The sequence below is a fragment of the Oncorhynchus nerka genome, linkage group LG26 (assembly GCF_034236695.1).
Source record: "Oncorhynchus nerka isolate Pitt River linkage group LG26, Oner_Uvic_2.0, whole genome shotgun sequence".
Classification (NCBI taxonomy): Eukaryota; Metazoa; Chordata; class Actinopteri; order Salmoniformes; family Salmonidae; genus Oncorhynchus; species Oncorhynchus nerka.
In genome coordinates this window covers 4,687,541-4,809,436 of record NC_088421.1, presented here as the reverse complement: position 1 = coordinate 4,809,436, position 121,896 = coordinate 4,687,541, and the positions used below count along the sequence as shown (strand labels likewise).

Below are 121,896 nucleotides of genomic sequence, written 5' to 3'. Positions count from 1 at the left end.
AACTCCCTCACAACGCCAGGACAGCGGAGTCAATCACCACCTTCCGGAGACACCTGAAACCCCACCTCTTTAAGGAATACCTAGGATAGGATAAAGTAATCCTTCTCACCCCCCCCCCCCTTAAAAGATTTAGATGCACTATTGTAAAGTTGCAGTTCCACTGGATGTCATAAGGTGAACGCACCAATTTGTAAGTCGCTCTGGATAAGAGCATCTGCTAAATGACTTAAATGTAAATGTAAACATGGCCAAGATGTTCAAATGTTCATAAATGACCTGCAGGGTCCGTTCCAGGTCGTGTTTATTGCAATCGTGTTGCACAGATAATCAGATCTCACAAAGCCTGGTGAAGTGTTCCTATGTGTTTTAATCTTCCAAGATGTGCATCCCCATTAAAAAAAAAGAAGGAATGTCTGGAACAGCACCACCATATCAGAAACTCAAATGTCTTGCAAATGTTATATCTCACATGTCATATTTTTCAGCAATGCTATGTATTTTATGATGAGCTGCAGGCGAGAATGCAGCATTATGTGAATCTTCTTGTTTTGAACAGCAAGTTGAAGTTGTCAGTCAGTCTTGTTAATAGCTATCCAATAAAAAAAAATACATGATTGGTTTAAATCCTATCGCTTCTCATTGAATTTTAAATTCATGCCAAGTACTTTTTGAAGAATGTCCTCGGGTGAATTCAGTCATGTGTTCAGAACCTCACAGATAATAGTGTAGGTTCAGTCTGCAGCATCACAGTCAAAGGCCAAATGTACCATGGAAGTCTCTCAAATCACCAAGAGGAATGGAGAAAAGCCGAATAGCACACAAATGAATGACTAGCTGAGTTTGAGAAAAAAAATGCTAACTTCAGTTCGGGGGTTGGGTTTGTGTAGGCCTGGATTTGGGTTATGCCGGATCCATGCATCCTGCCAGCCAATTAAATGCATCCCACGGTGGATTTATGAAAATAAAATGAGCTTGGCTTTCAACAATTTACAGACTGTGACACTTTGGAAGCACGGGCACATAAATAACTTCTGTCTGCTATTTGCATTTGGTAAACTAATGGGTAATGGCTACTAACAAGTAATGGTAACTAATGCACTGATTCCATAATGCAATGCGTCTGTCCTAAAGGGCTGTTCTCCTGTCCAATGGCGGTTAGAATGCGCCTCAATCTTCTGATACCGTAACCCATACAAGGCATTGTCATGTTGTATTCTCCTTCTTGTTGTGAACACTCTTCATGTGCCTTCTTTGGGATTCAAGCGCTTTGAAGCGGGTACCGCAATCGGTGCACACATACGGTCGTTCCTCATTGTGCATTGTCTGGTGCTTATTCAGTGACGTTAACGTTGCAAAACATTTATAGCATTCAGAACACATATACGGTCTCTCCCCTGTGTGAACTCTCATATGCACTTTCAGGTTATCTCGTCTGTTAAAACCACGGTGGCAAACCGGGCAAGGAAACGGTTTGTCCCCTGTGTGAATCCTCCTATGCTTTGTCAGACAATCACTCGACCTGAAGCCTTTGCCACAGTCACTGCACCGATGGGGTCTTTCCCCTGTGTGAATCATCATGTGTCTTTTCAGATTACTAGTCCAGTTGAAACATTGACCACATAAGTGACAAAAAAGATTTTTCATGTGAGTTTGGAGATGCTCTATCAGAATTTCTTTGGACTCAAAGTGTTTTCCACAGACACCGCAAAGGCAATCTAGGCCTATATCCTCTGTGTGTTCTCGTGTATGTTTTATTAAAAAACTCACAGAGTTACATTTATTTCCACACACACCACACCAACAGGGAGTAGTAAGGCTTTGACTGTGTGGGTTCATATGGGATGACTCTGTGGATTTCCTTCCTTTTTTCCACATACCGGAGCTATGGCTTGTTATTTTCTGTGCTTTCTTTGATTTGAGTGGTGTAAACCTAATCCAAGGTTCTTTTTCCTCTTCATTGACAACTTCCCTGTATTTACTTGGGGTTGGAGAACAGACCGGATTTACTGCAGAGAGGAGCTGAGGTTCCCTGTTTGGTTCTAATGACATGTAGCCCTCTCCATCAGGTTCTGTTTTGATCGGTTCCGTTGAAGTGCTTGTTAGAGAGGCTCCCTGTCTATATTCCTCACTTTGGGTTTGGTAAAGATGTGAGGGCTGACATGAGTCCTCTTCCTGATCATAGTCATTTTTCACACAGTCACTAGAGCTAATTATGATAAAGTCATTATGAAACTCTTCCTCCTGACTGGTCCTATGTTGCTCCTGTTGTTCCGCCTTAATTTGAGTGGGCTCTGGGTCTTCTTGCCCCAGACTGGGGCTCCATTCCTGCTCACAGTGTTGCTGCTTAGTGGGAACCTCCTCTTCGAAGACAGTGAAAGAGAGCTGCTGGAGGTCTGGGGAGAAGGATTAAACAAAAAAGTAAAATCTGACATGAGACCATAATTACATTTACATGTATGCAACATAATGCAAAACGTGTCTTTCAGCAGGACATGTGTTTCGTGCTCAAATGTAATTTAAAAAAATATTTCCAATGTCGCATAATATTAATGTCAACAGGAAAAATATAATAGCTAGCGACAAACCTGTCCTTTGTAATTGTATCTCTTGTGGTTTGAGAACGATATCAAGCTGCCTCTGTAGACGGCGGTTCTCCTCCTTAGAACGATGCACTTCTTCCTGGTACTCTTCTATCGTTTTCTCAACAGCCCCAAATATCTCCTCAGCCGCTGCTGTTAAACGCTGGTTGAGAAACATTCTCAACAACTGTATTTTAGCCATTTTAGATTATCCAAGCAGACTACGCGGCTACGTGCGTTTGTGTTTGTCGACGTTTTGGTAACCTTTCACCTTTAGTTTTGTCCATGCACGAGCAATATCATATTTTCCAGTGTCGCGTCCTGCTGGGCTGGAGTGCTGACATACGAGGTTTTCTTCGTGACTAATGATTGGATAGTCTGTTGAGTGACCGTTATACTACCCAATGATATTTCCAAAAGGGGCGGGGTTTATGCTACGTTCTGAACACGTTGGCGGAGTCGGGAAGTTTAGTAACAATACATACATTTTGGGGTACTTTTCACTTCGGGCGTTAATTTTGATCTTAAAAACAAAAATGCCCTCTCTGAATGGGAAACCGGACGTCATGTTTGTAAGTTATTTCATGAATATTGATATTTTGTTGTGGAATTGTTCTCAGCATGCTGTCGTATGTCTGCGGCCTCCTCGAACTCGGATGTGTCGATTTGAATACCCGTTATATCTTTCTATATCTACGTTATATCTTTCTGACAATAACACTTATCTAGATTATTGTTCATTTAGATACTGTACAGGCTACCGTGTGTGACTTCACATTATATTGTAGTAGGCTGGACACATGCAATGTTTAACAATGTTTTTTCTGATAAAAGCGAGTTCATTTCATCCGCCGTTGAACCGTTTCATAATTTTACCGTGTGTTCCAGCTGCTTGCCGTAGCTTTGAAGTTATCACGAAAAAACAGGGCTTATTTTAGGGCATTTTTCGCCCTGCCAGCTCCTATTCGTTATATTGAGCACCGTAGCACCAATTTGCCCTACGAACGTTCTATTATTCACAGCCTATTGGTCCACGCCACATTGCCTGCTTTGCTACTGTAGTTAAAATGTAAACAACAACAACAACGTACTCATGGAACTCTGAGGTCGTCCCATTGTTTCCAATAGGGAAGTATAGGTATGTCTGTCTGTTTTGCCTAATATCTCGCAATGTGTATGTTCGATTTCTGATTTTTTTTCCCAAGTCGGACACCATTTTAAACAGGATCCTCTTCTCTTTCTAATTACTTAAGGGCGACACTCCAGTCAGAAGAGGCTCTGCCAACGTTCTATTCCATTCATTTGCTATGGGCTCGCGCTAGTGTTCCAGCTTAGAGTCAACGTTATTTTGGCATTTTTCAGCCTTGGGTGAATTTTGACTCGTTCTATTGTCCGGCCTACTTGTAGTCCTTTCTATCCTTCGAACAACGTTGCACTCGTTCTGAGAATAGTGCAGCGTTTTTTGAATGAGAGAAAGATGTCCAACGTTGTTCGAAGGAGAGAAGGCTTCCAGTTGACCGTTTTGCTGTGTTGTTGGTGGGCTTTTTCAGGAGGAAGATGACCTGCCTTATGAGGAGGAGATCATCAGGAATCCGTACTCGGTCAAGTGCTGGATGCGCTACATCGAGTTCAAACAGAATGGCGTCAAGTCCGTCCTCAACATGATCTATGAACGAGCTCTGAAAGAGCTACCTGGCAGGTAGAGGCAAAGTTTCTACATCTAGCTAGATGCAGTGTTTCCCAATCCTGGTCATGGGGACCCAAATGGTGGTGTGTATCGTTTTGTTTTTGCCCCAAAATACACCCCGCCCAGGGCCAGAATTGGAAAACACTGCTAAAGGTTCATGGAAAATACTGTGATGTCCCAGACTGTTTGTAGTCTGTCTGTGACTAGAGGATACCGATTATGATTTTTCAACGCCGATACCCATTATTGGAGGCCCAAAAAAGCGAATACCGATTAATCGGCTGATTTAAAAAAAAAAATTGAATAATAAAAAATTGTATTTGTAAGGACTATTACAACAATACTGAATGAACACTTATTTTACCTTAATATACATAATGCATCAATAAAATCAATTTAGCCTCAAGAAGATAATGAAACATGTTCAATTTGGTTTAAATAATGCAAAAACAAAGTGTTGGAGAAGAATGTAAAAGTGCAATATGTGCTATGTAAGAAAGCTAACGTTTCAGTTCCTTGCTCAGAACATGAGAACATATGGAAGCTGGGGGTTCCTTTTAACATGAGTCTTCAATATTCCCAGGTGTGTAGGTTTAGATTGTAGTTATTATAGGACTATTTCTCTCTATACCATTTGTATTTCATTAACCTTTGACTATTGGATGTTCTTATAGGCACTTTAGTATTGCCAGTGTAACAGTATAGCTTCCGTCCCTCTCCTCGCTCCTCCCTGGGTTCGAACCAGCAACACAATGACAACAGCCACCACATCGAAGCAGCGTTACCCATGCAGAGCAAGGGAAACAACCACCCCAAGGCTCAGAGCGAGTGAAGTTTGAAACGCTATTAGCGCGCGCTAACTAAATAACTAAATGTCATGACTGTGTGTTCACGGATTGTTCATACGTGACCTTGCAGTTACAAGTTATGGTACAACTACCTGAGAGAGAGACGGAAACAGGTCAAAGGGAAGTGCATCACGGAGCCATCCTACGAGGAGATCAACAACTGCCATGAAAGAGCACTGGTTTTCATGCACAAGGTAGGCAAATGCTTATATAAATTGATTTGATTTTTTATTTTATTATGTCCTGTTGTCTATCCATTGTGAAGAGAAAATACTCACACAAACTCTGAGGAATATCATTGTCCATTCATTGGCACAGACTATCACAGAGTACATTTATGTGTGTGAGAGTATTTTTAAAAAAAACTTGGAAGTAGATTTTGTCGTCTGAGATTGTAGGAATAGCATCCCACATAACTTGTTCTTCCCGTGGCTGTCCTAGATGCCGAGGATCTGGCTGGACTACTGCCAGTTCCTGGTGGCTCAGTGTAAGATCACCAGGAGCAGACGCACGTTTGACCGAGCACTCCGAGCCCTGCCCGTCACTCAGCACCCTCGCATCTGGCCCCTGTACCTCCGCTTTGCCCGGAACCTACCCCTGCCTGAGACCGCCATCCGTGTCTATCGCAGGTACCTCAAGGTAAGAGGACATTTCTAGAAGATTTGCTCCTCTGTGATTGAACTACAACCAAAGCTGAAACAACTGAAGCCTCTCTTTATGGAAGATAGTCACAGGATAAATCAAAATTCACATGAATAAACACTATTTAATTTCAACCATGGTGATAAGAATGTGTCCTGGTTATGAGATTATAACAACACCAACCACACATCACATCGGAAACCGACAAGATATCACGCAGCATAAAAGGTAGGCCTGGAATAGATGAGTGCTACCAATAAATGTGTGAAAGCAGGCTATGTGCCGCTCACACTTGGCTGAGCAGAAAACTATTAAAGGAAGTGTGAGAAGGCCCCACATGTGCATTGGCCCTTGGGCGTATGTAGACCTGATCTCCCACCTCCAGCTGTAGTGTGACTGCGTCACCCCTGTTATCTGCTGTATCAGTACTAGACTTGGGGTCAGATCGAATAGACATACACTCTCCATTCTTGAACAGGGATGTGTGGGAGTCTTCAGATGAAAGCATGAAAGAAGAAGCTGAAGTATTAGACCCCTCTTACAGGGGCTGCAAACACTCCTGTTTCGGGGGCTTTAGGCGTTGCCGATGTTAGTGATGACCTTGCTGTAGGTCAGGTTAGTGTCTTTGCTGAAAGGCCCTAATTTTCCAGTCTCTCTCAGGACAGTGGAGAAGAGCACCTTTGTCTTCTCTTTATTTCTCAGCTCCTCGAGCTGACTCTCGATGACTTTTAGCTTGGTTTCCATGGCTCCTAGTTTTTCCCATTGCGGTTTGCAGTTTTTTCCACGGTGGTTTGCAGTTTTTTCCACTGTGGTTTTCAGTTTCTCCTTCATGACTCCGAATTCTGTAATTAGAGTCAACATGTAGCATGAGTTCTGCAGTTCTGTAGTGCATTCCACCTTATGTTCAGTCATTGGGGTGTTCTCCCGTGCAATTGACAGACAGCAGCTCAGAGACGCCATCAGAAATGCTGTAGCCTTCATCCTTCCCCTGGGTTCTGATACCTCTGAGTAAACCGTATTGGTTCTGAGTAGGCCTAACCTGTTTTTATTCCAGAGTTTTCACAGCTTCTTTTTATACAGCCAGGTTTTGACGCGATCCAGTAGACTGGAAGTTAGTCCTTGTAATGTTGGTTTTATCGTTCTTTATTCAAACTTATTAGTCCGTAAATCAGACTGTCTGTGATTTTGTACCTAGATTGTGCTGTTCTGGCATGGACAAAGCTTACTTACTGGCCCTGTCCCTAGAGTTGCTGAACGTGTGATAACATTGCAGCGATGGTAGCTTTGTGTGTGTTATCTCCAAATCATATATCATTAGAAATTTGGGTCAGGAGACCTCTGACCTCCTAGGGTTCATATTGGAATGAACTCTATACTTTATTCCTGATAACCCTAGATATTTCTTTAGTCCTTGTAATTATGTGAAGGAATGGACAGGACAATATACATGCGTTCAAAGGATTTTCTCTCGGCTTAATGCATTTTCTAGTCTTTCACACAAGCAGCAGTGTGATATTCCAGAGTTATTAGATAAATGGTTGATTAAGAAAGCCACATTTATATATTGGTTGTCAAGTAAGTTCTACTGTGCCAAAAGTCTATATTTCTCAAAATGACAGTTATTTCTGCAACAGCCCCCTGGATTTGACTCTCTTCCCCCTCTTTCTCTGCAGCTGTCCCCAGAGAATGCAGAGGAGTACATAGATTATCTGCGTTCCTGCAGCAAGCTGGATGAAGCAGCAGTGCGACTGGCAGCCGTTGTCAACGATGAGAGCTTTGTGTCCAAGGAGGGCAAGTCTAACTACCAGGTAAGACCACGTCTGGCTCATCCTCCTTATCCCCATGTTGTTGTGTGGTTGATATCTAACGTTATCCCCATGTCGTGTGGTTGATATCTAACGTTGTTGTGTGGTTGATAGCTAACGTTATCCCCATGTTGTTGTGTGGTTGATATCTAACGTTATCCCCATGTTGTTGTGTGGTTGACATCTAACGTTATCCACATGTTGTTGTGTGGTTGACATCTAACGTTATCCCCATGTCGTGTGGTTGATATCTAACGTTATCCCCATGTTGTTGTTGATATCTAACAGCTATGGCACGAGCTGTGTGACCTGATCTCTCAGAACCCAGACAAGGTGAACTCTCTGAATGTTGGGGCCATCATCCGTGGAGGCCTCACTCGTTTCACAGACCAGCTGGGCAAACTCTGGTGCTCCCTGGCTGACTACTACATCCGCAGTGGACATTTTGAAAAGGTACTGGTCTGGATTGATGCATCCCAAATGGCACCCTATTCCCTTTGTAGTGCACTACTTTTGACCAGAGTCCTATAGACAATATCACCTTTATAACTCACCACCATAACCTTGTCATAATATATATAATGTAATAAATACATAATATTTATTTGACATGTTTTGACTAGCTATCATGCACGTTATGAAGCTTTACGACGTTGTTATGTAGTTCAAATCAAATGTTACCAAATATATTCACTGTTTTTGGGATGCACACACACACTCACACAGACTAATTTGAATGCTTGTGTGTTGTGGCTCACCAGGCTCGTGATGTGTATGAGGAGGCCATTTTGACGGTGGTGACGGTGAGAGATTTCACCCAGGTGTTCGACAGCTACGCCCAGTTTGAGGAGAGCATGATCGCTGCCAAGATGGAGACTACCTCCGAGCTGGGGAAAGATGAAGAAGGTGGGCGCATCTTAATATTCTAAAGGGATGTCACTCTCCTTGTCTCCTGCTCGGATCTCAAGTAACTGTATAAAGGGAGATCGATTCCTTACCTAGGTATCCATGTTACTGTTTTTCTAATCCTGGCTGGTACTTTGAGTAAAAAAAATCTAATTAAATCAAGTGTTATTTGTCACGTACACAGTTTACAGCCGGTATAAAAGGTGCAGGGAAATGCCGGTGCGCTGGTTCCTTCAACATAACACGTAAATGTAACCGAAGGAGAGTAGTCTTGGGAAGCCAAGCCATTTTAGAGTATTGAGATGCACCCAGTGTATCTGGATTGTGGAGTATCACAATCTCTTGCGAAAAATAGATTTGATCTCAACAAGAATAACCTGTGAAAATAAAGATTACACGGGGGGGGGGGGAATCACAGCCGTAAGTGAATGCTTTGCCTTTGTCATCGTGCTCAACTCGTGTTCCCTTTCCCCCTAAGAGGACATAGACCTGGAGCTGCGTCTGGCCCGCTTTGAGCAGCTGATCGCCCGCAGGCCCCTCCTGCTGAACAGTGTGCTGCTCAGACAGAACCCCCACAACGTCCACGAGTGGCATAAGAGGGTCAAACTGTACGAGGGGAAACCACGACAGGTAGCAGAAACCAGAAGTGGGCACATAGTAGGAGTGCTGATCCAGGATCAGTTTCACCTTTTAGATCATACTGAATATGATTATATGAACAGACGGGACCAGATCCTAGATCAGCACTCCTACTCTGAGACCCTTTGTGAATACAGGCCCTGAGCTCTTAGCCCTAGTCTGACTCGGTGTCATCTCCTTGGCTCTGTCTCTAATACCCATTTTATACTACTGAACTGAGGTGTACTGCGCTGGCCTGGTTCTGCATCCACTGTTCTAGCTGGAACCGTGAGGTGAAATGAAAATATCTGAGCCAGCGCAGTACGGTTCAGGTCGGCATTATAATGTAAAAAGGGTTTGAGAAAACCCTGAAAAACAGTTCTTTACCGAGCTAGTTGACATCTGTGTTATTGGTAGAGAGTAGCGATTAATGCATGTTTACAGATTTCACATTTATAATGGTTTCTTAGTCTTTCTAGCTGGCAATAGGTACCTTGCATGCTCTTCCTCACACACATGTACAGTGTATAGAAGGTGTGTCTTAACCTCTTTTTCAGATCATCAACACCTACACCGAGGCAGTTCAGACTGTGGACCCTATGAAGGCTACAGGGAAACCCAGCTCTCTCTGGGTCTCCTTCGCCAAGTTCTACGAGGAGAACGAGCAGCTGGACGACGTGAGTCTCAAACTAAGGTTTCCCCATCCCACGTGGGTTGAAATCGTACTTCAAGTGTTCGTTTGAGCCTTACCCAGGTCTTCTCCCTACTTAGGGTGACAACAACATAGATTTAATCCTTCAACCCAAGAGGAAGTTTTTTTTTAATGTTCTTTTTCCACTTTTCCCAACCATCAGGCGCGGACCATCTTTGAGAAAGCCACCAAGGTGAACTACAAGCAGGTTGACGACCTGGCTGGCGTGTGGTGTGAATACGGGGAGATGGAGCTACGCCATGAGAACTACGAACAGGCGCTACGTATACTGAGGGTGAGACGGAAACACAGGCACAACAAATACTGACCCACTATCTGTCACACACTCCAAAGACACTTACATTTGTACTTTTCTGTCATCCAGAATGATTTCTTATGCGTTTTAAACTGCTTAACATTGCTGTGTGGGCAGCTGATCTGTACTTGCGTTTTTAATCTATCTATTTAATAACTTCAGTCAATGAATACCCTCATCTAATCTCAAATTCTATGATGCAGACTGCTCTTCTCAGAGTTTCAAATATTCTGTCTATAGATGCACATTTTTGTATTTATTTTTATTTAACCCTTATTTTACACGGTAAGTTGACTGAGAGCACATTCTCATTTACAGCAACGAGCCGGGGAATAGTTACAGGGGGGATGAATAAGTACTGGATGCATGTCTGTGTAAATATCCCTTGACTTTCTCTCTTTCCAATTGTGTAGAAAGCAACTGCCATCCCGTCCAAGAAGGCGGAGTACTTTGACGTGTCAGAGCCGGTGCAGAACAGAGTGTACAAGTCTCTGAAGGTCTGGTCCATGCTGGCTGACCTGGAGGAGAGTATGGGAACCTTCCAGGTACTTTCTTCATAATTCCCTCTCAGGTATCTGTCTTCGTTGTGTTTCAGTTGCACTGCTTTAGAAAAGAAAGAAGGTAGCTTTGATGCAACACATCTAAGACTGCGTTTACACAGCCAGCCCAAATCGGATCTTTTGCCCCATTGTTGGCAAAAGATCTGATCTTATTGGTCAAAATATCAAAATGGGGCTACCTGTGTATACGCAGCCTAACAATAGTCAACCAACATTTCGGCAGCAAGTACCATGGTTTCTGGATTGGATTGATTAACATTATTTAGGTTTATACGGTTGCCGTATTCCATGAGCTCTTCTTTCAGATTAAATCATGTTAGAATAGGAGAAACTGAAATGCATCTTGTGCATAGTGATGACCCAGTTTTAGGGAGCAAACAACGAAACAACCAAAATGTGTTACAACGACGCATGTAATGACCATATGATTTTACTAACAACCCTGCCTTTTGTCTTGGTCGTTTCTCCCCGTCAGTCCACCAAGGCGGTGTACGACCGCATCATTGACCTGCGCATAGCCACGCCCCAGATAATCATCAACTACGCCATGTTCCTGGAGGAGCACAACTACTTTGAGGAGAGCTTCAAGGTGATAGCGCCCACCTGCCCTGCTGCACACATCTCACTAGCCTGAACCCAGTTCAGTTGTGCTGTCTTGACAACTCTTATGGTCATTATCACGATGTCTGAACTGGGACCAGTCTAACGTTTCACAGCCTATCATATCAACACTAACTTATACTACATTCAAACTGGGTCGTGTTCAGGGCAGAGTACCCTACTGAACAAGACCCTGACCGTGCCTACACCCTTAAAACTACAGCATTTCGATCAGTTGTTAAATCCCCTGTTGCTGACGGTCTCCATGCGCTCTCTACAGGCGTACGAGCGCGGCATCGCCCTCTTCAGGTGGCCCAACGTCTATGACATCTGGAACACCTACCTCACCAAGTTCATCGACCGCTACGGGGGCAAGAAGCTGGAGAGGGCCCGGGACCTGTTTGAGCAAGCGCTGGATGGCTGTCCAGCCAAGTTCGCCAAGAGTAAGGGACTTTGTTATCTTTCTGTCACTTCTGTACGTTTTTCTGTCTTAACGCATGTTTGTGACGTGTTGCATGTCTGTCGAAGTATGATGCAAAAATAATTTCCTGACTGATAAAACAAAGTCATCATCACAGTTGCTTTTTAGCTACTGAGAAGCACCTAGGAAAGTACTGTCCTTTTCACACTACCAAGACAAGCTGGCCTGGTTACACATCCACAACATTTGCAGAAACCGTGCTGGGAATGACAGATGTTAAAATACCATGACCGAGCCAGCTCCGTACGGTTCAGGTTGGCATGATAGTATGAAAAGGGTGTTCCATGTATCTTTCAGTTTGCCGCTGGTATCCATTTGTAATAGTGGCCTCTTATTTATGTGGTACTGTCCCCCCCCCCCCCCAGCTACAGGAATGACGGGTGAAATATTTTCTGTTCTGGTTGACAGCCATTTACCTGCTGTACGCCAAACTGGAGGAGGAGTTTGGGTTGGCGCGTCATGCCATGGCGGTGTACGAAAGAGCCACGCAGGCGGTGGACAACACGGAGAGGCATCACATGTTCAACATCTACATCAAGAGGGCTGCAGAGATCTACGGCGTCACCTACACCAGAGCTATCTACCAGAAAGCCATCGAGGTAAGAGTGTAGGGGCGCACACACAGGTGCATCTCAATAGTCTAAATCAGGGCCTACGGGTGGTTTGAGTAAAAAAAGAGACTCTTCAAAGTAGCCACCCTTTGCCTTGATAGTTTTGCGCTCTCCTGGCTTCTCTCAAGCAGCTTCATGAGGTAGTCACTTGGAATGCATTTCAATTAACAGGTGTGCCTTAAGTTCATTTGTGGAATTTATTTCCTTAATGCATTTGAGCCAGTCAGTTGTGTTGTGACAAGGTAGGGGTGGTATACAGAAGATAACCCTATTTGGTCAAAGACCAAGTCCATATTATGGCAAGAACAGCTAAAATAAGCAAAGAGAAACGACAGTCCATCATTACTTGAAGACATGAAGGTCAGTCAATTCAGAAAATTTCAAAAACTTTGAAAGTTTCTTCAAGTCCAGTTGCAAAAACCAAGCGCTATGATGAAACTGGCTCTCATGAGGACCGTCACAGAAAAGGAAGACCCAGAGTTACCTCTGCTGCAGAGGATAAGTGAATGAGAGTTAACTGCACCTCAGATTGCAGCCCAAATAAATGCTTCACAGAGTTCAAGTAACAGACACATCTCAACATCAACTGTTCAGAGGAGACTGCGTGAATCATGCCTTCATGGTCAAATTTCTGTAAAGAAACCTTCAAGTGTTGGAAAAGCATTCCTCATGAAGCTGGTTGAGAGAATGCGAAGAGTGTGCAAAGCTGTCATCAAGGCAACGGGTGGCTACTTTGAAGAATCTCAAATATAAAATATTTTGATTGGTTTCACACTTTTTTGGTTACTACATGATTCCATATGCGTTATTTCATAGTTTAATGTTTTGACTGTTATTCTACAATGTAGGAAATAGTACAAATAAAGAAAAACCCTTGGATGAGTAGGTGTGTCCAAACTTAAATATATATATTTTTTTGGGGGACAGAAAAACTCAATATACTTTCAAATGACTAAAACCAAATAGAAATGTTGTGAAAATGATACGGGACCTACATTCATACTGTTTCTTGACTGTCTCCAGCATGCTAATAATCACTGAAATGAAAGCTAGACAGTCAGTGAGCATTAAACATTTTCCAAAAGATGGATATTGGAAAATGTTTTGCTAATTCTGACAGCGAAAAAGATAACACATTTTCAGTGCGGCCCTCCGGACCTCGTTGAAGAACGAATGCAGCCCCCATGGCAAAATTAGTTAGACACCCCTAAATTTATCACGTGATTTTTATTCATTGTTATGCCGTATATGGTTATGCAGCTGATATATTCCAATATATAATATCATATGTTGTTTTTCTTCCAGGTGCTTCCAGACGAACACTCCAGGGACATGTGTCTGCGCTTCGCTGACATGGAGAGCAAATTGGGCGAGATCGACCGGGGACGAGCCATATACTCCTACTGCTCTCAGATCTGTGACCCAAGGGTGAGCTCTCACACTGACCCAGGGTCCTGTTCATTAGTGCACATTAGAGCTGGGCAATATGGACAAAAATCCGTATCGCGATAAATTGCCTGAATTGATGCGATAACAATACATTTTGTGATACGCTTAGAACATTAATGTGCTACCACTACTACTAGTTTGATAGTTGTAGCCATCAATTGTGCCATTAACAATCACTCAGCAAACGTATTTAATTTCAAACTTCACATTTCTCTAGTGTAGGCTACTTATCGCAATGATTTTTGGTTTATCGTCCCAGCTGTAACGCACACCGTAGGAAAACGTTGCTGAACGGAAAGCAAGCTGTTCTTATTGGACAATCCACGTAGTCCTTCTCTGTTTCAGTCCTTTCCTCATTTTGGTGGAAACACAGGTTCGTGTTGAGTAGCGATAAAATGTTTCACTCCCTGTGTGTGTTTGTTTCAGATGACGGCCACGTTCTGGCAGACATGGAAGGAGTTTGAGATCCGCCATGGGAACGAAGACACTATCCGGGAAATGCTGAGGATCAAGCGTAGCGTCCAGGCCACGTACAACACACAGGTCAACTTCATGTCCTCACAGATGATGAAGGCCACCACCAACGCCACCGGCACCAGTAAGAACGCACGCACACACACACACGCGTGCATGCATGCATACACACATGCATACAACCATATACGCACACACACACACACAAAACACACACACCTTTGGTCTCCAATGATGGCACAACCTTATCAAGCATTAGATGTTTTTCCTATAAGAGATTGATTAATCGATTAATCTCATATGTTGATTTTGAAGTGTCATTCTCACATCTGTAGATGTTTTTCATGAAAAACACAGGCCAGTTGGGGCTAGGTTAAGAGTTAGGGTTAGGGTATCTAACTCTGTTATTCTATGTGTGTGCAGTCTCAGATCTTGCCCCGGGCCAGATGGGGCTGGATGATATGAAGCTGTTGGAGCAGCAGGCCCAACTGCTGGCCGCCGAGGCTGAACAGGACAAACCCAAACTCAAAGAGAAGATCCTCTTCGTCAGGTCTGGCACCCCCCCACCCATTTAGCATCCTTTCTGTTGACCTCTGAAACCGCCAACTGCAGACCAGGGCCCGTATCAGAATAGGAGTGCTGATCTAAAATGTAATATCATAATGAATAAGATAATATGGACAGATCCTAGATCAGTAATCCTACTATGAGACGTTTTGTGGATACGGGCCCAGGAAGAGACCAGTAATTTAATATAAATACAACAATGTAGAAGTGGTTCAATACTGGTCTTAACCACTGTGTGTCATTGTGAATCTGTTTGTTTAGGAGTGACACATCACGCAGCGAGCTGGCTGAACTGGCCAAACAAGCCAACCCTGATGAAATTGATATTGATGATGAGGATGAGGATGGTGATGAAGACCAGGGCCCTGAGGGTAAGTTACAACACCACTGGGGGGCTGTTGAGCAGGGAGCAATGCTACAGAACATTCACATAGAAGTGGATTGTGTAGATACAGAAAATGATTCTGTCATAGACTATAGAACCATGCCAACCTTATACCTCACATTTCTATCTGCAATGTTTTGAATGTTTCACATGATTGAACGTTTCAGCTGTTTTCTTGAAAACCCTAATAATAATATTTAAAAAATAATAATAATACACACACACACACACACACACAGTACCAGTCAAAAGTTTGGACACATTCAGTTTTCTTTATTTGTACTATTTTCTACATTGTAGAATAATAGTGAAGACATCAAACTATGAAATAACACATATGGAATCATGTAGTAAGCCAAAAAGTGAATTTATATTTATATTTGAGATTCTTCAAAGTAACCACACTTTTCCTCGATGACAGCTTTGCACACTCTTCGCATTCTCTCAACCAGCTTCATGAGGTAGTCACCTGGAATGCATTTCAATTAACAGTGTGCCTTGTTAAAAGTTATTTTGTGGAATGTCTTTCCTTAATGCATTTAAGCCAATCAGTTGTGTTGTGACATGGTAGGGATGGTATACAGAAGATAGCCCTATTTGGTAAAAGACCAAGTCCATAATATGGCAAGAACAGCTCAAATAAGCAAAGAGAAACGACAGTCCATCATTACTTTAAGACATGAAGGTCAGTCAATCTGGAAAAGTTCAAGAACTTTGAAAGTTTCTTCAAGTGCAGTTGTAAAAACCATCAAGCGTAATGATGAAACTGGCTCTCATGAGGACCGCCACAGGAAAGGAAAACCCATAATTACCTTTGCTGCAGAGGATAAGTTAGTTAGCGTTACCAGCCTCAGAAATTGCAGCCTAAATAAATGCTTCACAGAGTTCAAGTAACAGACACATCTCAACATCAACTGTTCAGAGCAGACTGTGTGAATTAGGCCTTCATGGTTGAATTGTTGCGAAGAAACCACTACTAAAGGAAAACCAATAAGAAAAAGAGACTTGCTTGGGCCAAGAAACACGAGCAATGGACATTAGACCAGTGGAAATCTCTCCTTTTGGTCTGATGAGTCCAAAATTGAGATTTTTGGTTCCAACCGCCGTGTCTTTGTGAGTCGCAGAGTCGATGAACAGATTATCTCTGCATGTGTGGTTCCCACAGTGAAGCATGGAGGAGGTGGTGTCATGGGGCTTTCCTGGTGACACTGCATGGTGGTTATGTAAATGTGTGTTTTCATTATGTTTGTCTCTCCCTCCAGAGGTGCAGCTGGAACAGAAGAGCGTCCCCACCGCTGTCTTTGGAGGGCTGAAAGAAGGAGAAGATTGAATACAGATATGACATCACTGACGAGCTCCCTGGTCCACGAATGGAGCCTTTTCAACCCCTGTAAAATGTATGATGAGAATAGATTGTATGGAATGTGAACTTTGTCATTGATCTTTTCTTTGTTGTTGACTGTAAGGGTTCTTGCTCTACATTCATAGATTGTCAAGTCTGCACCAGATCTGTTAATAAAAATCAGATTTATGAATAGAATTGAAATGCTCCTTTCTAAAAACAATATAAATGCTCATTTTCGTTTTAAACATGAGGACCAAGGCACACTTCAAAGATAACATGTTTAAATTACGATGGCATGTTCAATAGAACAAAATTGTTAAAACCTCTGACATGTTTTGGCATGACTTTAGTCAGGTAGTTTTTATGATTTTGTTCTATTGAACATGCTACAGTATCATAATAAAGAGTGCCTTGGTCCTCAAATTAACCCTTTAACCAAAGAGCGCCTTCAACCTACAAAGATCTACTAGTAGTGTATACTAGCAGCACTTTTTATCATTCTTTCTACAAATTCTCCTTGATGTAGTGATGCATTAAAGCAAAACTAGCATTGGTAGCACTGTGGCACTTTTCCTACAGTTGAAATCACTGTTTGCTACAGTATTGTATGTCTTGGCATTGCAATTATTTCAACCTGCATGACATTGAGCCTGTTCACAATGGTTCTATGAATTTGATGTGTAAACTGCTGACATAACTCTTACTGTAAGTCCAACACCATGACTGACCGGGTCTGTGCAGCAGTGCTTTGCTTCAGAAAGACAAAGGGGAGTTTCCTGCCCTAGAAAAACAGGGAGTAGTTATGCTGGGTGAATAGGGAATATTTCATTGATACTGGAGCTGGGAGTTGTAAGTAACAAGAGACTCATTTTACAGCCTTGTCATGCTCCCAGGCTTATTGTTTTTGATTTTAAAAACTAGCACTCACACTAGCTGGAATTCAACAATTCTTAGGAATTAGGAACGTGGCATCCTATATTGGATCTGAGCAGTATGTTGTGTATTATAGCCTGAAGTTATATAATTTACACTTCCACTTTAACTAACCCTTAAACCAGTTTTTTACTGATTTGTTTGTATTGTTATGAAGGGAAATTAATAACCCTAGAACAGGAAAATAAATAGGCCTAGCATTCTCTTCTATCCAGTGGTGTAAAGTACTTAAAGTAAAAATACTTTAAAGTACTACTTAAGTAGTTTTTGGGGGTATCTGTACTTTACTATTTATATTTTTGACTACTTTTACTCCACTACATTCCTAAAGAAAATAATGTACTTTTTACTCCTTACATTTGCCCTGACACCCAAAAGTACTCGTACATTTTTAATGCTTAGCAGGACAAGAAAATTGTCTAATTCACACACTTATCAAGAGAACATCCCTGGTCATCCTTACTGCCTCTGATCTGGCAGACTCACAAAACACCAATGCTTCCTTTGTAAATGATGTCTGAGTGTTGAATTGTGACTCCGGCTAGCCGTCAATAAAAAATACAATTGTGTCATCTGGTTTCTTAATATAAGAAATGTAATTAATATTTTACTGTGTGACTTTTACTTTAGTTATTTTCTTTTAATTATGGTATCTCTACTTTTACTCAAGTATGAAAATGTACTTTTTTCACCACTGCTTCCATCTCCTGTTTTAAGTGATCGGTTAGTTATTCAGAGAAAGGAATCACCCTGGAACGGAAAAGAAATAGGCCTTAGCGTTCTTCTCTTCCATAATTAGATGAAAATAGTTGAGAGGTAATCCTCTCACAGGCTGCGTCCCTAATGACACCCTTTTCCCTACATAGTGTATTACTTTTGATCAGAGCCTTATGGGCCCTGGTCGAAAGTAGTGCACTATCTAAGGAATAGAGATCCATTTGGGACATAGTCACAATGTTACTGCTGAGAGAGCTCTTGGAACTTTCAAGGCCATCATGTGATGTGATTGGGAGATCTGTGTGCCTGCTGAGAATTCTGTGTTTTCTGTGTGGTTTGCAAAGCTTGAGCGTTGAAAGGAAAGTGGAAAGAAAAGAAATCAAGGCCTAGGCTCCTATTTCACATGTTTATTTTAGTACAATTTGGGGGTTTGTGGCAGTCCATGTGTTTTATTTTGATAGAAGTTGCTTATAATTTGGTGGGCTACTTTTTGTTCAAAACCACACAGAGTAGGCCTACTTGAGACCTGTGATAAAAATGCCTACATTGCATTATCATTTATGGCACCTAGGCCATTTATGCACCTGTTTAATTAAAACGTATAGGCCTACAATGCATCATTGTTTGCGTTTTCTTTTACCTGTATGGTAGGTTTCATGGTCAGAAGACAATATTTGGAGACAAGTGTATGGAAACCTCCTTTGGGCTATTTGCTCAATTCAACACGGCAGGTTTCACCCACCTAATTCATATTATGCCATACCTAATGCACCTGTCATCATACCGCTACCTGCTGGTCGCGTTCACAGGATTGAGAACCCGCCCCTTCACTCTTCCTCAAACGCGATTGGCCAGTCGGCTGAGTGAGTGATGCCATTGTGGAGCACCTGGAAATCAGTCATCGACGGGGCTCCAGCCTACTGTACAGCGCTAACCAAACGTTAGCAATGCGGACGGCGAAACGGGAAATAATACGCCTTTATTAATTTATTTTTTATAACCCGATGTCTTGGGGCTTCAGTAGGGCTTTAAGACCGCGCGCCTTCATCTTATGACCATTTTTTTTTTGGGGGGGGGTCTGTAATCAGGAGAGAAACGGGATATATCCTGAGCTGGGGCCCATAGTGTCTGGATATTTCCCGAGAAAACGATTACACTCATCCGTGTTCCTCAGCCACAGTGTTATGGAATAGGAAAAATAAAAGAATGAATGCTTGATTTGAAGCTTTTTCTTTCGCCACCAACTATTTTCTAGGTCTATATCTCCCTCCGGTTACCACGGCCCGTCTGCGGACTTGCTATGGTGGACTCCAACGCGACGAGGAAGACTTTTGTAGTCCCGGACATAAAACCTTTGGATCTGTATGATTGTACCAGGGCAAAAATATGCGCAAGTGTGGGATGGGTCTTGGCCAAATCTTACGCCAATGCAGGTATGTGGCCTAGGCTATTGTAGCCGAACGTTTATAATGTTTTGTTCTGTGTTTTTCCTACATTCCCCTCCCTCCCATGTAATCCAGCATTGTTCCCCGACTGTCAGTGTAATGAAAAGCGCGTGCATGAAGGTGAACTGACTGCGCGTTGTGTAAACTCAGCGATTTTGGTCACACAAAGAGTCGCCTACAGTACGTTAGAGGTGGGACAGAGAGCGTGTGTGGGATGTAGCCCTTCTCGGCACCCCCATTTCAACCCGAATAGCGGTCCTTCCTCAGATTCCCAGGTGTTGTGCCCGAATATTGTATAACGTCGAAAAAACATATCCTTACAACATCCTTGTTTGGATCACAGCAACCTATTTGATCTACAGTAGTTGATTTAAGATCCAGCTCGCTTGCTTGCCAATTTCGACTGGTGCATTGAGGCCCCCCTAGCAAATGGTGACGAGGCATCGGTTTTGACAGCTTGTCTAATTTCAATCACCAATAATGGATCGAACTAATTTAATTTTGGCTGGCGAGTAACTCCGGGACTATAAAATATCCTGACCTGAACCGAGTGTTCACCACTGAAAAACACATAGGCTATTGTCAGGTCAGCTGCTGCACAAATAGCGTGAGATTTTAATAATGTATCTAAATAATATAATAGGCGGTATCGATAATGGTATATTTCTCTATAATAATGCTAATGGTAGGAGCCTACTGAAACCAGCCGTTCTCTTTCGATGACGCGCATACACACCCACTTAAAGATAATCGGTTTGTTGGATATATGCCTAACGTTACTACACTATTTAAACGAAACCCGTTTTAGTTTCATATAATCCGCCTACCCTCCCCAGTTGAATGAACATCTATACTGAACAAAAATAGAAACTCAACAATTTCAATGATTACAGTTCATATAAGGAAATCAGTCAATTGAAATGAATTCAATAGGCCCTAATCTATGGATTTCACATGGCTGGGCAGGGGCGCAGTCATGGGTGGGCATAGGAGGGCATAGGCCCACCCACTTGGGAGTCAGGCCCAGACAATCCGAATGAGTTTTTCCCCACGAGGGCTTTATTACATACAGAAATACTCCTCAGTTTCATCAGCTGTCCAGGTGGCTGGCCTCAGACGATCCCGCAAGTAAAGAAGCCTGATGTGGAGGTCCTGGGCTGGTGTGGTTACAAATGGTCTGCATTTATGAGGCCGGTTGGAAGTACTGACAAATTCTCTAAAACGCCGGCTTATGGTAGAGAAATGAACATTCAATCATCTGGCAACAGCTCTGGGGGATATTCCTGCAGTCAGCATGTCAATTGCATGCTCCCTCAACTTGAGACATCCGTGGCATTGTGTTGTGACAAAACTTCACATTTTAGTGGCCTTTTATTGTCCCCAGCACAAGGTGCACCTGTGTAATGATCATACAGTTTAATCAGCTTCTTAATATGCCACACCTGTCAGATTGATGGATTATATTGCCAAAGGATAAGAGCTTACTAACAGGGATGTAAAACAAATTTGTGCACACAATTTGAGAGAAGTAAGCTTTTTGTGCTTGGAACATTTCTGGAATATATTATTTCAGATCATGAAACATGGGACCAACACTTTACATGTTGCGTTTTATATTTTTGTTCAGTATAGATGGGAAAGGACAGAACCAATAACCAACCACCATACACCAGCATGTATGTATGTTTGTATTACTTATAATATGAGGATATGGAGTACTCTTGTCAAGTGCTCTCTTACTATACATAAGCTCTCTTATTGGTCAACCCTAGCCACAGTCCAGAACTCTTGATTAATGCATAGTCCTACTGCACATAAGACATTCTACTACACATAGTAAACCATGCCGATCTTGGTTAAAAAGGGCTTCATTTTGAAGTCCTGTAACGATAACCTTCCTTCACATTCCTGAAATGTTAACAGAGGTCCCTGATTTCCCTGGCTAGCCAGGGATAATGAAAAGAGCTTGGGAGTACTCTGACTGAATTCATGCCAATAAACACACACACACCCACACACACACACACACCCCACACACACTAAGATGTCTCTAGTTTTGTCAGACATCAAGCAGACTAATTGATATCTGTTATCTCTGTAAAAAATCTAATAATAAAACAAAATAACTAAATTAGTTTGTGTACACCGGGGTCGGAGCATACTAGAGAAAGAGCAACTCATGGAACAGGTGAACAGATAGATATGAAAGACAACCCCATGCTATGTCAAACTCAATCTGACTTCCCTGGTTAAATAAGGAATGAATGACAATATTGATTAGCCTACTTGATTTGTCTGTCTGTCTGTGATAAAACAGAGTTCCCAGTGAACAAAGATTATAAAAACATTTCTTGTTTGTTCACTGCGCCTGAAACCTGTCGCTGCTTTGTAGCTCCACCTTGCTAGAGCTGTGTCCTGTTCATAATGATGACTCATGTTGTCATCATCAGTGTGTCTTGGGTTGGGTGTGAGACTGAGTCAATAAGTGAGGAGGACCTAAGGAGGATCTAGTGCTGCATCCCGACTCTCTACCTTTCTGCCCTGAGTGTTTACTTGTTCATCTCCCTTTGTGGATTGAAAAGGAAATGAGTTGCAGAACGTTTTGCTACGGTGTGCCCTACTGAACCTAACCCTGGTCTATGATGGGAAGGGTATTCATGTTGAAGCTTAGGATGTCATTATGCTGTGGCTCTGTGGGAATTTATAGGTCAGTAGGGGATCCCTGCTATGCTCTGTTCTGGGATGGCCCCTGGTCCACCATAGTGTCTGTGTCTGTCTGAGGTAACTGTTGCACACAGATGGTAGGATCAGGACCACCTACCTACCTGTTTTACAGATCCTTCATGAGCTATACAAAATCGGGTCATAGCAGAGGCTTTAATTATCCAAATGATCTAAAGCGACTTACTGAACTGCTGACATTCACACGATACAGTGCAATTGTGAAGTATTCAGACCCTTGGACTTTTTCCACGCTTTATGGTACAGCCTTATTCTAAAATGGCCTTATTCTGAAATTGTTTTTCACCCCCTCATCAACCTACACACAATACCCCATAATGGCAAAGCAAAACCCTTCTTTAAAAAAAATAATAAAAAAAACTTAAATATGACGTTTCCATAAGTATTTATTTGAACCCTTTACTCAGTACTTGAAGCACCTTTGGCAGCGATTACTGCATTGAGTCTTCTTGGGTGTGACCCTACAAGCTTGGCACACCTGTATTTGGGGAGTTTCTCCCATTCTTCTCTGCATATCCTCTCAAGCTTTGTCAGGTTGGATGGGGAGCATCACTGCACAGCTATTTTCAGGTCTCTCCAGAGATGTTAGACCGGGTTCAAGTCTGGGCTCTGGCTGGGGTACTCAAGGACATTTAGAGACTTGTCCAGAAGCCACTCCTGTGTTGTCTTGGCTGTGTGCTTAGGGTTCTTGTCCTGGTGGAAGGTGAACCTTTGCCCCAGTCTGAGAACCTGATCCAGTGTGCTCAGGACTTCATGAATGATCTCTCTGTACTTTGCTCCTTATATCTTTGCCTTGATCCTGACTAGTCTCCCAGTCCCTGCCGTTGAAAAACCTCCCCACAGTATAATGCTGCCACCTCCATGCTTCACTGTAGGGATGATGCCAGGTTTCCGCCAGACGTGACGCTTTGCATTCAGCCCAAAGAGTTCAATCTTGGTTTCATCAGACCAGAGAGTCTTCTTTCTCATGGTCTGTGAGAGTCTTTAGGTGCCTTTTGGCAAGCTCAAAGTGGGCTGTCATGTGTCTTTTTACTGAGGAGTGGCTTCTGTCTGGCCACTACCTCCTTGCTTGCTCACACTTTCAGTACTGCCCACAAATTTTCTATAGGATTAAGGTCAGGGCTTTATGATGGCCACTCCAATACCTTGACTTTGTTGTCCTTAAGCCATTTTGCCACAACTTTGGAAGTATGCTTGGGGTCATCGTCCATTTGGAAGACCCATTTGCGACCAAGCTTTAACTTCCTGACTGATGTCTTGAGATGTTGTTTCAATATATCCACATAATTTTTCTTTCTCATGATGCCATCTATTTCTTGAAGTGCACCAGTCCCTCCAGTTACAAAGCACCCCCACAACATGATGCTGCCACCCTCATGCTTCACGGTTAGGATGGTGTTCTTCGGCCTCCAAACATAACGATGGTCATTATGGCCAAACAGTTCTATTTTTGTTTCATCAGACCAGAGGACATTTCTCAAAAAAGTACGATCTTTATCCCCATGTGCAGTTGCAAACTGTAGCTTTTTTATGGTGGTTTTGGAGCAGTGGCTTCTTCCTTGCTGAGCGGCCTTTCAGGTTATGTCGATATAAGACTCGTTTTACTGTGGATATAGATCCTTTTGTACCTGTTTCCTCCAGCATCTTCACAAGGTCCTTTGCTGTTGTTCTGGGATTGATTTGCACTTTTCGCACCGAAGTCCGTTCATCTCTAGGAGACAGAACGAGTCTTCTTCCTGAGCGGCATGACGGCTGCCTGGTCCCATGGTGTTTATTCTTGCGCACTATTGTTTGTACATATGAACGTAGTACCTTCAGGCGTTTGGAAATTGCTCCCAAGGATGAACAGACTTGTGGATGTCTACAATTTCTTTCTGAAGTCTTGGCTGATTTCTTTTGATTTTCCCATGATGTAAAGCAAAGAGGCACTGAGTTTGAAGGTAGGCCTTGAAATACATCCACAGGTACACTTCCAATTGACTCAAATTATGTCAATTAGCTTGTCAGAAGCTTCTAAAGCCATGACATACTTTTCTGGAATTTTCCAAACTGTTTAAAGGCACAGCCAACTTAGTGCATGTAAACTTCTGACCCACTGGAATTGTGATACAGGGAAATAATCTGTCTGTAAACAATTGTTGGAAAAATGTCTGTGTCATGCACAAAGTAGATGTCCTAACCGACTTGCCAAAACTGTAGTTTGTTAACAAGAAATTTGTGGAGTGGTTGAAAAACGAGTTTTAATGACTCCAACCTAAGTGTATGTTAACATCCGACTTCAACTGTGTTTAAATAAGGTATTCTGTTTTAGATTTATAATACATTTGCAAACATTTCAAATAAACAGTTTTCGCTTTGTCATTATGGGGTATTGTGTGTCGATTGATGATCTAAAAAAAATCTATTTTAGAATAAGGCTGTAACATAACAAAATGTGGAAAAATTCAAGGGGTCTGAATACTTTCTGAATGCACTGTATGTATGTCTCATAATTGAAGCATTCAAATCTTGGGGGATTTATATCAAAATTGTTATACACAAACCAGTAATAGTTTTTAAATGTAAAATGTTTAATTTAATTTATTCCTTATTTAACCAAAGATGTCACATTGAATTTGACAGAGCATGGCAGTTGCAATGCCAGGATAGTGGGTTCAATTCCTGTGACCACCTGTGCGTAAAATGACTACAATCATGACTGTAAGTCCCTTTTGATAAAAGCGTATGTTAAATGGCATATTATTATCTTTTTCAGTACGCCCTAGTTTTAACAATAGACAAGAATGCTGGTAACCCATGATGTCTGAAGTGTGTGTGTGTGGTTAACCTCAACCTGTAGACATCAAAACCCTGAGGCCTGTAGTTATTTCGAGGGGTGTTTCAGGCAATCGGCATATCAACTTGAACCAGAGGGGGGGTCATGTGGAACATTAGCCTAATCCACGGGATAATAACATGTTCACCATTAGTTGCCAGTCTTAAAACGAGGCCTGTCTTTGTCCTAAAGGCACTCAGCCTCTCCCACCGTATAATGAAGGTTTTGATATTCCTGTGAACATGCTATGGAGGGATATCACCACAGCGACAACAACGGATCAACAATTGTCCACAACAACATTGTGATTTATGTTCTATAAATGATTTTTGATATTTTCTAGGATAATCATTTGAAGTACATCTTATTTGACCGTAGATACTAATTTGGGTGTTCTCACTTAAAGCAGACATTTTGAGACTGTGCTTTCTCCCTCCCTCCCTCTTAGCGCTTACCTTGCACAGTTGAGCGTGTCAGAGTTCTTTCTGAATTATTTAAGGTGTAGACATGTTCACGAACGATCTTCGCAGGCCAGTCTGAGCACACTGGACCCCGGCCCCTAATCAGGAAATGTGTGGGCCTCTGTCTGCTTCTGGCAGCTGCTTTGTTCGGCCCTTAATTAAAACTAAGTGGTCTTAATGTGTTCACTGTTCCCATGACAACCCTTCTGAAATGTAACGCTGGTCAGCCAGCCAGTAAACCAGTCAGTTTGTCTGCCAGCCAGTCAGTCAGTCAGTCGGTGCTCTACCTGGTGTACAGTTCACTGGAATGGAGAGGGACAGAATTGATCCTTACAGAATCTTACCCATAATGACGCTTCGATTGAAACTAGGGCCAGCCTCTGTGTGTAGTCCTATTTCAGTGTTTTTAGTTTGTGACTGTCCATTTGTTGACGGCCACATGTCTGATGTTTATGACAAGACTGACCGGTCGGGCTAATTCAATCGATCAATTATAAATAGGACTACATGGACCTCTGCTCTGGTGCATCCCCCTGCCACGTCCTGTCAGTAGTGGGGTTGGGGTGTAGTAGACCACACACAGAGCAGAGCTCTTTTATATTCTACTCCATCACTACCTTTTACATTTACATTTATATTTACATTTAAGTCATTTTACCCCAATTTACCTTAGACTATTCACTTATAGTGCTTGTGTAAGTAGTTTGAGCCTTTTTGTGTATTACTCACCAAATTTCCATGATGTTTTATTACAACCCAGCTCGTGTATGACCTTTGACCCCTCACCTAGACCAAAAGATATGCCCTGACCCCTGACCTGTTATAGTGATAGTTGAGCGGCTGCTTTCCTAGAACCACTCAGTTTACACAAAGTCTGACAGGTTAGTGTTTGCTATCAAAATACTATCCTCTTGAGCGGGTATGGATATCAATGTCCTGGTGACATTGTTATCCTCCATTTACTGCTGACTCGTTACCCTTTTCCTGCTTTCCAACTCCTATTCAATTTATTTTGTGTCCTTAAGTATTTTTTTTTCAAACAAAGTGTGAACGGCTGTTGTTTTACTTGAAAGAGAGCAGGTGTGCTGCAGGCCTTTTTAAAACTGCGGTTCCCAATACCTGAAATCTATTTGCAAAATGTCTATTTCCAGCTGCTGCTGCTTCCCTGTCTGTCTGTTTCAACCTGGTGACGTGTGTGACACAGACTGGTCGTTCATCCTTCTGGACCGTCCCACAGGGAAATTTATGCTTGTATCGACTGTATCCATCTTGCTTTGCATCTTACTTTGCATTATGTAATTTAAAAAAAACAAATTATCCATGTTGTATAGTGACGTCCTGGTGGTGCGTGGTGGAACTGCACTGAAAATCCTGAAAACATTATTATTATTCCACGTGCAGCGTCTGAAAACGCCTTGTGTGATCAATGCGGTGTCTTATGTTGCATTTCAATAGTCTAGCAACTTGGCGGGCCAATGTGCTTTCTTCCATCAGTCCAGTTCTTTTGAATCAGAGTGGAGGAGGGAAAGGAGATGAGAAAAGGTCAACTGCTTTGGACTATTGAGATGCACCCGTAGTTTAACCTCCCTCACTTGGTCAGTCAGTTTGCATGAAACGTTTATACTGCTAACAATGTCCTGTGGTTTAACCACAAAGGAGCATTCACACACCCCAATGTAATCTTTCTTTATTTGACATACTAGTATTCTACACCTGGGTTGTGTTCAGTTGGAGGCACAAACCTTTGAGAAACTGAGTGGTACTTCATGAACTTGTCCTCTAAGAACACAGATTATTCTTTTGTTTTCTGTTGCGAAAAGTTGTAGTGGGGAAGTCGGTGAAAGTACAGAAAGCCGGAGGGGGGTAAATGGAATGTTGTTTTTGGGAAAAGCTACCCATGCTATTGTGTGTCCTAAATAAAACCATTAACTTAATTAAAGGAACCCTAATGACAAAACGACAACATGGTCGGGCGACTCCCTTTTATCCTTCAATCTCCTCTGATCTTCTCATGAGTCAGAGTTCACCATGTGATGTCCCTTTTTTAAGTCTCCTTTCAGATACTAACCTAACTGTTCCTTTCTCATTGTTTTCAGCCTTCCAACTGTTTACCGTAGGGTTTGAAAATGAGTGTGTGTGTAGGCTACATTTACTGTCCATCGAATAGGCCACGTCGGTCTCATCTAGGGCTGTGGCGGTCACGAAATGTTGTCAGCCGGTGATTGTCAAGAAAATAACTGCCAGTCTCACGGTAATTGACCGTTAATTAACAAACACATTTAGCATCTCCTGGCTTCCACGCATGGCCTACAAGCCACTGATGCAGACATTTGGAACATCTACATTTTAAAAGGTCTCTAATAAATCCATTTAATGTAGCCTACACCATCACAATAAATCCATAATTTATTTTAGACCGGTCTAAAGAAACATTAGATGAAGAAAATGTTGTCTATTTCAGAAGAACAGAACAGCATACTCTGAGTTGTCTATGTTAGGTCCTGATCTGGCTCTGCCATATGGCTGTGGGCTACACTAGTTCATTTAGCAGACAAGATTTGCATAGAATTCATGGGCATTATTTTATATACATTTTGCTATATTATTTTATATAAGAATATAGGAAGAATACAATTGAACATAGCTGAATATTTTCTCCAAACGATTTGAGGGAGTGCACACATGCAGCTATTTTGTGTTGAGCAGTTAACAGCCACTCTGCTTAATTATTTATGTAACTTTAGTTGTGATACAAAGGTTGTGCTATATGCTTTGATTTTTAATACATTCTAAGGCTTTATGATGCGACTCTAATGATGAATTGAAAAAAGTTGCATAAAAGGCATGAGCTCTACTTTATTTGCGCAGGCTGTACACACTTCATCAGTCTCTCATTCACAATTTTGATAAGCACTTGATAATTCCTTGAATTTCCCAGCTGCATCCCCTTTGTGTCTGTAATGCCACCTCAAAAAATCTTGTGTGAGGCCTCCCGGGTGGCGCAGTGGTTAAGGGCGTTGTACTGCAGTGCCAGCTGTGCCACCAGAGACTCTGGGTTTGCGCCCAGGCTCTGTCGTAACCGGCCGCGACCGGGAGGTCCATGGGGCGACGCACAATTGCCATAGTGTCGTCCGGGTTAGGGAGGGTTTGGCCGGTAGGGAAATCCTTGTCTCATCGCGCACCAGCGACTCCTGTGGCGGGCCCGGGCTCAGTGCGCGCTAACCAAGGTTGCCAGGTGCACGGTGTTTCCTCTGAAACATTGGTGCGGCTGGCTTCCGGGTTGGATGGCGCTGTGTTAAGAAGCAGTGCAGCTTGGTTGGGTTGTGTATCGGAGGACGCATGACTTTCAACCTTCGTGTCTCCCGAGCCCGCACGGGAATTGTAGCGATGAGACAAGATAGTAGCTACATGACAATTGGATACCACGAAATTGGGGAGAAAAGGGGTAAAATAAAAATAATAATCTTGCGTGCATTCTTATCCAATTCGAAGGCGCACATTTAAGATATTGGAAGAACTGTCCACATTTTACTTTTCGTTAGCCAACAAGATGAGTAAGATGAGTAGTCAACTTTTGTACTATGGGGGATAAATAGGTCAACAGAATAGGTCAACTGTTGTACTATCCCCCATAGTACAACAGTTGACCTATTCTGTGCAAGAAAGAAATATTCCAAACATAGTCCGGGACAGTTGTGGGATGCGATCAATCCCAAATGAATACAACCACTAGTATCAAACAATCGTTTTTATGCAATTGGCTGATGCAACAGATCAGAACGTTTAGCTTAAAATGTTGATAAACTGTTCATAAGCGCATTGAAACTCACGTGCTGCATATGTATGCCAGTTAACGCTACCTGTTGTAAAGCGGATGAATGTGCTTAACTTCTTTAAATTATTTGGCCACTTTAGTTGTGATAAAAAACCTTATCAAAACATATAGGCCTATGGGCTAAGCTACATGAGGTGTGCGACTATGCTTTGGAAAAAGTGGCTGTTTCTTGCCTTACTGCACACAAGCTGGGCATCATTCACAAGTGGTTATATATCATTCACAAGTGATACGCTAATATTGTCACCCATCAGGCTGTTCTTGATTTAATCTTGTCTTTACATATAATAAATAATATGTGTATGAAATTTGTTTTGGATTCAGAATGGACCATTATCATGCATCGGTCTCTAAACAGGGTCAGCTGAAATAAAATATGTCTCTATGCACTTACATAGCGAATGGAGGACGCTTTTCCGGTGGTTAATTTTCATGCCAGCCAGGTAGGCTATATTCCTGTTGTAAAGAGAAGCAATGTGCTTAATATTAGGAAAGTTGAGAAATAAATATCGTAGCCTACAGAAATGTTGCGCAACAGGAGCCTGTGGGCTCTCAAGTGTTGGATTAGATTTTCGATGACATTTGCATTGATGTCAGAGTGATTAAAGGGACAAATAAGAGTGCTGAGTACCAGGCAGTTAGCAAGTTTGGTAGGATACTAATGACCATCAGCAGCATCAGAGCTTGGAGAAGCCTAATTACCTTGATTAAACGGTCATGTGGAATTTGACTGCCGGTGTGGCGGTAATACGGTCACAACGTAACAGCCCTAGTCTCATCCATCATAACAGCCCCAGTCTCATCCACCATAACAGCCCTAGTCTCATCCACCATAACAGCCCTAGTCTCATCCACCATAACAGCCCTAGTCTCATCCACCATAACAGCCCTAGTCTCATCCACCATAACAGCCCTAGTCTCATCCACCATAACAGCCCTAGTCTCATCCACCATAACAGCCCCAGTCTCATCCACCATAACAGCCCCAGTCTCATCCACCATAACAGCCCCAGTCTCATCCACCATAACAGCCCCAGTCTCATCCACTCTGAATACCGCCAAACCAGTTTTAAGAGCGTGTGTCAGATGTGGATTTTCAGGTTCATGTTTGTATAGGGTTTTGTGTGGTGTGGCTGTGTTTACTGAAAACCAGTCGAAGTCGTGTTTACTTTGTGCTCTTCAACATCTTCCTGGACTGTGCTTCACATCATGTGCTGCGCTAAAGGGACTTGTTTCCTGCATGGTGCTGTGTGCTCCATTGAGGTGGAAACCGTGTGCCTGCCTCAAATGGTATCCTATTCCCCTTATAATGCACTGACCTGAGCTAGTCAAAAGTAGTGCACTATAAAGGGAATATGGTGCCATTTGGGGCGGAGACACTGTTTTGGTTTGCCCTTTCCCAAGGTTCAGGTGACTTTCCTGTCCTAGCTGTACTGTGAGAAATGTGCCACAAAGCATAGGTTCCTGTCAACTCTTTATAGAACTCGCCTTAAAGATCATTTCCCACAAAGACTGCCCTCAGCTGAAAATAAAACCCCAGGGTCGTGTTCAACGGGGCACACAATGAAAAAATGAACATTAGCTTTTCTAGGTAGTCTGTTTTCTTCTGTTAATGCCTAATGAACAAGGCCCTGGTTATCTACCAGTACCACGGGGCTCTGTCTGGTAATTCTCCGATGCTGACGCTAACCTCTGGGCCTGGATGTCATGTCATTTCACTCCTCTTGACCCAGACTGATAATGTGGTTCCATACTGACCGCATCCCAAATGGCCAGGGTAGTGCACTATACAGGGAATGGGGTGCCATTTGGGATGCAAACACTGACTGACTGATGTGGGGTTGGAAATGGAGTGCACCACAGTGTCATTCTTCCCCCACGGGAACGACACCATCAGACCTGAACTGCTGATCAAACACTTACAGACAGGGAAATGGAGGGAGGAGTTGGTACTAGCCCCCAGGAAAGATCAAATTGTAACCAGTGTATCATGCCTGTCTCTGTAACCTTGTCTGTCTCCTGCAGACCCTATGATTGGCTGGCTGGATTTGCTGTGGGAAACACAACACCGAGACGCATGCCATATGCACACACATGCACACCACGCGCACACACAAACGCACATACAGGTACACATACGCTCGCACACACCTTCGTTTAACCCCTACTCGGCCCTTCACTCAGATTGTAGTTGCAAGGCAGTCTAGCTTTGTCTATCCATACTCTATACCTTCATTATACACTGAGTGTACAAAACATTAGGAACACCTTCCTAATTTTGAATTTCATCCCCTTTTGCCCTCAGAACATACTCCATTCGTCAGGGCACGGACTCTACAAGTTTTCGAAAGCGTTCCACAGGGATGCTGGCCTGTGTTAATTTCAATGCTTCCCACATTTGTGTCAATTTGGCTGGATGTCCTTTGGGTGGTGGACAATTCTTGATACACACAGGAAACTGTTGCGTGTGACAAACCCAGCAGCGTTGGGGTTCTTGACGCACTCAAACCAGTGCGCCTGGCACCTACTAACACACCTCGTTCAAAGGCACTTAAATCTTTTTTTTTTGCCCATTCACCCTCTGAATGGCACACGTATACGCAACCCATGTCTCAAGGTTTAAAATCCTTCTTTAACCTGTCTCCTCCCCTTCATCTACACTGGTTTGAAGTGGATTTAACAAGTGACATCAATAAAGGATCATAGTTTTCAGCAGGTTTCACCTGATCAGCCTGTAATGGAAAGTGCAGGTGTTCCTAGTGTTTTGTGTACTCTGTGTATAATTGATGAGGAAACAGCCACTCTAAGTTTGTTTTTATTAGATACTAAGAGACAAACAGAATGTGTTTATCTGACAACAGGACTTTAAACTGCGTTTTGCCAATGATATTGTTAGGACTTTGAACTTCGTATTCCTGTCCCATATCCAGAACAAACAGCTGAGAGATTGTGTCTGAGATGGCACCCTATTCCTTTTAAAGACCTCTGGTATTAAGGGTGTGAAAGTTGAAACTGAGATCCTTAATGTTAAGAAAAATTCCAAACCTAATTATAAAAAATACAAAAATAATACAAAATGGTAATAACATTTTTGTAGATGCAGAAAGTAAACAGCATAGTGGGTCAATTTCTGTGACAACTAAGAGCGTTGGTTCCCTAGCTGCCACGCTGTGAACACGTGAAGCGAACCTGTGCACATGGGCGGATAGTTTGTGTGACTGAGAGCGGAAGTGTTGAATCTCGCTCAATCTCAATATCCTATTCATTGGTGATTTACTGAAGTTGCGAGACATGGCAAGCCAAGAAATCTGCGAGATACAACATGGCATTGGGAGAGACCGCTTTTAATTGCCGATAGATCGTATGTCTGTCTGGTAGCCGACATGCCTATTAGGGCCGTGACGATCCCAGTCTCGCAATATTTCTGTTCAATTTCAAAAATGTAAACACGAAGCAGGTCAAACTAGTTGGTCCTTTACAAACTAAATGTGACTATGACAACATAATGATGTTTCCAACATTACGGCTGAGTGGAGGCTGTTATAGCAGGAAAATGAGAGACCAACTCCATATTAATGCCCTTGATTTTGGAATGAGATGTTTGACGAGCAGGTGTCCACATACTTTTGGTCATGTAGTGTATCACGATACTGGTATCGTTCCCAGCGCCCTACTGCCTATACTGTGCACCTCCGTTCTCTCTCTGTCCCTCGCTAGCTCGCTATGAAAGATGCGAGTGTTTGATTAGTTCCCGTACTTCCGAGAACAGTCTCTTCCGTTCCAAAAATACTGAATCCTACCGGAATCGAATCTTGACAGGCCGAAAGGGGAGTCGACGTGCAAGGAGTGGTCTCTCCACCACTAAGTCATTGTCGTTAACAGTTGGAAAAATGGCAGAGAAAGACAAATCACAGCAGCGAAGTCCTGTATGGCAATACTTTGAGAAGTGAAACGAGAACGAAATGCAAACTTTCCGAGTTGGAATTGAGGTACGGTAATGGTAGTACAGGTGCGATGCTTAACCATCTGACAGGGACCCAAACCGTTTCTTGCAGCAGCGAAGCTTTCTTATTGTTTTTAATGGAACACCGATAAAACATTGGCGCTTTAAACGTTAAGAAAAATGTTTCATTTCTCACATCCCTATCTGGTATATTGGATGCAGTCCGGGTGTCTTTTCTGTGTTTTCTCCCTCAGGGTGACCTTGTTTTCCCTATTAATAACTCTGCTCCCACATGATTATTTCCCTCACTGTTTTTGTCCCTCTTCTCCGTCCGTAGAGCATGTTCCAGTGGAGTTGCGGGAGCCCTTCTACTGTGACCAGTATGAGCAGGAGCACCTGAAGCCCCCCGTCACACGCCTCCTGCTCTCCTCTGAACTCTACTGCCGCACCTATGGTCTGCTGCAGGCGGACCAGGTGGGGTCAGGGGCCCCAAAAGACAACGCCACCCTGCTGCAGCTCCTCGCCAACAGGGGCGTGACCCCCAAAGATCAAGACGTCCCCGTGACTGACGCGGACCTCCGGCATAAACCAATCAAAATGGTAAGAGATGGGTGTGGCATATGGCGTGTTGACATGGTAATCTTGGCGCCAAGAGCCAAGTCTCGTGTTATGTTAGGTTTCGTCTGACACGAGAGACTATGGTTCGAGTTATGGGAAATAGAGGAAGATTTCTGTTTTGCCACCAGTCTTTGTCTCTAATGGTAATGCCCCTGGGATGGGATTGGGATGACTGCCACAACACACAGGTTCAATTGAGGGAAGATCGAAGCTGCGCTGGAAACTGCCACTGGACCGGTCCTGGTGTCACAATAATCCATTCGGCAGTGATCGATCTGGTCGCCTGGGCATACGGTCTGCCTAATAGGGACACACAGGCATTGTCTGGTCACCCTCAGACTGCTGGTCCAGGGGGAGCGGGGAGGTTAAAGCAGTGGAGGGGGATTGGGGTGTGTAGGGTGGGCATGTATGGGGAGGGGGCTGGTGGGTTAGGGTTGGGTCGCACAGGAAGGGACTTGTTTATGCTTTGATTCCACGGATTAGACAACATTAAAAAAAGAGCCCCTTTCCGGGCCCCTGAAGATGAGTGGATCCAGCTGTGAGGACCAGGGGTACGTCAGGGGGGATTCAGTCTTAATTCTGGGTGTAGCATGGTAGGGGTGGGACTGGGAGGGAGGCCTGGAGAAGGTAGTGTTTCCGAGACACTAGGTGGCTCTGACTAGGCCTTACAGTCGTGGCCAAAAGTTTTGAGAATTACACAAATATTAATTTCCACAATGTTTGCTGCTTCAGTGTCTTTAGATATTTTTGTCAGATGTTACTATGGAAAACTGAAGTATAATTACAAGCATTTCATAAGTGTCAAAGGCTTTTATTGACAATTACATGAAGTTGATGCAAAGAGTCAATATTTGCAGTGTCCCCCTCTTTTTCAAGACTTCTGCAATCCGCCCTGGGATGCGGTCAATTAACTTCTGGGCCACATCCTGACTGATGGCAGCTCATTCTTGCATAATCAATGCTTGGAGTTTGTCTGAATTTTGGGGTTTTTGTGGGTTTTTGTTTGTCCACCTGCCTCTTGAGGATTGACCACAAGTTCTCAATGGGATTAAGCCACTTAGTTATCACTTTTGCCTTATGGCAAGGTGCTCCATCATGCTGGAAAGGCATTGTTCGTCACCAAACTGTTCCTGGATGGTTGGGAGAAGTTGCTCTTGGAGGATGTGTTGGTACCATTCTTTATTCATGGCTGTGTTCTTAGGCAAAATTGTGAGTGAGCCCACTCCCTTGGCTGAGAAGCAACCCCACACATAAATGGTCTCAGGATGCTTTACTGTTGGCATGACACAGGACTGATGGTAGGTCTCACCTTGTTTCTTCTGGACAAGCTTTTTACCGGATGCCCCAAACAATCGGAAAGGGGATTCGTCAGAGAAAATGACTTTGCCCCAGTCCTCAGCAGTCCAATCCCTGTACCTTTTGCAGAATATCAGTCTGTCCCTGATGTTTTTCCTGGAGAGAAGTGACTTCTTTGCTGCCCTTCCTGACACCAGGCCATCCTCCAAAAGTCTTCACCTCACTGTGCGTGCAGATGTATTCACACCTGCCTGCTGCCATTCCTGAGCAAGCTCTGTATTGGTGGTGCCCTGATCCCGCAGCTGAATCAACTTTAGGAGACGGTCCTGGCGCTTGCTTGACCTTTTTGGCTGCCCTGAAGCCTTCTTCACAACAATTGAACCGCTCACACCTGTGTTAACGAGAGAATCACTGACATGTCAGCTGGTCCTTTTGTGGCAGGGCTGACATGTCAGTGGAAATGTTTTTTTGGAATTCAGTTCATTTGCCTGGCAAAGAGGGACTTTGCAATTAATTGCAATTCATCTGATCACTCTTCATAACATTTTGGAGTATATGCAAATTGCCATCATACAAACTGAGGCAGCAGACTTTGTAAAAAATAATATTTGTGTCATTCTCAAAACTTTTGGCCACAACTGTAGAACAGAGCAATGGGTAAACTGCTCAGCACCAGTGAAACCAGAGCTCCCTTTGTTAAGAGAACACGTTGGGCTCTGTTACGAGCTGGTAGCTGGCTCTCTCTCTTCTCTTCTTTCTTTGTGTGTGTTTCTCTCTAACCACATTTTCATCCACAGTTTTTATGCGAATTACAACCGCTGTGACGGAAAAAGGGAGTTTCGGTACAATTTGATAAATGGCAATCCGATAATTTGTTCGTTTGACACGGTGGGATCTTTTTGTACCGTTAAAGTGTCTTAAGTGTGTTATGTGAGAAATAGACCATCCAATAGACCATCCATAATCCATGCAGTTTATTAGACTAAAGATTAAAGACCGTACCTTCAGAAAGTATTCACACCCCTTGACTTTTTCTACATTTTGTTGTGTTACAGCCTGAATTTAAAATAGATTAAATTGAGATTTGGTGTCACTGGCCTACACACAATACCCCATAATGTCAAAGTGGAAATAGGTTTTTAGAAATTAAATTGTTTTTGACCAATTTAATTACACATGAACAGCTGGAATGTCAATAAGTATTCAACCCCTTTGTTATGGCAAGCCTAAATAATTTAAGGAGTAAAAATGTGCTTAACAAGTCACATAAGTTGCATGTACTCACTCTGTGTGCGATTAATAGTATTAAACATGATTTTTCTTTAATGACAACCTCATCTCTGTACCCATGTTTTCACCTTGTCATTATTCTGGAGGGCTGAGCCTGTTCAAATAGGAACTGTGTAACATTACAGCTTCATGTCTCTTCTTTCACTATACCCAATTTAACCACTGTCTGTAATGTTAGTCTCTAACTAATTCAATATTATACGCCCTAGATTTTACTTTGAAATGTGACTTAGACGTATCAATATGAGATGTGGAGGACTTTTGTAAACAATTCATGGAATTCCAACTGGAGTACAATAGACATCATAGAATTGTCATTATACATCATGAAAGTGCTGTAGTCAAAGGCTACAGTTTGACTGCATGAGCATACTTTGACCTTCTCCTAATTTTTACAGTGTGACTTTAACCATATTACCCCCCCCTCCCCATCTAATACTGTATAATATTCACTACAACATCTATGTTCTCACCCCCATCCAGCGCAGCTCCTCTAGCAGACACCGGCCCAACAGACACCGGCCCAACATACACCGGCTCTGTGATTAGAATGCCTCGAAGTCAGTCTCTGGAGAACCTGTGTAGCTGTAGTCAGGCGTGTTTCCCTCATAGTCGGTCAGGTGAAAGTAGAACGCTCCATTACCCCTGCCTCCACCTGTCTCTGCTTCTCTGCCTGGTGCCTCTAATAGGGGAGCTACACTGGGCCGGCGAGCCGCTTTATCAAGTGCTCTCGGCTGTGAGCAATTATTGCAAATAAAACTAGAGTGTAATGTTACGCTGAGCAGCGCACGCCTCTCGTGAAACTGCCTGGAGCTCTCTACCTGTTGTCCAGGGCACCAGGTGGTGTGTTCGTTGTCTGCAGGTCCTTGTACTAATTGCAGCAGTGGTGTGTGAGGGGAGAGGTGTGCTGTGCTGTCTCATCCAGACCTGGGTTCAAATAGTATTGACGCTCTTTCAAACACTTAAGCTGCGCTCGATTGAGCTTGCCTGGCTGGCGCAATGGAACCAATGGAATAGTGGAGGTGAGAGTTGTGCTCCGCTGTGCTCAGCTAGTACTGTCTGTGTTCCCGCTATTGCTGTCTGTGCTGTTCTGTGTTCAACTGGTGCTGTCTCATCTCCATGGTGGTGATGGTGTTGCTGCCATGCCACCAGGCCTGGGAGGCTCCCTCAGCCTCAGCTGGCCAAGAGCTAGTAGTGAGACTCACCACTGTTAGGCTACTACTGCTGCTACTCAACTTGCACTTGTAGTGCTCTCTGAGCTTGAGCTGTAGACAGTGCTGCTGTCTGAGCTGGGCCGCTGCCTGGCTCTGTCAGGGGAGGAAAGTGGGTCATGCAACACTTACGCACAGCGTTAGGAGGATGGAACAGTGCATCAATGTGGGCCTCGGCCAGTAAACGGCTTTAGAGCAGCAGCAATCTGCTGCTGTAGTGTGCGGCTTTATATGAAAGCTCATCTGTGTCATACACGCATGAATACACACACACACACCAACCAAAGTAGTAAAATACTACTTAAGTACTACTTTTACTCAAGTATGAAGTGTAAATGTAATTGCTAAAATTTATTTAAGTATCAAAAGTAAAAGTATGAATAATTTAGAATTCCTTATATTAAGCAAACCACACGGCACAATTTTTTTAAATGTAAATGTATTTACGTATAGCTAGGGTCACACTCCAACACGCAGACATAATTTACAAATGAAGCATGTGTGTTTAGTGAGTCCGCCAGAGCAGAGGCAGTGGGGATGACCAGGGATGTTCTCTTGATAAGTGTGTGAGCTGGACCATTTTCTGTCCTGCTAAGCATTCAAAATGTAACCAGTACTTTTGGGTGTCAGGGAAAATGTATGGAGTAAAAACTTCTTTAGGAATGTAGTGAAGTAAAAGTTAAATAAATATAAATAGTAAAGTACAGATATCCCCAAAAACTAAAGTAGTACTATTTTTCCTTAAGTACTTTACACCACTGCCTGTCGCTCCACAAAAGCCTAACGCTCTGCAAGGGAAACACTTCAAGGTCTCAGAGCAAGTGACGTCACTGATTGAAACGCTAGTAGCGCACACCGCTAACTAGCTAGCCATTTCACACCGGAGACACACACACACACGCACAGTGAGGGTAAACAGAATATATTATTGTTTGCAAACAGCTAACATCTATATTGCCTTTTAAAGCTGTTACAATGTATGATATTGACCAGTCTTCTCTGGTTGTGTCCCAAATACCAAGAACCCTATTTCCTGTGGGCCCTGGTCAAAAGTAGTGCACTATGGCGGGAATAGGGTGTCATTTTGGAGGTTACCACTGTTATCAATAACCTCACAGCTTACATCATCAGCTCTAAATGAGGCTGGGGCAAAACAAGCTAAATGAAATGCCTGCCACCTGCAGTATAGATATTCTAAATAGGATACTTTCTCTAGTGCCCCACCTTAGAATGACGCTGTCACTGAGCTATCTAGATCACTCAGCCAGTCTTGGGCTGTCCCCCAAATGGCACCCTATTTCCCCATGTCCCTCAAACTCAACTCTGGACCTCAAAACTCTTTTTTTTTTTTTTTTTTTTAATTAAACAATTGTTTTTGAATGGAATCCTTGTTTATGTTGTCAGGTTTACGTTTTGGCAATTTAGCATCTTATCCAGAGTCACTCAGTCAGTGAAGTTCATTGAAATGTTATATAGCCTACATATGACAAAGGCATGAGGGGAGCAGTGGGGGTGGTGGGGGTGGTCAGAGGATCGCCCTGTTTCAGAAGTCCCTGCCTGTGTCTATGGTTGGTTTTTGTTAGTGAGTCGCTGACAACGTGGACCTAACTCATACTGCTGTGTACGCAAGTTTTCGCTCAAGTTAGCATCCGTCTAGAGCTCAGTAGGAATTAGAAGTGGCACAGGCTGGGTCCCATGTGGCACCCCATTCCCTATTTAGTGCACTACTTTTGACCAGGTCCCAGTAGTGCACCCATAGGGCTCTGGTCAAAAGGAGTGCACTATATAGGACAGAGGTTGCCATTTGGTACGCAGACTCACTTTATCCCCTGGATCAGGAATGCTGCTGAACATCGTCTCAAAACATTTGGCCCATCACGTGACCTCCCAGGCCTGCCAAGGGGGGAAATAACATTTAGTTGTATTTTCTTTTGTTTGTTGCAGAGAAGAGTCAACAAAGGAAAGCTGCAGGGATTACAACATTGATCTTGGAGGTTGGTTTGGGGGGGACATTGAGAGGGTTGCAAAAAGCTGGCGCAGCACAGATTGGTGTGGTTTTGCTGCTGCTTCAGTATTTAGTATCTAGCTAGACATGTCCAATACCATGTGCTGTTCTTGTCAGTGGAGCTTGGGGTGCCGGGAAGCGCACCAGCCCCACCAAACCCCCCGAACTCCCACTGATCCCCCAGACCTGGCTGGCTGTCTGAGCCTTCGCTTTGTCCCTCTGTCTAACCCTGGATTTCATGAGTACGGGGCTGTGGCCGGGGGGGGGTTCAGAGAGTTAAGTCATATTTCAAACATAATCAGATTTCACCTTTTATCCGTCATAATCGCTCTTCACGATCTGCGAGATGAATTTAGTGTTTGTTTCCCTGTTATTGTTATTATTGACATGGATGATAGTCGCAGTATTTCCAAAGCAGAGATGAGTGATTTCCTTATGGACAGCTTATTCTATATAGCTTTATTATATGATTTAATACATTGGAGGATATGTTATGTCCGGTCAGCACAGGAGGATTCTGAGCAGAGCGCCCCGGTATTAAGCCGGCGGGGCGGGGGGGTAGAGCACCACTGCCACGCTCAGGATTGTGGGTGGTGAGGTGCATTGTGGGTCAGATTGTTGGTTGTTATGGCGATTTGGCTGGCGGACTGTGTGCCCTGTGTTCCAGGTTTGCACCTCTCTCTACCCCCCTCTCCCTTCTCATTAGTGAGAACTTGTGATTTGGCTTAGCAAGCTCCGCAGGGTCGGGACAGGAAATCTGTGACCCCCCCTCTTTTCCCAACCCCTCCTCTTCCTCCCTACTCTGCTTTCATTCCACGCTCTAGTTGTGAATGACCCTGTAGTCTACTCCCTCCTGAATGATCACGGTATTACACCACAGTGAAACAGTCCCAGCCCCACCAGTAAAGAGCTTATTCTCACTGAATAAGAGTTATCTGGACAAAATGTTGATGTACGAGCCGAGAGGGGGTTTGGTTGACGTTCTTGCTTACGCAACAAGTCACAAGCATGTGCAGACAATTAAAGGGTTTACGTGTGGTAAAAGAAATTGCGACTGAAAACGTTGGTATAATTCACTGGGGAGTTGATGTTGAGCTGTTCTATATGGAAGTCCATTCCACCCCAAAATAAAATGCATATAGATCGTACATATAGGTTCTGTTTCTTCATTTGTAGCATTGTGTGGCGATTTTCCATCTATCCACGTTGGAAAGATCTGCATAGCAGGGCTGCTGCCAAACGTGTGGCAACCTGGCATTTGCCCCAGCACTTTTAATTTAGTTTAAAGACTTTGTCCCTCTTTTAAACGCTTGAGTGTCAACATTTTGTATTAAACTAAATTAAAAGTGGATGGCCGATTTTAATTAGAGCCGATTTGAAGTTTTCATAACAATTGGTAGTCTGCATTTTTGGGCACCGATTATGGCCGATTACATCGCACTGCACGAGGAGACTGCTTGGCAGGCTGACTACTTGTTATGCGAGTGCAGCAAGGAGCCAAGGTAAGTTGCTAGCTAGCATTAAACTTATCTTATAAAAAAACAATCAATCAATCATAATCACTAGTTAACTACACATGGTTGATGATATTACTAGGTTATCTAGCTTGTCCTGCGTTGCATATAATCGATGCGGTGCCTGTTAATTTATCAATCACAGCCTACTTCGCCAAACGGGTGATGATTTAACACGCATTCACGAAAAAAGCACTGCAGAAATGTGTACCTAAACATCAATGCCTTTATTAAAATCAATACACAAGTATATATTTTTATACTTTCGCTAATATTGCCTGCTAGCATTAATTTATTTTAACTAGGGAAATTGTCACTTCTCTTGCATTCAGTGCAAGCAGAGTTAGGGTATATGCAGCAGTTTGGGCCGCCTGGCTCGTTGCAAACTGTGTGAAGACCATTTCTTCCTAACAAAGACCGTAATTAATTTGCCACAATTGTACATAACTATGACATAACATTGAAGGTTGTGCAATGTAACAGCAATATTTAGACTTAGGGATGCTACCCGTTCGATAAAATACGGAATGGTTCCGTATTTCACTGAAAGAATAAACGTTTTGTTTTCGAAATGATAGTTTACGGATTTGACCATATTAATGACCCAAGGCTCGTATTTCTGTGTGTTATTATAACTAAGTTTATGATTAGATAGAGCAGTCTGACTGAGCGATGGAAGGCAGCAGCAGGCTCGTAAGCATTCATTCAAACAGCACTTTCCTGCATTTGCCAGCAGCTCTTCGCTGCGCTTCAAGCATTTGCGCTGTATATGACTTCAAGCCTATCAACTCCTGAGATTAGGCTGGCAATATTATAGTGCCTATAAGAACATCCAATAGTAAATGGTATATGAAATACAAATGTTGTAGAGAGAGAAAGTCCTATAATCACTACAACCTAAAACTACATACCTGGGAATATTGAAGACTCATGTTAAAAGGAACCACCAGCTTTCATATGTTCTCATGTTCTGAGCAAGGAACTGAAACGTTAGATTTTTTTTACATGGCACATATTCCACTTTCACTTCCTTCTCCAACACTGTTTTTGCATTATTTAAACCAAATTGAACGTGTTTCATTATTTATTTGAGGCTAAATTGATTTTATTGATTAATTATATTAAAATAAGTGTTAATTCAGTGTTGTCGTAATTGTCATTATTACAAATATATAAATAATCAGCCGATTAATCGGTATCGGCGTTGAAAATCATAGTCGGTCGACCTCTACTCAAGACATAAATATTGTCTCTCGAATTGATACCTCTCGAGAACCTCTCAAATGTGCCTTTGCTATCGTCCATGTGAAACCGGCTTCAGTTTCCTCCTCCCCTCCTTACACTCTCACTAGTTCTGTCACTCTCTCATATTTCTCTCTACTGCCAGTCTTTCTCTCTTTGTCCAAAATTCCACACTCTCAGACTGTGTAGTTCCTCTCATTTTAACATGAACATGAAGGTAATGGCTCCCTCTGTGTCTGAGTCTCTGTTTGGATGCTTTACTGTATTTCCCTCTACTTTTTGTCTTCTAAATTGAACACTTGAAAAGGCAGCCATTGCAGCGACATGATGACAAATGGCTCAGCTCCACATCCATTCCAGTCGCTCTGTTGTGGGTAATCGGTGTCAGGGAGTGGTGTTCTGACTAAGTGTGACTGAATCTCTCTCTCTCCCCATTAGAGAGAGCTACTGGGCTGGTTGGAAATGGCATCTCCACCCCTCCCCTCCTCAGACAGCCCAGCTCAACCCAGACCATGCAGACGTCATGAAAGCTTTATACCCATGCTACCCTGAGTGCTCTCTGCTAGCCAGGTTGTCCCCCCAACCCCCGTATTTCACCCCAGCCCCTGTCGCTGTCCCCAGCCCCGTCTCTGCCCCCAGCCCCCCGTCTCTGCCCCCAGCCCCGTCTCTGCCCCCAGCCCCGTCTTTCCCCCAGCCCCGTCTCTGCCCTACCCCAGCCCCCGTCTCTGCCCTACCCCAGCCCCGTCTCTGTCCTACCCCAGCCCCGTCTCTGTCCTACCCCAGCCCCGTCTCTGTCCTACCCCAGCCCCCGTCTCTGTCCTACCCCAGCCCCCGTCTCTGTCCTACCCCAGCCCCCGTCTCTGTCCCTACCCCAGCCCCCGTCTCTGTCCTACCCCAGCCCCCGTCTCTGTCTTTCCCCAGCCCCCGTCTCTGTCTCGCCCCTTGCACTACACTGCAGACAATACGTATACATTGAACAGACAAGTCTTGGCTCACAGATAAGCTAGTAGTGTGACCTTGCCTCCGTTGAGCACAACACAGCCCTAGAGTGAGGAGGGGAGAGCCCAGTCATCTCTCCCAGTGCCCAGCGCCCTCCATCCCTCCCCTAGGTAGAATGGTATGTGACAGCAGGGCAACGGTGGTTGGGCTGGCACTGCCATGTAGTCTCTAGTCTCTCTCTCTCTCTCCCTCTTTCTTTCTCTCTCGCACTGTCATTCTCTCACACACACACACACACAGCACTGGGCCGACGTCAGCACTTTACACCCAGCACGGAGAGGCAGGCAGGCGGGCGGGCGGGCGGAGAGATTCAGGCCGCAGCCTTGTAGCAGCAGCAGTGTGTGTGCATGCTATGATGACTACCAGTCAGGGAGAATTTTGAGTTCAGAAAAAGTAAAACAACAAGTATAGTAGAAGGGGCTGGTTAGTGCAGATTAGGCTCAGACTAAAGAGGGATTGAGGTGGAAGAAAGGGAATCTGTTGTTATGAGCTGTCTGTCCTCTCCATTGCTCTACTTTTGACCAGGCCCCATTGGTCTCTGGTCAAAAGTAGTGCACTAGGTAGGGAATAGTGTGCCATTTGGGACTCAGACAGGGTTAATGATTATAACAAAGAGAGGGGGCTCTGGTTAGCCAATAGAGAGAAGGGAGGAGGCCTGCTGCTGGTAAGCCATAGGGCTCTGGTCAAAATAGTATACCGTATTTTACTATATAATGGTATTGATCTTTTTTTTTACAAAAACCTGCTAGTTTTTATAGTTTACTCTGTTTGATACTTGAGATGTCTTTCTCCCTCTCCTTGTGCTGTATGTCACTTCCCCTACACCAAACCCTGCCCCCTGTCATGCCAGGAGAGAGCAGTTGCTCTTGAGTCACTTTCTTGCCGTTCACACTGCAGTCTAGCGTTCTATAACAACATTAGTTTATCTTACTGTCTGCAAACTACTGTCTGCTAGTTTCTTTTCTTAGCAAGCTATGGCTAAAATAAATTGTTCTCCCCTAATGCTAATTGCTAGTTAGCTGGCTAACGTTAGCTTCTAAATGAACTAAGACGTAGATGATTAATGCAGCCTGGGACCCGTTCTGGTGCAGGCCTAGCATGTTATTTGTGCAACGGTATCTTCAAAATCAGAGAGGAATAGGTGAAGCATGAATACGTAATATCAAAAGTGTGTAACTTTTTTTTTTTTTTAAGTTTGATTGAACAGTATAAAACCATTTGGATGGAGAAAGACTCATTTGAAATCACTTAGAATGTATGTGTTGCCACACTGGGGGGTCATGAACTACTCATAAAGCATATTTGGAAGTTTTACTGTTCAAAAACATAAAATATCTTTACAAATGTGAAAATATTGTGATGTGATACGTTGGCCATATCGCCCAGCCCTAGGTCAAAAGCAGTGCACCTTTTAGGGAATAGGGTACCATTTGGGGACTATTTTGTTGTGCATTATGTGAAACAACACTGATAGAGGGGGAGACAAAGATGGAATCATTATTGTTCTGAGTGGTAGATTCATGTACAAGGGGCAGACAATAAGCAACTGTTAGTGTAGAACAAGCATAGTCGAGTAAACGACCGCAGTACCATTATAGCAATGGGTACATTTCTATATTTTCTGTGTCCTCTGTATCTATTATATCCCCAGCTAGTGTTGCCCAAATTACTCTCCCCTGTCGTAGCTACACATCAGTCCTCAGCCCCTTTCTCTCCCTTCCGCCCATCTCTGCCCCTGTCTCTCCCCTCAGCCCCTGTCTGTGACCCCGTCTCTGTCCTCAGCCCATCTCCATTTTTCCCCTCAGCCCCTGTATGTGACCCCGTCTCTGTCCTCAGCTGCTCTCTCTGTCCTCAGCCCATCTCCATTTTCCCCTCAGCCCCTGTATGTGACCCCATCACTGTCCTCAGCCCATCTCCATTTTTCCCCTCAGCCCCTGTATGTGACCCCGTCTCTGTCCTCAGCCCATCTCCATTTTTCCCCTCAGCCCCTGTATGTGACCCCGTCTCTGTCCTCAGCTCCTCTCTCTGTCCTCAGCCCATCTCCATTTTTCCCCTCAGCCCCTGTATGTGACCCCGTCTCTGTCCTCAGCCCATCTCCATTTTCCCCCTCAGCCCCTGTATGTGACCCCATCTCTGTCCTCAGCTCCTCTCTCTGTCCTCAGCCCATCTCCATTTCCCCCCTCAGCCCCTGTATGTGACCCCGTCTCTGTCCTCAGCTCCTCTCTCTGTCCTCAGCCCATCTCCATTTTTCCCCTCAGCCCCTGTCTCATCCCCCATCTCTGTCCTCAGCTGCTCTCTCTGTCCTCAACCCCGGTCTCTGTCTCTGTAGTGATGTGGATCCTTAGAATGAGCATATAACAGGTAAAAAAGACTAAACTGATCCTAGATCAGCACTCCTGCTCTTTAAAAATTCATGAATACAGGCCTTCAGGACAGGAGCCCCTGGTGTCATTCAGTTGAACGGCTAGTCTAAAGGAAACCTGGTTGGTTAAAACCAGACTGAACGCTGTGTTTACCAGGCTAGACGAACATTGCCTGCCTGCCTGGCTGCCTGCCTGGCTGCACACTGAACTGTCTGCTTGCTCTGCTATCTGTTTGCCGTGCTATCTGTTTGCCCTGCTAGCTGTCTGTTTTGTTTTTCTGTCTTTGTCCTTGAGACCTACTGAAAACACTAAGAGCACTTATTTAAAACAACCCTCCAGACACACAACCCTCCAGACTCATTGTCCTTCACTGCATGGCCTTGATTTGATTGGAAGGTCAGAGTGTTGTGTGTTTCATAAACAGTTCTACGTTTTACTGAGTCAAAGGCTGTTCTCGTCTCCGGTGGGAAGCAGTGGAGGTTACATGTACCTGTAGGCCCACTTCTCAGAACCTGGTGTGTGTTCGTGCGTGGGCGCCACTAGGGTTGCACATTTTGGGGAATATTCAGAGGTGGAAACTTTCTGTGGGAATTAATGAGAATAAATGGGAATTAATGAGAATAAATGGGATTTAACAGGAATATATGCAAATTAATATTAATACCAATTAAATGTAGATGTATATTGCATTGGATATATTTACATATCATATGGAGACAGAAACATAAACCTTTTACCTTATCACAAGTAGACATAATTGCAAGTGATTAAATCCTTCCAATAGAAATAAAAAAATAAATTTCGTTACGAATTGAACTGTAATTAAATGAGTTGACTCTTCACATGGGAGGATTTCACTGAACAACAAAAGGGAATATTGAATGATCCCCAATGATCCATCGCATCTCCCCCAAAAAAATTTCAACATGCATCTGTAAAATGATAGTCCAGAAACTAAATCCTTGCATGTCTTCCTCTCAGACTTCCATGTCTTCTCCCTGGACCTCCTCAATGTCTACCTCTTGATCATCAGACTCTGAGGCCTCATCTTCACTGTCACTTTCCAACCTTGTTGAGGACGGCTCGTTGTCAGGCTCAAAAAGTCTTACGTTTTCCCGGGTGGCCAACAGTTTCTCAGCCGCTGTATTGGTCAGCCTGTTGCGTGCTTTGGTGTGTGTGTTCCCAAACAAGGACCAGTTGCGCTCTGAGGCGGCTGATGGTGGTGGGATTTGGCGGATGATTGAGGCAACAGGGGAAAGAGCCTCAAATCCACAAAGTCCCTTCCACCAGGTGGCTGAAAAGATATGTTGGCACGACTGCCATATTGCATCTTCATCCCAAAGCCCTTGCTTGGAAGTTTACTCCGCCAAATGACATAAGTGATCACTGTACTATTGCCTGTGTGAGAGATGGTAAAATTCCTAAGAAATCTCCACGTGGTTTACGAAAAGAAACTGGAAGCGGTTTGATGTTCAAGGTTTTTTACATGATGTATCTAGCATTGAATGGAATAGAATGGAATTCATCCCTGATGTTGAACTAGCCTGTTCTTCCTTCCACAACGCATTCCAGGATGTATGCAATAGGCATGCCCCTTTAAAAAAAGAAATCAGGATTAAGGGCAGCGAGAACCCTTGGTTTACTAAGGAACTTACAAAAATCATAAGGGAACGAAATGCTATGTGGGCTAAAGCAAGAGGGACTGGTTTGGCAGATGATTGGATGGCTTTTAAACGTCTTCGAAATATGGGTGTGGCTATGATCCGTAAATTGAAAGCAGACCACTACCTGAAATCTACTTCACATAATTTAAATAATCCATCCAAATTTTGGCAAGTAGTGAAAGATTTGGAGTACAAAAAAGATCCACCGCTTCCCAAACAATTGTTGGTAGACACACAGATTGTAACTGAGAGAACCACCATTCAGAAAGCCTTGAACCAGCATTTTTTTTTTGATGCAGGCAGTTTATTTGAAAAGGTCAAAGGAATAATTGAGCCCCCTATGAATTTACCTGACACCCCTGTGCACTCCTTTACCAGGTTCTCCTTTTCATCCTTCTCTGTTTCAGAAGTGTGTAAAGCCCTGAAAGAAATTGCTGGGGGAAAAAATCCCCTGGCCCTGATGAACTAGACCTCTGCTTCCTACACCTAGCTGCAGACATCATTGCTCCCCCCTTAACATGTATTTTTAACCTTATGCTTGATATAAAGGAAATCCCCAAGTTCTGGAAATCTGCTTTTGTACTGCCTCTCCTGAAAGGTGGAGATCCTTCGCTACTTGACAACTATCGACCCATATCAAAATTGTCTGTAGTGTCAAAGGTACTGGAGTCCTTTAGTTAGCAGGCAGCTAAAGACCTACTTCCAAGAAAACATATTAAATGGAATGCAATCAGCACTGTTTCAGCAACATTGAAGGTTTTAAATGACATCCACTGTGCTCTTGATAAGAAATGACATTGTGTGTCTGTCTTTATTGATTTGTCACAGGCTTTTGACACCGTGGACCATGCTGTGTTAGTGCAAAGGTTAAAATGTTGTGGAATTACTAGTCATGCTCTAGATTGTGTACGATTTGATAGGTCATTTATAAACCAATGTGTAATGGCGGATGGTTGTAAATCTGAGTCCGTAGAGGTGTGCTCAGGTGTTCCGCAGAGTTCTATTTTGGGCCCACTGTTGTTCGTTTTGTATATCAGCAACATTAGAGATCTTATTGAAACAGCGGATGTTCATTTTTATGCAGATGATGCTCTTTATTCAAGTGGTAGTAGTTTATCTTTAGCTTTTGAAAATGCCCAAAGAGCATTTAATATCATATAACAGAATCTGTATGATTTTAAAACTGGTTCTAATTTCGGGTAAAACAAAATGCATGCTATTTTCAAATGCCAGGCATGTTACTAATCATATCATTGCTACATTGGCTGGACATACTATAGAGCAAGTTAAAGTGTACAAATATTTGGGTGTGTGGGTTGATGATAAGCTGAGCTTCACTGTTCATGTAGAGAACTTGATAAGGAAACTCAAGCTGAAAATAGGTTTTTATTACCGGCATCTTGGCTTGTTTTTCTTTTGAGGCCAGGAAGGAGCTGGTACGATGTACATTACTGGTGGTGGGACCGTAATTGATATTTATTTACCGACTTGACTAAAAAAGAACAAAGATAAAATGGCATTTTACTCAATATGGCCTTATAAATCAGTGTATACCAGTGTTTAAGCCTAAGCAAGGTCAATGACGTCCAGCCAACAGCGCTGTAGAGATCAATGTTTTTGATTTGTAATGAACCGGAGGGCTGCATGATACACAGAATCAAGTGCTCTCAGGGTAGTGGCTGAGGCCTGCATAATATATATATATATATATATATATATATATTAAAAAAGAACAAAGATAAAATGGCATTTTACTCAATATGGCCTTATAAATCAGTGTATACCAGTGTTTAAGCCTAAGCAAGGTCAATGACGTCCAGCCAACAGCGCTGTAGAGATCAATGTTTTTGATTTGTAATGAACCGGAGGGCTGCATGATACACAGAATCAAGTGCTCTCAGGGTAGTGGCTGAGGCCTGCATAATATATATATGGCTGAGGCCTGCATAATATATATATATATATATATATATACATATCCAGATGGCATTGAGAAGTACACCACATCAGTCACTGGCTTCATAAATAAGTGCATCGATGACGTCGTCCCCACTGCGACTGTACGTACATACCCCAACCAGAAGCCATGGATTACAGGCAGCATCCGCACTGAGCTAAAGGGTAGAGCTGCCGCTTTCAAGGAGCGGGACTCTAACCCGGAAGCTTATAAGAAATCCTGCTATGCCCTCCGACGAACCATCAAACAGGCAAAGCGTCAATACAGGACTAAGATCGAATCGTACTAGACCGGCCCGGGCTCGTCGGATGTGGCAGGGCCTGCAAACTATTACAGACTACAAAGGGAAGCACAGCCGCGAGCTACCCAGTGACACGAGCCTACCAGACGAGCTAAATTACTTCTATGCTCGATCTGAGGCAAGTAACACGAAAACATGCATGAGAGCATCAGCTTTTCGGGACGACTGTGATCACACTCTCCATAGCCGATGTGAGTAAGAGCTTTAACTTCTTGCGACTAGCAATCCCGTATCCGGGAGCGGGAGCCTCAAGTGCATTACCATAACGCAACTTTTCCTATTCATGAAAATCGCAAATGAAATTAAATAAATATATTCAAACACAAGCTTAGCCTTTTGTTAACAACACTGTCATCTCAGATTTTTAAAATATGCGTTACAGCCAACGCTAGACAAGCATTTGTGTAAGTTTATCATGGCATAATGCTATGCTAGGCTCTGCTGGCAGCGGGCAACATTTTCACGAAAATAAGAAAAGCAACCAAATTAAATAATTTACCTTTGAAGAACTTCAGATGCTTTCACTCAGGAGACTCCCAGTTAGATAGCAAATGTTCCTTTTTTCCAAAAATAATATTTTTGTAGGCGAAAAAGCTCCCGTTTGTTCATCCTGCTTGGCTGAGAAATCGACCGAAAAATACTTAAACTATAACGGCAAACTTTTTTCAAAATTTGCTCCATAATATCGACAGAAACACGGCAAACGTTGTTTAGGATCCATCCTCAAGGTGTTTTTAACATATGTATTCGATAATATATCCGTCGAGGCAGTTGGTTTCTCATAAGAAACGATTGGAAAAATGTCTACCTCTGTATTTTACGCAAGATTTTCTCCGGGAGACACCATGTGACCACTCGCTATATATGGTCCCTTACAGCCATACTCCAATGGAAATGCCTAAAAAACGTCACAATGCTGTAGACACCTTGTGGAATGCGTGGAAAACGTAAGCTCATTCGTATCTCATTCACAGCCATATAAGGAGTCATTGGCATGAGGCGGTTTCAAAAAATGCGTCACTTTCTGGTTGGATTTTTATCTGGGTTTCACCTGTAACATCAGTTCTGTGGGACTCACAGACAATATCTTTGCAGTTTTGGAAACGTCAGAGTTTTCTTTCCAAAGCTGTCAATTATATGCATAGTCGAGCATCTTTTCGTGACAAAATAAAACGGGAACATTTTCATCCAAAAATTAAATATATCGAAGAGGTTAAACAGGTCAACATTCACTAGGCCGCAGGACCTAGACGGATTACCAGGACTTGTACTGCAAGCATGCGCTGACCAACTGGCAAGTGTCTTCACTGACATTTTCAACCTGTCCTTGACTGAGTCTGTATGACTGCACGGGCCAGGCACGACTACAACACCATCATTAAGTTTGCTGTGTCATCGTCCCTACAGGTACGGCCCAGTACATCACTGGGGCCAAGCTTCCTGCCAGCCAGGGCCTCTATACCAGGCGGTGTCAGGAAGGCCCTAAAAATGATCAGACTCCAGCCACCCTAGTCATAGACTTCTCTATGCTACCGCATGGCAAGTGGTATTAGAGTGCCAAGTCTAGGTCCAAAAGGCTTATAAACAGACCATTTGCATTGTCCCCCCCCCCCCCCCCTTATTTTACACTGCTGCTACTCTGTTTATTTTCTATGCATAGTTACTTTAATAACTCTACCTACATGTACATATTATCTCGACTAACCGGTGCCCCCGCACATTGACTCTGTGCCGGTACCCCCTGTATATAGCCTCGCTATTGTTATTTTACTGCTTCTCTTTAATTGTTACTTTTAAATGTATTTTTAGGCATTTTCTTAACTTCATTGTCAGTTAAGAGCTTGTAAGTAAGCATTTCACTGTAAGGTTGTATTCGGCAACATGTGCCAAATAAAATTGTATTTGATTTGACTAAATGCTGTGCTTTCCAGGCTTGACTAACACTGCTTGCCTGCCTGGCTGTCTGCACACTGAGCTATCTGTTTCTTTCTGCGTCTGTCTTTCTGTCTGTCTATATCTGTCCTACAGACCTACTGATAACCCTAAGAGCACTTATCTAAATCAACCCTCCAGACTCTCTAACTTGCACTCTCCTTCACTGGCCCTGGTTTGATTAGGTCAGAGCATTGTGTTTCTATGAACAGTTCTAGACTTTACCACAGATGGGAACAATGAGAGAGATATTTCACTGGATGTATACATGTGAAGCTTCCCCTTGGCGTCTCCACTCACTGCCAAAAATAGGAGTGAGAGGAAGCCCACTGGCCGACAGTGAGAGAAAATGAAACGAGATGGATTTTGGGTGACATTCTGCACATTTTCTGATCGCTGAAACGTTTGATTTCAATACAGTTTTCTGTTCCCAAAAACGAATCTGTTATGTCCAGAGTGGACAAAGTTTTTTGTGGACTTTACCCTTTGCAACAAAAAAAAAATCAGGAGTGCAAAAGTGAATTGAGTTATTGCTCACGCGCACTTCACAGAGGAGGCGTTCCCTAACGGAAATATGCAGATACATGCTAGAATGCGCCAATAGGATCTCGCTAGCTCGTGCTTGGCTCTGCCCACCTCCTTGCTTGTTCTGCCCACTATGACTCATTTGTTCCCATTGGAAACGACAGTCTGTCGTCTCTGGGTTTAGTTATACACATCTTTGACTGTACTAACTGGGTCAAAGGCTGTTCTTGTCTACGCAGACCCCTCATGATGAGTTACGATTTTTGTTGGGGCCCCAACCCCATCAGTTGCCCATCCCTGACCTAACCCCATGGGAAGCGGCAGTAGACCGATAACGAGCTAACCGTCTTATGGGAGCTAAGGAGCTCTCCCCTGAGTGAGCTGATCATGTTTTTGGTGTGTTTTAATGGGCTTGGGCCATGAGAGCTCAATGTAATGGGTTTGGCCATGAGAACTAAAGGCACTAATAGGTTTGGCTATGAGAAAAGGTACTGGGGCTCTAACTAGCTTGGAGAAAGGCACTGTCATGATTTTGGGCAAGGAGACGAGGAGAGGAACAGAAGCAATGGACCCTGCATTGGGGGTTGGCTGGAAATACAGCAGTTTCTGTTTGGGATGTGACGGGGGAAGCTGTTGTTGTGCCCTTTTTTATGTTGTGTAAATTGATACTGTATGTTTTATGGTTGTGTTGTGAAAGAAGGGGTTTTGTGTGTGTAGTTTTACTCACATTCTAGTGTGTGTGCACACGCACACTGCGCCACAGGATTCCTGGGGTTTGTGCATCTCTCTCACTGAGCCATCCCTAGTGGGTTGATTACAGAACAACGCTGTACAGAACCAAACTGTATCCTGCGCAGCCCTAGAGGCACTGTACACAACGTTATCCTGTAACCTGTCGTCCATGAGTCATGCTGCCATATCTCCTAGCAGAGAGGAGGGAGAAAACGCGCGCACACAACGGTTAGAAGGGAGAAGGGGGAATGACTAGGAGGAGGAAAGAAAGTATACCGTGAAGGGGCAGAGAGGGAGTACACAGAGTAAAAAAGGGCTGTTATCGTGATAGCACAGATGTTCCAAAGTTCACTCAGACAAGCTCTCTTTCTCTCTTTTTCTCTCTCTCTTTCTCTCTCTCTCTTTTTCTCTCTCTTTTTCTCTCTCTCTCTCTGAGCTGTGGTTCTTGGAGTCTCCTAGTGGCTGGTTGTGGTACTGACCTGAGAACCTGCCATACATACTGCAGCCTGGTGTGATCTCATCTCGCCAGCTCTGCCACATTAACATGGACCATGCTCTTTCAGAGCAGTCTGAGGCTGTGGCCCAAATGGCACCCGCTTCCCTAAATAGTGCACTACATTGAACAGGGCCTTTGATACAACCCTATGGGCTCTGGTCAAACGTAGGGCACGATACAGGGGATAGGGTGCCGTTTGGGACACAGCCTAAATGTTAGTGCTGCTACCCACCATTATTGCACTAGCCATAATTGATGGATGCTGTATTAAATGTGGTCTGGGTTTGGTGGGCAAACAGCCAATCACGCAGCTACCTCCCCTGACTGTTCCAATGCTGACAGTTCCCTGTTCTCTTTGCTGTGATTTGGTGCAGAGTGCCCACCTGGCGGTGATGGATGCCCTGATGTCGGTGGGCGCCATGGAGACGGTGAGCGCAGTGAGGATGTCCGGTGCGGCGACAGGGGAAGAGCTTCTGGGTGGAGTGGGAGGAGCCAGCTGGGAGAACACCCTGCTCCACTGGGTGAATGGGGTAAGGACAGGGAGCTCTCTCTCGCTCGCTCTCTCTCTGCGTTGCCGAGTCATGATTTCATAACCCAATTTATATACAAAATATACAGACTTATAACGTGCGGCTTTCCACCATCCCATCCCCAGTTGAATCAGAGGCTGAGAGAGCAAACAGAGGGTGCACAGGGTGACCCGTCTCAGGACAGCACAGAGCCACAGCCTGTCCAGCCTTCTGTAAGTATTACACTACACCTGTACTACACAGGAACTGTGTCCAAAATGGCATCCTATTCCTTATATAGTGCATCTGTATAGAGCCCTATGGGCCCTGGTCAAAAGTAGTCCACTATGTATGGTGCCATTGAGGAAGCATGCAGTATTTATGTCAACAGCACATTATGAAACCCATTGTGTAACACGTATACATTAATCTCATGGATTACATGCTATTAAAACACTCTGACGTAAACATTTCCTGTGAACAAGCATGTTTTCTACAGCGTGTGCATGTAAGATATTTCTACTTTATCGTGACAGTTTATAGTCTCCTACGCACACACTTTACATGCAATCTCCCTAGTAATCTGGTGCTTGTGCAGGTAACTACCAAAAGAAAGGAAACCACGAGCCGCTGAAACGGCTTCAATGCGCCTTGGCATAGATCCTAGAGGTTTGGAGGGATGTGAGACTTCTTCCACGAGACTTCTCTTTCAAAGTCACTGAGATGTCTTGTAGCCATGGTAGCCAAAATAATGGGCAACTGGGCATTTTTCTACATGACCCTAAGCATGATGGGATGTTTTAGTGGCTTAATTAACTCAGGAACCACACCTGTGTGGAAGCGCCTGCTTTCGTGTCCCTCATTTACACAAGTGTTTCATTTTATTTAGCAGTTACCAGTATCTCAACATAATGCTTATTGGTTGTATAATTGTTAGGCTCTATATATATATATATATATATATATATATATATATATATATATATATATATATATATATATATATATATATACACTCTTCAAAACTGTCTTTTTCCTCTTAACTGTCCTATTAAAGAAGCCTTAATACATATAGTATCCTCTCCTCTCCACCTGTCTTCTCCTTCCCTGTTTTCCTCTTTCTCTGTCCTCTTTTCTCCTCTCCACCGGTCTTCTCCTTCCCTGTTTTCCTCTTTCTCTGTCCTCTTTCCTCCTCTCCACCTGTCTTCTCCTTCCCTGTTTTCCTCTTTCTCTGTCCTCTTTTCTCCTCTCCACCTGTCTTCTCCTTCCCTGTTTTCCTCTTTCTCTGTCCTCTTTCCTCCTCTCCACCTGTCTTCTCCTTCCCTGTTTTCCTCTTTCTCTTTCCTCTTTCCTCCTCTCCACCTGTCTTCTCCTTCCCTGTTTTCCTCTTTCTCTTTCCTCCTCGCCACCTGTCTTCTCCTTCCCTGTTTTCCTCTTTCTCTGTCCTCTTTCCTCCTCTCTGACAGTGTCCCACTCGCTGGTACTGGAAACTTGTCCCTGTAAGTTCCTCCTCTTTCTTCTCCTCTTGCATCATTCCTTATCTTTCTCTCAGTCTTCATATTCTCTATTCTCGCTCTTATTAGATTTTTGAATGAGAGGTCTGTTCTGTTTTTCTCTCCCTGCCTCTCCCCCTGTTGGTACAATATAAGAATGCAGGCATACTGCTTCACTGCTCTGCACTAGGCCTATCCGCTGTACATTTCCTTGGGCTGATGTCACAGGGAGGGGTAGGGATGGGCAGGGTATTGTTGTTATTGGACATAAATCACATGTAATCCACTCAGGGCTCTGGAAATGTGAGAGAAAAAAACGTTCCTGCTAGAAACCAGTCCGTCTGGTCGGCTCCGTCTTAAAACGGACCATGTGACGTTTTTTTTTTTTCTTTTTTTCTAGCCACTAGCCAGTCATTGTTTTGAGTCCCAAATGACACTCTATTCCCTATTTGTTGGATTACTTTTAGCCAGGGCCCATAGAGTAAGAAGTAATGAGCTCGTGGTGTAGGCCTTTTAATGTGCTGTGAAACATGATGAACTGTGCCAATACAACCATTCTAACATGGCCGATAGTCATAGCTGTTTCACACTATGTACGTTTTCTATCTGATTGGGACGGTTGTGTAACATTACACTCTCCTGAACAGACCCCAGGTATTACAGTCTGCTGACAGTGTTGACACTGTGCTGGCTGTGTTCAGTCGTTGTCTAAAACCTGAGAAGTCTCAACCTGAATAGTTTACCTGCGTCAGGTTGGGTTAAATATCTTCCTCCGACGAGACTCTCTCTCCTGGCCTACTTTCCACTGACAAAGCCCTCGCTGTCTCTGGACTCTTTCTATGGTTACGTCCAAAATGCCACCCTATTCCCTTTTGAACAGAGCCCTAGTCAAGACTACTGCACTACATAGTCAATAGTAGTGCACTATACAGGGAGTAGGGTGCCAATTGGGACGCAAGCCATTCTCTCTCTCCCCATGGCTTCTGCTGCCTGGTTGGCTGCACCTTTCTCTTCTCCACTTCCATGGCATGTTATCTGTTCTCTCTCCACTTCCACCCCTTTATTCTCTCTCTCCTCTAGGAGCATGTTGTTGGTCACGTTATCTGTGAGCCTGATGGGTGTTTGTGTGTATGTACCATTTGTGCTGTATGTCCACCTGTGTGTGGTTTTTTTTTTTAAGAACATTGACCTTGAACTCGCAATGACCAGTAAAACCTGGACATCTCCCCAACTCTCCCGTACTCACTCAATGACGTCTCTCTCTCTCGCTCTCTCACCCCATCTAAGATCCGCTACAGAAAGGACAAGATGCTGTCTAAGCAGAAGCCTACATTTCCGGTGGTGACTGAAGTCAAAGACCTCTCCAACGGTTGTGCCATCGCTGCTGTTGTACACTACTACTGCCCCGGCCTGTTGCAGCTAGAGGGTACGTACATAAAACCATATGATACAAATTAGCATGACAGAATTTGATATGCAAATACAAAAGTAAAACACAGGACTTGCGTATAGTTGTCCAATACAATGCAATATAGTACATGCCTGAGGGTTTGACTAAAAAGCCTAGCTTACTATGTTACAGGTTCCATCTAGGTTTAAACCACACTACCTTTAATACAGTAACCTACTGTATTACTGTGTGCAGTGTATCATTACAGTAACCTACTGTATTACTGTGTGGAGTATATCATTACAGTAACCTACTGTATTACTGTGTGCAGTGTATCATTACAGTAACCTACTGTATTACTATGTGCAGTGTATCATTACAGTAACCTACTGTGTGCAGTGTTTCATTACAGTAACCTACTGTATTACTATGTGCAGTGTATCATTACAGTAACCTACTGTGTGCAGTGTTTCATTACAGTAACCTACTGTATTACTGTGTGCAGTGTATCATTACAGTAACCTACTGTGTGCAGTGTTTCATTACAGTAACCTACTGTATTACTGTGTGCAGTGTATCATTACAGTAACCTACTGTGTGCAATATATCATTACAGTAACCTACTGTATTACTATGTGCAGTGTATCATTACAGTAACCTACTGTGTGCAGTGTATCATTACAGTAACCTACTGTGTGCAGTGTATCATTACAGTAACCTACTGTGTGCAGTGTATCATTACAGTAACCTACTGTGTGCAGTGTATCATTACAGTAACCTACTGTGTGCAGTGTATCATTACAGTAACCTACTGTGTGCAGTGTATCATTACAGTAACCTACTGTGTGCAGTGTGCAGTGTATCATTACAGTAACCTGCTGTATTACTGTGTGCAGTGTATCATTACAGTAACCTACTGTATTACTATGTGCAGTGTATCATTACAGTAACCTACTGTGTGCAGTGTATCATTACAGTAACCTACTGTATTACTGTGTGCAGTGTATCATTACAGTAACCTACTGTATTACTGTGTGCAGTGTATCATTACACATACTGTACTACCTGTCCTGTGTTAGACGTTTAGACTCCATGGCCTGACTACCTGCTCGTTGTCCTGTGTTAGACGTTTAGACTCCATGGCCTGACTACCTGCTCGTTGTCCTGTGTTAGACGTTTAGACTCCATGGCCTGACTACCTGCTCGTTGTCCTGTGTTAGACGTTTAGACTCCATGGCCTGACTACCTGCTCGTTGTCCTGTGTTAGACGTTTAGACTCCATGGCCTGACTACCTGCTCGTTGTCCTGTGTTAGATGTTTAGACTCCATGGCCTGACTACCTGCTCTTTGTACATTTCCTGTGTTTAATGGGAGTTGTAATATGGCTTCCCTGTGCTCTAGCCTCTCCAAACTGTACGTGTGACTTTTTCAGCGGGGTTGGGATAAAGTCGAATTCCCGTCGATCCTCTGCGTATAGTTGGACAATAAAGTGATCCTCGTTTTGTCCTTCAGATGTGTGTATGAAGGAGTCCATGGCGGTGGAAGACAGCCTGTACAACCTGCAGCTGATCCGAGAGTTCTGTGACAGCTGTCTGAAGAGCTGCTGCCCCCTAGTGTTGGAGGACCTGCTCTACTCCCCACAGGAGCTCCAGGTACCACTCCCCCCTCACTGTGGGCCCGTAAGGCCCTGTAGGATTTTGCTCCAACCCCAGTTGTAACTAACCAGATTTAATTTAGCTTATTATTAGGCGCGCTAGACTAGGGTTGGAGTACAAACCTACAGGGTGGTAGCACTCCAGAAACCGGTTTGGAGAGCTCTGATCTACACATTGTCTTGCCCCCAGAGCCATGCATTTAGAAATGTGTGGCTAAATGTATGTGTCTGCCTAGACTGGAGCAGCAGGTAGCCCAGTGGCAGCAGGTAGCCTAGTGGTTAGAACGTTGGGCCAGTAACCGAAAGGTTGCTAGATCGAATACCCGAGCCGACAAGGTCAAAATATGTCATTCTGCCCCTGAACAAGGCAGTTAACCCTCTGTTCTCCGGTTGGCCGTCATTGTGAATAAGAATTTGTTCTTAACTGACTTGCCTAGTTAAATTAAAAAATATTAAAAGACTGTCTTCTACAGGGAGTGTTTGGCCAACTGCCGCTGGATGCCATACATGTAGTAAAATATTAAAGCATGTAACTTCATTCATATCCAGGAATGAATTGTTACGGAGATCGAAACGACATTACAGGGCTCCTTTTAACTGTTTCTCTGGTATGTTCAGATCAACATGATGAGTTTCCTAGCGGAGCTGCTGGGTTGGTTCGAGGTACGGAGGCCGGAGTTTGTTCAGCCACTGAACACCACTGGTAAGTGTTGGGCTGGGCCCTGTTCAGGAGGATGCAATGTTACAAAACGTGCACATAGAAATGTGTCCTATCGAACAGATGTGGTGGTCTGTCAAGTAGAATGGGGAATTATGTCAGCTCTAGTTGTTACACTTCTATCTGCATTATTCGGAGCGTTTCGCCTCACTGAATACACCCCCAGGGCATATTTTCATAAAGCGACTCTGAGTAGCAGTGCTGTTCTAGGATCAGGTCCTCCCTGTCCAAAATAATTGGGATTCTAAAAGGCTAAACTGATCCTAAATCAGCCCTTCTACTTTTGAGATGCTTGATACATTCAAGCCCGAGTCTTGTGTGTGTGATTCCTGCGTCGGCCTGAATGGCAGCGTCGACATTTGACTAATGAGACTGTTTGTTTTGTTCCAGATGCTTCTGCACCGCTCAAGCCAACCAGTTTGAGCAATAACAGGTACAGCAGCTCTCGCACTGTCATAATCACAAACATGACTTTATATTTCTATATCAGTAGTAATCCGTCTCAGGAATGATATCTTTAGAGTGAACGTTTGTCGTGAGCGCTCGGGTGAGTGAGTAGATTTCCGATGTATTTATTACCTATGGCAAATCAACTTGAAGCTTCATCTTGACACTTGATCTTGAAACAAGTTTTTGTCCGTATTTCAGCGGCTCTCCTTCCATCTTCAAGAAGCCATTCCTGCCCATCTCCTCACCAGTGTCGCCAGGGCCTGCGCCAGGTGAGTGCGGGGCAACACCCATCCCATCATTTAGGTCTGTCACACGTCTGCCCTCTGCAGAACACCCGGGTTCAAATAGTGTTTGTTTTATTTACACTCAAACAACACAATACGTGTAATGCAATGAAACGAGCTTGCCTGGCCCAATGGAAGCAATGGAATAGTCCCGAAAGTGCAAACCCCGTTCATCTGTGACCGCAGGCAGGCATGCTCAATATAAACGCTCCTCAAGGTATTTGAGGGAGAACAGGTACTTAGGTTCACACTCTGGTGAGTCTTTTATAACTGTGTTGTCTGCGTTTGTTTATCAGTGGGTCCATGTGAAGGTTTTCTGCCTTTTTCTGTATTTATTTTTGGTGTTTATCTTTGCATGCCCTGACTAGTGCCTGTGTGTCTTTGTGGTGTCTTTGTGTGTCTGTGTTGGTGACTGTGTGTGAATGTGTGCAGTGTCTCTGACTCAGTCTGCCTCCATGTCTCATGTAGAGAGAGCTGGGAGAACATGGACCAAGAAGCCTTTCAGGTAGGACCCCATCTCTTTGTCTCTCTCTCTCTGTTAGCTCCATATTTCAGTTGTATCTCAGTACAAAGTGTTTGGGTCAATTCTATTTCAGGAAGTCATTTCAGGAAGTAAACGCTCTCTCTCTCTTCCCGTCTCTCTCCGTCCAGTCGTCCCCTGTCCTCGGCCGTGTCCTTTAGCATTCCCTTTGGCCTGGACAGCGACGTGGACGTCGTGATGGGCGGAGCCATCACCCGCTCGGTCAGCTCTGATAATGTGGCCCCCGGCCAGACCATAACCCGCGTGCCCTACACCCCCCCAGAGGACCTTAGTCACCTGCTCAGCAAGCCCCCCGCCCCCCCCGGCTCCCACAGAGGTTCCTGGGCCACCCAGAGCTCCTCCGTGGTGCCCATGCTGCTGAAGGAGAATGGCCTGGGAGAGGGGGATGGGGATGGGGAGCTGCCCACCATCGAGGAGGCCCTGCAGATCATACACAACGAGGACAAGATGGAGCCCCGGCTCCACCCTGACGGGGCGGCCGACGGATTCTTCCTGCACTCTCCCGACGACCCGGCCAGCACCAGACGCAACGGCCGCGCTGCTCACTCCTCCCACCCGCCTAACCCCATACCCCTCAGCTGCTCTGCCCCGTCCAGATCTGGGATGATGTACCACCCCCACCTCCCCATGGGGGGCAAGACGCAGGCACCCAGGGAGCAGGCCTCCTCCACCCCCTTTTCCCGTACCCGACACACCTCGGAGGGCTCGCGGGACGACGACTCGGTGCTGAGGGACGGGAGCGTGGACTCTGACGCCTCTGAGGACCTCCTTCTCCTCCCCAATGCCCAGTCCACCCCTGCCACGCCTGCTGTCCACACCAGAAGCTGTGGAGGGGGAACGGACGCGCCGGACAGTGGCGTGAGGATGACCAGCTTCGCTGAGCGCAAGAAGAAACCGTCGACAGTGGGTGTATCACCTAATAGCAGCAGCGAACCGGTCGCCCCGGCAGCGACGGCTCCGATGACCAGCTGGGTGGTCCAGCCCCAGAAGTCGACAGAGGAGAGCCCCAGTAAGAGTCCTGGATTAACCACCGAGATGTCCGAGCTGGGAGCCCGGCTGGACGAGAAGAGGAAGGCCATCGAGGCCCAGAAGAAACGGATTGAGGCCATCTTCGCCAAGCACCGCCAGAGACTGGGCAAGAGCGCCTTCCTGCAGCTGAAGAAAGAGCAGGGAGTGGGGGAAAGAGAAGAGGAGGAGGAGGAGGAGGGGGGCCAGGTTAGCACCTCCTCCACAGAGGAGGACCTCAGGGGGCTGACGCTAGAGGAAAGGCTGGCTCGCATGGAGGACGAGGAGCAGCAGGAGGTGCAGCAGCAGGAGAAACGGCGCCTCTCACTGGAGCAGGAGGGGAATATAAAACCTTCATCACACCTGGACAACAAGCAGGCCTCCTTACCCAGAAGGGAGAAGGGTGCAGGTGCGGCAGGGCCAGGAGGAGAGCAGGTCGGAGTGGTAGCGCGTCAGCCAGCGCCCTTGGGGGACTACAACAATGCTGTCTCAAAGCTGAACGCGGCGCTAAGCTCCCTGCAGAGCGACATGCAGCGCCTCTCCGAACAACAGAACCAACTCATCAGGAAGAAGCCTGCCGCTCCCGCCGGCAACAAGTCCTGGGTGATCCCGCCCAGTCTCAAATCCTCGGCCCCTCCCCCGACTCGCATGTCCCGCGCGTCCACCCCCCGCGACCTCGCCTCCGCCTCATCTTCCCCCTCGTCGTCCCGCCGCAACGCAGCCAGTCCCGCCAGAACATCCAAGTCACCCCAGGTCCAGCGCCGGGCTCAGTCGGTGCCTCCCAAGAGCCCCAAGCACCAGGCCACCCACTACCACCACGCCCGCCCCCAGGACCTCAAAGTGCCGGGCCTGTCGCGCGTCCTCACCCCCCACAGAATGTGGACACTATCCCCCACCTGCGCCGCGCCTCCCCTGGCAGTGCCGGGACCAGAACTCCTCCACCTTCAACATCAGCTCTGCCCCCAGCCCTGCCTCAACCCCAATCCCCTCCCCCGCCCCAACCCCCACCCCCGGGCCCTGTCGCTGGCCCTGGATGACAACATGTCGGACGCCGGCTCCAACGAGGACCAGAGCATCTTCAGCATGGACCTGGATACCGCCACATCTCAGGCCTCGGGGAGAAAGGAGCAAGGGGGTGGTGGGAGTTCGGGGGCGCCCTCCGAGTGCTCGTTTGAGAGTGACGTTCCAGCTGCGGGGGTGTTTAATGGTAAGCGCAGCAGCCTGATCGAGATTTCTCTATCGGCCTTGTGCGGGGACGAGGATGACCTGAGTGTCATGGACGACTCCATGAGCGACGTGACCGAACCCGAGATGAAGGGAGGGGTCGGCTTCTTCTTTAAGGTTAGCTGGACTCTGTGTGTGTGTTTGTCTGTGTCTGTTTGCCCGTGTATGTGTTGTAAGCCTAACTAATCCTGTACCGGTGTGTGTCCACCATCAGGATGATAAGGTGCGGCCGGAGGACGAGATGGCCCAGAGGAAAGCAGCCCTGATGGAGAAACAGCGGAAGAGGGCGGAGGAGATGAAGAGACGCAGACTGGAGCAGGAGGAGAAGCGAGAGAAAGAGCATGCGATGTGCGTTGCGTTTTCAAGCCACTTACAATACTGCACTGTCCAACAGTCGACTCTCTAAATCCACTAGATGGCGCTGCTTATGTTTTTTTTGCCCGGGTTACTGCCCAGCACTTTGTGACAAATGTTGTATAAATAATGTGATTTTTATTTGAATAAGTCATTGATTTGGTTGATTGATTGATTGGCTCTCCTCCCCTCTCTCTATACCTCTAGCCGACCTGAGTGGTTTAACATCGAGGGCTGGGGAGACAAGTGTGGTGGCAGTGGTGAGGACCGGCCCCGGACCCCCGGTTCTCCCCCATCGGAGAGCACGACCCAGCGGAGAGACACCTTCACCAGGCAGGAGTACGAGCGGAGGCAGCAGCTGAAGATCATGGAGGATCTAGACAAGGTGTTGCGGCAGAAGCCCACCACGGTGCGCGGCGTGAAGAAGCAGAGACCCAAGACCATGTTCCGGGACGACTCGGTGCTTTCCCGCAGCCCCGCCAAGGGGTTCATGGGTAAATATAAACTCCACTCCCATCTCTCCCATTGCTGAGTCAGTCTGGGGGCGTTCCTTGTTGTTGTTTGCACTCTCAGAAGACTGCAATGTCACATTTTTAATGGGGTTTTTCTCTGTTGGTCTCACTCTCTCTCTCACTCACACTAGGCTCCAAACTCAACAAGGTCTATTCCCACTCTACCATGAACCTGTCCTCTATGGCTAACGACACTGGCAACAGCGGGACACTGACCGTCAGGAAATCTCCCAGGTAACCAACTGTCAATAAGCTGTATTTTACCGTACTGGTAGCTATGGTAACTGTCAACAAGCTGTATTTTACCGTACTGGTAGCTATGGTAACTGTAACAAGCTGTATTTCCACCGCACATGTAGCTATGTTTACCCATAACTAGTTGTTACCCCCCCACAGGGAGCTGTAGCTGCCTGACTATCCCCTCCTCCCGTCCTCATTATTGGCCCATTTTTAACCCAAATGTGTAATTCAATGCATGTCTGTTTATGTACCGGTATGTAGATTGTTTTGTTATGCTTCACAACAAATTTCCTCTCCTCCCTACAGCCGATCTCACTCCCCCTCAAGGCTGATGTCACCGGGACGAATAGCCAATCAGAACGGCGAGAAGGACTGGGAGAATGCCTCCACAGCCTCGTCTCCCGCCTCCATCCCAGAGTACACCGGTACGTTTACCTTTAACCTTACGTTACAGGTCACTGTTAACCATCACTCGGGGTCCATGACTGTGACATAATCTCTAGTTCCCTCTTCCAATATTCCTGTTCCAATAATATCCACACTAGCATTCATCAATAATATTACTTAACCCAGAACTAAAGTATTGTGTAATTGGCCAGATCTTCGATTAAGTTCTAGGTCCATACGGGAACCGGAACGAAGAGCTCTCTCTTTGCAAGTTACAGACTGAGTGTCCCCTCCCCGTCCGAATTTTGAAAGATGCTAAGACCTGCAAAATCGGGATTTGTCCAAAGTACCAGAACTAACGCTGCTCGTTATCTAACTCATCCCTTTGTATCATGACAGATCGACACTACCATTTATGTTTACGAGAGAGAACTTTATCATGAGTGGAATGCTAGTATGGATATGGGAACAGAGCCTATACTGAGAATACGATGTCATCATAAGTACAGTTGAAGTCAGAAGTTTACATACACTTAAGTTGGAGTCATTAAAACTTGTTTTTCAACCACTCCACAAATGTCTTGTTAACAAACTATAGTTTTGGCAAGTTGGTTAGGACATCTACTTTGTGCATGACACAAGTCATTTGTCCAACAATTGCTTACAGACAGATTATTTCACTTATAATTCACTGTATCACAATTCCAGTGGGTCAGAAGTTTGCATACACTAAGTTGACTGTGCCTTCAAACAGCTTGGAAAATTCCAGAAAATCATGTCATGGCTTTAGAAGCTTCTGATAGGCTAATTGACATCATTTGAGTCAATTGGAGGTGTACCTGTGGATGTATTTCAAGGCCTAACTTCAAACTCAGTGCCTCTTTGCTTGACATCATGGGAAAATCAAAAAAATCAGCCAAGACCTCAGAAATTTTAGACCTCCACAAGTCTGGTTCATCCTTGGGAGCAATTTCCAAACGCCTGAAGGTACCACGTACATCTGTGCAAACAATAGTGCGCTAGATTAACCACCATGGGACCACGCAGCCGTCATGCCGCTCAGGAAGGAGACGCATTCTGTCTCCTAGAGATGAACGTACTTTGGTGCGAAAAATGCAAATCAATCCCAGAACAACAGCAAAGGACCTTGTGAAGATGCTGGAGGAAATGGGTACAAAAGTATCTATATCCACAGTAAAATGAGTCCATATCAACATAACCTGAAAGCCTGCTCAGCAAAGAAGAAGCCACTGCTCCAAAACCGGCATACAAAAGCCAGACAACGGTTTGCAACTGCACATGGGAACAAAGATCGTACTTTTTGGAGAAATGTCCTCTGGTCTGATGAAACAAAAATAGAACTGTTTGGCCATAATGACCATTGTTATGTTTAGAGGGAAAAGGTGGAGGCTTGCAAGCTGGAGAACACCATCCCAAAAGTGAAGCACAGGGGTGGCAGCATCATGTTGTGGGGTTGCATTGCTGAAGGAGGGACTGGTGCACTTCACAAAATAGATGGCTTCATGATATGGATATATTGAAGCAGCATCTCAAGACATTAGCTTGGTCGCAAATGGGTCTTCCAAATGAACAATGACCCCAAGCATACTTCCAAAGTTCTGGCAAAACGGCTTCAGGACAACAAAGTCAAGGTATTGGAGTGGCCATCACAAAGCCCCTGACCTCAATCCTATAGAAAATCTGTAGGCAGAACTGAAAAAGCGTGTGCAAGCAAGGAGGCCTACAAACCTGACTCAGTTACACCAGCTCTGTCAGGAGGAATGGGCCAAAATTCACCCAACTTATTGTGGGAAGGTTGTGGAAGGCTACTCAAATGGTTTGACCCAAGTTAAATAATTTAAAGGCAATGCTACCAAATACTAATTGAGTGTATGTACACTTCTGACCCACTGGGAATGTGATGAAATAAAAAATGAAAGAAATCATTCTCTATGAAAAAAAAAAGTGGTGATCCTCACTGACCTAAGATGGGACATTTTTACAAGGATTAAATGTCAGGAATTGTGAAAAGCTGAGTTTAAATGTATTTGGCTACGGTGTATGTACACTTCCAACTTCAACTGTATCTGTTTGAACTAATCCATCACATATTAACAGAAGGCTCATATGGGAACGTACTTGTTCTTTGATCTATGGGGTGGCAGGGTAGCCTAGTGGTTAGAGCGTTGGACTAGTAACCGAAAGGTTGCAAGTTCAAATCCCTGAGCTGACAAGGTACAAATCTGTCATTCTGCCCCTGAACAGGCAGTTAACCCACTGTTCCTAGGCCGTCATTGAAAATAAGAATTTGTTCTTAACTGACTTGCCTAGTAAAATAAATAAAAATATGGCTATTTGTATTGATTTTGTTGATTTGTGTAGATGTGTTGTTTTTGTGTTTGATTTTTTTGTTTGTGATATTTGTGTTGGCTTCCAGGGCCCAAGCTGTACAAGGAGCCCAGCTTCAAGTCCAACAAGTTCATCATCCACAACGCCATCTCCCGCTGCTGCCTTGCTGGCAAGGTCAACGAACCGCAGAAAAACAAGATCGTAGAGGTCAGAACTCTATGAATCAACAACTCCACTTTAAACAAATGTGTGCATCCCAAATGGCACCACCATATTCCATTATAGTGCACTACTTTTGACCAGGTTCTATAGGGCACTACAAAGGGAATAGGGGTGCCATTTGGGATGCGAACAACAACAACCACCACCCCTGTTAGAGCCCTTTAAATCAACAACCTTGCTATCCTCCACTCTGCTGGCTAGGCTGGATTGCCTGTCAGTCTACCTGGTTGGAGCCTCCACGCTGCCACTGTTTATAATCCCGTCCACCTCCGCTCTCTCAGTTCAGCTCAAAGGGCTTTATTGGACGGGAAACATATGTTTGCATTGCCAAAGCAAGTGAAATAAACAAAAGGTGAACAGTAAATATTACACTCACACAAGTTCCAAAAGAATAAAGAGGTTTCATATTATGTTTATATACAGTGCTGTAATGATGTACAAAAGGGACGATAAATGAACATCAATATGGGTTGTATTTACGATGGTGTTTGTTCGTCGCCGGTTGCCCTTTTCTTGTGGCATCAGGTCACAAACCTTGCTGCTGTGACGGCACACTGTGGTATTTCACCCAGTAGATATGAGAGTTTATCAAAATTGGATTTGTTTTCAAATTCTTTGTGTGTGATCTGAGGAAAATATGTCTCTAATATGGTCATATATTTGGCATGAGGTTAGGAAGTGCAGCTCAGTTTCCACCTCCTTTTGTGAGCAGTGTGCACATAGCTCGTCTTCTCTTGAGAGCCAGGTGGTGCCTACGGCGACCTTTCTCAATAGCAAGGCTATGCTCACTGAGTCTGTACATATTCCAAGCTTTACTTAGTTTTGGGTAATTTACAGTGGTCAGGTATTCTGCTACTGTGTACTCTCTGGTTAGGGCCAATTGGCATTGTAAAAAACATTGCTCTGTTTTTTTGTTAATTCTTTCCAAAGTGTCAAGTAATTATTTTTTTGTATTCTCATGATTTGGTTGGGTCTAAATGTGTTGTCCTGGGGCTCTGTGGGTGTGTTTGTGAACAGAGCCCCCGGACCAGCTTGCTTAGGGGACTCTCTCTCTCAATTAAATTCAAAGGGATTTATTGGCATGGGAAACATATGTTTACATTGGCAAAGCTCTCTCACTCTTTCTAATGTGGATTTGTGTTGAATGTATTGAATTGTGTCATTGTTAAAGCGTTTTTAACATTTGTTTTATCTCCCCCATCTCCTTCTGTGGTTCAGGAGATGGAGAAATGCCAGGCAAACCACTTCCTCATCCTCTTCCGTGACTCCAGCTGTCAGTTCCGGGCCGTCTACACCATGAACCCAGAGACCGAGGAGATGGTGCGCCTAACGGGCATCGGGCCTCGCGTCATCAGCCCCGCCATGGTGGAGTCCATCTACAAGTATAGTTCGGACCGCAAACAGTTCACCACCATCCCGTCCAAGACCATGTCCATGAGCGTCGATGCCTTCACCATCCCTGGGCACCTGTGGCAGAGCAAGCGCCCGGGCACCCCCAAGAAGCTGGGCACCCCCAAATAATAACGAGAACATCTCACTGATTGAAGAGGTGATAGGCGGGGGGAGGAAGGAGGTGGACATATATAAATCAGGGGCCCCTCTTCCCCCAGTCAACCCCCCCACCCCCTCCTCCCCCTTCCTTTCTCTTATATTGGTTTGGTCCAGTGTTGGCTATTGATTTGGGGACTGCTTTGGTTCAGTAGGCTGGTCAGGTAGACTGCCTGAAGGATCTGAAAGTAATACATTACACTGGTGTCAGACATGTATAAACCGCCTGCCCCTTTAAGCCTGTCCAACCAGATGGTCTCTGCCCCTTTAAGACCAACCTAGGTCGTATTCACTAGGAGGCAAACGGACCAAAACAGGGAGGGACTACCTGAATGTGTCCAATAAGAAACGCTTGTTTTTCGTTGCAATATGTTTTGCTACAGTGTGCACCAATGAATATGACCTTCAACAGCTCTGTGTATGGGGACATTTGTACATGTCATGTGTCAAGGGGGCCAGCTACAGATAATCACTACTACTAAAGCCATTCATAGGGCCCTGTCTGTCACACACTACACCTCCGTAGGGACCTCTGATTGCCCCCCACGGCCTGATATACCTAGATTGTAAAATAATAATGTTGTGATAGGACAAGAATGAACAGGGCTTCTTCCCACCGTACTAGGCCTCTTAACCCCAGGGCCTGGCTCACCCAGCCTCCTACTGCTTTCCCACTGCCCTCCCCTTGACTAACCCCGTCCACAAGTCATCCATTGTGACCTTAAGCACTTGGTGGTGAGCGCGAGAGGGAACATCTCGCACACACTGCCGCAGCTCTCTGAACAGAACATGGGGGTCAGACCCGCAATCTCCCTCTCTTTCTCTCTTTTCTCTTTCTTTAATCTGACCTTCTTTAATTCCAGGACTCTTTCTCCCGTCTGCTGCCTCTCCCTGCAGACGGGACAGAAGAACCCACCCTGAAAGAAATCCGACTTAGCAAACTGCTCTCTCATGAATGTAGGGCGCACCCGAACCACTCGGCTCCCCCGGGTGTGTTTTCGTTGGCCAGTCGAGGACTGGGAGGTACTGTATTGGGCGGGTCCACCGAGGGCTCTAGCACTCTTGGCTGGCTGCCGTGCCTGTCAGTCAGAGCGGTATGAAGGACTCCGCCCAGCTCCAACGCTACTTCAGCTGTAGACATCTGGATGTTTTTTTTTTACACCACTACTTTTGACATGTTGTGCTGAGTGAATCGCTTCGGCCTTCGTGAGCAGAAATGAGAACTAATTCCCCCCCCCCTTGCTTTATTTCTTATTTCAGTACGAGAGGTGGAATGAAAATAGCGTTATACCGTTGTACATTATTATCTTGATGAATGAAACTGGAAAAAAATGAAGGAGGACTTTATACTCTGTTTAGCATTACCCAGGATTCACATTGTGTGGAGAGAGAAAAAGAAATGAAAAAATGAATGACAATTTAATATATATGAATGCTGTTTATTGCTAATTACTTTCAGTTTTGACAATGATTTGTACAAACTAGTTGAACTATGAATAAGCTAGCCTGCTGCTTTACCATTAGCGAGGTGTGCGTGTGTCTGAGAGAAGAGCCAGTGAGCGAATGAGTAGAAAGACTGTCTGACTACAGAGACTTAGTGAACTCTCCACAATCTGAGAAATATACCCAGAAGGACAAAAATGAACAAGCTGTGTCATTTGAGACACACACCACACACCACACACACACACGTTACCTGTGAATGAAAGATAATCAGGACTGTATCAGCCCTAATTCGGTCCCACTGCAGGGTATGGTGTGGTACTACAGTATTTGGGGTTTTGGGTAAACCTCGACCCCATAGGGTACCATTTGGAACACAAACCATGTTTCTGGTCTAACCTGTAGGCCCTAGTGGGTTCTGATCTCCTCTTGTCTTCATTTAGCACTCTGGCTGGCAGGCCTACATCAGCTGATGATCAGCTGTCATCTCTCCTGTCTTGTTTCACATCACAAACTGCCTCCCAACAACATCACGTTCCTGTCGTTTTGACTGAGATTTCCAATGGAGATCTGATAGATTTTGTTTGGTCTCTCTAAAAAGCTCGACAATGGGTTTGTATGTTCAGTGTGTATGGCAAGGAGTGTGAGATGAATGGACGTGTGTGACTGGTGTAATGTGTATATCTGTTTGTAAAGGAGAGTACGTATGCGATAGTTGAACTATAACTGGATTCTGTGCAATTCTCCTGTAGACAGTAAGTCAGTCATGTAACCCCATGTTGTTTATTGGGTAATGATTATAAGGATTTTTTTATGATTATTATGATTTTATTTTTTCCCCATTTAAAGTGGTGATTGATGTTCATTTCATAGAAGACATGTCCTGTATGTTGTCTTTTTTATTTAGCTCTGTTGCCACCGTGTCGATGTGGGCAGAGTGCTTGTGTTCCTCTCGCAAAATTGTTCATGATTGCAGATCTATCCCAGGTAACTGGACCAGGCTAATAAAATCATTTTAAAAATCACCATTACCCCTTTCATTTATGGCATGCTCATTCTTAGTGTTTCCGGACCCACCTGTGCTTAAATTATTTCTAAAGCATCTATCGTATGGGGGCCTTTAAACTTTTTAAAAAGGTGTTTGTTACGTTGCCTGTCGGTTCCCCGTTTTTAAAGTTTGAGGGAATTTCTTTCCTTTTCATAGTCTCTTCTCTCGCTTCGTTTAGATTTTTAGTTGAAGTCCATACGGTCAGCCTTGCACTGGAGCTAGCTAAGACTGTTGGCTAAATGGTATGTGTGTAACTGAAAGGCGGGCCCTCTATGGCCCATGTCAACAAAAAAAGTGGTTGAGTGGTTCTTTTAACGAAACTAAATATGCTCAAATCTGGGTACAAGATTAAAGGAATGTGAATCTTATTCAGTAATTACTTTTCTGAAGCCTGCCAATAGGCATGCCAGCTAAGATAGAGTAGCTAGCTTGTCTGACTTGATTGATAACCTGAACTAGCTACCAAGAAACCATTTATGAGATTGGGAACCTATCTGGGCTTGTTAAAGGGCGAGTAGTATTACAGTGAAGGAACGAAAAATAAAATGTACAGGACAAATCTGAGGGGGGAAGTGACACCTCTGTTTATTTCAAACAGGTCTAGTGGTAAAGGGATGACATGATTTGTCTGACAGATAAAACCGATACACAACATTGTCTTGTCAAATGATATGCATATGTCATCTGCATAATGTGTGTACAGGAGAAGAGGAGAAAGCATATAGCAGTGTTTTGGTTCCTACTCCCATCTGACTGAATACTGACTAGTTAACTCAGGGTTTCAAACAAATTATCAATTGGAGATGAGTATTACTTGGGAGGAAGCACAAAGTAGATTGTTGTTGTTACTAACCACAGGCCCTGGATCAAATGTTGATGTCTTATCCCCTTAATGGTTATGGTTAGGATTGGCGTTAGGGTCATTAGGTCCAGCTTTGGATAGGAGTAAATGCATAGAAAGAATATATAGAACCAGAGTCCCCATTCAAGTCAATGATTCTTCCATTTTATTAATTTTATGCAGATAGGTAACTTTTTTTTAAATTGGGCCCTGCTCTCAGATCTGTGCTTTGGGACAATGTCTACCTTTGAGCAAAGATTACAATCTTGGTGGACTGATAACAGGCTCATTGGCAGTTGAACATCACCCTGATGCCCAGGACTTGATCAGTATGGAGAAAATGTTTTGAAATGCAGTGAAACAGGGAGGTAATACCTACATTTTGTTCTGTTTGCGTTCCTTTGCAAAATGTTTTGCTACGATGTGCCCTATTGAACAGACCCCTGGGTTGTGTTCACCATGCTACACCTTGGCAAAAATGTTTTACAATGGAATACAAAAACACTTTTTTATTGGACAAGTCCAGGTAATCTCTCCTTGTGCCAAATGAACACAACCCAGGTGAGGAGGGGGAGCACAGCAGGCACCCTTCCAGCAGGTAGTTGTTCAGAAGTGCATAGCAATCAGCATCTCTGAGTGGAACAGGGTTAAACGTCCCAAATGACACCCTATTCACTGCAGTATATAGTGCACTACTTTTGACCAGATGGGGGGCCTGGTTAAAAGTAGTACACCATGTACGGAATAGGTTGCCATTTGGGGCAGTCCCAGGGTGTTGTTCCACTGTGTAAAGCATTCTCTGTTAGCAGGGCAAGGCAGTATTCAGCTGTGTTTAGCGTGCAGCATCTCTGTGAGCAATGAGTTGCAGGGCAGATCACCCTGTAGGTGGCGCTGGTACAGATACTCCTCCACCTGCAGGCTGATGCTGCGAACCTCAGGAAGCCGTAGCAGCAGTTGGCCAAACTTGTCGGTGTGACCCGGGTGGGTGTAGAGGGTGTGGTCCATCAGGGTGTGGTTCACCCTTTCCTGGGTCCGCTCCACCTGCCCGCGGTCCTGCACTGACTTCACATCTGCAGGGTCGAGAAGGACCGGTAGAGAAAGTTAGTTGAACGTCTATAAACCATCTGTAGGGGACTATCCAAACGGACTTCACGTCTGCAGTGTGGAAAAGACCGGCAGAGACAGTTTGAACAATTGGGAAATGTCTACTGTGAGATTGTCTAATACAAAAACCCAATCAAGTTGTCCGTTTCCAGTGGAGATTCCTTGGCTGAGAATCAGCCAACCAGGGATCTAAACCAGAGACCTACAGCAGAGGTACATCTGAGCAAAGTAACATTCAGTAGGACCGGAGGACTCACCAGGGTTGAAGAGGACCAGGTATTTGAGGCACACAAACTCCTGTGTGTCCAGGTGGAGGGCCTTGAGTTTAACCACCAGGTCCTGAGTCCTTGACACCAGACTGGTCAGAGTGACCCCTGCCTGGGTCAGGATGTTTGACACCTCAATCTGCATCAGAGAGACAGGACTATTTAGGACCTCCAGACTTGACACCTTCCAGACAATTCATTCAAAACAATTTAGGACTTTCAGATGATTAAACTTTAAGACTATCCAGATATTTTGTTTGTGTGTGTGTGAGAGATATATTTTTTTCGCTCCACATTTAAACTGAACAAAAAAATATAAAAACGCAACCTACAACAATTTCTACCATTTCCTCATGCTGCACGACATCTTCACATATAGTTGATCAGGCTGTTGATTGTGGCCTGTGGAATGTTGTCCCACTTTTCAATTGCTGTGCGAAGTTGCTGTATTTTGGCGTGAACTGGAACACGCTGTCGTATACGTTGAGCCAGAGCATCCCAAACATGCTCAATGGGTGACCTGTCTGGTTAGAATGCAGGCCCTGTATGAACTGTGACATTTTCAGATTCCAGGAACTGTGTACAGATCCTTGCTACATGGGGCCGTCCGTTATCATGCTGAAACAGGAGGTGATGGCGGCGGATGAATGGCACGACAACGGGTCTCAGGATCTCATCGCGGTATCTCTGTGCATTCAAATTGCCATCAATAAAATGTAATTGTGTTCGTTTTCCGTAGCTTATGCCTGCCCATACTATAACCCCACTGCCACCATGGGGCACTGTGTTCACAACGTTGACATCAGCAAACCACTCACCTACACAATGCCAGACACGTGTTCTGCGGTTGTGAGGCTGGTTGGACATATTGACAAATTCTCTGAAACAACGTTGGAGGCGGGTTATGGTAGAGAAATTAACATTCAATTCCCAGGCAACAGTTCAGGTGGAATTTCCTGTAGTCAGCATGCCAATTGAACGCTCAAAACATGAGACATCTGTGGCATTGTGTTGTGTGACAAAACTCCACATTTTAAAGTGACTGTTTGTCCCCAGAACAAGGTGCACCTGTGTAGTGATCATGCTGTTTAATCAGCTTCTTGATATGCCACACCTGTCAGGTGGATGGATTATCTTGGCAAAGGAGAAATGCTCACTAACAGGGATGTAAACAAATTTGTAAACAACATTTTAGAGAAGAGCTTTTTGTGTGTATGGAACATCTCTGGGATCTTTTATTTCAGTTCATGAAACATGAGACCTTCACATGTTGCGTATTTCTTTTTCAGTGTACATTTGAGTAATGTAGCAGGGTGCTCTTATCCAGAGTGACTAGTAAGTACATTTTCCTCAATAAAGTAGCTGTCAGCAAAATCCGAGCTACTAACAAAAGCTACTAAAAAAAATGTAAGTAAGGTCCGAGTGTTAGTTCAAGAAAGGCCTATGTGAGCTTCGACTGGAAGCTATTGGAGTGTGCAGAAAGAGCGGGGTGACACGGGAGAACTTGGGAAGGTTGAACACCAGGCTGACTACAGCGTTCTGGAGAAGTTGCAGGGGTTTGATGAGCCCAGCCAACAGTGAGTTGGCGTAGTCCAGACGGGAGATGCCAAGTGCCTGGATTAGGACATGCACCTCTTCCTGTGTGAGGTAGGGTCGTACTCTACAGATGTTGTAGAGCATGAACCTGTAGGAGCAAGTCACTGCTTTGATGTTTCCAGAGAACAGGGTGTTTTCTAGGGTCACGCCAAGGTTCTTTGCACTCTAGAAGGGGGACACCGTGGACTTGTCAAGCATGATGGAGAGGTCTTTTAGCGGGCAGGCCTTCCCTGGGAGGTAGATCAGTTCCGTCTTGTCGAGGTTGAGCTTGAGGTGGTGGGCCAACATCCAAACTGAGATATCTGCCAGGCACACAGAGATGGTTGTTGCCACCTGGGTGTCATTGCCTGGCAATGATAGGAGAGACCATGTGAGGATATGACTGGGCAGAGTGACTTGGTGTATATAGAGAAGTGGTTATAGAACCGAGCCCTGGGGGACACCAGTCATGAGAGTAAGTGTTGCAGACACAGATCCTCTCCAGATCACCTGGTAGGAGCGGCTTGCCAGGTAGGATGCAATCCAAGAGTGTGCAGACCCTGAGACACCCAGCCCTGAGAGGGTGGAGAGGAGGATATGATGGTTCACGGTGTCAAAGGTAGTGGATAGGAGGATGAGAACATAGGATAGATATTTAACTTTGACAGTGGGGAGAGCCTCTGTGACTAGTTAGGTTCAAGAAGATTGTTCTGAGAGAGATAGCTTGAGAGTTATTCAGAGACGGCAACCTCAAAAGAAAGAAGGGATACCAGTCTGAAGTTTGACGTCAGATGAGTCAAGTGTTGGTTTCTTGAGGAAGGGAGTGACACGGGCCATTTTGAAGTCAGAGGAGAAGCAGCTTTTGGTCAGGGATTTGATGAGGGAAGTGAGGAATGAGAGAAGGTGTCCAGAGATGGTCTGGAGGAGGGGATGGGGTCGAGCGGGCGGGCGGGTTGTCGGGCGGCCGGACCTGACTAGTCGCAAGATTTCATCTGAAGAGAGAGGGGAGAAAGAGGTCAAGGCGTAGGGTAGTTCTGTGTGATGGGGATGAGGAGTGATTGCCTTCAACCTTCTTTTCAAAGAGGTTGACAGAGTTGTCTGCAGAGAAGGAGAATGGAGGATTAAGTCGGGAGCAGAAGGTGGAAACTATTTTCTAGGGTTAGAGGCAGAAGCTTGACATTTTGAGTGACAGAAAGTGGCTTTAGCAGCAGATAGAGAGGAAGAGAAGGTGGAGAGGAGGGAGTGGAAGGATGATAGGTCCTCTGGAAGTCTAGTGACCATCTGAGTAGGGGCTGAGTGGCTAGGGCTGGAGGAAAGGGAGACAGAAAAGGAAACAACGTAGTGATCAGACACTTGGAGGCGGTTGCTGTCAGATTTGTAGGCGAACAGCCTCTACTAAAGATGAGGTCAAGCGTATTGCCTGCTTTGTGAGTGGGAGGGGACTGAGAAAGGGTGAGGTCAAAAGGGGCAAGGAGGGGAAAGATGGAGTTGGAAAGAAATGAGTTAAAGGCAGACGTTGCGAGGTTGAAGTCGGCAAATACGAACAGCGGTGAGCCGTCGTCAGGAAATTAGTTTATCAAGGTGCCAAGCTCATTGAGGAACTCTTAAGGGCACCTAGTGGGCAATAGACGACAACAATGTTTAGCTTGAGTGGACAAGTGACAGCATGGAATTCAAATGAGAAGAAAAGAGAGCAGCTGGAGTAGCAGTGTTCTCTGGAGTGATCCATGTCTCCATCAGGGCTCAAAAGTAAAAGGACTGAACGGCAGCATAGGATGAGATCGACTCGGCGTACTGGACCAACGATCAGCCGTTCCAAATGTTGCCAGAGACCAGGAATTCCACATGAGTTTTGTGTGCAGGGTACACTAAATTAGAAGGGTTTCAGCCAAGGGCTGTGGAGCGTCTGTAAAGCCTACAGGGAGAGGAGCGAGCTGGGATAGAACACACACAGTTGCCAAAGCTACAAAAGAGCAAAACTATATCACCTGAAAAAAACTAGGTAAGATACTCAAGTGAGAGTGTTGTGGAGCCTTCCTCTCATACTATTCAGACTACACAGGACGTTCAAACTAGTTGGGACTTTCGGCCCTATAGTATTATTCAGGCAATACATTATAGTATGAGCTAATCGAGGAGGAGGAGGAGGAGGAGGAGATAGAAAGGGTGAGGAAGAGGATGAGGACGTGCATGAGAACAAGTACAAGGACGACCACAAGGAGGAGGAAGGGAAGGAGGACAGTGATTGGAGGTGGTACCTACCTGTTGTCCTGTGACCAGATAGATGCAGCCTTCTCTGCTGTAGGCCACCTGTCGACACAGGTGATCCAGCACCAGCAGCTCACTCCAACAGCTCTGCAGCAGCACCATCTGGTCCTCCACCTAAAGGAGTAACCACCAGGACCACACACTGGTCAGTTCACCTCTCAATGCAGTCGATTCAGGAAGTGAATTGAAAGTGTCCCATTATTTTCTATGAGGATAATGTTTGTGTGTGTGTGTGTCTGTATGACCTTAAGCTCCTTGAAGAGAGCACTGTTCCTGGCCCATTCCACAAGCCCAAACAGAGTCTGGTCGGCCATTTTACACATGATACTGAAGGTGTTGAGGCGGTCGTGTTTCCCACGGCTTGCTTGCTCTCTCTGCAGGCTGGCCAGCACCTTGGCACACAGCTGGCGCTCATTCGGCTCACCCTCCAGAAGCTGGGCCAGGAAGCTAGGTATGGGAGCAGTCAACATGGAGGTTAAGGTCGGGGTTGGGGTGGAGCTCGGGGTGGTTGTGGGAGTGGTGAGTAACCCTTTAGGTGTGGGCGGGGTTGGAGGTGCCGGGCCATAGCTGTGAGGAATCATCTCACTTTTCTCCTGGTGGTATCCTGATCCCCCTCCATGGGAGGAACGGTGGTACACTTCAGGGTAAGCCAGGGATGGGGGAGGAGCTAGAGCCCTCCTGTCCCGGTTCAAGGTGCAGTCCAGAAGCATGGGGTGGAGCTCTGAATGGCCCAGATTAGAGGGGTAGGCCTGCGATTGGTGGAAATTGTCAGAGGGAAGGGGTGCCGATGTGTGACTGGACATCAGGTGAATGTTGTTTGAAACGGAAGGCTGATGTGTTTGTGCACTTTCCAGTTTGATCCTGTAGGGGGTGGTGTTGTGCTGCTGGTGGCGGTAGACCCCTCTCTGCTGTTTCATCTGCCTGTCTCGTCGATACAGAGGGCCAAACTTGTTCCGGCCACCTCTCATTCGGTCTGCCCTTACCGCTTTAGGACCAGAGAGTAACATACAGTAGAGGTATGAGTATACTGACACTATAATGAAGAGAGTAACATGAGTACATTAAAACTATATTTAATAAAGGTTACATGTGAGTGTATTGACACTAACAAATGAAGAGAGAGTAACAGGAGTAACAATCCTGCCAGGAGGGCTCATTGGGCAGGGTATGGATATGTTCGGGGAATATTCAAATGGTTCCAACTCCCATTGTGCCAGCACTGCCGGGTAAGCTCAAACAAACTCAGCAAATTTATTTGAAAAGACAAACCAATACTACTTGAACCCAGGCCTGATGTCAGCATGTTTTAGTGTACACTATCTGGGTCAGTTCTGGTTTATGAGTCCACAGATAAGTCATATGAGGGAGCAGAACATGGAAGGGTATCAGTGGAAGTAAAGGTAAGGCATTATGCAAACTAGCACAGAGGAGATTTCCACAGGTACACATAATGGGAACACTTCAGTACATGAGTGATAAAGTATATTGAAAGCCGGGGCTTTCACATAGGTGTGTTTCCTGAATGAACGAATAAAGCAATTAACATCCCATCATGCTTACGGTCATATATAATAATTCTGGGCATGCCATTACTTTGGCTACCATGGTTGTGCCCCCATAGGATGACAATCCATAAGGGCACTAGTGGTCACTGAATGGTTTGATGAGCATGAAAACAATGTAAGCCATATGCCATTGCCGTCTCAGTGACCAGATCCCAACCCAGTTGAACACCTATGGGAGATTCTGGAGCGGTGCCCGAGACAGCGTTTTCCACCACCATCAACAAAACACCAAATGATGGAATTTCTTGTGGAAGAAGTCTCACATCCCTCCAATATAATTCCAGACACTTATAGAATCTATGCCAAGGTGCATTGAAGCTTTTCTGGATTGTGGTGGCCCCAACAGCCTATTAAGACACGTTCTGTTGGTGTCCTTTATGCTGGCAGTTACCTGTATACTGTATATCAGGGATGGGCAACTCATCCGGGGGTGGGGGCCTCAAAACATCTGAACTCATCCGGGGGTGGGGGCCTCAAAACATCTGAACTCATCCGGGGGTGGGGGCCTCAAAACATCTGAACTCATCCGGGGGTGGGGGCCGCAGTTGCTCGCAGGATATTTGTGATTGTTGTTGTAAATGTAACCTTTATTTAACTAAGGAAAGTCAGTTAAGAACAAATTCTTATTTACAATGACGGCCTACTCCGGCCAAACCCAGATGACGCTGGGCCATTTGTGCGCCGCCCTATGGGACTCCCAATCACGGCCGGTTGTGATACAGGCTGGATTCATACCAGGGGGTCTGTGGTGACGCCTCTAGCACTGAGATGCAGTGCCTTAGACCGCTGCGCCACTCGGGAGCTCTGGATTGATCGAAGGGCCTTCAAAAGGGGCCAACTAGTTGCCCATCCCCGCTTTAAATGGTTCTGAGTCCCACATGTCTGTCCTGTGCTGGGTCTCAAGGATTGTTTTGAGGACCCACATTGATTGTTTTGTGTGCACACAGGTGTGTGTATGCATGTGTTTATGTGTGGGTGTATGCATTTGGTTTAAATGTGTGTGTGCACGTGCGAGTGAGTGAGTGAGTGAGTGAGTGAGTGAGTGAGTGAGTGGAGTGAGTGAGTGAGTGAGTGAGTGAGTGAGTGGGGAGTGCCGTACCCTCTCTCTTCATGCCCACGGCCAGGCACTTCTGGAAACGGCAGTAGGGGCAGCGTTTCCTCTGGGAGGGGTTCATGGGGCAGCTCTGTCTCTCTGCACAGGTGTACCGCTTGTTGTTCTGCACCGAACGCTTGAAGAAACCCTGCAGATAGAGAGGGAGAGGAGAGAGACAGGGAGCCAGAGAGAAAGGGGGTGGAGAGAGAGAGACAGAGAGCTCATTCAAGCTGCTGCTAGGATGCTGTTTGTGTGCCTTGTTATGTCTCAAAGGAAACAATGAAATCACTTGGATCTACGATAGAGACGTTAAATAAAAACACTCTTGGTTTCATGTAGCTGCTCTTGACTGAGCTGGCCTGGTGTAATAGAACAAATTAAATAGTCCCAAAAGTAAGGAAAAACAACAACATCCCATCTGCCACTCCAGGCAGGCTCAATGTAACAGTCAACAAAATCATCCCAATACTATTTGAAACAAGTGTGTCACTGAAAAGAAGTGTGTCGCCGATCACGCTGGGCCTACATTACCTTGCAGCTCTCGCAGGTGAGCAGTCCATAGTGGTAGCCAGACACTTTGTCTCCACAGACTGGACAGACCTCCGCCTGATCTGGCCTGGTCCCTGGCTCGGTCTTCAGCTCCTGAGCTGGGGAGTGGGGAAGGTTTAGCTGTTTAGGATTCCCATTAGCTGCTGCATGTGAATTAGCTAATCTTCCTGAGGTCCACAAGGTGTTGGGGGTGTCATGCATTGGCTAATGGCAGGGATTAAAGAGACCTCTATGTGTCTGCTTGTTATTAAGTGGCTGACCAATGTCTGACTACGGGCTAGATTCAATTCGATTTTAAAGGCAATGCGTCAGCGTTTCGTGGAGACCGCATCACGGTTAACACTGCATAAGTCGGTTGGCTCAATCAGAAATGACCTTTAAACGTCAATCACGCTATAACGCGGACCTTCTGCGGTCCGGATTGAATCTAGGCCTAAGTTAGTAGTCAAGTCAAGTTCTTGTACTTATACTTGTTAACTCGATTGGAGTCCGAATTCACAAAGCATATCAGAGTAGGAGTGCTGGTCCCTCGTTATTCATTGTGATTTAAAAGGTGAAACCAAACTGATCCTAGAACAGCACTCCTACTATGAGACGCTTTATGAACACGGCCCTGGTTTATTCTTCACTAAATGAGAGGCGGCGTTCCTCTGAACAGCCATCGTGCTATATTCTTATCACTCAGGTTGATAGGCTAAAACTATAAACTGAACTCTTATTGTGACACTTACGTAATTCATATTGACCATGTTTTTAGTGAATGAACAGATTAGTGCAATAGGAAAGTACGTTTGGCAATGGAAATGACGATATTAAGAGGAAATTCACCAATGTCCATATTTGATAAATAGTGAGCGATTTAAAAGAAAGTTCCCTCTCCCTTAAAGCTGTCTTCACACCCTTCATTCAACTGATAAATCAAAGTACTGTGACCACTAGCCTGGTTCCACACTGTATAGCTGTATCCAACTGTTCTTTCCTTGTAATGCCATACATGTTTGGCTTGATAATGAACGAACAGAGAGGAGTTGGCCAAAGCACAAATTGGCTGGACCAGCATTTCCCGAACCCGGTCCCGGGGACCTAATGGGGGGGGCACACTTTCAAAAATACTAAACGTGCACCCCCTTGGGGTCCCCAGGACCGAGTTTGGAAAACGCTGAACTGGACCATCAGGCTATATGATCACACATTTCGTGTCACAAACAGAACATTCTGAGAGGCACCTAGTAGCTTGAGAGGCATGTAGAACAGTAACAGAAACAGTTATAGTCCAGGTTGGTAACAGCAACCGTAATAACAGTACAAGCAAGATTACCAGTCCAGGTCAGTAGCAGTACTCACATGTCGACGATCCCTCCGAAGACAACATATCCAGAGGCTGGGCCTGGCCCGCATGGGGTACGTACATTTTGAAAGAGGGGATAGCCTAAATCACCCTAACTAGCCGGAGCGAGCAGGAGCCCAGACAGACAGACAGACAGAGAGGCAGGCAGTCACAGCAGGACCTCTGCTGTCTGTCTAAGGACCCACTATTGGACTGTGCTCCATAGTGGACTTTGGACTTTACTCCATTGTGGCGGTGCAATAAAATCCTGTCCTAACTTACTGGAAGTCCTATCACAGCCTGGTGAGTGAAGACCTTCTTGGAGGAATTCCTGTGCAGTAAGTAAGTGCTGTAGGTAGGAAGGCATGTAGGCAGGTAGGTAGACAGATAAGTAAGTAGGTACAGAACCAGTCAAAAGTTTGGACACACCTACTTTAAGGGTTTTTGTTATTTTTACATTGTAGAATAATAGTGAAGACATTAAAACTATGAAATAACACATTTGGAATCATGTAGTAATCAATTATTGATTACATTCTTCAAAGCAGCCACCCTTTGCCTTGATGAAAGATTTGAACACGCTTGGAATTCTCTCAACCAGCTTCACCTGGAATGCTTTTCCAAAAGTCTTGAAGGAGTTTCCACATATACTGAACACTTGTTGGCTGCTTTTCCTTCACTCTGAGGTCCAACTCATCCCAAACCATCTCAATTGGGTTGAGGTCGGGTGATTGTGGAGGCCAGGTCATCTGATGCAGCACTTCATCACTCTCCTTCTTGGTCAAATAGCCCAATGTTGGGTCGTTCAAATCAAATCAAATTTATATAGCCCTTCGTACATCAGCTGATATCTCAAAGTGCTGTACAGAAACCCAGCCTAAAACCCCAAACAGCAAGCAATGCAGGTGTAGAAGCACGGTGGCTAGGAAAAACTCCCTAGAAAGGACAAAACCTAGGAAGAAACCTAGAGAGGAACCAGGCTGTGGGGTAGCCAGTCCTCTTCTGGCTGTGCCGGGTGGAGATTATAACAGAACATGGCCAAGATGTTCAAATGTTCATAAACGACCAGCATGGTCCAATAATAATAAGGCAGAACAGTTTAAACTGGAGCAGCAGCACGGCCAGGTGGACTGGGGACAGCAAGGAGTCATCATGTCAGGTAGTCCTGAGGCATGGTCCTAGGGCTCAGGTCTTCCGAGAGAGAGAAAGAAAGAGAGAAAGAGAGAATTAGAGAGAGCAACTTAAATTCACACAGGACACCGGATAGGACAGGAGAAGTACTCCAGATATAACAAACTGACCCTAGCCCCCCGACACAAACTACTGCAGCATAAATACTGGAGGCTGAGACAGGAGGGGTCAGGAGACACTGTGGCCCCATCCGAGGACACCCCCGGACAGGGCCAAACAGGAAGGATATAACCCCACCCACTTTGCCAAAGCACAGCCCCCACACCCCACACATTGTCCTGTTGAAAAACAAATGATAGTCCCACCAAGCACAAACCAGATGGGATGCATAATGCTGTGGTAGTCATGCTTTCTAAATAAAATCACTGACGGTGTCACCAGCAAAGCACCCCCACACCATTACACCTCCTCCCCATGCTTCACGGTGGGAACCACACATCCGGAGATCATCTGTTCACCTACTCTGTGTCTCACAAAGACAAAGGTTGGAACCAAAAATCTCAAATTTGGATTCATCAGACCAAAGGACAGATTTCCACCAGTCTAATGTCCATCGCTTGTGTTTCTTTGCCCAAGTAAGTCTCTTATTGGTATCCTTTAGTAGTGGTTTCTTTGCAGAAATTTGACCATGAAGGCCTGATTCACACAGTCTCCTCTGAATCGTTGATGTTGAGATGTGTCTGTGACTTGAACTTTGTGAAGCATTTATTTGGGCTGCAATCTTGAGGTGCAGTTAACTCTAATGAACTTATCCTCTGCAGCAGAGGTAACTCTGGGTCTTCCTTTCCTGTAGCGGTCCTCATGAGAGCCAGTTTCATCACAGTGCTTCGTGGTTTTTGTGACTGCAATTGAAGAAACTTTAAAAGTTCTTGAAAATGTCTGTATTGACTGACCTTCATGTCTTAAAGTAATGATGGACTGTCGTTTCTCTTTGCTCATTTGAGCTTTTTCTTGTGATAATATGGCTATTTTTAAAATAATTTTATTTATTTCACCTTTATTTAACCAGGTAGGCTAGTTGAGAAGAAGTTCTCATTTGCAACTGCGACCTGGCCAAGATAAAGCATAGCAGTGTGAACAGACAACACAGAGTTACACATGGAGTAAACAATTAACAATTCAATAACACAGCAGAAAAAAATTGAGTCTATATACATTGTGTGCAAAAGGCATGAGGAGGTAGGCGAATAATTACAATTTTGCAGATTAACACTGGAGTGATAAATGATCAGATGGTCATGTACAGGTGGAGATATTGGTGTGCAAAAGAGCAGAAAAGTAAATAAATATAAACAGTATGGGGATGAGGTAGGTAAATTTGGGTGGGCTATTTACCGATAGACTATGTACAGCTGTAGCGATCGGTTAGCTGCTCAGATAGCAGATGTTTGAAGTTGGTGAGGGAGATAAAAGTCTACAACTTCAGCGATTTTTGCAATTCATTCCAGTCACAGGCAGCAGAGAACTGGAACGAAAGGCGGCCAAATGAGGTGTTGGCTTTAGGGATGATCAGTGAGATACACCTGCTGGAGCGCGTGCTACAGGTGGGTGTTGCCATCGTGACCAGTGAACTGAGATAAGGCCGGAGCTTTACCTAGCATGGACTTGTAGATAACCTGGAGCCAGTGGGTCTGGCGACGAATATGTAGCGAGGGCCAGCCGACTAGAGCATACAGGTCGCAGTGGTGGGTGGTATAAGGTGCTTTAGTAACAAAACGGATGGGACTGTGATAAACTGCATCCAGTTTGCTGAGTAGAGTATTGGAAGCTATTTTGTAGATGACATCGCCAAAGTCGAGGATCGGTAGGATAGTCAGTTTTACTAGGGTAAGTTTGGCGGCGTGAGTGAAGGAGGCTTTGTTGCGGAATAGAAAGCAGACTCTAGATTTGATTTTAGATTGGAGATGTTTGATATGAGTCTGGAAGGAGACTTTACAGTCTAGCCAGACACCTAGGTACTTATAGATGTCCACATATTCTAGGTCGGAACCATCCAGGGTGGTGATGCTAGTCGGGCGTGTGGGTGCAGGCAGCGAATGGTTGAAAAGCATGCATTTGGTTTTACTAGCGTTTAAGAGCAGCTGGAGGCCACGGAAGGAGTGTTGTATGGCATTGAAGCTCGTTTGGGGGTTAGATAGCACAGTGTCCAAGGACGGGCCGGAAGTATACAGAATGGTGTCGTCTGCGTAGAGATGGATCAGGGAATCGCCCGCAGCAAGAGCAACATCATTGATATATACAGAGAAAAGAGTCGGCCCGAGAATTGAACCCTATGGCACCCCCATAGAGACTGCCAGAGGACCGGACAGCATGCCCTCCGATTTGACACACTGAACTCTGTCTGCAAAGTAGGTGGTGAACCAGGCAAGGCAGTCATTCGAAAATCCGAGGCTACTGAGTCTGCCGATAAGAATATGGTGATTGACAGAGTCGAAAGCCTTGGCCAGGTCGATGAAGACGACTGCACAGTACTGTCTGTTATCGATGGTGGTTATGATATCGTTTAGTACCTTGAGCGTGGCTGAGGTGCAGCCGTGACCGGCTCGGAAACCAGATTGCACAGGGTAGAAGGTACGGTGGGATTCGAGATGGTCAGTGACCTGTTTGTTGACTTGGCTTTCTTAAAGGGCAGGATGGATATAGGTCTGTAACAGTTTGGGTCCAGGGTGTCTCCCCCTTCGAAGGGGGGGATGACTGGGGCAGCTTTCCAATCCTTGGGGATCTCAGGCGATATTAAAGAGAGGTTGAACAGGCTGGTAATATGGGTTGCGACAATGGCGGCTGATAGTTTCAGAAATAGAGGGTCCAGATTGTCAAGCCCAGCTGATTGTCAAGCCTATCTTATATATACCACCACATCCTTGTCACAACACAACGGATGGGCTCAAACGCATTAAGGAAAGAAATTCCTCAAATGAACTTTTAACAAGGCACACCTGTTAATTGAAATGCATTCCAGGTGACTACCTCATGAAGTTGGTTGAGAGAATGCCAAGAGTGTGCAAAGATGTCATCAAGGCAAAGGGAGCTTTGAAGAATCTCAAATATATTTTTATTTGTTTAACACTTTTTTGGTTACCAAATGATTCCATAAGTTTTGATGTCTTCACTATTATTCTACAATGTAGAAAATAGTCAAAATAATGCAAAACCCTGGAATGAGTAGGTGTGTCCAAACTTTTGACTGATACTGTGGGTAAGCAGGTAGGTTGGAAGGTAGAAAGGTACACCAACAGATTGCTGTAAATTTACAGCAAAAAAATACACTTAACTACATAATTCTATATTACAGTACAGCACTGTAAAGAACAATGTAGAATGGGGTCTCAATGGCATGCTGCTACACTGCTGTAAAATTACAGCATTTGTAATTAATAATACATTTCACAGTAAATTATTACCCGTTTCGCTGTATATACTGTGAATTATGAAGCATTGTGGGAAAATGTTGTGGGCGGGGAAAGAATCTCTGGCTATTTAAATGATTGTATTTGTTGCACCCGTTAGTGAGAATGCTGTACCCACAGAATACAGTACTATTTTACCGTATTTTGGAAATCTAAAAACCTTGTCCTGTAAATATACAGTAATTTTCTGACTACTGTGCTACTAGTAATTTACTGTAATTCAGCAAATGTTTTACTTTAGTAATTTAGCACAGTGGTTTGCAAACTGGGGCGTAGGGCTCCCCCAAAACAAACTAATAGTATTATTACACATTTTTAAGGAACTCAGTCCGGCATTCAACTTACTCTTGAAAGATGTAATTGTAGAATGTACAATTTCGAAAATGTGCAGTGCATAATCAGTTTTCCTCATCATGTCAATCATTGGGGGCGCTAGATGTTCCCCAATGCTGGAAAGGTGGCCTGAGTAATAAATGTTGTGCACCTTATTTAGCAGACACTCTTATCCAGAGTGACATACAGTAGAAATTAGGGTTAAGTGCCTTGCTCAAGTGCACAGATATTTCCCCTTGTCGGCTCGGGATTAGAACCTGCAAACATTTCGGTTACTGGCCTAACACTCTTTAACCACTAAGCTACGTGCCACAGACGACAGCACTGTGTTTTAAAACATCTAAAAACATTTTCCTGTAAATTGAAAGTAATTTACTGGCTACTGCACTGCCAGTAATGTAGTGCAATTAAGTACCACCCCACAGAATACAGTACCATGCGATATTATTGGAGCGCCAAAAATCTTTTGAACACTAGTGGGTGCATGGTATTGTTGTTTCTGGCTCATTAACATAGTGTAAAGACCCTGGGTTTATAAGCGCGGAAATCGACTCTGCCGCACGAGCATGCTTTTGCCGCACATTCGATAGCCCGAGGTCTGGCGCGCTAGAAGGGCGAGGGTTCGAGACCTGCTCCCTGCTGTTTCAGTACATTGGTGTCAGAAGTGGGATCGGACCTTGCATCCACGACAGTGGTTTAGCCAAGTCCTTTTGATCTGTTTCGCCCGTTAGTCCTTGCCAGTTTAGAAGGCTTTGTTAGGGCCTCTTCAAGTGCAAGTGATATAAAAACACACCATTTTAATTGGTATGCTGTGATAAATAATTACTTATTCAACAGCAATCGCTTTCATTTTATTACATCAAGTAAAAAGTACTGTATTTCTATTTTGCTATATATTTACTGCAGCCTTCTATCAATGTTGTGGGACGGCAAATAATTGTTGGGTCATTAACATATTTAGATGCGTACCTTGTAAGTGGCTATATTTTTCTGCACCGGTTAGTGAGAATGCCTACCAATTGAACAGATATGTGGAAGTAGTGCCCTACCAATTTAATGTGTACAGGGAACAGATTATAGTGGTAACAACTCTTAAACCTTTACTGGTTGAGCGTTTTGCCAAGTCCTTTTGGTCTGTTATAAATATACAAAATACCTTGACGACCCCAATGTATCCTCAACTACAACAACATTCTCAGTAAAGGTTCCAAAAACGTTTTACTTCCCATGACTGTGATTTATGACATTTTTTTAATCAACCTTATTTTAAAAAGCCACACAGCAGTAGAAATCCACCTTTTCGAGCTAAAAGATGATGGCCAGAGCTTACCCGTGATGTTGCACAACGATTTACGTCAATAATTCATCGTTTTAAACGAAGTATGACATATTTGGGCTTGAAGTGACACATCCGAACCTCCAATTTCGTGGGAAGCCATGTGAATGCAGTCTCTTTATGACATTCCATTTTTTTCAGCGTACGTTTCGTTTTCAGGGCTGGCTTTTATTTGAACGTTACCACCCACCAGCACGGCACTATTTATTAATCAGAACAGCTGTATATTTATTCCTCCAAAGAGCCTTGAGTCCACTTAACCGCCTGAGCCATGGAGCAAATACAAACAAACTTACGGTTTTGCATCTTCACTTGTTTGTTTTTTCTCCAGAAAATGATTATAAACAATTGGATCATTTATAAATGTTCATTTGTTTTTTAACTAGTCTTAAAAATATGTATATATGACCATTTTTGCAAACCCGCTCCCCTTGTCGCCCCAAGATGAATGGTTTTGACCACTTAAGGTTTGCTTCACTTACACGCTTGTGTAACATTAGCTAGAAACCACAAGTGTCTATCCAGATAAGGCAAATGCACCCGCAAAAGAACATTCAAGTAACTTATAGTTACAGTACATTTCATTTGCGGCGTGCATGATCACGAGCAAAGTCATTGTAGTCTATCATTTTAATTTATGGAAGATGCCACAACTTTGGAGATAACAATTGATGGTGAAGTCAAAGATATAAAACAGAAAGGAAAACGCTGCACTCTGCTGCTCATTCTCCCAGGTGATTTTATTGTAACGTTTCGACTCTTATGTCTTCATCAGGCATCCATATCCCAGGTGAGGATGGAGGTGCTTATATATAGGGGCAGAACTCAGTGACGTCACTTCCTGAAACAGGAGGTAAAAATATATAACATAGTTTCACAATATTAAGATTCAATGTATCAAAATATAAGATCATACCAAAGTAATGTGATCAATATTTACAATAATATACATATAAAATATTCAATTAGGATAAAAAACTATTTTGACATTATGAAACTATAAAAACAGTTTCAAGTCAAACTCCTGGTTAAGGTCAAGAGGAGACAGTGTGTTGAGCCTATGGATCCAGAAAGTAAAGTCAATTTTTATTTATTTATTTATTTTACCTTTATTTAACCAGGTAGGCCAGTTGAGAACAAGTTCTCATTTACAATTGCGACCTGGCCAAGATAAAGCAAAGCAGTTCGACAGATACAACGACACAGTTACACATGGAGTAAAACAAACATACAGTCAATAATACAGTATAAACAAGTCTATATACAATGTGAGCAAATGAGGTGAGAAGGGAGGTAAAGGCAAAAAAGGCCATGGTGGCAAAGTAAATACAATATAGCAAGTAAAACACTGGAATGGTAGTTTTGCAATGGAAGAATGTGCAAAGTAGAAATAAAAATAATGGGGTGCAAAGGAGCAAAATAAATAAATAAAATACAGTTGGGAAAGAGGTAGTTGTTTGGGCTAAATTATAGGTGGGCTATGTACAGGTGCAGTAATCTGTGAGCTGCTCTGACAGTTGGTGCTTAAAGCTAGTGAGGGAGATAAGTGTTTCCAGTTTCAGAGATTTTTGTAGTTCGTTCCAGTCATTGGCAGCAGAGAACTGGAAGGAGAGGCGGCCAAAGAAATAATTGGTTTTGGGGGTGACTAGAGAGATATACCTGCTGGAGCGTGTGCTACAGGTGGGAGATGCTATGGTGACCAGCGAGCTTGAGTAGGGTATTGGAGGCTATTTTGTAAATGACATCGCCAAAGTCGAGGATTGGTAGGATGGTCAGTTTTACAAGGGTATGTTTGGCAGCATGAGTGAATGTGTTTGGATTAAACATAAAACCTGTATGACTTTACATTGTCTTCTGAAAATCTTGACTCATGAGCAACATCAGACCTGCAAGTCACAATAAACTGGTTTATGACATGATTAGTAATTCCTACTGAAATCCAGTGGTGGAAATCAAACAATTGGAATATTTTACCCCCTGCACCCTGCATTCAGAATAACTGCTTTGGTGACAGACTCAGAAAACAAGACTATCTAAACCATCTAAACTGAAACAACTATCTCAGTAACGGGTGCAATAAATCCATCCCCTTACAGATTGGATTAGTTTAGAAAAATATATTTATCTTTGCATAGTATGAGATCAATTCATCAATAAATGTGTATGCAGAAACATAGATATTAAAACAAACTATTTTTAAAAATCTACCAGCAACAAAGCATTGTGGGATGAGGCCCCTCCCACGTCTTTTTCATTTAGGAAATGAACTCAAATGAACGGAAATGAACTCAGCACAGTCGAGTAACACCACCACACAGTTGTGATTCAAATAACATTTAATTTATTCACCGCATGTGGTGTCAATTTCAATCCCACTGATGTTAATCCCAATGGAATCAACACTCAGATTTAACATTCACAACACTTTTTTTTTTACCTTAACACTGAGATTTTAACACTTGCAAAGTGCCTAAGCAGGATGCAATATAAAGCTTGTGCGGTCCAGAGACGAGAACTCTACCATATCTATGGCAAAAGCCTGGGCTCTTGACGGGGACAATATAATTCCTACCACTGGTGTTTGTCACCTTCCGAACTGATTCTACATTGAATTTAGTATTCGCGTTTCTCAAACAGTGGATCTGTAGTTGGTGTTCTTCAACTCTAAAATTCTCTAGACGGTGTAAAGACAAAACCCACCAAGAAAAGATAACAGGCAAATGTGTATGTGGTCTCAATGTCTAAATAGTGACAGCAGGGATAGTTTGTACTGCAGTAGGATGATTCTCCTCATAGGTGAGGGAATCAGCCCATGCTTGATGAATGTTTAATCTCTGGGAGCAGGACACAGGAGAGCCCAATGAAAATGTGAGACAAAAGTGAGACAAGAATGAATCAAATAAGTCATCACAGCAAAATAATATAAGTTTGTGAGCTAGAAAATGAACAACCTAACAGTCTGAGGCAAAGTGCTCATCCTGCTCCAACTATTGACAATGATAATGAGGCATTTCTTATTTGTCAGTATGAATGAAATTAGTGGGCCCTGCCTTGATGACTGTATTAGCTGTACACTACTTATCCTATAGGTTTTTGTAGTCTTAAAAAGACAACATTATCGGTAATGTAATCTTTTACTTGCTATGAATGTGATATGTTCTTGTTTATCTACTTTAGTTTAATGCACTGACTAAGTCGCTCTGAATAAGAGTGTCTGCTAAATGACCAAAATGTAAATCAAAACACAAACAGTTTGAGAGCGAAGCTTCTTAGAATAACACCCAGCAATGTGCTTTACAAGTGTTCATTTTTACATTTATATGTTGGTCATTTAGCAGACGCTCTTGTCCAGAGTAATTTACAGTCAGTGCATTAAAGGACCCCCCCCCCCCTCCCAGAGGAAGTTGCCGCCACTATTTCAACGTAATACCTGTCCTAGAGATGAAATGCACATTTAAGTTCCACCTCTGAACAATGATGAAGACTACTTATACATATTCACAATAAAAAATATATTTAAAAAACAGCTAGCAACAATTAGATCGGTTGCTAGCTAGCTAGCTGGAGAAGATAGCTTTATCACTAGCTAGCATGTCATTTCTGGCCAAGAAATATTTCAGCTATCCATTTATTCCAAGTAATAATTTAAGCGGGCTACTTTCACGTTTATTTTTGTATGACAAAATACATGTATTCTAATTAAACTGTTGAATTGTACTTCAAGCCAGTGAATTACAAATGACAAAATAGGTATTGACACTATTGAAATACCTATATCAAATACACGTAACAGAAATACTGCCCATCGTTGACACTAAGCTGCCTACACTGTAAATCAGCAACAGTTTACTAACCACTATACTTCCAGTAATGCACTGTAACATCTAGAAATACACCATGTTGCTGTAGTCAGCTGTTAACTTAATATGCTGTACATTTGTGTTTCAGTACAAATCTGTGCTGCCAGTATTTTACTGTGAAATTACAGTAGCCTACTAGCTAGTGTGCTGCCAGTAATGTACTGTAAAAATGACAGGGCCTTTTTTACAGTGTAGACAGATGGGTAGGCAGGTAGATAGGTTGGTAGGCAGACAGGTAGGGTAGTAGGTCAGCAGGCATGGAGGCAGATCAGTAGGCAGGTAGGTGGGAAGGCAGGCAAGTAGGAAGGCAGGCAGGTAGGTTAATAGTGACGAACATTACTAAGAAGATTACAACCCAACGTAACTTCAAACAGTGAAAACCCGCATTTGAGTCCCTGGGGCACTGACCTCCTGCAATTTCAAGAGAAGCCTGGATTTATTTGTTTCTCAATAGGCAACATTCCAGATCACTTACCAGGTGGGTGCAGATAACAACATGCCAATCACTGGGCTGGAGCACAACATGGTAATCTTAATGATGTGCTGGCTGACGTCAGAGATAAGACTGCAGTCCAAGGGTGATCGCTTATCTAACTTTCCCCTCTGTCGGGATATGAATTATGACATTCATGGACATGGGGTATGAGTCCCAAATTGCACCCTATTCCCAATATAGTGCACTACTTTTGACCAGGGTGCACTTTATAGGGAATTGGGTGCCATTTGGGATGCAATCTATTTGTCCCCTGGGATTGCGGACCTATCATATCCAGGCTATGTTTCTATTGAAGCCTTATATGTTCTGGAAAAGATACGTTATCTAGGTTATCCTTCTGTTCAGGAAATTGTTGATGGTAGTTCAAAATTGTTTGGTAGTAGTTGAACAAAACAATGTTACACTAGTTGAACAAAACCAATGAAACTACAAAACTAAGACACTATTAAATCTTTAATATTCAAATATTTCCTAACGAACAAATAATGTTACAGTGTTAAAATATATCACAACATGGGATAATTAGATTCTTCCTCTATAGAAATAGGACAGTTAAAATATCAACCTATGAAGGGTTCTATCAACACCATCATTAAGTTTGCTGACGACACAAAGGTGGTAGGCCTGATCACCGACAACGATGAGACAGTCTATAGGGAGGAGGTCAGAGACCTGGGAGTGTGGTGCCAGGACAACAACCTCTCCCTCAACGTGAGCCAGACAAAGGAGAATGATCGTGGATTACAGGAATAGGAGGGCTGAACACCCCCCCATTCACATCGACGGGGCTGTAGTGGATTGGGTTGAGAGTTTCAAGTTCCTTTGTGTCCACATCACCAACAAACTATCATGGTCCAAACACATCAAGACAGTTATGAAGAGGGCACGACAACACCTTTTCCCCCCTCAGGAGACTGAAAAGATTTGGCATGGGTCCCTAGATCAAAGTTCTACAGCTGCACCATCGAGAGCATCCTGACCTGTTGCGTCAACGGCAGGTATGGCAACTGCACAGGCATCCGACTGTCAGGCGTATGGCTCAGTACATTACTGGGGCCAAGCTTCCTGCCATCCGGGGCCTATATACTAGGCGCTGTCAGACGAAGGCCCAAAAACTCCAGTCACCCAAGTCATAGACTGTTCTCTCTGCTATCACACTGCAATGTGGTACTGGAGTGCCAAGTCTAGGTTCAAATGGCTGAACAATTAATCAAATGGCTACCTAGACTATTTGCATTGACACCCCACCCCCCACATTTTGTTTTTACACTTCTGCTACTCGCTGTTTATTATCTACGCATAGTCCCTTTACCCCTACCTACATGTACACATTACCTCGTCTAACCTGTACCTGCACACATTTTTCTTGTCAATAAAGTTTTTGTATACATTTTTTAAAATCAATATGACATTACACAACACAAATAACAACAAAAACATAACACCCAACAAGACAGCAAACAAGACAGCAACTTTCAATCATATATCATTGGTTGGGATATTAATCAGCAAATATATTTTAAGAAAAATATTATAAAAAAGTAATACATTACAAAAAAACACCCATGACACATACATTACCAGTCAAAAGTTAAGACACACCTACTCGTTCAAGGGTTTTTCTTTATTTTTACTATAGTGAAGACATCAAAACTATTAAATAAAACATATGGAATCATGTAATAACCAAAAAAGTGGTATAAAGTAGTCACCCTTTGCCTTTACAGCTTTGCACACTCTTGGCATTCTCTCAACCAGCTTCACCTGGAATGCTTTTCCTAAAGTCTTGAAGGTGTTCCCACATATGCTGAACACTTGTTGGCTACTTTTCCTGCATTCTGTGGTTTAACTCATCCCAAACCATCTCAATTGGGTTGAGGTCGGGTGATTGTGGAGGCCAGGTCATCTGATGCAGCACTCCATCACTCTCTTTCTTGGTCAAATAGCCCTTACACAGCCTGGAGGTATGTTTTGAGTCATTGTCCTGTTGAAAAACAAATTATAGTCCCACTAAGCGCAAACCAGGTTGGATGGCATTTCGCTGCAGAATGCTTTGGTAGCCATGCTGGTTAAGTGTGCCTTGAAATCTAAATAAATCACTGACAGTATCACCAGCAAAGCACCACCACACCATCACACCCCCTCTTCCATGCTTCATGGTGGGAACCACACATGCGGAGATCATCTGTTCACCTACTCTGCGTCTCACAAAGGCACGAAGGTTGGAACCAAAAATCTCAAATTTGGACTCATCAGACCAAAGGACAGATTTCCACTGGTGTAAGGTCCATTGCTCATGTTTCTTGGCCCAAGCAAGTCTCTTCTTGTTGTTGGTGTCCTTTAGTAGCGGTTTCTTTGCAGCAGTTTGACCATGAAGCCCTTATTCACAGTCTCATCTGAGCAGTTGATGTTGAGATGTGTCTTTTACTTGAACTCTGTGAAGCATTTATTTGGGCTGCAATCTGAGGTGCAGTTAACTCTAATGAACTTATCCTCTACATGAGAGGTAACTCTGGGTCTTACTTTCCTGTGACGGTCCTCTTTTTTGTTTTTTGCGACAGTACTTGAAGAAACTTTCAAAGTTCTTGAATTGTTCTGCATTGACTGACCTTCATCTGTTAAAGTAATAATGGACTGTCATTTTTCTTTGCTTATTTGAGCTGTTCTTGCCATAATGTGGACTTGGTCTTTTACAAAATAGGGCTATCTTCTGTACACAACCCCTACCTTGTCACAACACAACAGATTGGATCAAACGCATTAAGAAGGAAAGAAATTCCACAGATGAACTTTTAACAAGGCATACCTGTTAATTGAAATGCATTCCAGGTGACTACCTTCATGAAGCTGGTTGAGAGAATGCCAAGAGTGTGCAAAGCTGTCATCAAGGCAAAGGGTGTCTACTTTGAAGAATCTCAAATATAAAATATATTTTGATTTGTTTAACTCTTTTTTGGTCATGTAACGTGTACGCTGGGAGTCGGGAAGCATGTTCAGGGAGTGTACAGACTTTCTTACGCTTATTTAACCATAGCATATAACTAACAGTACTCGTTAACACCCACTAAATGGCAATAAGTAAAAATAATAGAGAATAAAAATTTAAAGGGGAAACAACATTTTCTATGCAGTATATAGCCTCATTATTGTTATTTTATTGTGTTACTTTTTTTAGTAAATATTTTCTTAAAACTAGATTGTTGGTTAAGGGCTTGTAAGTAAGCATTTTAACGGTAAGGTTGTATTTGGCGTGTGTGACAAATACAATTTGATTTGATACACTGAGTATAAAAAACATTAAGATCACCTGCTCTTTCCATGACAGACTGACCAGGTAAAAGCTATGATCTCTTATTGATGTCACTTGTTAAATCCACTTCAATCATTGCAGATGAAGGGAAGGAGAAGGGTTAAAGAACACACACACACACACACAGGCACACACACACACACACACACACACACACACACACACACACACACACACACACACACACACACACACACACACACACACACACACACACACACACACACACACACACACACACACACCAGCCTTGTTGGAGCCGGTGATGTATTTATGTATTTGAAGAGTCTCTGGAAGGCAGTGTAAGTGGCCTTGTCCATGAGACAATTGCATGTGTTGGTTTGTGTCAAGAACTGCCACGCTGCTGGGTTTTTCATGCTCAACTGTTTCCCGTGTGTATCAAGAATGGACAAAGCATTGGAGTCAACATGGGCCAGCGTCCCTGTGGAACGCTTTCGACACCTTGTAGAGTCCATGACCAGACAAATTGAGGATGTTCTGAGGGTAACCTTAATCACCCACAATCTGCATTCAGAATGATTGCCAGGGTAGGGAAGATTGAATACTGAGACTACCTCAATCATCTAAACTGGAACAACTACCTCAGTAATGTATGCAATAAATCCAATTACTAACAAATTGGATTAGTTTAGAAAACGGTATGTTCTTTATCTTTGTGAAGCATAAAATTAATCAACCAATCAATTTACAAAAACAGATATTACAGTAAAACAAATAATTCTGAAAATCTCCAATAGCTCATGCTGGGAAATATTATATATGGTTCTATGTAGAACCCTTCTTGGCTTCCAAAGAATCATCAAAGAACCCTTTCTTCCAAAAACAGTTCTTAGAATATTCTAGGTAAAACCCTTTGACTTACAAAGAACCATTGTCTTCCAAAAATGGTTATTCTGATCCAAGCAGTTCTTGGTAGAACCTTATCCCTCTGCAAAGAACCCCTTTGGAACTCTTTTTTTCCAAAGAGTGTACTTGTGATCTGTTTTCTTGCTACTCTGAAGTATTTGAGTATTTGAGCTTCCTTCTTAGAACATGCCCTCGTTCGTAGTGGCGGCACTGAATGGCGAAAGGTGTACAGTGTTCACTGTATACGACTTCACTGTGTTTTTGAAAAGAGTGACAAAGTCGCTCTGGATAGGAAGGTCTGCTAAATTACTCAAATGTCAAATGTCAAATTTCATTTGTAATGTTCATTGTAATCTCTCATGGACAGACTATATAACAAATATGGTATCTGACACATTTACCCAAGATTTTATGTTCATTATAATTGTCACACCCTGACCATAGTTTGCTTTGTATGTTCCTATGTTTTGTTTGGTCAGGGTGTGATCTGAGTGGGCATTCTATGTTACATGTCTAGTTTGTCTATTTCTATGTTTGGCCTGATATGGTTCTCAATCAGAGGTAGGTGTTAGTCATTGTCTCTGATTGGGAACCATATTTAGGTAGCCTGTTTGGTGTTGGGTTTTGTGGGTGATTGTTCTTGTTTCTGTGTTTGCACCAGATAGGACTGTTTTAGGTTTTCTCACGTTTTGTTAGTTTATTCATGTATAGTTTCTTTATTAAAGAACAATGAATAACAACCACGCTGCGTTTTGGTCCGCCTCTCCTTCACCTCAAGAAAACTGTTACAATAATCCTACTGTATTCACCACCACTCGAGTACGACCAAAGAGCTGGAGAGGATTTGTTTGGCATATTTTTAAGAGGAAACCAACTCAACACAGACATTATTCATATTTTAATGAGAAAAATATCCAAATCATGTCCAACATTGAATGTTGTAGTTTGTGAAAAGTAACTTCCTTTTTGACAAATGAAACCAGTTATTTAGTACATACATATCCCTGTCTACAGTCACCCCACATCGTTAGAACCTCTATGTATAGGGTTCGAATCACGGGTCTCGGGGGTGCTAGTCACCTACCTAACAAACTGAACCCTGAATAAGTATGAGCAAATTCTAAGACATACAGTTTTTATACTATAGTATAGTATGTGGCATATTGATTTTGGATTATAGTGCCACCAGATCAGAGACACATGTCTTAGTTAATATCTTTGTTGCCCCCAAATCACATTTTCTCAGATGTTCTCAGTCTACCATGCACCTCCCATTGGTCCTCCTCAAAGTGGTTATGCCAGACTCAGCAGTAATGGAGGAGGATGTTTAGGGGGAGGTAGGGCACACAGGCTCTCCCTCAACCATGTACCACACCTCGTTGTGCCTATTCAGGATCTTCATTGGGCTGTAGGACACACACACACACACACAATATTAAAGTATGTTTGAAAAAGTATTTTGGTGGAATTGTGTTGGATGTTGGATATGAGTATATTGAAGGATTTGTATCTGTGCTCTCACCTGTCATATCCTACAGCATAGTGGTAGTCTTTGTTGTAGGTGGCCTGGACGTTGTCTAGCTGCCTTTTCAGCAGCATAGAGTTTACACTGGATGTCAAAGTCATCATCCATCCACCGTAGCTCCTCACGTACACATTCATGTCTGGCGTCACTGTAAAATACACCTACACGGGGAAATCACAAAGACATCCACATTGTTAACCACGGTCTTTAAAAAAAACATGACATACTTGACATGGGTTCAAATGGTATTTGTGTTTTTTCAAATACTTAAGCTTTGCTTGATTGAGCTTGCCTGACTCAATGGCACCATGGAATAGTCCCAAAAGTGCAATCCCCACCCACCTGGCACTCTATAAAAGCTAAATCGAAGTATTTGAAAAATATTTCTTGAACCCAGGTCCGATAGACAATCATATTATGTCCAACTTAGATCCAGTTTTTCTAGAGTGCCAGGTGGGCGGGGTTTGCACTGTTGGGACTATTCCATTGGTGCCATTGAGCCAGGCAAGCTCAGCTTAAGTATTTGAAAAACCACACACAATAAACCACACAAATATTACAGACCCCTGGATAACGATGTGGATGTCATTGTGTCAGGTTTACAGGGTTTTGACAGGTGTCAGCAATATGGTAATAGCTCCACTTTGCCCTCTGATAGGCTGAGTGGAAGTTTCACCATATTGCTTAAACCAATCAAATCCTCTCAGATTTTCACAAGTGCATAGGGCGTAGGGTCTATTTGTGATATGGCTTTACCTTGTCATCAGTGGGTTGGGGATGAATCATCTGATAGTCAGACGGCAGGAGGAAGCTGATGGTGAAGACAGATGACGCCCACATCTTCTTCTTCTCTTCAATTTTGACAGTCACCGGAGCTGTCATGTCAATGTTGACGCCTATAGAAAAAACATGTGTGTAAGCACTTGTTACCAGGTAGACACACGCGCATGGAAACAGACTCATGCATGTGCATCCACAGGCACACACACACACACACACCAGCCCTGTTGGATCCGGTGATGTATTTGAAGAGTCTCCGGAAGGCAGTGTAAGTGGCCTTGTCCATGAAGTAGCTTTCCTCGTCTGTCGACACCCATTTCACCGAGTCATAGTGGCGCACCTGTAACACAGACACAAACCTTCACTCACGAGTCCTCTGCTGGAGAGTGTATTTGAGTTACAGATGTTGAGAACGGGATTAGGGTGATCTACAACCCTGCATAACTTGATCTACAACATGTTTCCAATTACCGAAACCCAATGCGATAACCAAAACGTGTGTGTGTGTGTGTGTGGGGGGGGGTGATAATGATGATGATATATGCAAATGCTATTGTTTTGTATCTGCCACCCTGACCAACAACGAAACATTAAAAAATCTGTCACAAAAAAGGTGGTGAAACAAACTCCTATGTTGTAGCCCCAATGTGCCATTCATTTGTGCTGCACAAGACTCACCTCATAATCGTCATTCTTACACACCAGATCATACAGCAGACATTCCTTTGACTCGGTGCAGAAGCGAGACTCAGAGGAGTTCCTAAAGGGATCGGTGGAAAAGAAATCAATAAATGGACAACAGCATACGATTTAGCACGGAGACCGTTCATTCACTACACCAACAGAGTATTCATTCTGAAACGTGCGGTTACGATGTGAGAGAAGTAATAATAGATGGGTGTTGTAACATCCTTACCCAACTCTGGCTTCAGCAGTCAAGATGAGAAGCAAGCCAACCAACCCTACAAAATAAACCCTGAAGTACACACAAACAGTCAGTGTCATCACATTAAAAACCTAAAGTACACACAAACAGTCAGTGTCATCACATCAAAAACCCAAAGTACACACAAACAGTCAGTGTCATCACATTAAAAACCCAAAGTACATACAAAAAACAGTCAGAAACAGTGTCATCACATTAAAAACCCAAAGTACCCAAACAGTCAGTGTCATCACAAAAAACCTAAAGTCAGAGTCAGTCATCACATTAAAAACCCAAAGTACATACAAACAAACAGTCATACAAACAGTCAGTGTCATCACATTAAAAACCTAAAGTACACACAAAGAGTCAGTGTCATCACATTAAAAACCCAAAGTACACACAAACTGTCAGTGTCATCACATTAAAAACCCAAAGTACATACAAACAGTCAGTGTCATCACATCAAAAACCCAAAGTACACACAAACAGTCAGTGACATAATCATATAACAAATATGTTATACAGACATAACTGACTAAGATTGCAATGTTGTAATACTTGAAAAGACAGTAAACTGTGTTATTACACATTTCTATTTCTAGAAAAATCTTGCTTGAATTACTTAACACCATAACAACTCAAACAAACCCAGTCAAAGCAATGATAAACTATCATTTCTACTTACATGGTGCTGAATGTGTGTCTTTTAGATCAGCTCAGTTCAGATGCATCCACTGGCCTGAGGGAAATGCTCGCAGAGAAACTATTTATACCAACTGAGGGATATTTGCATCGCCCCCCCCCAAAACACACCCACTTCACCACAGAATGTACAATGGACTTCACATGCGGAAGAGAAGAAAAGGTGGTTTATAAATAAGTGTATGCCAAGTTAGATAACGTGAGAAGATCGATCTTGATCCGTCTTTGAAAAGCAAGTATAGGATTATTGAGAAAGAGGCTGTGACTGGATCCGTCACGTGTAGCAGACTATTATATATTTCTGTTTCGTAATTAAAGCCTTTGCTGCTTCGCAATAACAGCCTGGCTGTCACGTTTAGACTAAAGAAATAGCATTTGCATGTAGTTTGTTCACTGAGCACTGCTGGGTCGATATTACCAATCACTAGTGGACAATGGAGTAGCCCTGTTCATAACTGGTGCTAACATGGACCCTTTGTAATCCACGTTTATTATGATATTAAGTTGTTATAATGTAGAGTGATATTCAAATGAAAAAAATCCGATGCACATTGGGCAAACATTTTCCAATTCATATCAAACCATATTCCCCACCTATAAAAGCAGATAAGACAGCACTTGGATGACCTAAAGAGCTCAGCTTTGACCCCACGAGTAGCCAAGAAAACAGAACTCTGGGGTGTATCTCAGTAGTCGGGAAGGGCTTCATTTAAAAAAAATGTTTTGCAGACACTCTTATCCAGGAGCAATTTACAGGAGCAATTAGGGTTACAGATTTTTCTGCCGAGTCGGCTCGGGCGTTTGAACCAGCAACCTTTCAGTTACTTGCCCAATGCTCCCTACCACATGGCTACCTCGTCTCCTCGTCTCCTCTTCACATGGGCTGACCCGAAGAGACAAAGGATAGGTGGTGAATACAAATCGGAGCTCCTCACTTTGAATCTGATTTCTACTCTCCCTGTTCTTTTACATCAGTGTAGGAAAGGAGACAAGGAAACAAGAAAATGAAGCCACGGAATACCAAGATGGATGCAGTCATGGAATGAACCCTGCCCTAGATTTAGAAAGTCAAAGTCAATTTCAGTTGAAATGACCTTTAACAAACCTCTGACGTCCCCTGTGATGTCAGCTGGTCACCACCTCAGGGGCTCAACGGGTGGCATTCTTCACTTGGGGACTTCAGCCTCAGATGAAGAAAAACTCCAAATAACTCATATGATCCCCTCTCTTATGTCCGTTCTATGTGGAGAAGTATGTGCTTTAGGTCAAATTCTTAGCCAACACGTTGCTTTAGCCTGATTGGATCAGGACCATGAAACTGTATGTCGTGGACATTTCCATGGCATCATGGAACAAATGTTGTCACACTGACTGCAGAGCTGATTGTTGTTGTATTTGTTGTTGTTGTTGCTGCTGTTCAAAAACGTTACATTTGTAGATAAAAATGAGCTTGTGAGAGTGATTGAACAAAACATCAGAGTTGTGTTTGTTTCTCTCTGAGCGTGAGACGCCCTGTTCCAACACAAAGCACTAGAGTACAGTTCATTTACACTCGTAGAAAAAAGGGTTCCAAAAGGGTTCTTTGCAGAGGAACCTTTTTGGAAGACTAAAGTGATTTGTAAGGCAAAGAGTTCTACGTAGAACCTTTTTTCATCCTAAAAAAAAACGTTTCCGGAAGAAAGGGTTCTTTGATGATTGTTCGAAAGCAAGAAGGGTTCTTCAAAGAACCCTCATTAATCTGAATAAGCTTTTGTATAGATTTTCTTCCCGTTGCCTGAGTGTTTACATCAGCGTATAAACGTTAACATCAGGAGTTTGAGTAATATGATACGTTTAAAAAGATAGGTGTGAGAAGGTTTTAAACTGTACCTTCAGTATATGGGAATATTTGTGCATGTTTCTGGTATTAATCATTTTACATACAGTATACTGACATACCGTAGTTGATATCTTTGCCATTATTTTGTGTGATTTTAACAATGAGCAGAGAGTAGGAGAATATAAGTGAGTATGAGTGAACTAGCAGTGTATTGTGTGGGTACAGAGCAAATTACAAATGGCAGAAAAACATAAGACTGATTTAATTTAATCTTTGGTACATAATTGGTCTAGCCTGTACTCCAAAATTAAACAAATTTGAGTAAACGCCTTTGAGTGTGGACTATATTATTATGCATACTGGATGGACTGGTTACCTTATGCTACGCTCCAACATGTATACCCTGGGAAAGAATGTATAGCCCCAGGCGATGCTGTTGGTTCATTGATTGTTCGGGGCGGCTTACAGAAAGCCTACAATTATAGTGACTTTGTATTTGATTTTGAATAACCCAGTAATAGGGAATTTCTTATTTTTTCATAATTATTTGGGTAACACATTACCTTTAGCTATACAGAATATCTCACCATGATGCATTTTCATCTCCTCCTATGTTTTGTTGGAAAAACGTGTTACTATCGATGTTCCTGAACAGATTTCACTTAGTTTCCTAAATGAAGCACTGGGTAGCTGCAGGAACAGGGTTGGAGAGCCCATGACATACAGAGTTTGGGCAGAATATCACCTGTCGCGCAGTGAGAGCATGCTCCTCAAACAGCATACTCCTCCACATTTTCTTTCATCACAACCGTATTCTAAAATGGATTAAATAGTTGTTAGCCCTCATCAATCTACACATAACACCTCACAATGACAAATTAAAAACAGGGTTTAGAAATGTTTTCAAACCTGTAAAAGAATCTATTACAAAAATATTACATTTACATAAGTTTTCAGACCCTTTACTCAGTACTTTATTGAAGCACCTTTGGCAGCAATTACAGCCTCACATCTTCTTGGGTATGAAGCAACAAGCTTGGCACACCTGTATTTGGGGAGTTTCTCCCATTCTTCTCTGCAGATCCTCTCAAGCTCTGTCAGGTTGGATGGGGAGCATTGCTGCACAGCTATTTTCAGGTCTCTCCAGAGATGTTAGATCGGGTTCAAGTCTGGGCTCTGACTGGGCCACTCAAGGACATTCAGAGACTTGACCTGAAGCCACTTTTGTGTAGTCTTGGCTGTGTGCTTAGGGTCGTTGTCCTGTTGGAAGGTGAACCTTCACCCCAGTCTGAGGTCCTGAGCGCTCTGGAGCAGGTATTCATCAAGCATCTCTATGTACTTTGCTCCGTTCATCTTTTCCTCGATCCTGACTAGTCTCCCAGTCCCTGCTGCTGAAAAACATCCCCACAGCATGATGCTGCCACCACCATGCTTCACAAGTAGGGATGGTGCCACCGTAGGGATGGTGATTCCTCCAGATGTGACGCTTGGCATTCAGGCCAAAGAGTTCAATCTTATATAAGTGTGTGTGTGTGGCGAATGTGTTCCTGTATGTACGTGTTATGTGCGAGTGTGTGTGTGTGTGTGTTGGAGTGTCAGTATGTGTGAATGTGTGGGTAAAGTCCATTGTGTGTGCATAGAGTCAAAAAGAGTTAGTGCAAAAAGGGTCAATGTAGATAGTCTGGGTATCTATTTGTCTTATGGCTTGGGGTAGAAGCTGTTCAGGAGCCTTTTGGTCCAAGACAGCATATGTCTGTGTCTAGACTTGACTGTTCGTGCAGCTTTAGTATTCTGATCATGGAGTTCGGATCAAGGAATTCTGAATGGGTCATGCGTCTACACCTACATTTAAATGTGTCTACTGTGTTCACAGTGTGTCCGGATTCCTTTTCCCGTGCCATATTCAAATTTCAGTATCCATTCTACAAACAGGGAAATGTGCAAAATATGATTATAACGCAAAAAACTGATGCCAGTAGCTAACCTCTGTAGCCAGCCAGCAATCTAGCAAGTAAAATAATTGCAAACGGGTTAGAATAACTCTAGTAAAACTATGTTTTTTAAATCTAAATATTAACTAGCTGGCCAGCATTTGAGGCCAGTAAACACATTCCTCACACGCTAGGAAAGTATTTCCTCCAGTTAAAACTGAAAAGGTGCATCGGTCCCAAAACAAACGTTTTCTGGAGACTTGTGGGGGGAGTGCTGATGACGTTGCCTACTGTATGCGCTTTTAGTAGCCTGACTGCATTCAGAATGGAGAAATCCAAACTTGAAGCATCCCTGATCCCCCTCCTGAAGCGGTCAGCCAGGTCTGAACACAATCAAACCCCTTTTGTGCATGTAAACCTGTCTTTTTCAATGCGATCTTCGTATTCTGATAGCAGAAGTCGCATGTAAGTGTCAAGTGTATGACCTTGGGTGGCTGGAGTCTTCAGTCATTTAAAACATTTTTTTTACCAGTTTTATGCAAACATTTGGTGGCAAAGAAATAAAGGAACGTGTGAGTCTGGTAAAATAACATGTGGTATTTTGTTGGCTAAAGCAATGTTTTATTAGTTAGCTAGGGTTTGAAGTAGGTGTATCTAACTCGCTTTCTTATATGTCTTTGTTCAATGCTTCCATTGATTTCATAAACTATATTGGATATATGCAGTAGGTTGGAATCAACCCAAGATGATGAACCCTGAAGATGTGACAAAAGGCATGAAAAAGTGGCCCAGATGAAGCCAACTGTTCTCAAACCCTACAGTGCCCCATTATTCCAAGATCTCACTGAGCTCACTGAATTTAAATGAAGGTAAGTACAGACACACACATACGGCACCAGCTTGATATGTAATTTTCCCCCTGTCTTTTTACTCAGAGTAACAGTCCTAGTGCTCTCTGTCTCTCCTTTTCGTCTTTCTTTTTCTATGCTTGTCCTAGGGGTGAGTAGAGCTGACAAAATCAGAACTGAGGAGGATTGTTACAGAGCCCCATGAGGAATACCTGAATCTGCGCTGACTTCTCTCTCCTGGATGCTCTCCTGGCCAAACTGTCCCGTTGTGTTTCACCACCTCTGAACCCTCTTAAGCAACTAGTTGCCCCTGATCACAGATCTAAGATTGTACTCAATCTCAATTTGAACTCTTATCTTTTTGTCACTCTCTCCCCCATGTAACGGATGTGAAACGGCTAGCTTAGTTAGGTGTTCGCGCTAAATAGCGTTTCAATCGGTGACGTCACTTGCTCTGAGACCTTGAAGTAGTAGTTCCCCTTGCTCTGCAAGGGCCACGGCTTTTGTGGAGCGATGAGTAACGATGCTTCGAGGGTGACTGTTGTTGATGTGTGCAGAGGGTCCCTGGTTCGCGCCCGGGTATGGGCGAGGGGACGGTCTAAAGTTATACTGTTACACCCACACACACCACACACAGGCACACACTATAGTTTTTACATTTGTGTTGTAGTTACGCTCTTCCTTTGTTACATACAGTATGTGTTAACTGTTGTTACTTCTATTGTCATATATGGTTGTTAATTTGTTATTAATTTGAATAAATGTATTGTTTTTCTTACATTTAGATTTCAGTGGGAATTTCACTGTGCATTTACAGCATTATCTCGGCACCAGAGTTGCCAGCTTAATACTGTAATTTTGCTTTACAGCAGAGATGCTGTAATAAATGTCAAAGTACTGTTTTCCTTACTGTAAAACATTACAGCATCCCAAGTTATATTTTGAAAATAGAGCCCATGACTTAATTTTAAGTTGTTTGGCAAATGTACGTGTTTTAGAAACCATAGAACCTGCTCTTAACAATGGGTTATTAAATTAAAACGTCTTACTTGCATGAAGGATGATTTGAAAATGTTTATTTTTGAATGCGGGTTGCGGATGAATAATATTTGCAGCTGTTGGATATCCTAACTCTGTCTGGATTCCAATAGGAATTACACATCACTTTGCAAAGCAGAATAAAGTGACTTGCGGGCCTGATGTGGCCTGTAAACCAGGAGTTCCCTAACACCACTGAGTTAGGGTAAAACTAGGCCATCAAAATAAGGTCTTATGATGTATGTATTTTGTCAGATCATTTTAATGATAACATTCACCTAGGAACTCCCTTGGTGAAAGCCACAGGCCTTTAAAAGGAAATAATTCAACAACCATGTCTGTGTCAGTAACAAATACAGTCATGGGTGGTAACTCTACAATTCACTCAAAAAGAAAAGGCACCCTGGGAAACATGAAAATGTGACTTTAAACCATACACCATTTTATTACATTTCACTCCACTGTAAAGTGGATTACAAAAGAAACCTGCACACTGCTCTTGCTAGTATCACTGCTCTTTATTAAGCTTTACTTATCGGCCTCAAGGCCTTAGTCAGAGCTTTTGAGCAGTGTGCGGGTTTCTTATGTTTTTCTCATCTTATTCAACTGTTACCATGCACCTGCAACAAAGATAGCTCAGATGTGTGAGTGCCTTTTGAATTTTACTCCACTGTAAAGTGAAATTGTGTGATTATCACCACAGTAGAGTGAGTGCATTTTATATTTTACTCCAGAATAGAGTTAAATGCCTATTAAATCACTGCATTGTATTGTGAATTTGACACAGCCAGTGTTTTTTTTCCTACTCTGTGTAGGTTACAGAAACACCGTCTAAATGTTAACATTTTAACACTTTTGAAAGTGTGAAATTCACTCTGTTGAGAGTGGATGCATATACACACTGCAAAAGTGTTCAAATTAACATGACAGCGAGTTACTTTCACACTTCTGAGTTTGCTCTGTAATAATAGATGTAGCCTATAGACACGACTAAATTGATGTCTCCTTTGCCAAGATAATCCATCCACCTGACAGGTGTGGCATATCAAGAAACTGATTAAACAGCATAATTTTTCCCCATGTGCACCTTGTGCTGGGGGTCAATAATAAGCCACTCTAAAATGTGCAGTTTTGTCACGTAACACAATGCCACAGATGTCACAAGTGTTTAGGGAACATGCAATTACATTCTGACTGCAGGAATGTCCACCAGAGCTGTTGTCTGAAAATGTAATGTTCATTACTCTTACCATAAGCCACCAAGGTCATTTTAGAGAATTTGGCAGTACGTCCACAAGGCCTCACAACCGCAAACCACGTGTATGGCATTGTCTGGGAAACCGGTTTGCTGATGTCAATGTTGTGAACAGAGTTCCCCATGCTGGCTCAAAGGGGTTATGGTATGGTACCATAACGAGATCCTGAGGCTCATTGTGAGGCTCATTTAAGGTATCTGTGACTAATGGATGCAGATCTTTATTCCAAGTCATGCAGAATCCATAAATTAGGGCCCAATGAATGTATTTCAAATGACTGATTTCATCATATGAACTGTAACTCAGTAAAAATCTATAAATTGTTGCATGTCGAGATTATATTTTTGTTCAGTACATTTAAACTGGAACAACCCTTTCAGTAACGTGCAATAAATAAAATTTACTGGATTTGTTTATAAAAATGTATGTTATTTGTCACACCTGATCCTGCTCCCCCTCTCTGGCACTCGAGGTCCACCAGGCTGCCCTTCATTACGCACACCTGTCACCATCATTACGCGCAGCAGTGCTCATTGGACTCACCTGGACTCCTTCCCTTTGTTGATTGCCCCGTCGATATCTGTCTGTTCCTCAGTCGGTTCCCCGTGTCAGCATTATTGCCGTTGACATGGTTATTTCCCCCTGTCCTGACGCTGTTCCTAGGGCTCCCATGCCTCAGCTGGCTTCTATTGTCAGATTGTCAGATGACGGTCAACTGGTGAAAAGGACACAGGGTGTAATTACACGTCTTCCTAAAACGACTTATAACACAAATTCAGTGAAACCCTAGTGACCTTGTTTAAGGACAATACAATTGTCCTACTTAGACCACATTGTAATGAATAATTGCATTATTGTACAACTGCAGTAAAAATGGAATTTGAATAACGGTGCAAACAAAAACCCTGTGATTTGAATATTTAATTCCATTCATTCCATTTGTGTCAGTTGTGAGTCTACTCTTGACAGTTTCTAAGATATAGAAAGGCACAGTAGCATCCCAGTTTGGTTGTATGTTAAGTTCTGATACTGAGATGTGCTGCCTGTTGCGGATCATCATTCTCCCAAGTCATCCTACAATAATGTATTCACGGAAGCTTCAAGCGAGCTCTGCCTCCTCTCCGATCAAGAGCCTATAGCCTAAATATTTGTCATTCAATTTGTTTCATGTATTACCTTTTATGTGTGGCATAAACACAACCACCCACACGTATTTTGTAGGCTACCTGCTCATGTTCGTCCAAAATTTGATTCCAGCATCCAGATACTGTGCAGATGATGTTGAAGCTCCCGAAGTCAGTATGTTTTGCTTATTAGTTGTCGTGCATTGGCACAGGAAACCTGTCGGTGGAAAAATCGTTGCACATATTTTATATACTATAATTACAAATACAGCATAAAATATGGGGACAAACCGAAGAACCCTATATGGTTTTACTTGGCACCTTTTTATGTAAGAGTGTACTAGTGTACAGGCCGAACTGGTCTTGAATAACCACCTTGGTCTTAACGACTCTCTGTAATCTAGCAGGGACAAAGGCATCGCACGAAAGGACACGTTAAAGCCTTCTAGTACACTATAGAAGGAGTGCATGGAGGTGGTTCACACATCCTCCTCGTATTACTGCTTTGTTTCCATGTTTTACCACAGGTCACAAGATACCTGCTCTAACCATTCTGGGAGGGAATGCTGAGTGCCATTGTCCCTTTGTTGGTGTTTCAGAATCACACCAAGTTCAGATCCCTGTGAGGGATTCCATTCTACAGAGGAACAATGGAAAAGTGTCTACACGCCCACCCAGTACTATACCCAGGCTGTGTTCGATATGAAAGAACAGTGTGCAACGTTTAATCCAACTAAGTTTTGCAATCGATCGTGCCGCATGGGGCGACAGGTAGCCTAGTGATTAGAGCGTTGGGCCAGTAAGCCGAAAAGGTTGCTGGATTGAATCATCGAGCTGACAAGGTTCAAATCTGTCATTCTGCCCCTGAACAAGGCAGTTAGCCAACTGTTCCCCAGTAGGCCATCATTGTAAATAAGAATTTGTTCTTAACTGACTTTCCTGGTTAAATCATTAAAAAAAAAATGTAAATAGTGATCATTCCACACCTTGCCAAACCCACCAAACGGGAGCAAAGGCTGCTGAAGAACGGTGCATGGCCGGTCGTTCAGTACAAACCGTCATGCATCTTAGCGAATGTTGAAGTTAACTGAGCACACCCCATTGCGATACCATAGGGAACAGAATAGAAGACCTAGTCGAGAAACCAACCAACTACTCAACTATTGCAAAACATGACTTATTTTTTGCAATCAACGTTTCTACACAAAGTCACTGTCTCACAATCCATTTGGGTGAATTTGAGATATATAAACTGTAATATATTTCTGTGACAACGTGCTGTGTAAGTGACACAAAGTACAAGATCTCGGGTTCTTGATGTAAAGTGATAATGCTGAAACACAAAGCCTGAACGACAACTCCACAAACTGGTTATGTTGTCATGTAACTTAACGAGGACTAGGAGCACACAAGGAAGGACTCCTGAAGTTATAGAACTTTTTGTAACGGCTTTCTTCTGTGGACGAAGGAGAGGACCAAAGCGCAGCGTCGTTAGTGTTCATCATGTTTAATAAAGACGGTAAACGTGAACATTACAAAATACAAAACAACAAATGTGAAAAACCAAAACTGTTCTGTCTGGTGCAGACACACAAAGACAGAAGACAACCACCCACAAAACCCAACACAAAACAGGCTACCTAAATATGGTTCCCAATCAGAGACAATGACTAACACCTGCCTCTGATTGAGAACCATATCAGAATGCCCACTCAGCTCACGTCCTGACCAACACTAAAACAAAGAAAACACAAAAGAACTATGGTCAGAATGTGACACTTTTTCAATTCAACTTGTATCGTTGAAGTTCAGCAATATAGCACGACTGAAATTTAAAAGTAATTTACGATTGAGCTGACATACAGTAAACAGTCAAAGGTTTGGACACACCTACTCATTCAAGGGTTTTTATTTATTTCTACAATTTTCTACATTGTAGAATAATTAAATCGGGGATTGCTCAGTTTGGTGGTTCCGAACTTCTTCCATTTAAGAATGATGGAGGCCACTGTGTTTTTTAGGGACTTTCAATGCTGCAGAAATGTTTTGGTACCCTTCCCCAGACCTGTGCCTCGAAACAATCCTGTCTCAGAGCTCTACAGACAATTCCTTCGACCTCATGGCTTAGTTTTTGCTCTGACATGCACTGTCAACCCGTGGGACCTTAAATAGACAGGAGTTTGCCTTTCCAAATCATATCCAATGAATTTACTTTACCACAGGTAGACTCCAATCAAGTTGTAGAAACATCTCAACGTCTGAATACTTATGTAAATAAGCTATTTCTGTCTTTTATTTTTAATAAATGAACAAAAATGTTATTTTAAATCCATTTTAGAATAAGCCTTTAACGTAGCAAAATGTATAAAAAGTCAAGGGGTCTGAATACTTCCGAATGCACTGTATAACTTCTAGATCTCCGACCTGGCGAGATTATTATGATTATTCATATTTTTATTTTATTTTAATATATTACAAGTATACTTAAAAATATAAACAATGTCATTACGATACTTCAAATTATGAGATGTACTTTTCTAGCATATCTTTATTATACTATATGTGTACTATCAGTCAACTTAAACGCACATTCAAATTGTACTTCAATTTCAAACACTATAATTTAGTATTTTCATTCAAAATACAATTGAAGTTGTTTTAAAGTTGAATCATTTATATTTTGAAAAGTATTCATACCCATTGAATTTCTTAACATTGTGTTACAAAGTGGGGTTAAAATGTATTTAATTGTCTTTCTTAAAAATAGAATGTACACAAAATACTATAATGTCAAAATGGAAGATTATTTGTATTTTTAAGATTAATAAAACTTTGATATCTCAAATATAGTCATTGCATAAATTTTAGGCAAGCCTAAATTAGTTCAGGAGTCAAATTCGGTTTAAAAGAAGATATTTAGCCCTATTTAGCCCTATTTGGTAAAAGACCAAGTCCATATTATGGCAAGAACAGCTCAAATAAGCAAAGAAAAACAACAGTCCATCATTACTTCAAGACATGAAGGTCAGTCAATATGGAAACTTTATTTGTCACATGCGCCGAATACAACAACTGTAGACCTTACAGTGAAATGCTTACTTTACAAGCCCTTAAACCAACAGTGCAGTTCAAGAAGAGTTTAAGAAAATATTTACCAAATAAACTAAAGTAAAAATAACAAAAAGTAACGAGGCTATATACAGGTGGGTACCGGTACCGAGTTTCTGGCTTTGGCCAAGAAACACGAGCAATGGACATTAGACCAGTGAAAATTTGTCCATTGGTCTGGAGTCCAAATTTGATGTTTTTGGTTTCAACCATTGTGTCTTTGAGACGTGGCGCATGTGTATTTCCCACCGTAAAGCATGGGGGAGGAGGTGTTATGGTGTGGGGGTGCTTTGCTGGTGACACTGTCTGTGGTTTATTTAAAATACAAGGCACACTTAACCAGCATGGCTAGTTGGCTATCACAGTATTCTGCAGTGATACGCCATCCCATCTGGTTTGCTCTTAGTGGGACTATCATTTGTTTTTCAACAAGAAAATGACTCAACACACCTCCAGGCTGTATAAGGGCTATTTGACCAAGAAGGAGAATGATGGAGTGCTGCATCAGGTGACCTGACCTCCACAATCACCCGACCTCAACCCAATTGAGATGGTTTGGGATGAGTTAGACCGCAGAGTGCAGGAAAAGCAGCCAACAAGTGCTCAGCATATGTTGGAACTCCTTCAAGACTGTGGAGAAAGCATTCCAGGTGAAGCTGGTTGAGAGAATTCCAAGAGTGTGCAAAGCTATCATCAAGGCAAAGGGTGGCTGTTTGAAGAATCTAGAATCTAAAATATATTTTGATTTGTATTTAACACTTTTTGGGGGGGTTACCACATGATTCCATATGTGTTATTTCATAATATTCTGCCCTTGAGTTGCGTTCCCATGCAAAACTAGACAGATAGCTAACAGCTAAGTCTTCAATAAAACTCCCAAGGCGTGGCTTTTCTTGAATATTGAAAACGTTTATGTTGTGATACTGCAAAATACATAAAATATATACTTTAGTATTCAATTCACATAGACATACTGTAGCTGTACATTATACATTTCAAGTTGAAGTTGCATGAAAATAGAAAGCACGTACCAGGGTACCATGCATCTGGCATGACGCCAAACCATATAGCTAATTTTTACTTATATGGTAATTGGCTAACTCCTTTAATTACTTTAATAATGTACGACCTCTGTAGAATAACAAAGCATATTACACTAGAAACAGTAACAAAACTACAGTATAGTATATTTTACAATTCGTTTGTATGACGCACAAGCAAAATAATAATACAGCATACATGAAAGGCATTGCAATTTGTGTGAGTAAATGCAACCAACCAACATTGATATGCAAGCAACTCTATCAATAACAAGATTATCATCACAAGCTAAATGCTTGAATCGAACTTACAAACAAATATTATCCGAGGCTGAAGCGTGACAAGAAATATCTACACTGAAAGACCTGCACCGTTGTTTTTAGCTGCTTCTATGCGTGCGGAACAATTCTCTACTTCCTGTTTGCGTATAGTATTTCTAAGTACCAGAAAGCTCCACTAGGGGGCGAATAACACCATGGAACACAATGAAAATCCATTTCAACCATTGTAATGAAATAATCTGTTACCTTCTAACAGGATGGCAGCACACAGTTTTGATGTCTTCACTATTATTCTACATTCTAAACGCACTACCCTCCCATGTGCCCCCTAAACAACCACACAACCCTCCCTAAAGAAAAAACCAAGTGTGACAATCCTCCCCTATTTTAGTTATCTAGCTAGCTAACTCTTCCCCAAGTGTTTTAACCTAGCTAGCTAGCAACCTACCTAATGTCCTTTTTTATAATTGTTATAGATAATATAAATATATAAAATTTTCCCTTGCATTTAGAGATGGCTAGTATGGCAAGCCAGGTAATAGTACAGTAGCTAGAATGAATGCAATGTGTGACAGTAACAATAGCTATATGGGCAACATTAGCTAGATAATTGAGTGATGAAAACCCGAAGGAATCAGAAACAGATGTATAGCTAAACTGGAATTACTGAGTCTATCAGTACAGATATCCACTGGCAAATCTTTAAATAAATGAGATCATCAAAAACACGTTGAAATCGCATTAGGCTGAGTTAGCTTGCTAGCTTTCTTACCTGAGAAGGAGTGACTTGCTGAGTCCGCCATATTGCAATGTGGCTACTGTCTACACTCTAAAAAGAAAAGGTTCCTGGAGTTTCCTTTCGGGTTTTTTCAAATTGAAACTGTGGGGGAACCCCTATAAATTCAAAGAACCAATTTTAATGGATCCTAGAAAAACCTTTTGGGGTTCGTTTTCTAACTATCCCCGTTCCCGTTATTTTTTATTATTGATAACAATAATAGGCATAACAATAACAACACAATATTTTTGTTCTCAGTGTTTATTGTGATTTTAGTGGCAAAGCAGAATAAAAAATTCCAGATATGAGGTAAACTCCCAGCAGGACCCCAAGTCCAATGGATATATTTTCTGGCGTGTTGATGTTCTCCGTAACCAGAACCAGAACGATTTGCAGTGCATGCTGATCGAACAGGTTTCCTGTTTTATTCGTCAGAGGTATAGGGAGGGGAGAAGTCTGTGAATCCCCCAAAATGTAATTATACAGATGATTACCAAAATATGCACCCGACAGTCTTGTTACCTTGGTTTTTGTGGTGAATGTGAATGAAAACAAATGTTTGATAAGGGTTTTCATACACGTACCTTGTCCATAATGTAGAGGCCTATGGGATATTCATTGATGAGGTAAGGAAGGAGGATGGTAAATGTGATCTGCATAACATACCAATACCAATTGATGTACATTTGTATGCCTCATTGTCTGTATACCTGCAGACACTGACACAAAAGTGAGCAGTTCAGTCATCTGCACCCAGCTAGCCTTCAACATATTCTTATAGCCTACATATTCTTACCTCTTTGTTGATTGATATCCATTGAATTGTGTCCATTTTCTGTTTTAGAAAGACTTGCACAAATATGGAAAGATAGGTGTAATCGTCATAAAACAATATAAATCATACAAGGGACAAACCTTACCTTAAATTGTGGACATTTCTAAAAACCTGTTTTTGCTTTGTCCTTGTGGGGTATTGTGTGTAGATTGAGGGGAGAAAACAATTTAATACATTTTAGATTAAAACCTGTTTGGGATAGGGGGCAGCATTTTCACATTTTCACGAACAAATCAAACATTTATTGTGGAACTGGGATTCCTGGGAGTGCATTCTGATGAAGATCATCAAAGGTAAGTAAATATTTATAATGCTATTTCTGACACTAATGTTGACTCCACAACATGGCGGATATTTCTGTGGCTGGTTTGGTCTCTGAGAGCCGTACTCAGATTATTGCATGGTGTGCTTTTTCCGTAAAGTTTTTTTGAAATCTGACACAGCGGTTGCATTAAGGTGAAGTCTATCTTTAATTCTGTGAATAACACTTGTATTTTTTTTAATCAATGTTTATTATGAGTATTTCTGTAAATTCATGTGGCTCTCTGCAAAATCACCGGATGTTTTGGAAGCAAATCATTACTGAATGTAACGCGCCAATGTAAACTGAGATTTTTGGATATAAATATGCACTTTATCGAACAAAACATACATGTATTGTGTAACATGATGTCCTATGAGTGTCATCTGATGAAGTTCATCAAAGGTTAGTGATTCATTTTATCTATATTTCTGCTTTTTGTGACTCCTCTCTTTGGCTGGAAAAATGGCTGTGTGTTTTTGTGACTTGGCTCTGACCTAACATAATCATATGTTGTGCTTTCGCTGTAAAGCCTTTTTGAAATCGGACACGTTGGGTAGATTAACAAGAAGTTTATCTTTCATTTGGTGTATTGCACTTGTTAATGTGTGAAAGTTACATATTTCAAAAAAATGTTTGAATTTCGCACGCTGCCTTTTCAGCTGAATGTTGTCGAGGGGTGCCACTAGCGGAACCCCTAGCCATAAGAAGTTTCAAGGCTGTAAGGTAACAAAAAAACATATACTCTCCGAATGCACAAATTTACACACAGTACAAAGATGAATAAAAGTGACTGGGATTGCACAATAAAGTCGTATTATAGGGTCGACATAGATACAGACATGTTTGTAGAGTTGCAAGATTGATGTAGTCATTGTGTCAGAGAATATGAGTGGAGTTGAGCGGTTTGAAATCCAGTTCAACGCTCATGGAGGCGCTCCATGTCCTTTCCTACAGCTCCACTAAACACTGCTCCATGCTCACAGTACAAAACTAACGCTCCAAATACGTTACATTCCTTCAAATCACAATTTAAGCAACGCCCATCTATTTTTCTGACTACCTGGACCTACCAATCGGTTTTTAAGTATTGAAACCAAAACCATATGGACTTGAATGAAAATCATTTGAATAAACATGAAACGATGAATTTAAGAAGCTAGCATAATTTCAAATAGGCTACAGGTCATATCAAACAGCGTATATATCAAGGTGAGACCCAAATGCAGACACAGGAGGCAGATGGTTGGAGTCTTACAATGTTTATTCATCCAAAGGGGGTAGGCAAGAGAATGGTCGTGGACAGGCAAAAAGGTCAAAACCAGATCAGAGTCCAGGAGGTACAGAGTGGCAGACAGGCTCGTGGTCAAGGCAGGCAGGATGGTCAGGCAGGCGGGTACAAAGTCCAGAAACAGGCAAAGGTCAAAACCGGAAGGACTAGAAAAAGGAGAATGCAAAAAGCAGGAGAACGGGAAAACCGCTGATTGACTTGGAAACATACACGACGAACTGGCACAGAGAGACAGGAAACACAGGGATAAATACACTGGGGAAAACAAGCGACACCTGGAGGGGGTGGAGACAATAATAAGGACAGGTGAAACTGATCAGGGTGTGACCGTATAAACATTCCAAATAGGTCAGGAGCAAGACAAGAAGCCCAAGAAGGAACAAAAATGAATTATTTTCAACCGAGGTAAAGACAGTTTCAGGTTGGATATTCAATGTATATTCGCCTGTAGTTTTCCTTAAGTCCACCAACCGCAGTTAGGGGCCGTCAACATTGTGACAAATCAAAATGTTCAAATTTCAATAGCTCTTTAACCATTACTCCTCAAACTTTCAGAACTGGTTGTAGCCAACCTGATGGCATAGACACACATTGCACACACTTTTTTTTGTCCATTTAGATCTCACACTATTTTTATTAATTTACATTTTTGAATTTCAATAGCTCTTTGGTCATATGACCTACTGACTTCAAACACGGTTCAGAGTGTACACTCAGTGGGCCTACACATTGCACAGCCGTTAGTTTGTCCATTTTCATCTCACACGTTTTTTACATGAATTTTTCAAAACTTAAAAATGTCAGTGGTTAGTTTTCGTCAATTGAAAAAACATGGGACGTATTAAAAAAGGCCACAGAAACCCGGAATCAGATCTGTGGAATAAAGGTGGAGGGAGAGAAGCAGTTTTGCAGGCCTTCATTTTACATGGGTGTTTTTGAAGTTAACAAATAGTCCAGGCTCGCAATAACTATCTTTCACATGGACACTGAAAAGATCTGCAAATGGCTGTGTGTGGTATGGATCAAGGACAGGAGAGGTGTTCGAACAGAGGTGCTTAAAGGAAGGCGCACAGGTAGGCCTCATGGAAAAACAATGTTTCATATGTTCTTTTAATTCACAGTAATAGGCAGGGATTTGTCAGTCGGCGTGAGCTTGATAACGTGAAAGAATCCTTTTCATGGCATCACTTTCATATAGTGTACATTAACACAAATCCTTCTACTGCGAGTATTCGCCTGCAGTTTACATAACCTGATAATGACTTGATATTTGAGTGCATTCACAACAAGCCACTGAAATATTTTGTATTTATTTGAAGTAAAGTGTCTGACATGTTGGGAAGATTAAAGGTCTACAATTTCCGTTTAATTTGTCAATATTCAATTTTTATTAATTGATTTTCTGGCTACCATTACTGTGGTTACATGTTCAGTACACGTATTGACCAGCAAACCCACTGCAGCCTACCTCACCATCTCACTCTCCATCCCTGCTTTGGACAATTAATAGCATGACTCTCGAACTTTGCCCTTTTCATTTATGGTTGATATTAACGATGAAAGGAGATATTATCTGTCTCGCTCCTATTGTGTACCACTGTTAAATACTGAGGAAAAATAAAATAAAAACAGGGAAAATAAGTACTTAGAACTACCAATTTATTATAGATAAATATGACAGAAAAGGGTAAACACAACACTGGACTGAACCCCCTAATTGTCAAACTAATATTAAGATGCATGACTAGAGTTTATACAATATGAGTGTATAACCACTGCACACTTCTTAGGTGTGTAATTGACAGGACCAAGGAGCTATTGAAATTAAAAAGTTTGAAATATTCATGTAAAATCGAGTGAGATGAAAATGGACCAATTTAAAGGGTGTGCAATATAGAGGGGTAGTCAGTGGACATTCTGAACCTTGTTTGAGTCAAGTAGGTCACATGACCAAGGAGCTATTGAAATATGAATGTAAAAAAAAGTTTGTTCTTTGTTCACCCTCTAACTATTTCAACTAGGACTACAAAATGCTGCTCACATTTCCACATGTTTATTAGCTTTGGAAAGTGAAGTAATGTCCAAATCGTGAAAATAAGACCTGTGCCATGTTGTGCGCAGTTTTTCCAACATCATGCCACTTATTTGGAGTCTGTGGCTCAAATGGTTTGAAAGCGTAAATATCTTTCGAATATCCAACTTGAAACCGTCTTTACCTCGGTATTATTTCAAGGCTATATAGCCTACAAAGAAATACATTCTGAAGCATTTGCGAGTGCGACACAATAGGCTGGTAGGGACATAAAGCGTGCAGCATTTAAACAATTATTATAGTCTATATATTGCGCATATAGGCTGTGACTTACTTAGAATTCAATAAAAATGTAACGAAAAATGTCTTATTAGTGCCTTTGAATTCATTTTTAGAAACACGAGTTTGGCCAGTCTGTGGCTTCACCTATCCACACTTGCAGAGCCACTGGGGATGCTAAACACCCTTTTTGGCCACTCTTGCCAGGCTGGTCAAAGACGCAAAGTTGTTTATTGTTTATTTTTTTTCTATAGGTAGGCCTATAGGTTTTTAGGCAAAATAACCCAATCAAAACGGAAAGCTCCTTGAAAGTGGGAATATGACTGGCCTATTGGGTCAAAATCTATATAGATAATAGAACGAAAATGAACGAAACATTTAAGAGACCTGATTTTCTGTTGATAAAAACTTTGCTACAATGACACACTTAGTTATCTACCCACCTCATTCCTTTCTTTTAAACATGTGCACATTGTAAGTACACCATCATACTTTTGGGATAAAGTGTATTTTCAGATTCCACAATGATTCTTTAGTTGTGAATGTTTCATGTAACCAGTGTGTGACTGCCAAGTCCCGCGCGTAGAACAATTGACATCCGGTCTATAACCTAACAGTTTTAGCACCATACCAGCAGGTGGCATCCAAGCCTTTACACATAACAGTGGACACTAATCACCGCACTCCCGCTCTTGCGCTTGGTCATCATCTTCGTAAGTCTCCTTGATTTAGCATCTGTGTGTTTTATTAGTTTCTTTATGAAAATATTTAGCGAACTCCATGACAGTATCCAAAGCAGTTGGCTATTAGCAGCACACAAGTAGACTACCAATGAATGCTGGAGCTGGCATGCCCTGAGCTCCTGAAGTAAGCACTACTGGAGCGAAATTGGAGCGGGCGAAACTGCCGACGCCTACATCCTTTGGGAATCTCGCTCCACGTTCCAGTGAAATTGGACACGCTCAGCTCCTCGCTCTGCTCCAGCCCCGCTCCACTCACATACTCTGCATTGCATGCAAGAAATATGGGACCAAATACTGTGTTTTTGAGACAAGATGTGTGGGGCATATAGGCATACGTTGCAATTTGAGGGTGCATTTTATGCACTTATTCTAAAACGATATTCAATATGTCAGTACAAACTTTGATTGAGAACGGATGATGATGTCATTTACTCTTTTTTGTTGCCCTCCCTCGCCTCAAAAAAGAGCATTTAGTACACGACTGCGCTTCGGCTATGGAAGGTGGTAGCGCAGCCTCTGAATGTCATAGAGACAAACCAAAGATCTCTTATATGTATCTGAGTCACATCTTTCCCTGGCATTTTACAGCTTGTTTCTAGCATAAAGCATTGTGGTCTAAAACCTCGTTATAGATTGCTTTATATAATCAGATCCATTTCATTTGTATTAAAATCAATTATATCAGTAGCAAGCTTTGGACCCAAGAAAAGTAGCTGCTGCCTTAGCAATCTTTTTTTTTTAAATACCTCTGATCCTCCATATCATATTCAGCTCTTGTTCTCAAACTGAACAGGACATGAGTAGGCCTGGTCCGCGTGCACAGATATGGCTTTTTTGTTGTTGAAATTGACCAGCCTCCTGAGGTGCCACCATACACAGCACAGTCATTGGTTAGGCAGCACAAAGCGGTTTACATCTGCAAGAGCAGGGCAGGTCAGAGTTCATGACTGGGAATGCCTATCCATTGCAGTGTGTAATGCAGTGTACACTCAGAAAAAACATGTTAAGTAGAACCATTACAGGGTTCTTCAGTTTGTCCCCATAGGGGAACTCTTCTATCTAGTACCCTGTATGTTTGGTTCATGAAAGAACCCCCTGTATATGGTTTTACCTAGAACCCTCTATGAAGGGTTCTACCAATAACAATTTTATAATCTAAAGGTTCGTCCTACAACCATCTCTGAAAGATTCTACAGAGGGAAGATTGAAAATTGAGACGACCTCAATCATTTAAACTGAAAAACTCATCTTAGTAACGGGTGGAATAAATCCAATTACTAATCGATTGGATTAGTTTAGAAAACTGTATGTTCTTTATCTTTGTGAAGCATAACATGAATCAACTGATCAATGTACAGTACATGCAAAAACACAGATATTACAGTAAAACAATCTATTCGGAAAATCTCCCTGAAAAAGAGCATGCTGGGAAATATTATATATTGTCCATATAGAATCATTCTTGCCTTCCAAAGAATTATCCAAGAACCCTTTCTTCCAAAAATGGTTCTTAGGATGTTAAAGGTTCTAGGTAGAACCCTTTGACTGATAAAGAACCCTTGTCTTCCAACAAAAAGTGCCGTATAGTGGTCTTGTGTTGGGCACCGCTGAATAATAACAAACCAATTAGATTTTAATGTCTTTCAAATATGACTTCACTGTATTTGTGAAAGGAGTGACTGGAAAAAAAATGTCATTTGTAATGTTCATCATAGTCTCTCATGGACAGACTATGTAACAAATATGGTTTCTGACACAATGACCCAAGATTTTATGTTCATTATAATCATACTGTATGTACCACCACTCAAGTTTTACCAAAGAGCTGGAGAGGATTTGTTTGGCATATATTTAAGGGAACAACCTCAACACAGACAAAAGATCCAAATCACGTTCAACATTGAATGTAGTAGTTTGTCAACAGGGAAGTTACTTTTCATAAACAGACTTTAGTACAAATGTATCTCTGTCTACATCTACATCCACCCCACATTGTTAGAACATGTCAATACGTACAGAGTTCGAATTATGGGGCTGGGGGGGTTGGGCAAGGCACCTCCCTAACAAACTGAACCCTGAATAAGAATGAGCAAATTCTAAGACATATGTATACACTCTATAGTATGTGGCATATTGATTTTGGATTATAGTGCCACCAGATCAGAGACACATGTCCTAGTTACTATCTTTTTTGCCCCCAAATCACATTTTCTCAGATGTTCTCAGTCTACCATGCACCTCCCATTGGTCCTCCTCAAAGTGGTTATGCCAGACTCAGCAGTAATGGAGGAGGATGTTTAGGGGAGGTAGGGCACACAGGCTCTCCCTCAACCATGTACCACACCTCGTTGTGCCTATTCAGGATCTTCATTGGGCTGTAGGACACACACACACACACACAATATTAAAGTATGTTTGAAAAAGTATTTTGGTGGAATTGTGTTGGATGTTGGATATGAGTATATTGAAGGATTTGTATCTGTGCTCTCACCTGTCATATCCCACAGCATAGTGGTAGTCTTTGTTGTAGGTGGCCTGGACTTTGTCTAGCTGCCTTTTCAGCAGCATAGAGTTTACACTGGATGTCAAAGACACCATCCATCCACCGTAGCTCCTCACGTACACATTCATGTCTGGCGTCTCTGTAAAATACACCTACACGGGGAAATCACAAAGACATCCACATTGTTAACCACGGTCTTTAAAAAAAACATGACATACTTGACATGGGTTCAAATGGTATTTGTGTTCTTTTTAATATTTTAACTGCGCTCGATTAAGCTTTTCTTGCACAATGGCACCAATAGAATAGTCCCAAAATGGCAAACCCCAACCACCTGGCACTCTAGAAAAGCTGCATAAGCTGTAGGGTCTATTGGGTCTTACACTGCCATCAG

General features: G+C 43.2%; 6 protein-coding genes and 1 pseudogene across 6 annotated transcripts in view; 2 read left to right on the top strand and 5 right to left on the bottom strand.

The window, feature by feature from the left end:
- Positions 1-264: 264 nt before the first annotated feature.
- LOC115110090 (zinc finger and SCAN domain-containing protein 31-like) lies at positions 265-2,916 on the bottom strand. Its single transcript, XM_029635440.2, has 2 exons — positions 2,586-2,916; positions 265-2,393 (listed from the first exon to the last, which is right to left on the bottom strand). Exons 1-2 carry the CDS (start codon positions 2,779-2,781, stop codon positions 1,204-1,206), a joined length of 1,386 nt encoding a protein of 461 aa, XP_029491300.1. The 5' UTR covers positions 2,782-2,916; the 3' UTR covers positions 265-1,203.
- A 92-nt stretch (positions 2,917-3,008) lies between these two features.
- xab2 (XPA binding protein 2) lies at positions 3,009-18,069 on the top strand. The gene is made up of 19 exons (XM_029635428.2): positions 3,009-3,151; positions 4,130-4,278; positions 5,185-5,308; positions 5,556-5,753; positions 7,430-7,564; positions 7,850-8,014; positions 8,323-8,467; positions 8,946-9,097; positions 9,643-9,762; positions 9,940-10,071; positions 10,506-10,637; positions 11,128-11,241; positions 11,533-11,695; positions 12,142-12,332; positions 13,650-13,772; positions 14,220-14,391; positions 14,691-14,817; positions 15,096-15,205; positions 16,482-18,069. Exons 1-19 carry the CDS (start codon positions 3,011-3,013, stop codon positions 16,547-16,549), a joined length of 2,661 nt encoding a protein of 886 aa, XP_029491288.1. The 5' UTR covers positions 3,009-3,010; the 3' UTR covers positions 16,550-18,069.
- On the bottom strand, positions 6,043-6,737 carry LOC115110098 (cerebellin-1-like; annotated as a pseudogene).
- Positions 18,070-19,099: 1,030 nt separating the features above from the next.
- On the top strand, positions 19,100-72,277 carry camsap3 (calmodulin regulated spectrin-associated protein family, member 3). Its single transcript, XM_029635417.2, is given in 21 exon segments — positions 19,100-19,647; positions 33,793-34,055; positions 53,975-54,130; positions 54,256-54,342; positions 55,576-55,608; positions 56,890-57,028; positions 58,505-58,644; positions 59,265-59,349; positions 59,755-59,797; positions 60,013-60,083; positions 60,531-60,603; positions 60,750-62,506; positions 62,509-62,550; positions 62,553-62,662; positions 62,665-62,985; positions 63,083-63,216; positions 63,430-63,716; positions 63,866-63,968; positions 64,281-64,399; positions 66,799-66,917; positions 68,151-72,277. Coding segments are annotated over 21 exon segments (4,518 nt in total). The 5' UTR covers positions 19,100-19,514; the 3' UTR covers positions 68,454-72,277.
- Positions 71,956-81,794, bottom strand: nr5a5 (nuclear receptor subfamily 5, group A, member 5). The gene is made up of 7 exons (XM_029635420.2): positions 81,577-81,794; positions 80,215-80,330; positions 79,690-79,831; positions 77,271-78,010; positions 77,020-77,139; positions 73,174-73,321; positions 71,956-72,882 (listed from the first exon to the last, which is right to left on the bottom strand). Exons 1-7 carry the CDS (start codon positions 81,641-81,643, stop codon positions 72,635-72,637), a joined length of 1,581 nt encoding a protein of 526 aa, XP_029491280.1. The 5' UTR covers positions 81,644-81,794; the 3' UTR covers positions 71,956-72,634.
- Positions 81,795-97,242: 15,448 nt separating this feature from the next.
- Positions 97,243-100,383, bottom strand: LOC115110078 (heme-binding protein 2-like). Its single transcript, XM_029635416.2, has 7 exons — positions 100,278-100,383; positions 99,581-99,640; positions 99,343-99,424; positions 98,884-99,004; positions 98,641-98,780; positions 97,882-98,045; positions 97,243-97,765 (listed from the first exon to the last, which is right to left on the bottom strand). Coding segments are annotated over exons 1-7 (648 nt in total). The 5' UTR covers positions 100,280-100,383; the 3' UTR covers positions 97,243-97,686.
- Positions 100,384-120,289: 19,906 nt separating this feature from the next.
- LOC115110077 (heme-binding protein 2-like) overlaps positions 120,290-121,896 on the bottom strand; it is a 3,331-nt gene continuing 1,724 nt past the window's right edge. Inside the window, exons 5-7 of the mRNA XM_029635415.2 lie at positions 121,886-121,896; positions 121,491-121,654; positions 120,290-121,374 (exon numbers count right to left, since the gene is read on the bottom strand). The exon at positions 121,886-121,896 is cut by the window's right edge and continues 129 nt beyond it. Coding sequence (XP_029491275.2) covers positions 121,263-121,374; positions 121,491-121,654; positions 121,886-121,896 — 287 coding nt within the window. The 3' untranslated portion in view covers positions 120,290-121,262. The remainder of the gene's footprint in view (positions 121,375-121,490; positions 121,655-121,885) is intronic.

Excerpts from the sequence above, each read along its gene's own strand:
- LOC115110078 (XM_029635416.2), bottom strand. Across the intron at positions 98,781-98,883 it reads CACCGGATCCAACAGGGCTG|GCGTCAACATTGACATGACA; the intron begins GTGTGTGTGTGT and ends TTTTTTCTATAG. Across the intron at positions 97,766-97,881 it reads TATGCTGTAGGATATGACAG|CCCAATGAAGATCCTGAATA; the intron begins GTGAGAGCACAG and ends TGTGTCCTACAG.
- xab2 (XM_029635428.2), top strand. The coding sequence starts at position 3,011 with ATGCTACGTTCTGAACACGTTGGCGGAGTCGGGAAGTTTAGTAACAAT. Across the intron at positions 5,309-5,555 it reads CACTGGTTTTCATGCACAAG|ATGCCGAGGATCTGGCTGGA; the intron begins GTAGGCAAATGC and ends TGGCTGTCCTAG. Across the intron at positions 8,015-8,322 it reads GCAGTGGACATTTTGAAAAG|GCTCGTGATGTGTATGAGGA; the intron begins GTACTGGTCTGG and ends GTGGCTCACCAG.
- nr5a5 (XM_029635420.2), bottom strand. The coding sequence starts at position 81,643 with ATGTACGTACCCCATGCGGGCCAGGCCCAGCCTCTGGATATGTTGTCT. Across the intron at positions 80,331-81,576 it reads TTCGGAGGGATCGTCGACAT|CTCAGGAGCTGAAGACCGAG; the intron begins GTGAGTACTGCT and ends CCCACTCCCCAG. Across the intron at positions 72,883-73,173 it reads CCTGGTCCTCTTCAACCCTG|ATGTGAAGTCAGTGCAGGAC; the intron begins GTGAGTCCTCCG and ends TCGACCCTGCAG.
- LOC115110090 (XM_029635440.2), bottom strand. The coding sequence starts at position 2,781 with ATGGCTAAAATACAGTTGTTGAGAATGTTTCTCAACCAGCGTTTAACA. Across the intron at positions 2,394-2,585 it reads GATACAATTACAAAGGACAG|ACCTCCAGCAGCTCTCTTTC; the intron begins GTTTGTCGCTAG and ends CCTTCTCCCCAG.